The sequence below is a fragment of the Leptosomus discolor genome, chromosome 2 (genome assembly GCF_034619465.1).
Source record: "Leptosomus discolor isolate bLepDis1 chromosome 2, bLepDis1.hap2, whole genome shotgun sequence".
Classification (NCBI taxonomy): Eukaryota; Metazoa; Chordata; class Aves; order Leptosomiformes; family Leptosomidae; genus Leptosomus; species Leptosomus discolor.
Window position 1 is genome coordinate 16085666 of NC_141392.1, and position 120459 is coordinate 16206124.

The window sequence follows — 120459 nt, forward strand, 5'->3', positions numbered from 1 at the left end:
GCAACACAAAATATGGTTTAGTGACACAGTTGCAATGAAGAAACTGAAGGTCAGGGAACAATTAATCAGTTTCTTGCTCATACTTTAATAAGAAGATATTTAGGTGTATTTAGGACAGTTAGGCATCCAAAGATAAAGACAGCATCATGCTGGATTTAAAAAGTATCAAAGACGAGAACTGTCTTGCTTTCACTTGCTTGTTAGCGCCTACAGCAGCCAAAGGCCATCGATGGCCTCTTGCACGGCCCTATGTTGTCAAGGCTTAAATGAATGCAGAGTACCACAATGCACCCAGTCAGCCTCAATTCACTGCAAATAGTGTGATGCAAATAAAATCAGAGAGCTGGGTGGAGTTCCCAGAATCCAGATTTGCTCTAAAGGAGTGTAATGCTAAATCCCACCTTCCCTTGGATGGGAGCATGTGGCCTTTCTTCTGCTTCTGGGAATCAGGAGATGGGGACTCCCAACTGCACAGTCAGAAAGAGCTCATTGCTGAAAGGGGTCCCAGTTCCCATCCATTGCACTGGAAACCAAGAGCAATGCATATATCTAGAGCCTTCTGCCTGTAACAGCTCCTAGATTTAAAATTTCAGGGAACAGGAGACAGCCAGACCAGAGAAAACTGACTGGAGAGGCATCATAACCTTTAATGATGCTTCTTGGTGATTTTCCCCTCACTTCTTCCATAAAACAGAGAGAACATTATCATCTTAAGTTTTGTTGTAGGTATGTCTGTGCTCAGTAAGATGTATTTGTGATAGATCAGCCCAGAACTGTAAGTGTAATTGAAATGCTGGACTCATTGCAGCTGCCATGATGTCCTTTTTAATGCCAGGCTTCAGCCCTTCTGTAGCTGTATCTACACTGCACACAGCTGCAATGTGAATGGATACATAAGTGAACCTGCTAAGTTACTGTGGGAGTTGTCCTCCCAAGTGGTTGCCCTAAATCTGATGGAAAACCAAGCAGCAGGTGTACAAGTAGGCAGCTGACTTTGCCAGTTGGACTAACCCTCATTTTTGCTGCAGCACTTCAGTAAAAGCCAATTACACCAAATTCCAGTAGCTTTTATATCAGTGATAGACTGCAGACAGTTAAAGTCTTCGTCAATGAGCAGGCTAAGCAAAGCTGAATGATCAGCAACAGGCAGCTATGGTAATGGTTATGAAAGAAATAACAACCGGTTGCACAGTTATTAACACGAAAGCACTGAACAAGGCAGATGAACAGCATGTGCTGCCATGGAATTAATAGAAGGGACAACGGTGGCAAGTGCGATCTCCCGCAGGGTGGTGCAGTTCCAGGGGGCTGAGATAGCTGCTGAAAGACACTTGCTTTGGCAAGAGCAGCATGTACTCAGCAGTAGATGGATGGAAGTCAGAAGCGGATGGTAATAAGGAGCGTTAAATATAAATCTAGCCTAATTAGGTTAAAAAAAAAAAAATATTTGAACCTGACAGCTCAGCAACTGGCAACTGTTTAGTTCGAGCAGTTATCCTGGGGACAAGAAATTCATACTGGAGCATCAGGAAGTGGACAGATGAAGTGACCTGCTGTGTGCCCTGTACTCCCTAACTGGACCATATCAGTGCTAATTTTCTGAAGCTGTGAGCTCACCAGTTTCAGAAGGGAGTGTCTCTTTAAAATGTCTTACCTTGAAACACCCTAAAATTTTAGCTAATTCTTAAAAATTTTGGTTACTGTGTTTGTATAGGAGCATTCACACACACCTGTGAATTCTGGACCAATGAAAGATCGTGGGCTGACAGGCTTGGGACTGAGGCATATAGATACATCATGCATGAAGCAATGTGAGCTCCCCTCAGTGTCCCTCTAACCATTTTCAAGGACCATTTGTCAGCAGAGTGAGGAGCTCCATGTCCCTTCTTGTCCTCACTGCTGAGAATGTAAATGAGGAAGGCAAATAAGAGCAACCCCTTATGATGGAGGGGATGTGTCCTGCTGGGTACTGCACTGCAATTAAGCAACTTGTTTCTCTTCCCAGCATGAGTGAGATGGCAGGTTGAAACTGAAAAACAGCATTAGTTACCAAAAAAAAGGAGAAAGAGAGCAGAAGGATAAGCAGAGGGGAAGCAGAAGGCAAACACAGTAAAATGGAAAAAGTGGATCCAACCCAAAATTAAGGCCTGCATTGCAAGCAGAACCAGTCTGACCACTGAAATGCAGAGGTGATACAAAAGAGTGGCTGGACCCACAAACCAGGAAGCTTGTCTTCCCTCCCTGCCTCTTGACTTGCTTTTGAACTAGTTGTATTAAGAAAATAATTTCCTCTGTTCTTACTGGAGAACACAGAGAACTTACCCATGTCCCCTGGACTTTATTCAAATTGAAGTGTCTATTTTTCCTTCTCCAAATTTCTGTTTAATATATATTACCAGGTGAATCTGGTTTTCCTGGGTTACAAAATGTCCCCATGTAGCAGCTCCCCCTGCCCTTGCTGAGAAAAGATGCTCCAAGAATCCCAGTCAGCCTTACTTATCCAATTTCTCTATGGGGTCTATGTGAATTATAAAAGTCTGCTCTAACACCTGGTCAGCAAATAATTTAATCTCAAGCTAGCCTCCTTTCTGTTATTGTTAAATAACGAATCTTTCTGTCCTGGAAAAGGTAGGGCTGGAAGAATGGACTGTATGGTGACAAGAGAAATCTATAATGCATGAAGGAAGTCAGATACATTATTCTGGAGGAGAAAGATTTGTCTGTCTATTCTGGCTGCACACCCTGGCCTGGGAGAGCGACACGCAAAGCAAGGCCTATCTGCCCTCCGCCATAGTGCTTCCTCTCCATCTTAGTGCAATTCCTTTGGGAACTATGTTGAAGGGACTGGACGTACCCTTGACAATAGGAGATGCTCCTGGGTTTGGGCAGATGTTTATTTGCTTTCTATTTCTTCCTGCCCCCTAGTCCTCCCTGTGAATCCACGGGAGACCAAGAACAGGAGCTTGAGATGTGCTTCTCTCATCTTGGCTGCTCCTCTGACAGCTGATGTGGTAAGCTGTGCTACCACCTGCAGCACAGCACAGAGAGGAACAAACAGCTTTTGGGGCATGGGAAGCAAGTTTTGCATAAAAATCACAATGATCTCTGCGCTCCAGTGCCTGAACTGCTGTTTTTCCTTGAACTCAATAGGTGTCTTCAGATAATTGCTGAGAGAGGATTTACGTCACCTAATGCACAGGGAGTATTAGAAAGGCTGCATTCATTTAACTGCCTAAGATAGACATGAAGACCAGAAAATCCCAAATTTGGATTTGTCACAGAACAAAGTTCTGAAATCAATGTCACTTTAATGGAACAGGGTTTAATTCACACGATTTTAGAGGAGTTCAGCCCACACTACACGAAAAGCTTCTGTTGGTGGAACAGAGAGTATTTCTGGCTGTGATTTTGATGACTGCTGACCAGTTTGCCCAGTGCCATCAGTTTGGAATTAGACTATATGGGGAAAACCATGCAAAGTTTAATTCTCACAAGCTGGGAATCACACAGAAACAGAACAAGGGGCCCCAAAACTCACATAGTGCATCTTGCCCCAGCAATTTCCTGGCCTGTATTTATTTAAAACAGTCTTTAAAAAGCTCTTGTAACAGGTTTTTGGCAGCTTCCTCAGGCAATCTCTCCCTGCTTGTAACCATCCCTGTGGCTAGAATGTTTTTCCTAATATCTACCTAATTCTCTCAAGCTGCAATTAAGCCTATTATTCTTGTCCTATTTATATGGATAAATTCTTTCTTCTTTGCAAAATACAAAGGTCTTCTTACAGAAACCCAAATTTCTGTGTCCCCTTTTGTCTTCTGTTCACACTGAACACTACATGATCTCTAACATGACCTGTGAGGTCAAGGTTTTCCAAACTTCTAGTAATTCTTGATTCTCTGCTTGGCTTCCCTCCAGCTACTTCACCTTTCCTTTGAAGAGGAAAAAATTTGCTCAACATTTGACATGCTGCTGTAGCTGAGGCTAAGGCCTAGTGCTGAGTGGAGCTGAAGGATTGCTTCATGTATTTTGTAAGTTATAGTTCTGTGTAAACATCCTCATATTGACATTTAACATTTTCACAACAGCCAGGTCCTGTTGACTCATGCTCAGGTTGTGATTCAGTCCCTACATAGTTGCTGCAAGACCCTGGATCCCCACCCTTCCCCCAGCACTCTGCAGGTCAAGCATTTGTTCATAAGTCAGTGTTGAAGGCTGACACATTGTTCATTTCTCCTTCTCCTTTTCCGTTTTTAGAAATATTGGCAGGGTGAAGCCAGTTCTTGCTTTTCTTTCCTGGAGTTCTCAGTAGGTACTCTTTCCTCCCACCGCCAAAGGCACATGGGTTGTCTGTCTTCACTAACATGCTGCTCCTCCTCTCACCAACAAGGGTCATCCTGAGTTTGATTTTATTCACATCCAGTTAGCTCAAGCTTACAATCTGCGTAAGTTGTGCTCATCCTCCCGTCTGGTTTCATTTCCACAGCAAACATACTGTCGTGATCATAACAGGTCTCTGATCTCTTGGAGCCCTAAGAGCATCCACCCATCTGAATGTTTGGCTGCCAGGGCTCAGAGAGCGCTCGAGGTTGACTTGAGGTCATAGGCCAGTGAGCAGGGCAGGCTGGGGGGCACCTGGGGGCAGCCCTCAGCCCAGGGCATCAGCATGTGGGTCGGGGCACAAGCACAGATCCAGGGGCAGGCAGACCTCTCATGAGAATTCAAGCCCCATGTGGAAAAAAAAAAAGCAGCAGAAACAGTCCTCTCATTCCCCCAGATATTCAATCACCCAAAAATCCCAAACACAAGTAACCCCCAAAACACCCTTTCAAGAAGTTTTATACATCATAAGCAAAAAATGGTAAAAACCTCTCTTTTACCTTTGCAAGTTATATTTAGTACAGTGCTATCAAAGGACAATCAAGCAATATTAATACATCAACATTTTCTAGTGTATTTGCAGTTCTGCACTTTTTAAAATAAAAATGGTCTAGTAAGCCATAAATTTACATTTCTTAAGTTACCCTGTCTGGCTCCCTTAACAAAATGACTGCAATACAATACATACAGCAGTGTAAATCTGTAAAACCATAGAGCTCCAAATATTAATCAGAAGCTTTCATAACAGAAATTAATAAATGAAAGTACAGAAATTTAATAACGACGATATTTCACAAGCTGTTAAAAGACCAGCAAAGACAGATTTCATAGTATTTTATACGGCATCTAACGTAAATTCAATACTTTACAATGACATTATGAAACAAAAAACACTTAACTGACTGTAGGCTTGAAACGTGCTTCAACTGAAGGTTGGTATTACAGCACTCTTGTCTTGTTTGCAGGGGTGACAATCCTGAACTTCAGTTGGTAGTGCAAACACTTCTGGAAAGCATGGGACCTAAAAATGAAGGGGTAGCAAAGAAAGTACTAATACCCGATAGATATGGCTCTGGGATAAACCTGAAGATTCGATTGCAATTGAGACAATTTCAGCAGGAAAAAATGCAAATCTTATATAAGCAAGAATGGAGGATAATGTGGAATAAGTCTTTCAATACAAATTGCTACCTTGTCATCAGTGATACCATAGAATAACTGAGATTATTGTAATAATTGCCTCTCCATTACACAGTTTTTTGTCTCCATTTGCTTCTTGCTGTCATATACAGTTGCTGAGGGATGATAATAAACACTTTCTTGAGTGGTTGCAGCACATCTATCATTCTACTAGCCTGACTCATGAGTGGGGCCACTAGATGCTACCACTGTACAAATAAATAATTTAACAATCATGAAAAAATAACAGAGCAATTTGTAGTGATCCTCTGTTTAGGGCAATAGAGCTATTATTGGTTTACTTTGTACATAAAATCAGAACTCAAGTCTCGTTTTCTTCTTTGGTTTGGATTAGCCCACATGATGGCAATCTATCATTAACACACAGCGAGTTCTTCCTTCAAACACTGCCAGTTTAACATATGTTTCATTTGCGCAATACCAAAAATAAGATGAGAAAATCTGCTTGGCTTTCAGTAAGTATACGCAATAGCCAGGAATTTTCCTGACAAATAATGAACAGCCTGTAACACCACAAAGGTGAACTACTCATACAGGCTTTAGCACAATGCTTTGGCATTGGAGGACAGAAAAGCCTCTACACAAGCCATGTAGCATGTACAGAAGCTGCGCCACTGCTGCACCCATTTCATGTGCTCTGCTTAACCAAAACCACTCCATTTGTAGCTGGATAATGAATATAAAGCTGAAAATGCCACAGAGCAGGTGTTCTGCTGCCATCTCAGCCTTCAGGTAGGAGCTGATGAAAGAAGCGAGGACGAGAAAAAAAGGCCAACTACACACAGTCGGATAAGTCAAAAGAACTGAAACTGAACTTTATTGGTTTTTTTAAAAGTATTCTACAATAATGGCTCAGAATACTACCACAATGTACAGGGACAAGGCAGTGCTCTGGGCTATGACTGTAGATTACTCTAGTATATATGTATTTGTAAGAGCTTAAGAAAGGTTGAAGCGGGGCAGTCCAACATTTCTTAAGCACATATTTCATAATTTTAACATCTTCTAGGTCTCTGATATCATAGCAGGATTTATCAAATGCAATGTAGTCACAGGAGTCTTGCATAAATACAAATATCAATACTTTACCTTGAATATTGTATATGATATAAATTCTGCCTTACCTTTAAAAAAAATCTCCAGATCATTATGTGACCTGGGAGTCTTTCGTTTTCTCTCTAAGAGTTTTTAAATATATATATATATATATATTTATATATATTTCTATCATACATCAAAGTATATATGAATCCCATCATTTCTGTTCTATTTTCTGCAGACATGGTCTGAAACAAAATCACCAACAACTAAATCAAAAGCTTCCTGGTTATCGTAGGAAAGCCAAAGAGGACCTTTCCTCTTTTTTTTCTGTTTCAGTACTAGTATTTCTTGAACTTGTAAGGATTCTTCATAAACTAGAGGTCCATAGATCATTTAAAGCAGTCTTTATAAGCAAATTTACATACTTTGACATGCTTTTGTGAGGCAGTTAGTATCAAAATCCAATAGCATTTCTTACAGAACCATATGACTTTCTGCGATGCAGATACACATTTCATTTCTAAAAAGCCACAGTTCTTTTTCTACATCTGCTCTCATCAAATCCCCAGGATTCATTCATAAAACTGCTGCTGCTCCAAATGCTGATGCTGTTATCCCTGCTGTGAATTAAGATGTACACCCAATCTGGTGACGTCTTTGCATGGAAGATTGATAAGTAGGAAAATACCCTCCCCAAATCAACAGATAGTCTTTTCTATCTCAAAATCTTCATGATTCTTGTCACCCAACAGGGTAACACGACGAAGTCGCGTCTGTGCAGGCTAAGGGTCTTCTTCCATCAAAGGAATCTCTAGGGGAAAAAAAGAAATAGCATTGATTGCTGATTGTAACTTCCCTTTATACTTTTGCAGAGTATCAGTTTTAGCAATTCTACAAAAATAGAAACGGACATTGCGAAAATCTGAAAAAGACATGGTATTGCCAATTTTAGACCCACTCATTCTCTAACACCTATATGAAAAGCAACATACTAAAACCACCCAGATTTTCTAAAACAAGTTAGGCCCACAAAAACCCAAATGCAAACATCCATTTTACTACATTAATCACTGAAACAGCATTCAGAGTATGTTACTGGCTTTTTTACGGGCTTTTACTGGCATGTCATAATTTCTCCCTCCTCCTTCTAGCTGTCCCCTTCCCTAGTTAGGCCCAACCCTATGAAAGAGGAAGACTTCCTCCACCCAGACCTTCACCCACATTGAATTTAGGACACAGAGGTACATCTTTTTGCCTAGTCACTCTCGGTGACTGCGGAAAGCAGGATCGGAGCCACTCCTTCCAAATGTCTCCAAGGAAAGCTATCTAGTTTCCTTAAGATGCTGAGCAGCACTCCATACAGCTTCATTAGAACTCAATGAAATTATATCAATGCATAAACGTGTTCAATTTAAATGCAGACAGTAATATATGGCAATCATCTCCCTTCTCATACATGGTCCTGTGGGTATGCTCCCCGTATGCTATGACTCCCGTGTCCATGGCTTAATGCGTACATGCCTCAGGCTGAACAGTTTGCTGTATGCACAGACATGATGAGTTTGTTAATAAAGGCTGCTAATTTTGTCTGAGCCTGAAAACATGATTTGCTTTCCATTTTAAGGAGAAAATCTTGTTCTTTGCTGTGAAAACCATGGCATGTGAGGGAGTCGTGAGTGTAGGAGTCGAGGAGCAGATGAACAGACCAACACAGGCAAGATGATGGCTGCCTTTGCTGCTGTTCACAGGTGCTTGCTGTCATCCCTGTTGATGAGAGTGCTGTTACATGGTCTGAATAGGAACCTTCTGGCCTGGAATTCAAATCCCTTGTACCACAGCTAGCAAGGACATACTGCAGACATGAAGCTCTATGACCATGGAGTAGTATGGTTTGAAAAAATGTCCAAATTAAGATGTGGACAAAAACAGGGACAAAGTATGACCAAGTCATCTGGGTTTATTCCTGCTCTGACAGTAGGCACAAATGATGGCTCCTGTTTATGGACTCACCTATTGCATCTATGCAAGACTCACCATCTGCAATATCGATCCGTGGACTCATGGATGCGGCGTCCCCGGCAGCGCTGTGGGATACATCAGTTCGATCTGAACCAGGAAGCGCTGCCGCTTGGCATGCCGGGGACGGATGCAAACTTTGGAGCAGTTCAGAGGAGCCCGACCTACTGTCACAGGTCTCAAATTCGCTAGGCAGAGTGTCTGTAATCCCGGGGCCGGGGTAAGCGGGAGGATTCTGATCTTCTGTCTGCAAAATATGCCCCTGGTCTGTGGTAGCTGAGTATCCGGGTGCCAGAGCATTCAAGCCACTGCTTACAGCTTCATCGTAGGAAGGCAGCATGACGGGAATGCCATCCACCACCACAAAGTCGGGGTCACCCATGGAGCCCTCCTGGTTGCCTCTATGTCAAACACAGACGAGTTATCACAGAGAGCAGGAGCATGTCAGAAGCACCTCGGAGCAACCGCTGAACTTAAGTAAACACAGAACTTTCTAGTCATGCAAAATGAAGCTACAGGGTCATTAACATTCACAGAAATGTTTGCTTCACAGGTTTGCAAAACTCTGTTCAGGTTGACAGTCAGGTGGAATCTGTTGCAGATGTTTCAGAAAAATGAAACCAGTAATATGAAGAACAATTTTGAGAAGGGAAAGAAAACAGGTGTTTGGAAGAGATAAGGAGCATCATTTGCTGTGCACAGTAGGTATCATGGATATAAGATCACAGATATAGTTCACCAGTCAAAAGTGCTGGAACCCCTGGAAAGATGTGTGCTAGAGCACAAAAGTGTTTACAGCCCACTGAGATGACTACTACTGCATGACAGGGCTTTGGTGGCCAGATTTGTGGCCTCCTTCAGGTCTTACTTTCAAAGGATGAAGGCTTCCAGTACTAAGCTGGTTTATTTTTTACGCAAAACATTTCTATTAATTAGGAAGGTCTGTTAAACCCTAAATCTGTACTAATCTGTTTAGAAGCCAATCAAATCACAGTATAGTCTTAGCAGAAGGGAATTGGTCCCAGGTACCTTTAGGAAATTAAAATATCTGAAAAGGAGAGGACAGAAAGCCATTTCAATAAGCTAGACAAGTACAGGCTGTAGTGCAACCCATTACCCCAGAGATCTTCCTAGTTGCATATGTATATGTATATGTATATGTATATGTATATGTATATGTATATGTATATGTATATGTACATGTATACATACATGTATACTACTCTCCATAAACTGTATATAGGCACATATATACATGTATATAAATTTACACATTACTTATAAAATCTGTATACTTTCATGTACACGTATTTATTTAACATTAAGATCAAAAAGTCCTTTTTGCTGCATTGGCATAGGGACATATTTACTGACATACAGCTTTTTCACCTCTCCTTTCTGCAGGTGGTAGAATAATGACATGAGAAAAAGTAAGTGCAGGAGAGGAGAATTCACACGGTCAAGGTCCACAGCAAACTGAGTAGATTAAAAACTAGTAAGAAGTCTAAACCCCAATACAGCTTTGCCTAAAACTCAGCATGCCTGCCTTTGTTTTTCCAGTTGTAAGGTGACAATAATAATACCCATCTACCTGTCTCATGAGGATCGCTGTGAGAATCAATGAGAAATGCTCATAGCTGCACGGTATTTTATGGAAATAAAGGAAGATATAGGAGATGTTTATGAATTGTGATGATAATAATAATCATGAAGCGAAAGCAAACTTTTACTATAAATTTGTCCATAGAGAAAAAAGAAATTATTTCTTTACATTACTAAGTCTACAGTAGTTAAAAAATTAATTCCCCTAGCACCTGAAAATGAGTATTTAAAAATATTGTCAGCTATTTTTACACGCAGAAGCAGCAATTCTCAGTAGCAGAGCAGTAATTACTCCCAAAGCAAATATGGCAAACTTTGCCTATTATCATCGTTGCAGAAAGGACTACTGCAGGTTTTTGGGGGTGCCCTTCCACACCTCAGAGCAGCAGCAGAAGGTCTCTGCAAGGACTGCTGAATGTGAAAACTGAATCAAAGCCCTCAATCTTCAAAAAAAATCCCAAAACAAAACAATACAAACCTTGGAAGGAAATGTGTCTTAAATTTGGTCTGGAACATCCTGGCTAAAATAACCAGTAGCAGTACTAATAAAACGCTGGTAGCAGTGAACGCCACTATTTTCCATGTTGTCAGGAGGGTCTCCTGTGTATTTGGCCAGGTTTGTTCTGTAACAAAAGGGCAACACAAAAGTTGTACTTGATTATTACTATTGTTATTTTGTATTAATACGTCAATACTTGGAAGTGTCAGTTAGGACAAGACATCTTTTATACTTATGTTGTAACAACACATGTGAGCCCAATGCCATCTACCAAATGCAACCTTAACATTAAGCTGCCAGAGGGGCTGGACCTTGCTTTTCCCCCTTGACTTTTTTTATATATGCAATCATGGCCTTAGCTGACATACACAGAAAAATATCCAGAAGATATTAAAAAATTTGAAGAGCTAACGATCGAAGTGGTTTAGGATCTTGGAAAGGTACTTATATTTAATAGCATCTTAAAATTAATGTTAATCACTTAACCATGAAACAGATGAAGTTCACTAGGCATTGCAGACCAACAAATTTGCTCTAAAAAGAGGCATTGTAAGAGGACAGGGGTAATGCCATTGCTGCTCCCTTACCTGTTTTGACACAGTATACTTGGTAGGAGGGGAACCACTCTCCATACTGGCAGGTGATGTACTTGTAGTCATTGGTGAGGGTGTAACCAGGATCACAGTAAAACTCCACAACCGTCCCATGGTTGTAACGCTCACAAGGCCGTGGGTGGCAGATGTAGTCTCCATGACTCACCATTGGAGGTAGTGGACAAACTTGGGCAAATAAAGAGAAAAGGAGAAAGGCATTAATGCCAGCAACCCACTGCTGGGTAGCTTCAGCGTGTCAAAATGCACAGGGCACCCTTCAGGGTCCCTGTCAGGCTCCCTGCAGTTCTGGTTTGTCTCAGCGGTACCAGACCACTGCTGCTCGGGGGCCAGGCACCCATCCACACCAGGGGATGGACCCACACACCTCCTGCGTGGCAACACTTGCTGGGGGGTCGCTTTCGTCTCTCAACACCACCAGCGAGTTCTGCTGTGACCTGCTTCCTTAAAGGCCTGAGAGATGGGATCTGGGAAGCTTCCCATCCTCTGGGGGAAGGGGAGGGCAAGAGGAAGACAAAGGGGACACATATGCCCTATAAGATGGCCATATGGGGATGGAGGGGGACAGTCAAAAGGAGGAGAACACCTCTTCTTATGAAGCATTCCAAATTCAGCTGTAACATCTTATTTTTTGTTTTGTTAACAAAATTAAATGGTTATATGCACTAATTAAATTCCTAAATATTCACTTTTAAAAATAAATTTGCCATCAGCTGTGCTGCAAGAGGTGCACAGCACGCAATGGTGCTTAAGCGCTTGCACTACTGCATTATCATTAAGGTGAGCTTAAACTCCACCGGTGTGGAGTTTATTTATTTGTGACTTGTTATCTCTGAGCAGCCTGACCGATCTCAGTGAGACCACTGGTGGAGTGAGGTCTTAAATATAACAGAGGCTGAGCCTGTGTGAATTAAGTACAGTGGTTTACATAAGGTTAGGTAAGTAAGAGAGAATTGCAATATAAACACGTGGAACTTCTGTTGTAGGCCCTGAAACGAAAAGAAATGTCCTCACACATGGCTGGGCAGATGAACTCAATAGAAAACAGAGGGAGCACTCTTCAAAAAACAGCAGTGGGGAAAGCAGCTCGCAAGCAGTATTTTTATAACAGAGGAAACTTTTCCACTGAGTAAGTGTTAGTTGATTACTATTTTCTTAAGTGCTTTAACACAGAGGAAAAAAAAAACAACCCTACAAAGCGTAATGAAGTCTCAAATGGCTATGTACTGACCCAAAAAAGGCTTAAATTACTGGATGGTTTGTTTTATGTCCCTTCAGAGGCAGTAACTAACTGGCTCAGTGCCCCATCTACAGGCTGTTCCCTTCACTTTGTGCCTCCCTTATGCAGGCAAGACCTACTGCATTGATTTAAATAATGAAAATGCCATCTCTTGGAAGAAGAATCTTCCCAGAAATTAAAATTCAGCTGCTTCTCTCTGTGAATCTTGTTACATGAATAATGCATTTCATAAAAAAAATACACAAGATATTAAATGAATCTTCAAGAGAGGCTGATTACAATGTGCAGCAATGTCTATTCCTCATCCCCTGGAGACATGATTTTGTTTGCATTTTCACTGGCCAGGCTTAATAATAACTAGAAATCAGAGCAAGTGATTCAAATAAGAATTCACAATGGTCAATACTCTGCATACTTCCCAAAGTCTCTGGGCCCACAAGAAAGAGGAATGCTTTACTGGGAAGTCAACTCCAGACTGAAATCAATTTTCTTAAGACTAGGTCAAAGGTGTCAGACTGAAATAGTAGGAAAGCACCTTTTGTCCATATCAGGGATCATTCTTCTATTAAAAAGAAAACAATCAGTGAAAGCAACTATTCTGGCCTGCCAGAAGGAAACTGGGTATATTTTTATTATCTACACTTAAGAGCATGAGAACAAAGGAAGACAGCAATTTAAGCTTCTTTGCAACTGAGTTTTGCCAAGCTACGGCAGGCTGCAAGAGATATGTAGATGCCCAGTACCTTTCTAGCAATGAGCAAGTAGGGCACACCTTATCACAAAGAGCAATGCTCAGACAAACAAATTTTCCTCTCCAGCAATGTACCTGCTGCCTCTTCCCTAACCTCTTAATGTCATTAAGAGCCAAAGCAGCCTGCTGAATACAAAAAGCCTCAAAGTTGGTGTTGCAGCAATGTGGATCAGCTCAGGAATGACATATTTCCAGGCAAATTAGAAACAATACACTGTGGGGACAACCCAGATATGGAGCTGTCAGTCTGTTAACAAATGGAGATGTATTTTATAACACCTGAAAACAAGCGCATCACTGTGTAGGATATGTCCTCAGTGCTAAAAAAGAGTGCCACCCCTTCTACTAACACCTTCCATATTTCAAGGCAAATGCTCATGTATTGGTGCTGCCTGGAAACTTCTGCAAACATTTCTTTAATGCACTGCTGAGCGTTAGTCAGGAATTAAGAGTCAAGTTTTAAGCAGTTGTACCTGCCAACAGTGCTTGCATTGAATACTCTTACAACCAGCAGATGCAATGGAGTGGGTTTGAAAATCGAGGTGTTTAGCTCAATTGAAAGAGTGTTTCATTCTTATGTCAGTTGGACTGTTAGAGTCAGGGGCTCTCACTCACTTGGGGTATCCCTCACCACCTTCTGTGTAGTTTATGTTCATCCAGTTTCAGGATCGCCCAGCATTTGCATGGGCAAACTGACCTCCACGTACAATCAGTAACACTCTTTGTCCAAACCAAGTCAAATGAGATACATCACAAATAACCAAAAATTAACCTCCTTTGAACTCTGGGCAGTTAGTCGTACACGCAGTCCCTTTCTCAACTCACTCCATTCCCACAGTCATCTTGGCCCAAGATTCTTTAAAGCCAGTGGAAAGACAGCCATGAAGTGGCCTTAGTTTTGATCATAGAAAAGCAAGAAAAGCAGAAAGTCTGGAGGGCTGATGAACACTCTTGGCTCCCAAAGACAGAAGATTTTTAGCGCAGAGCTAGTCATCTTGTAGGGTCAGATCCCTAATTTATGCTGGATACCAGTGTATGACATTGGTTACACAGATTAAAGGAATGTACCAGATCAAATATGGAGGAAAACTCAGGTGGCAAACCTAAGCCCATTGAAGTTTTCTAGGGAAGTTAAAATTCTAGCATTCCCAGTGATCGACCTTAACTGTATTTGGAAATTACAGGCCATGGACTTCAGGCAAATGAATCAAACTCACAGAATGAAAATAGCCACAAACTGATTAAAATAAAAGTGTGTCTGACAAGTACGTTTTCACTGTCAAAGCCAACAGCAGTATGAACAATAAATAATCATAGAAATAAGTGAATTCTACTTCATGAAGTTCTCACAGCTTAAAAAAGCCCTAGATGCTGTCCTCAGATATGATGCTGAATCTTTACTACTAAGAGCTTTCAGCATCTTCACTTTATAAGGCTTTTGAGACTTTAATGCACTAATCGCAACACCCAGCATGGGAAATGCAGTAGTATCTTCTGACGACCAACATTAAAAGACCACATGTGTGTATCCTTAACTTTGGAGCTTGTCAGAGAGATGGAGATAATTCAGGCAATGTCTGCTGGTGGTTCTGCAGCACATGATCCTGAGTCCACATCTGTCTTTGTAGAGCAATTTGCCACAGACCGTAAGGGGACTTACAAGAACTTTACAGCTGAGCATTCTCAGCTGAAAAGCTGAATCGTTCATCAAAAAGAAAGAGCAAGTGTGTTTATATGGCAAACAAATCCCTTCTGGGATGCTCAAGATGCCTGTTACTCAAAGAACTTGAAGGGAGGAATTCCTGATTTGATTTGATGGACTTCCCCACTGCTGGAGCTGAGGGCTCTCCTCTGAGATCAGCTATGGGCTTTCTGCTCTGACTGATTTTAATGACAGATTAGCACTCTCAGGAAGAGCTTAAAACCTGGGGAGTTGAGCCTTGTGTTACAAACACTGTCACATACTGACTTGGAGCAGAGGCAAAGGCAGGTCTGCCCCATGGCGTGCCCCCTCCATCGCAGCCTCCACAGTGCAACAGATGCATCTCTTGGACCAGGGTCACAGCAAGGGTGACACGGGCTGTGGGTGCTTACTGCCCAGACACTGGAGGAATAAATGGGGTTCACCCAAGAACTTTTCCTACCCATTAGGGTCAAAAAGTTTTTTAAACTCCGTCCAGAGGATGCTGCAGTAATTCTGCACTGTTGACACTGGAACTGTAGGAAGGAGGGAAGATTTTTTGGCATTAGCATATTCTTAGTTAACATTGATGCCACAGAATAAAGATGTCACATCGCTTTTTAAAAGCCACTGGTAGACAGGTAACAGAGGAGTTACATATATTTACAGTGCTCAAAACCTTCTTTTTAGCCAATCAGTTCAATGGCTAGTCAGTTTAGTCTTTGGTCAAAGTAGGCGGGAGGTAAATTATTCAGGTTTTGTCCAGCTTTTGTACGTGAGCCAAAAAATAAAAGCAAAAATGTCTTGAAATACAGGGCACTTACTTATAATAAAGGGGTAGGAAAAAGCAAGAAAGTTATTTTCCATCTTTGATTTTTTGCATAGTATGCTGTTTTCTCTAGCTACTAGTCTGCCTTTCATGTAGGACATTAGTTGCTCAGTTAGCTGGGTTAGCAGAAATCCGCAGTGTAAGGCCAACAATTTTCTGTTTGATACAGGGATGGACAGGGTTAGTGACATTAGCACCTATTAAAAAATAACACTTCTTCCAAACACACCGTGAATGCCTGCTTATTATGCAAAGAGTGAGAAAAGATTAAGATGAAACTTCATGATGTGAAAGACATAGACAAAAACCTGCCAGTTCTAATGTGCGAGGAAAACACTGGTGTATCTCACTAGATAGTAATCAGAGAGGTGGACATGCTGTCTGGTTTGTGCACAAACTGGAAGAGAACAAGAGCTTCTCGTGACCCTCACTTGTCGTTCTTATACATATCAGGACACTAATTAACACCAGAAATCTGGACACCTGTCATCTGGCTACTGCATTCCAACCAATGTTAAATCTGAGCCATGATTTATTCCATGAGACCACAGCAGTATACACCCCAGCCAGTCTAGCTCTTCTTGTAACTATGCAACCATAGTTATGTTAATAGCTATGAGTTTGTAAAAAAACAACAAACAAAAAGAAAATAAACCAGTGGTGTTCAAAAAAAAGTAGCTGTTAGTTGTGGATTTTTAAACTCTAAAGACATTATACTGTTTAGAGGATTTACTGATTTATTTGTTAGCACAAAAGATCACAGGACAGAAACCGGTAGACAAAAATTTTTATTTCTAGTGCAGTATCAAATAGGGAAGCGTACGGGGGAAGCGGGAGTGCATGGCCAACAGGAAGAAGATGAGGCAAAGGAAATTACTTCTGCACTTTAAATATTAAAAAAAAAATAATTTTCTATTCTATACTTAGGTTTCAATTTATAGTAATGTAAAATAACAAAAGTATTTTAATTCTGAAATTGCAAAACAAAAATTCCCATTAAATTGTCCAGTATTGTAAATAGGATGGAAGAAAAACTGTTGGACTCAACTCATATCCAGCTGAGCTTGAAGAAGAACGCAAGTTTGTAAAAGCAAGGAAATTGCAAACCCAGTTGCTTTAAAATAAGCCCTATCAAAACATCTCAGTCTAGAACAGCTGCTGAACAAGAATTTATTTCTAATGACACTCATTGGAACTGTAAGCAAAACAGGGAGCATTACCAGAGTAGCTTTTCATTTATTGTGAACATCAACTTAACAATATCCTAATGATACATTCCTATAACAAATGGTGCCTGCACTGTGAAGGGTGACTTAGTGCATTTTATAGCTTGTTATAGGAACAAGTGAGAAAAACTTTGAGGCCATTGAATTTGTGTTTTGAAAGTGAAGGCATCCTTTGAGGAACTTTTCTGATCATTCATTCCCACATCAGAACAACAGCACCAATAGTAATATCAGAACAGAAAGTTTAGTGGAAACAACTAAGTGAGCACTAATATATAAAGTAACTCCTATTAAGCCTGACAGTAGAATGACTTAAAATAATGAAGGTAAGAGATGCTTATTTTGAACTCTGAAGTTGCCAGCAAATTTATTTCTTGAAAGCCTAGAGCAAGAATTACTAAAAATATTGTATTCTTAGCCAATAATTTCCAAATTCTTTTCAAACTTAACCTTTCTTAGTTACTTAACCTTCACAATGCCACTTACATGTTTTCTTCTGAAAATACATCTAACAATTAAGCAACTCCTTCTTGACCATTCAGCAAGTCAATGTTCAAGCAGCTAGGAACATACCCCAGGTCTCATGGCTCCAAGCTGCTTGCTCTACGCCTAGACATTCTGTACCAGCTACAACAGCAAGGTAAGCCTTTCAATGTGCTCACAGTGAGAAGCACTTTTCACCTTCTATGAAGTGTGGAATGAATCTAATAAATAAGTTTTTAGCTAGCTTTCACAAACATCATTTTCCTGAAAATTGCTATTACTGACACCAGCTGTATGAGCCGAAATGAAACAGTATAAAACTAGTTTCAAACCTATTTTAATAATAGTTTAACATTAACTGATTCCTAAACAGAAACAGAAGGTCATTTACAATCACTTATTATACACAGAGCTTCCTTGTTACTGGAGTTACAAATTACGAAGCCCGTTTTGCAGTTCTAGTCAGCTAAGCATCACACCAAATTCACACTCATCCTCAACAATCCTGCTGTTCCCAGCACAGCAACCTGTGAAACATCGATCTTAATGCCAAAATCTTTAGTTTCAAATGCATTTCACAACAGATGTGCGATGACACACACTCAAAGCAATCTTTCTCATATAAATGATAGGTTTAAAAGTGCAATTTTAATTTAAACTACAAAAAATTGATGATGTGTTTGCAGTAATAGAGAACTAGGAGTTCTTTTAGCAAGAGGCCCATAATTATCTTTAAGGAAATATTTATACATATTATTCACATGGGTGTGCTTGGAGCACTGTGGTCTTGATTACACAGATCATTTTAGCTTTCTTCATCACTTGCTTCTAGTTTTGTTTCTTTCTTTTCTCACAAGTGGTTGACTTTATGATCAGTAATGTTCTTTTTAGGACTTTGACAAGCAGATGCTGGGGACTGCATAGGCACCTAACATGTAGGAATCAGAGAGCTTCAAAATAAGTCAAGGCTCAGGTATTTGACAGGCATCACAGGATGACTTATCCCAGACCTGGAAAAGGTCAAAGTGCTTAGAAGTAGAATGGAGGTGGAGGAGGGAGAGAGCACTGTTGGGAAGTTGGCCAAGAAAACCAGACAGATAAAAGCACCTGACAGGGATGTCTGAAGAAGCCAGTGCTCACTGTGAGCTGGACATATCAGTGTTTTTGTTATTTTAATCCCGCTTTCTTTAGTAGCTTTTCCCTCTTCGTTTATAAGCAAGAATCCCTTGAGCCTGTGTGGTGTCACCTACACCAGTCATCAGGGATTGACGGAGAGAAGGAATGCTGGAATAGACAAGCTATATCCCAGGGCTTAGGTGAAGGCTGAGGAAATCGAGCTATACTACCTGGGAGAAGGAAAAGCACAGGGTCTCATTCCCAGTGGAGTACTACTAGGGGAAAAAAAAAAGAGAGAGGAAAACCAGCAGGTGATCTTAGCACTGTAACACCACAAGACAGCTTACAAGACTAGGAAGGTGTGGAAGAATATTGGTTTCTGTTATTCATGTGTAGTCATCAAGTGCCTGCCTACACTGATCGGTGAAACTGCCACCCTTTAAATACTGGTTTTTATCTCTGGAAGTGAACAAACCTATACAGTGAGTGGAGTTCCTAACATATAGTCTGTAGCTACAGACTGGAGCTTCCCTCCATTTGTGGAAGATGTTCTGTGATTGTACTGTGTGGTCAAATTTAACGAATGTGTCCATAAAGCACAGAGATATTTGATTTCAAGGCAGACAATGTAGTGTACTTTTCCTTTCCAAGAAGCCCTGCCAGATACAGTTAAAGATTAATATTATAAAACAGCCCTCAGGGAGAAATTTTGCCTGTTTTACCCCACCTAATCCTCAGCATATTTAAAGCACCCTGGATAAAACACTACATGCATCTGGCAGCTAATGTGGAACTTCAGGGCAGAAATTATGGCTCCATAAAAAAGCTGGGATGTCTGGCTGATTCTGGAAATGCTAAGGAGTTCCTGAAAGGTTCACAGGTGATAAAGCAGGTGTAAAACAATGATTTACTGTGACAGTGCTGTGTATCAAGCAGAAACAGAAGACATAAAAGAAACAGATTACAAGTTGTTTTTCTGTTGCTTTCTTGAAAAACTATGAACAGTGGAGAAGGCATCTATTTCAATCATCACAGCTAAGATCAAAGAACACTTCTGCAATGCAAAAAAGGAGCAGTCACTTAGAAATATAACGGTATTTATCTTCTTCAAACAATGTCTTCAACTTGGAGACCATTCTCTAAACCCCCCATCCCTCATAACAAGAGCTGTAAAAATCCCACGTTTGTGTTTGGGATGCACCCGCAGGTGCTGAGGGAGCTGGCAGAAGTCATTGCTAGATCACTCTCCATCATCTTTGGTAAGTCGTGGGGAACAGATGAGGTGCCTGAGGAGTGGAGGAAAGCAAATGTCACTCCAGTCTTCACAAAGGGCCAGAAGGAGGACCCAGGTAACTACAGACCGGTACTGGTCAGCCTCACCTCCATCCCTGGAAAAGTGATGGAACAACTTATCCTCGGAGCTGTCTCTAGGCATATCAAGGACAAAAGGGACATTAGGAGCAGTCAACATGGCTTCACCAAGGGGAAGTCATGTTTGACCAACCTCGTAGCCTTTTATGAAGACATAACCAGGTGGATAGATGATGGTAGTGCAGTGGATGCGGTTTATCTTGATTTCAGTAAAGCATTTGACACCGTCTCCCACAGCATCCTTGCAGCTGAACTGAGGAAGTGTGGTCTAGATGATCGTGTAGTGAGATGGATTGTGAATTGGTTGAATGAAAGAAGTAAGAGAGTTGTGGTCAATAGGACAGAGTCTAGTTGGAGGCCTGTATCTAGTGGAGTCCCTCAAGGGTCAGTACTGGGACCAGTACTATTCAATATATTCATCAATGACCTGGATGAGGGAGCAGCGTGCACTGTCAGCCAGTTTGCTGATGACACAAAACTGGGAGGAGTGGCTGACACACCAGAAGGCTGTGCTGCCGTTCAGAGAGACCTGGACAGGCTGGAGAGCTGGGTGGGGAGAAATTTAATAAAATACAACAAGGGCACCTGGGAAAGAACAACCCCATGCACGAGTATAGGTTGGAGACTGAGCTGTTAGAGAGTAGCATAGGGGAAAGGGACGTGGGGGTCCTGGTGGACAGCAGGATGACCATGAGCCAGCAATGTGCCCTCGTGGCCAAGAAGGCCAATGGCATCCCAGGGTGGATTAGAAGGGGTGTGGTCAGTAGGTCAAAAGTGGTTCTCCTACCCCTCTACTCTGCCCTGGTGAGACGACGTCTGGAATATTGTGTCCAGTTCTGGGCCCCTCAGTTCAAGAAGGACAGGGAAGTGCTTGAAAGAGTCCAGTACAGAGCCACAAAGATGATTAAGGGGGTGGAACACTTCCCTTATGAAGAAAGGCTGAGGGAGCTGGGTCTCTTTAGCTTGGAGGAGACTGAGGGGTGACCTCAGTAATGTTTATAAAAATGTAAAGTAAAGGGCGAACGTCAGGAGGATGGAGCCGGGCTCTTCTTGGTGATGGCCAAGGATAGGACAAGGGGCAATGGGTGCAAGCTGGAGCACAGGAGATTCCACATTAACATAAGGAAAAAAATTTTCACTGTGAGGGTGACAGAGCACAGGAACAGGCTGCCCAGAGAGGCTGTGGAGTCTCCTTCCCTGGAGACACTCAAAACCTGCCTGGACGCATTCCTGTGTGATCTACTCTAGGTGGTCCTGCTCTGGCAGGTGGGTTGGACTAGATGATCTTTTGAGGTCCCTTCCAACCCCTAACGTTCTGTGACTCTGTGTTACATTCTGTCTCGAAATGTGGTCCAGTTTTCTTTCTGTTTCGCTTTGCAATACACCTGCTGGAGTTAAGAGCTTGGATGATTATTAAGCAGTATGTCCACAGAAGAACATGATTTGTCTGCCTAGTATTTCATGTCACTGTGCTCTTTCTGAATTAAATTCTTTTCCACAGCTCTTCAGCTGTGGGTAAAGGTGTACAGATGAATTTCAGCATTCTCCAACAGCACAAAAATCCAAGTCACTATGGGCAGCTCCTTAAAGTGTTCAACTTCCACATTTACACAGGGTGATCAGAGGCATATCATTTCTGCACTCCTGGGTGATGAACAAATTAACTGTCTACAGTGCAGAAACATGTAGAATTATTGAATGACTTTTTTTAAAGAAAACTATCCTTCTAAACTTCATCACACTTGCCTTCTACGACTTTATCACCCCCAGGGTGAAACACTATCAGCCTATTTCATCCTTTGGCCATCAGGCTAAAGGTGTCAGCGATGTAAAGGTGTTGCCTAAGTAAAGGTGCTTACCTATATTGTTGTCTGCTGCTGTTTGAGCTTTTACTGCTGGCTGTCATTCCTGAGTCTCAAGAAGAATTGTTGTAGGCAGTGACTATATTCTGAAATGCCATTCTAGTCAGAGCTATTAAAAACAAGGCTATCAGTGCATCTTATGTTAACATTAACTCAGTTAATTTGGATGACCTTTTTGGCAGTTGAGCGATATTTAATTTAGTGTCCCTCCTGTCTGCAAGCTGAGTAGGTGTAAACATAGAACAGAATCCTGGCATCTACCTCTCTTAATTTCTTAATACCACAGGGTTTCACAACTTGCTTGTACTGCTGCCCTCTGCTCCCTCTAAAGGTTTTTTATCTGTGGGAGATCTGCTGCATCAACATTATCTTCCCTGAGGATACGCATCAGTCTGTCATGTTGGCATTTATCTAAAGCCTTCTCAATGTCAACAAAGAAACACAGAGAGAAATCCATTCATACCAATGTACAATATCTCAGGCTTAGGATTGCTTACTTTATTCAGACTCCTGAACATAAAGTGATTACAGGCTGACTTGTATCTTTTTTTCTCAGTGTATTGCTGTACGTTCCATCAAGAACTTAAAATATTTTAAGGGCATAGTTTATCAAATGTATAGCTTGGTGTCAATCACTGCACATGGCATTAGCGGCTGTTATATAAGAATGAAGATTTTTGAAGCTTTCCTTCAAAGTATCCTGTGTGCAATTGGTTAGAAAGTTTAAGCTACTTTGTTTTGAAATAAGTGTCTATGGCATTTCACGTGTAACATCACCCTCCTCCAGTGCTCTTTCATGCTCTTTACTTTCTTGGTTCTATGTCAGAATTATCAGACCGCCTCTATGAGTCTCTGTCCTCAGGTTTCTAAGAATAATTTTAAAGCTCTGTCCTGTATTCTTGCCCGTCTTTCCAGAATATTTTTTTATTTGTAGCATATTTTCCTATGACTAATCCCCTTTTATTCTTCAGAAAATTCCTGGGGCTCCAGGTAGGGGTTTTTTGGGTTCCCTTCCTCTGGCTTTGTTGTGCAATTTTTAAAATTCCTTCCTTCTCCTATTTTTCTTCCACAGTTTCTGTAATTTTCAGGATCCTTTCTGTAATTGGTGGTTGCTTAGCATTCTGTCTTTTCACCTTCCCTCACAATGAGGTGTTTTTATATGCCACAGTTTGGAAATGCTTTCAGTTTGTTTCTATGTTTTTCCTCTCTTCTACGTATTGAATCTCTCCTTTGAAGTCTATTCCTCATGTATGTTTCATCTTCATTTTGAATCTACCTACAAAAATTTGAAATATTTTCTATTTCACATTCTTTCAAGCTTAACCTCAGCTAGAGAATCTGTTGATCCTAGCATGTAGAGTGAAGGTTTGATATTGCAATAATTCTGATTACCTGTAGGACCGGCTTTTCTGTTCAACAAAGACAATGCTGAAACCAGACATTCCAGATAACAGGATTATGTCTGTTGGCAAATTCAATCAACCTGTTTTCCTTTTACTCTTAAATAGAAATTACACTATCTACACAACTGCTTTATATTCTAGTATTAATACTAGAATAAAATTCTTCCAGCCTTTCCTCTCTTTGCCTGCTTTCACCTCAGTACTCTATAAGAACAATTCCTTACACCTTCTTGGAAGTCTTCCAAATGGCAAGAAAGATTAAAATACAGAGTCCAGATGGCAAGATGTGTAATCATATGCAGATCACATTCCCAAAGTCCTAATGGACAGGCTTGCTTTTTTTTTTTTTTAAATTTCTCCAAATCCTGTGTAATGTCTTTATTCACCTTAAAGTACCATATCATAAACATTTCCTGGTTCCATACATTTAATTTCACAGAGTTCCATACTGGTATGTTTTCAAGTGTTTGGTCTCCTCCAGTGTTTCTGGAAGCCATCTGATTTTACAATTAATGTTTATACCCAATGTGGTAATCTTCAATTTAAGGGGTTTTCCACCCATCTTCTGCATATCTGATTTTACAGAAAGCAATCACTAATCTATATCAATTTCTACAGATGGATGATGAACCCCAATTGGTAATCTAAAAATCATATAAATAAAAGTAACACTTTCACACTTTCCTTAGATTTTCATATATCCTTGGAAGTGTCTAGCGAGTTTCATTGCAAAGGAAAGTTTAAAAAACTTCTGCATAATTACGGAATTCCACTAGAAAAACGGATAATAAGAGAGTTAAAGATGTAAATCGAGGACTTAAAGGAGAAGAAAACACAGTGTTAAGATGCTTCATCTTATCCTCTAAATGGCTGTAAAATTTTCTAGCACTGGCAAAACGGCACCATTTCCTCCATCGTCATTCTCAGATATAGCTGAACCATTTCAACTGAAGCTTCCCAAATGATTCAGCTTGAGGCAGACACTCAAAAATCAATCTGAATGTTTTAAAATTAGCAAAGGTACAAGCATTTAAGAAAAGCTTCTCATACCAGTAAATACTTGGCAATCTGAGCTAGAGGCATCCTTATTTGCCTGAGCTATAACAACTTCCCTGATCAGACTCAAACAGCTGCTTCTGGGAAGCCGCTGCATAACTCTGAAGTTTTGGCTGCACTTCAGTACCAGGTAACACAATTTTTATGCACTGCTGTGACTAAAGCCACAGCGATTTTAATTATCAGAAAAATCTTCTTCCCTATTAGCAAAAATTAGTCTCTTTCCAGAGTTGGTGGAAGCTCTGCACTTGGCAATATTGAGAATAAGACTGGACTGAACATCAGAAAACATGCCGTACGATGGGAGCTGAGCGGTCCCTGGTGTAACTACTTATTTAAATGGAGCTACAAACCCTTCATTCAGAATTTATTTGGCCTAACAAAGAGGGAAATATTCACGAGATTGACATATAGCATTTATGTGATTACACACACATTTAAGAAATTCCTTCTGTGTAAGCTTCAAGAAGAACATATACCAAAATGAGAAAGCTGTAAGCAGCATTTTTTATAGCAGAATAAAAGCTCTAAAATGCTTTAGTATAGCTTCCCAACAACCATTTGCTTTGAATCATCACCATATTAAAATACTGAGCAAGAAATGTCATTAGAATAAATTTTGAATTGATCATGGAAATAAATAAATGGAATTAATTTGTTATTGCCAGATTTCCTCTGTGAAAAATACTGCTTGGCGAGATTATACCTCACACATAAAAGGAATGCTGAAAAATGAGCTTGACATTGGTATGCAAGGTGCAGAATAAAAAACATGCCAGGAGGGAGTTTTGTCCACTAATTAAGAGTAGTGGTTTGTAATAAGATGCCTGGAGATTGGCACTCCTTGCATAAATCACTTGAGCAAACACTTTCAAACGAGGGCATCTCAAGTTGATTTACCCTATCTGGATTTAATTTTGTAGTTCGCTGCATACCAGCTGAAGCATCCCTACAACAGAGCTCACAAGGGGAGCTGTCAGGGGTGACCTTTTAGTGATGCTGCTCTCTCTTCTGCCCCAACAGAAGCAAGGACAACCCCAAAGCTGAGGAGAACCTGCTCTTCCATGCGTTATGCTCTAGACTTTGGTCTCCTGTGTTTCACTCAACATGTGCACAGATGGGACGCCAACATGAAATCACCATGGAAAGTTTTAACATTTAAAGAGTGCAATACAAAAATGATTAAAAGGGAGTCTGGATCTAAATCAAAACTCAGGAGACCTCCTAGATGGCCTTGACCCAGTGTCTGGCACACAATGATCCCCCCGTCACACATTCTTCATAGTTGACTGGGGATGATAACTTTTGACATGTTATTTAAAAGGTAGAACTGTCAGGGCAGAACTTCTTATCTCATCTTTCAGATGATGAAAAAAAAGAGCCTCTCCATGACTTTATAATACAAGCAATAAACAATGAACATATGAGTCTTCTCGGGTATTTTGGTAGGAGCTGGAATGCTCACCTAAGTTAAGTGAGGGTAAGACACAGCCTTTTCTGCTTCACACACTTGCGTTTCTGTATTTTAATGCTCTTATTTTCCTAACTGGGAATTGTAATTTTTACTGAAACAGTTATACTGTTTGGATTAAGCCTAACAGGGCCCTTCTGATTTTTTAATGTATTTTCATGCTATAAACAACAACAAACAAACCTTCCAAAAATGGCTTACAGAGAGCTGATTTGGGATTAATTTTTTATGGTGTGCTAAATAAATAAATAAATAAATAAATAAATAATCTTGTGATGTCATTCCAAAATTGCAAAGGCATTTTTGAATTTTGGAACTTGAATTGTCAGTTAAAAATAAGGATATTATTTTATTATTTTTGTGCGGTATATCACTTTGTTGATGCTGTTGGCAAATTTTTGCACTTCCAGAATGCTTAGCATTTAGCTCAGCAACGTAAGCATCACATATGAATTTCTATAAATGCCTTTAGCTAATTTCTACATATAGATAGCTTCCTCACAGGCTTGAAATAGAGCAAAAATGTAGTCCTTTTAGGGGAATGAAATGCAGAGGATGTACTTGGATTCTGATGACTTCCTAGGATGTTTCATACAAAATGCAGCATGAAGATGGAGGAAGGTAGTACACAAGGTTTTGACAGTGTATAGAGCAATCCATTCAGTATCTTTGTTTTAAATGTATGGGATGCACATATAAATGCACTACAATATCCTCCATTCCAGCACTGCAGCTATAATTACGGATTATTCCTTTTGGCTTGGTGTGATTTACCTCTGTTTCACACTGAATGGTTTTTATGTTCCTAACCAATAAATTAGCTCAGTCATTTTAGTTGCAAATTCTTCTTTAAGGTTAACTACTACGAGAGAAAACAAATATTCAAGCATGCAGCACCATGTAGCGCTGAATAACGTTTGCAGCTGGCATAGCCCAGACTAAGAGTTTCTATGGACTATTTTTTAGTTTATCATGGAAATCTATCCATATCTATAGAAACTCTGACCATCTGCACACAAATGTGAATCCCATAACTTCCTCAGTATCTTTATTAGAAAAGCTACAAAGAATTTACATTTTAAGGGCAAAGCAATCATCGTTAAGAGCTTCCACTCCTGCACTTCAGACACTGAGAGAGCAAACATTAGTTAGTGAACACCAAGAGCTAATGCTGCAGTGAACCACAATAGGCTGCACGCAACAAAAACCAGATAGGCTCTGTGTGGCCTGCGGAAACATTACATATAGCCAAACTGTGGTTCTAGCCCTGAGTTAAAATCATACAGAGCATGCCGATTTTGCAAAAGTGAAAGAGAAAAAAAAAAATTAGACATTTACCTTCCACATCAAGGCACCTAGGTGGGCTATCTGACCAGATAAGGTTATACATGCACTCAAGGAACTCTGCCCCTTCTAGTTTATATCCAGGAAAGCATTGATAATACACCACTGTTCCTACGGGGAAGGAGGACTCGAACTCAGATATGTTAATGTAACTATGAGGAAGAACCAATGGCCTCAGGCAACCTGCAAATTAAGAACAGGGAGGTATCTTTTATTATCAGTTGCTTATCTCAGTCATCTTCACACATCTTGGTTATAATTCCTAAACTGAGGAGTGCAATATTTTTCATCTTCTCTACTGTGAATGGCATGTCTGCATGATCTCCCTCAGATACACATGCCTCATTATCCTGTTTCAAACCCTTTTATTGTTTAGCCCACACACTTTGCTAGCGTGGGATTCATCTCAGCAAATGCAGGAAAGGTTTACTGAAAATGACAGTATTTTGTTTCACAAACATTCACTGGTTTAGCAGATGGCAATTTCTTCTTGAGGTAGAATCTTTAATAAACAAAGATTGTCATTTATATACACCATGAGATTTATTCCGCCTCTTAAAACTGACAGGCATGTAAACCATCTTTAATATTAAAACTGCTCCTGTGACAAAATGCACACAAATGTTAAAGAATTAATGATTTTGAAATTCCAGTTTGAGAAAAGTCCAAAGGGACATAACTTCCTATGAGCAACCTAATGATAAACACTGAACGAAGTGTCGGATTAGGTTATCAAAAAATTAAGGTACCTGTTATCACCAGGAACTATAAATGTAGTCAGAGACTACGTTCTACTGGAATTGCTGCTTAGGGATTTGTACCATGCATGGTACTGAGTGGTGACAGTTAAAGGGTCATCAACCATATTTGGTGCAAGAAAGAGTGGTGAATCGAATAGATGACATGACTTTATAACATGTCATTCACATACATCCAGAGTCTGTTTTGAGCTGGTACTTAGATAAGAGTTTGTATTAGAGCAAAAGAATAATTCCTCATGGCCTCAGAAATGACCCTCTGGGCAATACTTAATACCGTTGATTTTTTAATTTGCAATAATGTGGAGGAAAGATGATTAGTAATCAGGGAATGAAAAATAATATTATAAAGTTACGAGACTAACAAGAGCCACATTATGGCAATCCATAAATAGGTCTCTTGCCACTACTAGGAATTTTTGAAGGATGTTCATAATTTTAAGCCTAAGGGGGGAACTAAAACCAGTCTGAGAACTACTTGTAAGATACTGGCCTGTAAAAGAAAAAGTCTCAGCAGCACTTCAAGTGCTGATTTCCTTGCAATGGTCTTTTGAGGGAGAGGGACGAAAGCAAAAGGAAAAAAACAGAAAAAGCTTGAAAGCTTTTTACAGCACACTGTACTACCGGAGCAATGGTTTTGATAGCTGTTTTACTAGCTGGTTATCTCCCTGTTCAAATAAAGCTTCAAGCATCCTATATACTGGCTTCTGCTCATAGACCTGATCAAGTATGCCCCACACACAACACATTGGTTCCTGGAAACTGAGCAGCCCACTGAGCAGGATGATATAAGCAGCCTCCAGTGTGACAGAAAGAGCTCAGACTGCCCAAGCAAGACCATGCTCACTCTCCTCTGAGCTGTATCAGGGAAAATGTTGTCCTGCTGGCTCAGAATTGTAATGCTCATTGGGTTCCTTGTAATGCAGGACAGAGATTTACTTGAATTTGCATGACAGCCAAGTGTTTGCAAAAATCCCTAGGTCTCCAAACATCTCGAGCTGCTTGAAAACTTCATTTTGACATTTTTTTCCTAAGTACTTCACATCATTTCAGATCAGTAATTATCAATGTTATCTCATGGCAAAAAAATAGTTTGAGGTTGGCTTCTTACATGCTTTACAGTCCTTTCCCACTGCTCTGGCAGAAAAAAAGGCATCTTAGTGTCATGAGACTCCCCTGCCTGTTGTAATCAAAGTGCCACAGAAATGTAATTGACAGCCTACCTAGTGCAAGTAGACAAGTGCCTTTGATATTGTTAGTGCTTGACATAGCAAAAAGAAAATTCTGGAGACAATTTGAGAACAATTTGAGAATTTGGCAAAATACGGCAGATAATTGAATCTGAATTGCCTATTATTTACCTCTCTGGTAGTTACAGCACTTGGCTCTTGCGCAATTGATTTCTTAGTTTTATTAGCACTGCTTTTATTTTGAAAAGCAGTTAATATCAAATATTGAGTAGCAGCAATTGATTGTGTTTCATAGCACAAATACAGCAACAGGAGAAAGTAATAAGCCAGCAGGTACTTGGGGTACTTTTGGTTACTCAGTTAATACTGGTTGTCACAAAATTTCCACATGGACCTTTGGGAAACAGTACCTGCAAATCAATCTTTTGAGTATTCATCTCCCCTAACGGCAACAGTCTTAATCTACCTTAATTAGATGTGAGGTGCACCCACTCTCAAAAATGGGCTGTATACTTCATACTGCCACACACAATGCCATTGCTGATAAGATACCCCAGAACTAGTGTCCAGATTTCATGGGTTTGTGAAAACTCCCCTTTTCTGTTAGCCCTATTCAGATACAACATGTGCATCTAAAACACTGAGCTATTCCTGTAATGTCCCTAAGCTTCTACATGTCTGTGCCTACATAGTCTAAGACAAGTCCTTGGGGGGCAGTTTTCTGTGCCCCAAACCAAGGGTCCTAACTGTGGAGACCCATACAACCTAAGCTCCTGTAACTTCTGACTCTGGCACCCATCAGTCTCATCACTTTACACCAGAAACACCAAGCCCTGACTTATGAGTCTCACCTTGCCACCGTCACTTCTAAGAAGTGTCTCAGCTCCCTACCTGCCTGCCCCAACTTTGCAAATTGATGTGATGGTGTAATTAAGTGCCTACAGAGAACAGGTAGCTTTAGGAGATGACAGATGGGTTTGAGGAAAGTTAATATTAACCCAGTCTTCACCTTAGCAGAGACAGTAAAAATTTCTTGATCCTGTTCAGCTGGTCAAGCTTGTTACCAGGACATGAATTGGTTAAAATCAAGTCAATGGTAATAACACATGCGTGTTAGAAATGTAAAGGTAGTAGCAGCCCAGGGTTACTGAATTTCCATTCGCTAAAGCTGGCTTACCCCCAGCCATTTCTCGCAGTCTAAGCGAAGCTGGGATCTCATGCTGCTAAACTACTGGTTCTACGGCTAATGGCTTTTCTGGCCAAAATCATTCCTACACACACCCTGAATTTTCAGTCAATACCTACAGGTTTAATAGACTGTGAACCTGATCAACAACTCTGCTGAAAACTCTGATAGAAGAACAGGTTCCAGCTTCTCTCCTCTACCCTGCCTGCTGCACAAGGCAAAGAAAGGTAAATTGCAGTTATAAGTTTAAATCTTTCCAGAAATCAATTGGTGCGAAAATGTCTGTTGCCCATTAGATCTTTCGATGAACTTCTGACTCATTTAACCCTGATTTATTTTTTAAAATGCAATGTATCTGTGTCAGATTTTAGACTAGCAAACAAAAAGCAATATTTAAAGTAGTATTCAAGTATGGGTATGTTCAGAAAGCGGCATCTTTCCTGCAGTGAGCAATAGGGAAGAGAAATCAAAAAAGTCTTAGCAGCAGCACTATTCAAATACTGTACAGTGGAGCTTATCAGACCACTAACATCCTTACAACTGTAGAAAAAAAATGTTGGCAAACTATCACAAGGTGCATGAGCTATATAGAACAGGATGTGCTGGTGTACTAAACCTTGACAAATGGGCAGATTATCCCATGTTCCATCGTCTTGACATATTGAAACCATGTTGTCTAAGTCAGGGTAACGGATCTGGAATCCTTCATGACAGCTGATTATTAACTTATCGCCAGTCCTGTATGTCTTGTTATGAATCTCTGCATCTTCAACATGTGGAACAAGGCAATCTGTGACTTCATGAAAAAAAAAAATAGTAACTTAATTAAAAAAACATGGCTAGCTATTCAATAATCAAGCTCTTAAGCAAAAGTTATCAGTTAATGTAAAAGTGCTCTGCTTAAACCATTTGGAAAATACATGCACTTCAGTAAATATGTCCTTTCCCTAGTTAACCAACAGTTACAAAGTCTATAGCACTATAGGAGAAGCGGATGTGCTACAATAATGGATCGTTCCCCCAAACTTTTTTAAACAAACAAAATTAAGAGCATTTAGGAAGACTGTTTTTAATTTTGTTGTTCCATTCATCACGTGTGCAAATTATACCACACAGTCTGATCACCAAGTCCCATTGAAGGCAGACTCTTTGACAGCACTAAGGACAGGATGAAAGAAAAGATAAAATACAGATATGGCATGAGGAACACAGAAAAACTGCAGTTTTAGCAGAGAGACAGATGAAAATCAGGTACATTTACAAGGGTTTATCCAGCTCCATTCCACAGAATTCATTATGAGAATGCCTTCGCTTTAACCTCACTGATTCTGTTTTCAATCAGATAATTTTATGTGCCTGAATTCACATGCCTTTAAAGGCCATGATTTTTAAGGCCCTGAGCAGAATCTCAAGTGCTTGTACAAGACTCTCAACAAGGGAAATGACTGCAAACCTCTAGTGATACACAGGCACGGATGGCCTCTACTACCTATCTGTGATACATGTATTGGACGGTCTTGTATCTCACTGTATATACCAGTGCCAAAGACACCAAAATATAAAATAAACCCCAGAAGACTAAAAAATGAAAGGTATTGCGGAAACTGGAAGGAAAGGGCAAGGCAGGATAAAAATCCCTCTGCTAATACTGAATAATTAGGAGACAAGCCAAGAGGATATGAAGGAACAGTCCAGGTGACTCAAAGTTCATCCTCCTCATAAATGCAAAGTGAAATTAAAAACAGCAGAGAGGAAAAGATTAAATATTAGGAAAATATAATCAAAATTATGTTTGTCTGCCAGCAGTCAGTCCATGACAGAGACGGTGATAAAAGTTTCTAGGCATCAAAACCCACAAAATATTTCAAATCAAAGCAAGACAGTAAAAATATTATAAGCCTGTTTTATGCTGGGTTTTTTTCCCAACACTTCTACCACAAGAGACAATTATCTTCATTTAGGAATGCAATATTTATATAAAAAAAAAGACATTTCAGAAGTCCGTTGAGATTTGCATAAAAGAGAAAGTTTCTGTCATTTTTATGGGTAATTCTCGCTAAAGAAGCAGCATCTCTAAATTTGTACTTAGCAATTAACTGTGAGCGTGCACAAAGTAAAGCAATGGCAACAGCTTGTTTGTTTGCTTATGAAGCAGAACTAGAAGCAAGATAAACTGTCATTTAGCATAGCACACGCAAACTACTATGAGCAAACGTATTTCATAATGTATTTATTTATTTAGACAAACTAGGGGATCTATTATTCTGAGACTCCATCACTAAATTTTACTAATACGAAGTGGAAGAGCGTTGCTTCCCCAGTCAAAACATATCTTCCTTTGTACCTTCCCATTATAGGGATGTTTTCTAAAATACATTGTACTTAGCTAACATATAGTATGCAGCCTGGACATACTATTAGCCAAAAATTCTCCCATTTCTCATTATTTTTAGCTCCTTGGCTGCTGCTGCAGGTACCTCCTGCTGCCTGTAACAGGAAGGGCTGGCAGTCTGCCCTGCAGCAAGACATTTTATTAGAATGTATTCATTTATAAATGCCCAAGTCTGGAAGGACACGTACCCTAACAAAAGGTTATAAAATGCACTGGGATGAGGATGCAGACATCACTTTCAAAGACTGGGCAATTTTCTCTCTCTCTCTCTCTGGCAAGTTAATCAGCAGAGGAGACAGCAGAGGATGCCCCATCAAGGCTGATGCTAAACCTTGAATGCTGTCGCTAAGAAGCTGCCCTGGGCACCGCCGAGGATGGGATGAGATAGATGAGGATCCTGTTCTGCAGCCACACAGGAGGCAGTTGGAGGCGGATGCCAGAAGCTAATGTCAGTGAACAGCTCACTCTCTTAGCATAACAGCTTTCTGTTGCTATACAAATAAAAGAGGTGTGTATACATACACTGCAGTAAAATACAAGATTTCACTTTCAAAGTGGGGGGAATTGATTCTGTAACAATGATCTATTACAACAACTTCATCCCCATTATTCCAAGTAACAGCTATAGATCGAATCATTTTAATCGGCTAGATGTCGGCAGAGAACAGTGATAAGTTGCCTACTGTACCATCCTTTGCCTGTGACATCCTGGCTGACTTTGATAACAGGCCTATTACAAGTCCCGGCTAAACGTGAGACATTGGTCTCACTGAATTGCAGTATTACAGCTCTTTTTCCAGATGCCTTGTGAGCAAATGCTGTCCCAGTGGCTGAATTTGTATTGTTTAGCACTTAGTCAGGCACAAATTGCAGTAGCCGCCTCTCCGCAAACAATTGGATTAGCTGACACAAATTCTGCTTGGAAAAGCTGAGAATAAGTAAGTGACTGGATTTAAAAATGTCCTGTCCTAGAAAAAAACCTGCTTTATTCTAAGTACTTTTCAGCAAATCCATGGAAGCTGCTAAACCATTTAAAGGAATACATGGTCTTTAACCAGCATCGAACAGCAATGGCTATGACTTACACTCCTTTCTGGCAGTTTTACATGATCTACTTATATCTGCCATGTGAATATTAAAACAGGTCAGCCAAAAGAATGCCCTAGTTAGGAAGACACTTCTTATCTTGCAGAGACACAAAGGGGTGGGGAGCATCCAGCAGGCCCAACAGCCTGCCAGGTGCATGGGCTCATCTTGACCCAACTTTCATGAACATGCAACTTTGTACATGAAGAGTTCTTGGCTTTAGCAAACCAAGCGCATCCCTCACCACAGGAAGACTGGTCTGAAGAGTAATGTTTGTCAAACACTATAGTTACAGTGCTTTAGTTTATGCGCAAACCATGCATCATTCCTCAGAATTGTTTCTTCCAGCCCTTGGGGAAGGAGGACTACCCTCCCTCCTCGCAAGAGCACTTGGACCACAAAGGCAACTCAGAAGGCATGACCTGGACACTATGAAGACAGCCACACCATCCATGGGTGCCAGCTGGCTTGGCATGGCTTGTGTCTATGCATGTGAACTCTTACCCTCTAAAAATTGTCCCTGGTCCATGCTAATCTAGAAGGTGCTTGTAGGAATTGTTTGGGGAGTACTACTTGACATTGGCCAAAACCATGTCAGGGACCTTTCTAACACTGTAACAGTATGTGCAATCGAAGAACAGTGCCCTGGCCCGTGCTCTGGCACTGGTTTTTTTACTAGTCTATATGAAAACTCAAACGCAGAGGTCCAGTGGTGCTATGTATCTCACTGTGGAGAGGTCTCTGAATTAGCCTCGATCACATCTAGCCACAACGCTGATGGGCTGGAACAGAGAGGAACAGGGAGGAAGGATGAAAGAAAATCATGAAAAATGGGTTGAATGCAGGGACAGCTCATCTGGACCCTGTCCTCTTAAAAGCAAACATTTAAGATCAGTATTACCTGGGGTTTTTTACTAGTGTTAAATCCATAGTACTGTGGTAGTAGGATAGTTCTGTGGATGTCAAACACAGTATTTCAGTGCATATTAAATAATGCTTTCTCTTTATTGTCTTTGCTTGTATTACAACAGTGCACAGAGACTTCTCCTAAGATCTGTGGCCATTGTGCTAAGCACAGGTTACAAACATCATATAGTGCTTGTAACCAGGCTTAAGAATCAGCAAACACTGGGCAAGACAGATAAGAGATGGAGAAATAAAAATATTTCAGTCATCTCACAGATCCAGGGACAAAGACAAAGAAAAATGAGAGCTAAATGTCATATAGGAAAACTGTAACCAAACTGTGTACTAGTCCACTACTTTCACTGCAGGTTTATCATCCCTGTCAGTGGGAGAATGAGGCACTGAGGACATCTCGAAGGCGTCTGCCTGCAGAAGCACTGGGAGAGAATGGCACAACTCTTCGCTCGGTTGCCATCTCCATGTAGACTGTAAATTTATATTCAATCTCATAGGAAAGAGGTAGCATTTGTTCCAAGTAGGGCAACAGTTTCAGCAGCCACATTATCACAGTGGGAGAAGATCAGATTAAAGTGTGAACAACATGACATATTGCTCTTAAGCAGTAAATACAAAATTCCTACCTTAGAGCTTTGGTATTTATGTGCATAACTGTATTAGAATTGATGGAAGTTACAGTCACAACATGCTGTAGATCAACACTAGAACGTAACTCAAAGCACACAGATTTTTGACAGGGCATTTATTGGGCACCTAGTCATACAACTTTATTCTTGTACTGACACTTAAAATCTCCTGCTTCTAACGAGAAACGACAGACCTATAAAATCAAATTGATTGGATGAAGAGCTCCAGGCAAATGTATTAGTTTTAAAATCAAGTACATTCTGAAACAGGTTGCTTTACTTCCTTTGGTAAATAGCATTTGTTTCTGATTAGAGATTGTTCTAGTAAACACATAACAAGTTAAACCTACATAACATAATAGACATAAAATTATACGTAACCATCCTTAGTTGAATCCAAACTCCTGAGATTAACTGAAAATGAACTCCAAAGTATTGAGTGTTTTTACTGTTGAAGCTCAGCTGGCAATATCTGACATGAACATACACCAGGATGAGAGGCATGTATAGCATACCATAGGACACATGGCAGTCAGCCCCTGCCTTAAATGGGTAAATGCAACATGAAGTTTATTTCCCCTTGTGATAGCTAATGATGAACGGTAAAACATTAACATCTTACTTCTCCAGCAACTGCTACGAATTTCAAATTTCTTTTTATATATCATTGCAATGAGAACTTTTATGTATGTCATTAGACAGCTCAGAATTACAAACCCTGTTATAATTCCTCCTTAACTGTTCTCCAGATGTGCCACATTCCTACACAGCCTACCTCCTTATCGGGCCCCTCTCTCATGATTCTGCTCCCAGTACACAAAAGGATCATTCCAAAAAGCAGTTAAGCAAATGCTTAGGTCTCATGGTTTGCCACTGAACTTTTGTTTAGTATTTCTTCTGAATCAGTAGTTGTGGCATCAGTGTGCATTGGAAAGAAGAATTAATTCTGTCATCCAATTATTTTTTTCCTATTGCTAAACCCCAGGATTGTTTTAATAATACCTGAGGTATTATTACACTGCTAATCAGGAAAGTACTCCAGCACTTGCTTCACTAAATCCTAAATCACAGTCCTACTCTTCAGTCCAAATAATAAAAAGCATTTTTGCGTATGCCTAATTTTGAGCACAGAACTTTAACAAAACTAATCACATAATTACAGTTATGCTCAAGTTTAAGTGCTTTGCTTGATCAGAGCATTGGCTAGCAATCCTTTTTAAGTGTTCCATGCTGTAAAGTAATGATTATCTCTTAAGCAACTGTTGTCACATCATCCATCTCATTCTCATCTTCCAATTTCTTTCTTTTTTGAAAACACCTGGCTCGAGTGTTGATCACACTGACATCAGTGGCAGTTTTGCTGTGGATGGCATTGTGATCAGAAACTTCCTCCATAGATTTCCATTGGGCTGGGGGGCCTGGGAAGAGGTCTGAATATTCAATAAAACATGTTAATGCTTATTTTAACAACTGCAGTGGATAATACAGGTATTATTTCAAAGATACACATCAAAATTCCTAGAAGCTACCTGTAGTGGTTAAGAAAACAGATTTCCCAAGTGTTATAGCTTTTTCTGGTAGTTTAAATACCCAGCTTAGACATATGCTGCTGTCACTCTACGTGTATTTTTTCTTAAATAACCATGAGATGAGAGACAAGGGCATTTATGAAAGGTGGCTGTAACAGGAGAGGGCATGATTTTCATACATAAATTATTTTTAAAGGCATCAGGTTGTTTCTTTGAAGCTGACCCATGCCACCATTATGACCAGGTGTTATTTGCCCCCATTGCCTTTATGTTCTACACATCAGCTGTCGTCTCAGTGCATACCATGAGACAGCTCACGACTGTGCTCCCACACATGTCCAGGAGTCCATATTTTACCAAGGCCTCTCCTGCCAACAGGGCTGCTACCTGAAAGACCATGGACTACTTACCAGCTGCCTCTGGCTACTCTCTCCAATATTTCATGCACCACTTTCACACAGGGCACTGTTTCGGGTTGTTCCCTTCACCTGTATCTCCTGAGCGTGGTCCTCCCAGGCCCTGCTTGCTCCTGTTGTGGCAAGTCCCTTCATGCATCCCTGTCCTGGCACAGGATTCTCATACCCACCCACCCATCAGCATAAACAAGTACTTGCAGCTTTTATATAGGCTGAGTGATGCATGATCCTATGTAGTAAGTGTGTTTATGAGCCATGTAAATCTTTGACTACTCTTGAATGAAGTCTGATTTTAAATGATGGAAGACATCTTGAAATACAATTTATCTTGCTCCACCTTGAAGACAACGAGGCAATGGCTAATGACTTCAGCGGAGAAGTCACAACACTAAAATGTACACACTCAATCTAACCAACACTGTTCATGTCTGTTGATTTTAATAGCTCTTTTGACCAAAAATAAATCAAAAAAAGCAACAAGTTATATCTTTAATATACTTGGTGAAATAAACTGTTTGAGCTGCTTGGACATATTTTGACAAAAATTTACACTTATGATATACAAATTAATCCTGCCTCTATCTAACTTCCAGAAGAAGAAAGTAATTTAACATCCTAATTATTTAAAACCAAACACAGTATCAAAAATACAATATAATAAAAATAAATTTATTTATGCCATAATAGTCTGAATTATCTCAAAGTAAACTTCTACTGTGACTTTAAACTTCTGCAGTCCAGGTGTATTTGATTTTCCTACTTGAATCATGCACGTGTCATGAAATATAATTGTTTAAACCTCCTGATTAGCAGGAGCAGTAGCATTGGAAATTCATTGTATTTTCCTAGTAAAATATTGCAGAAAGGAGTATTAAGTGGGCAGCTTTAATGAATAGTTACAAATAGTTTACTTATACTAGAGGTTGTTTTTTCTCTCTGCATCAATTTGTAACTAGTTACAAGGAGAAATGTATTATATTTTTTTCTTCAGATTTTTTTATGTCCCTTTCAACTCATACATGCATGTACACACATGACCTCTCATGGTATAAATTTAACTGACAGATGGGGATCATGGATGGGATGGATGGGAAACTAAAGTATGTATCAAAGAAGACACAGTGAAATGGACTCCAGTTTTTTGTGTTTTGTGCTGAGACGCACAGACGTGTTACACGGACAAGTGAGAAGAACTGAGACTGGTGAACCACTTCAAGAAAACTGACTTACCTTCTTGTAGGCACACAGGTTTATCACTTGGTTTCCAGCTCAGGGAGCCATTAAAGTGTCTCACACAAAGTTTCTTTGAAGTACCATTAAGCCTGTATCCTTCTTGGCAATGAAACCGGACTACCACGCTTTCAAAGAAAACACCTGCACTGGGTGTCTTGTATCCATGTTCAGGAGCTCCAGGATCAGCACAAGCATGTAGGTCGTCAAACCCTATGTCAGACAAAGATAAAATCAAACTGTGTTCATTTACTTCTCATGCAGCCGTAGTTGTGCTTTTTCTATTTGACATTTAATCTTCATGGGGGCCTCATATCTTCCATTAATGACCACTACCAACCCTACTTGGGTATCGGGTGCTCCAGACTCAGGAGAGGATCAACATCCAGCTGCAACAGAAATACACAGCTGACAGAAATACTCCTATCTTGTTGTGCAGCTGCTGAGGAAGCGAAGTCAACCACACTCCTCAGTAGCTGATGTGGTTAAAAATAAAGCACCTGACCCAACCTACCAGTGGGGATTGCACAGTGATGTATCTGTAATTACTCCTGGGGACTATAGGACTTTGGAGGTCTGGTACAGTCACTGGAAAGAATAATGTGTCAGAAGCAGAGAGGAAGAGGAAATAAAGAAAAGGGCATGAAACCTAACTGCCATCCAAAAACTAAAACAGAAGATGAGCTGCCAGGTATAGGGCAATTTCGAGCTGGGAGGGAGCAATACCACAGGGAAAAGGGACACTGTGATGTTGGATGTACGTGATCCCCCTATCACATTGGCTTGGTGGCCCTACCAAATTCTTAAAACGCTGTTATGGGAGCACTGTATTACTGCATTGATGCCAGAAGGGAGTTTGTAAAGCCCTTTTCTTCCACAAAATTTACTGTAAAATAACAAACAAAAATCCAACAGTTGCAATCTTAAAATGTGACTGTTTATCACTTTATCAAACTCATTTCAATGTTATTTGCATAAACCGAAGCTTTTTTTACTGCAAAGCAACAAAGGTTTAGTGCAGCACTGAACAAGTACTGCATACTGGAAGAGCAAACAGCTTTGCAACAGCAACAGCAGGGGGGCAATTAATGCCAGTGGGAGGGATGCCTGGAAAATTCGAAAATCACTGCATTGTAGCTTTAATGTTTTGATTTTAAAAGAATAGTATCAGAGAGCCTCAGCTACTTCCTGCATGATAAGGATGAAGTGCCTCCATAGTACAGTCAGAGAGAAGGAAGATACTACAGTGGAATAGTTTTCAAAATAAATCTCTCTTTCCTGAGGCCAAATCATTCCCTCCACTGAAGTGCTCGGTGTGATGCTGTGGCAGCCAAATGGAGAGTGCTGCAGGTGGTAAAGGGGTCTTGTATTTAAACACTGGATTCCTCCCTTCAGTCCCCTCGCTGAAGGCTGCCAGTGGAGAACAGAAGCAGCACACATGGAGCCACTGTGTTTTATGTTCAATTACCTGGCCCCACTAGCAGAGGCAGGGCACACTGTGGGGTCACCAGAGAGGATTGCATTTTCCTGACTCCATATACAGCTGATTTTATCAGCGAGTTCAGGTCACTGCGCTGAACTCCCCCACCAAGCTACAATTTCCTGATGTTGACCTGAAGGTGACCTGATGGCCAGAACCCAGCCTGTATAACTAGGTGCCATGGATGCTGGAGAGAGCCATCACCAACACCCAGCCTCTGCCCCTCTGCAGGGCTCCAATACCTGAGCCACCTCACCTAAAAATATTTCACTAGTGTCCCCTCACTTTGCACTGCTGAAGAAGCACAAGAGCAGCAGAGCATCTGGTCTTACACAGTTTTACTCCTCTGTCCAGAGAAGTTTACTGTAGGAACTGAACTTCACACCCACTCATCTGCCACATGGCTCAAGACGTCCAGTGCAAACTGCCCAAGACTCTCTACCCTTTGCTAACATGACAAACGAGGAGAAATAGTTATTAAATTCATGGGATTACACACTGTAGGCAATACTTAATAATAGCGAAGGGCCGTGCATTTTTACTGAGATTAAAAAGAAGCTTCTTATGCTTCAGGTGGCAAACCCACATCCTCCAATAAAGTCAGTGATGATCTTATTTATTTTCCATTAAACCTCGGGATAACATGACATTTAGCTCAATTTTGTTACTTTGGCAATCTCAGAACTTGCAGTCAGGCAATGAATATTATAACCCACCTTGAAATATGTGTCCTTTCTTACTAGCTGCATCAGGGAAAAGTACACAACTGCCTACTATTATGCCTCTGGAACAACAGAAAAAAAGTAAGGTGCTGAGGTCACATACAATTTGCCTGGTAAAAAAATGAGCCAAGCTCATTTCTCAGTTTTCATTAAGTCAAATATGCAAAGTTAGAGATTTTGGGACCGTCAGCACAAAACCCAGCATAGAAGGCAAGAATGTTTTTATCCCTGGTGCAGCCTAATTCTGTGACCCTACTGCCATTTTCTGGTGACCTTTCACAAGCAAAGATTTTCATTCCTCCTAGGGATCATTTTGCAGTAAGTTGGTCTCTCAGGTTCTTTTTCTCGAGTGCAATTTGTGAGCAGAAAAATCTATCCCCAAGGGGAATTCCCAAGAAGGAACTGGAGCACAAATGGAAAAAATGAATTACGTACCCTCTAGTTTCTACAAAGCCAGCAGCCAGCTGTTACTCAGCTACTGAATAAGAGATGACACATGGAATCAGCACAGGATCACTACTTCCACGCAGCATCTCCACTGCTTGTTCTTGAAGCAAGGAAGACGGAAAAAGCCTCAGGGAATAGCCAGCTGGGCAGATTACACATGCAATACAGTAACTTCTCCTGGTAACATCACAAAGGCAAAGCAAACAAACCCCCAGCCCCATAATTTCTCCATAGATAGCAACAGTAGACTTGGCCCCAATATTAGTCATACTAAAATCAATGGAAGTCACTTGTATGGCAAGTCTCTGTTTGAAGATGTGTATGATCCAGGCACAAAGCAGTGAAGCCCACACTATGTCACCTCTTCCTGTGCTTGGGCTGAGAAGGAGGCAAGGACATGTGTGAGGGAGGTAGAGCAAGGCTGGCCGCTGTGCTGAAGATCTCCCAGTGCACAGAGGGCACTGCGGGGGTTTTGAAGGGGCCATTACAATCCGGAGAAGCCAGGAGCTGCTCTGATTTTCACCAGGATTGCTTCTCTCTTGCACAAGAGGAGTGCTGAGTATTTCAACAGCTTATTTAGCTGAGAGCTAAGTCCATCAGTCTTCTCCAATTTAAGTACAAAACTTCTGGCACAACATTCAAGAACAACAATGCTGAAACATCCCTGAGAACTGCCATCTTCCAGTTATCCTTAATGACATCAGACTTGGACCATTTACAAAATAATCTCATATAGTTAAGCTCCACCCTATCAAAAATGAGTAAATGCATGTCTTCAATGAAATACAGCTTGGCAAATTAAGTCTTTTTTTTCTCACGATCTTTAATTTCTTTCCTTTTTCAAAGTGATGCATTTAAGAGCAGCTGCTCAAAGTTGTGATACAGTATTTTTATACTGGCAGGAGTAATCTCACCTTATAGATGGGACATCTTTTGCTTTGGTCCCTTTAGAACCTGATGAAACCAGCCGAAACAGTTTTCAGCCAGAGCTACAAGATAAGTCTTTGGAAAGAGCCATAAAAGTTACATAAATGGGAAACCTGATCTGTGGCAAGACATTATCCTGCAGGAAAGAGTATATAGAGAAGATAAAAAATAACTTAGATCTACAATGGATTCTGTTTCAATGAAATTTTACTTTGACTACTGTACTTTTTCTCACGGTTACAAAGAACGAAGGGGCAAACATCATCACCTACTAGTAAAAACTATATAACACACTTGTCAAATAAAGTAGTAAATTTTCATGTTACCTACATAGTAAAAATTTAGTAAGGTCAGCAGCCTTCATCATAATCAATACTGCATTACTAATGTCAATAACAGCTTAATACTTAGTCTAAGTTGCAGACTTTCTGTATCATGGCACCTTTAAGGGATGTTGTGTAAAACATAAGGAACAATAATACCTTCTAATAAGGTTAACGAGTACAGAAGGTCATCATCGCCAGTAAAACAGTTGATACAGAATATATTTTGGTCAGGAGGTCATCAGAAAATAGCAATGCCCTTAGCCTGGATAAAATACAAGCAGTTTATATGGATTCCCATTTTACCTATATTACTTGGTATTGTCAGTCAGATAAAAATGATGTCAAATTAATCAGAAGATGAAAAATAAGCAATGACCTCCTTGGGGTGTAAAATGAACCATTATAATTCATTTGAACAGACTGTATTTCTAGAATTCTGCGTAATACGTTCTCAAACATATAATGATTCATCTCGTCCCTGATGAAAAGCTTGAAATACTGGGAGCCAGGAGAAAATTACATATTTGTGATGACAAGAAATCATGATAGCCACAAGTGAACTGCAGACATGTCTGAAACAAGGCAGGAGGAAGAATCCCTCAGCTCTTCCTGTCATTCTCTATTTCTCCACAACTTTTTCTCAGTTTCTTCTTTTGTTTTCCCTGTTTTCCTCTTCCCTCAACTCCGTATCTTACAGCTCCTTGTAAATTCATGGTGCTGGCGAGGTGATTTCTAATCTAGATTTGATGGACTTCTTTGCCACTAAAACTGCCACACAGCATTTCACTAACACACTGCTGATGCATCTTAGCTCAGAAACGGCTGCACTCATTCTTGAACAGAGACATCACTTTCATTTCAGTTTGTTACATAGACATAGTGAAGGAAAAGTGACATAAATGTGTAATAACATTAAAGATATAGAGTATTTTCAGTGTTTGTCTTCAGCAGGATGGAGAATGGGCTTCTTGTACAGCAACACCCGCATTTGGGTTCACTAAATCAGCAAGTCCTTTCTATTTCAGTCGGGGGTAGAGGGAGGCAGAGGCTTTGCAGCTTGTGGCAGGACCAGACTGCCTGCATGCACATTTTATAAGGAGTCTGTAAACACGGCGGGAGCAGGTTATCTTAGGCCAGCTCTCAGTCAAAAGCCATATTAGGCAGCATATAAAGCAGAAGGGCCACAAGTGCAAACATGCTGAGTGCTTGCTTGTCTTGTACAAAGGAAAAGTCATTTTCATCCCTTTAAGAGCTTCTGCCCTGTTTCTGTGAAAGCCACACAGGCACAGAATTTTGTGCCCTTGGCTATTTACGCTTCCTTGTTTTTGATGATGTTAATTGGCATCCTTCCTTTTCTTGTTACAGACCCCTGTAACAAGAAAAGGAAGGATGTGCTTCGATTAGCATCTAGCCTTGGCAGTGAAATGAAATTATAATCCTCTGATTTCATTAGTGAAATGACTGCTAAAATCTAAACTCTCTTTAATCCCTTAAGGGTCACTAATGCTTATGCTTCCCTGAGACCAGCAGCTTTGTAAAACCCTGCCCTGTTTGAGATGTGAATCACAACCTCCCTCGCTACCCTTGCAGAACATACTCCCAACTCCCAGTGCTATTGAATATCCCTCCTCACTCGGCTGAGCCTTATCCAGGGCAGCCTAACAAACTGCTGGAAGAAAGGGAGAAGCTCAAATTACTTTGTAGGAGAAACAGAACAGCAAATAAGACCTCCAGGGGGTGGGTACTTTGCTTAAGCCACAAGCTGATCTATAAAATCAAGAACACCATTAAGCTTCATTCTCCTTCATATAACCAAAGAGTGTCATAGCAGAAAAATAAGAAAATCAGTGTGAAATGCAGTTCATGAGCACCAAACCCACCCATCTGCAATAAAAAATGAACACGCAAACCGTGCACGAAGGGCAACAGGCTCCAAGAGAGGCAACTGATCATTCAAAAGGCTGAAAGGCTGCTTTATTTGCAACTCCCCATTTTTCTTATCTTTCCATTTCATGCCCTTTTCTGCCCCAACCCTGGCCTCCCACCTGTGTTCTCCATCCTCCTTCACCCCAAGCTCCCCCCAAGCCAACTCACCATCTGCCTTTGCACACTCCTATTAAGACCTCTGTGCTCCCAAATCTTGCCCACCACCATGCTCACTACCCTCGCTTTCTCCTCTTCTCAATCTATGCTCGGAAAGTAGCAGTCACTCAGAGATGGTCCTAAGAGTGACGGTTAGCTCAACCTTAAAATCCCTACTCAGGCATGACAAGTCCCTGGGCACTTCTGTGCTACATCGAACTGACATCTCCCTGGAAAGCCTAAGGATTTCTGCTCCTCCAGGGAGAGCACAGGGGAGGGAACGTGAGGAGCCGTTAAGCAGGACAAAGCGCCCACGGTGGGCAAAAGGGGCCTTCCAGGAGCCATGCTGGAGCTGCTTCTACCTGGGAACCTCACCAGGGAGAAATGGCGGAAAGCCGCAGTGTCAGCAGGGCATGTTCAAGGGCCCTGCAGAGATGATTGCAGATGTAATAACAGCATCTTTATTTCAGGGGTCATGACTCCAATTAGTTACTCTAGTTACCATTCAACACTTGGGGATGATAGCACACCCCAGCTGGTGCTTGACCAATGTCATACAGCAGGGAACAAGCTGAGTTTTTTACCCATGGAAGTGATCACCATTTTTAACTTTGAATCTGAACCTTGATACAGAATTCTTTTATTGCCTTGACATTCGGCTAATGCACGAGGAAAAAAACATTTAAAATTGTTGGAAAAGGAAGATGATTTAGAATACAATCAACAGAGGACTTCAGTAAACCCACAGCAAACTAAAAGATGTACTTGTTTCTTCTCGAAAATGAGCTTCTTCTAATTAACATCTTAAACAGCACAGGCCTGTCACTTTAATCATAACTTCTTGCAATTAATATAGCTAGGCTGTCTTTGTAAATAAGCCATTTCATTTATAATGCAAGAAGCACTTGTTGCTTCCAGCCTTTTGTAATCCAACAAGTCTGACTGTATAATTTATGAACCCTTATGAAATGTCATACGCTACTGTGTGATCCTCTGAACCTCCCATCACTTAAATGAAAAACAAAAGGCAGAAAGTAAATCTGCTGATGGTTCTGCTGACAGAGCAGAACAGAGGTTCCTCTATGTTTTTATTACAAAAAGTTACCATGGCTATTCTGGGATATCATTCAGGCTGAATAAAAGCTAATTTAACAAACGAGAAATCCCACAACCTCCTCCTAGTTCCTAAACTTTTAAACTGGCTACTTAGTTTTCAAAGAAAGGCACTGAAAATAGTAAGACTTGCATGCCGAGGCCTAAACTGAGGCCAGTGCAAACCAAGCATTAGGCACAAATAACTAAAAACCCAAAGCCAGAGTTTGTTCAGCTTTCTGCAAATATAAGATGAATATTTTCTTAATTTCCATTTATTCAGCTAATTCAGTTTAATGACTAGTTCTATTCAAGCTGCAAACTCGACCAGGAATTAAAAAAGTATAAACCAATGGGGGTTTTTTCTATTCCATGAAAAAGCAGCAGTGAGAACGAATGACTTCTTCAATTTCCTTGTTACAGATATAATTTCACGTTTTTAAGTGAATTTAAGATATAAAATGTGCTTAAATAAAAGTATTTTTATGCGTATTTTTTAAACTTAAGGTAATTTTATCTACTTTAAAATAGTTCTTCTTTAAAATGGTAGTTCTGCACTTCTTATCTGACCCCTGAGTATCTATGCATTCTAATTGCAAACACGCTTCAACATAGATGAGTTTTTGAAACAACTTAATTAAAAAAAAAAAAAGGCGTATTTTACTGTAATAAAAGCAAGGATGCAGTAAATGCACATTAAGCTGTATATATGCTTCAATAAATGGGCACATACCTCACACATCCTCTTATTCTTTATGCTGATAAAGCACTGTAATAAAGATGATATTTGCCAACATATGCTTGTTTACTGGAGACCCATAAGAATTATCACAAGGAACGAAATATGTACAAATTCAAAATACAAAATATATCGCTTATGGAAAGATTTCCTTTTTTGCTGATTTAAATTAGTAAGTGAGCTCATTACTTCTATTTGAATCAATGAACCCCACTTATATTTTCATCCCCATATGTAACATTTCATATATTAGATATCTAAGGATTTCATTCGAGTTGCAGTATTGTCGATGTGGGATTCTAGCCTCAGGTCACCAAACAGAATTAATAACAACACAGAAAGCTACTAATAAAAAAGTGCCAAATAAAATAAAACTGTACTCCCATAATTTCAATAATGTTATGGGCCTGCTGTGTTTTTAAAAGCAGTATCTTAGTATTGTTGTTTATCTGTCCCATACTTTTAGCACTCTGGAAAAAAAATTAATTACTATTACCAAGAGTTAGTTTAAACACTTTTAGTCTAGACAGGCATCCCTTAGGAAATATAGCAAAAAAACATAAAAAATGAATCATGAGCTAGTTACTATAGTAATATTTCTTCTAGGCCAACAGCATATAATATTATTCATCATAGCAAATCCAAAGTAATGAAATGCACACTGTTCAGCAGAGATCCTTGTTTCTATAAGGTGCAGGAATCAAATACTCGGAGGTATGAGTTGGGGGTTTGATATTTATGCTCTAATCAACTACAGACTTCCCTAGATAATGCTGTATTTTTATTGCACACAACAGTATGATAATCCAACAGGTTTTGCTTTTCAGCTGTACTACAGAAATTGATTTTATAGTTTCCAACGAACAGGCCGAATTGGATATAGGGATAATCAGGATTAATGTGTGAATATTATAATATTAAACTTTTAAATAAAGTGCACACTAAAGACTGAGAGGCAAGGCATTAAAAAAGCTGGTACATACTTAAAGCAGAAGAGCATACAGACACTGTCTCCAGCTTTTGCACTTGATTCCTTATCACAAATCCTCTGATGCTTCTGGTTACGTTGACAGCTCTTATGCCCTACAGTGATTTTTCTCTATATGCACCTACCCGTGAAACCGTGACCTTTCCTCTTACATGGGGATCTCATCGCAGCCACCCATTTTTCATTCACCTTTTCCTCTGTGTATGTTTTGCTTGCTGGTAGTTATTCAGTTGCCTAGCAAAGCTGGGACATTATTTACCTACAGGTCTAGAAGATGTAAAGGAAGGCAGGGTGGTGTTGCTGGTTCACTGGGTATTTTCCACATAAGGACTGCCACTGCGCCTTTCACACTTGCTTCAGATCACAAAGCACCACAAAGCACTTCTACTCAAGTAAAGCTCTTAGAAACCAAGCAGATAATATCCACTGGAAAAAAATACTCTGATTGATTTTGGTCTTAACCTGGACTGAAGAAGAACTTCTGATTTCCTTCTATATTGAAAAGTAACTTTTATGTTCCTAGGTTCTGCTAGCACTGTTAGTATTAAGCATAGGTTTTAGTCTGTTGTTTGCCTTCATGAGAATGCATTCACTGAAGAAAAATTAAACAAATTTGGCTTGTTATTTTCCAAGAATTGAGACAAGCCCACAAAATTGTACAGAAAGGAAGCAGGAATCCAACTGGGGAGCGGTAATGAAGCACTGTCATCATACTGAAACACTTGTTCTGTCCTGTGAGTTATTCTGTCCATACTGAAAAGACTGGAAAAATCAGTAGTAGTTAGGATGATACAGAAGCATGTTTTTTCCTTTCTTTTTGATTCATAATTGTGTTCCATTTAATTCCCCAGCACAGGGTAAAAACTCCCCTAAAATTTCTTCTGTTTAAACAGCTGGTCAGGCCTGGGACTGTAACAGCAGATAATCCAGTTCCAGGGCTGTATCCACTAAAAATCCTCCTGTGCCCATTTTCCTGGTGCAGTCCTATGTGAAGACGTCCCAATGGCTGAAAAGCGATGGCAGGCAGCTCGCAGCATCAGAACAAGCAACTCAAGGAGCAAAATCATAGAAAAGCTAGTGAGTGAGATGGAAACATTCATAATTAAAATGTTGTGCCACTATGGAGCCACCATATTTAACCCCCTAAAAAAGAATTCAGAAAAATATCAATGATAAATTTCACTGGCACACTCCCAATTTTTGTGGCATCATCAAAAAATCATTGGTGGGTAAAGTCCCCTCTGGCGCAGTATTTCCCCTTTCAATGCAATCCGTTTCCTCTACGGACAGTTTCCTATCAATTCTGCAATTCTTCCATTTATCCAAATCTTCACATGTATTTTCCTTGGTGACAGTTTACAAAAGTCAAGATAGACGGTATCTGCTGCATCTCCCTTCCCTGGGAAACCAGCTGTCGTCTCAGGAGATTAACAGATTAGTCTGACACAATCTCTCTTTAATACATCTATGCTTTATTTTATATCATACCTTCAAGACTTCTAATCTTTCTACCTTAAAAAAAAAAATCTGAAATCTTGTGAATTATTGAAGTGAGAGAACTAAGTCCCTGATTGCCCAGATCATGGGGTTTTCTTTTTTTTTTTTTTTTTTTCTATTTAATCTGTGGATATTACAGATAGTGTCTTAGAGCACTACTGGAAATTGCTCCCTTTCAGTAATGGATATGGCAGCAAACTTATGCAGAAGAGGGGGACGCTAAGGACAGAAGAGAAACCAAAGAAACCAGAGCAGTAACAGCAGGAGCGACTTGGCAAAGGTACAGAGGTGGGATGTAGTGACATACAAAAAGATGCTAGCCTGGAAGCTGACTGACAGCTGTTTGGATGGCAACACCACTAGAAGAGAGAAGGAGCTGGGAACACAAGAGGAAGCCCAACAGCGTTCCCAATAAGCTAAAAGGGGGAGCTGGAGACGGGCAAGAGGGAAGAGAGGAGGAAACCCTCAGTCACAGCCAGCAGAGCTAAGAGGAGGGGCAGCGCCTGAAACAAGAACAGGGCATCGGTACCAGGAAGATGCCTGCAGGACAGTTTTGGAGGCTGGCAATACGCTATGAGAGCCTTCCCAAGGGTTAAAGGCCTGTCCTTTTGCACCAGAGAATCCGATTTTTTTTTTCTGCTGACACCTCTGAAAACTACAGACTCTGTAATGTACTCTGCATTGACAACATTGAAGTTCAGACTGTCAGACAAAATCTAGTACACTTTATATAATATATACACATTGCTATTAGTCAGTTGAAAGATTGAGAGTTATGGCATTCATGTGCACAGATAATAGGTAATGCTGAGCTACCTGATGCTCAAAATATTTTCATAAGACAATCTGAAAATTCATATATACTGCTTAAATTTAAAGACTATGGGCTTTTGTTCTTCAGAAAGTATTCACATCCCTATCTATCATGAAAATAGATTCTCGTCATTTTGAAGGACTAGAGGAAGAGGAAGAATAAGATGTTATTAAATTTTTTATGGTACTGTACATTGATTAGCTGGGAGCTAGGAAAGATCTAGAACCAGCAAAGTGATGGTTCTTTGTTCTCATTCAAGGGGCAAGAGTTTTAACAACATAAACAAGCAATTTATTTAAAATTTATTTTTCTTAATAGATATTAATTTGAGGATTTCTGCAGCTTCTCTTTCCCCAGAGTGTTAAATGGTTCTTTTCAGAGCAACAGCTGCAGCAAACCTAGTTAAAATGAAAAGCAGGCAGTACATAGATCCATACATATGCTTTGCAAGAAACAGGCAGCATATCCAGATTTATATGTGTGCCAGTCCCCTAGGATGTCATAATTGTGTTTGTTCTTTTAATAACTTTAGGCTCCAGTGATCAGAATAAAAATTCTATGCTGAAGCTAATGCTTCATCCTTAGTTCACCTCACTACCCTGAATTATATAGTAAGCAGACTTAAATAAATGCAGGAGTCTAGCTCCCTCCTTACACCATAGACTCCAGCCACGCGCATAATGGGTTGCCTGATTTAATTCAAGGTCTCTCTTTTCAAATCTTACTTTGTTTTTACAAAATATTTGGCTCAGCCATTCCTTTTTATAACTGCACAGATTTTCAAGCCTGCCTTCCAGTGTTCAGTGAATTGCAGTCTCCTGTGATACAAGCAACACATCAAGCTTCCTGACTTGCAAGAGCAGTTGGGTTATTTAGACAATTATGTTCTTCCTAATTATTATATCTACACTTTACATCTACAGCCTCTTGTTATAAATGTAGCCCAAAATACTGAGTTAGTTAACCAGCTTATTAAGTAGGCATGGCCTTTCTGTAGCTATTGTAACTACAGCACGCCAGTACTAATCTTAGGATTACAAATGATTTTTTGCTCTTATAACTGGACTACAGATTACCCTGTAATGAAGACAGGCATATATATTGCCAGTTTACGCAAGGGGCACTGAGACAAACAGAAGTAGGTCATAAACAGCATGAGCTAATGGCATAGTGGTGAGTAGAAAGCCAAACCCCAGTCAGCCAGTACCTTGACCCATATGCCTTACTACATTAAGGTTAAAAATGAGCTGAATGTGCCCAAATATACTGCCACTTTCAGTTCCTGACCACCTTAGAAAGATTTTTTTTTTTTTTTTTCATAATCTGACACTGTCTTGAACTTCATTTGAGACTAGAGATTAACTGCTTTAGGAAGGTCACAGAATTCTTGCAGGCCTTGCTGGATCAGGCAAGACTAATAGCCTTGGTTTGTTATACACAAAATTCATGGGTATTTTTTGCCTCCAATAAGTCAAAACCAGTTCCATGATAAAACCCTGTGAATATGTCACTATACCTGAACACAGAGAGACTGCCATTCATCTGATCTGTCTTATTGCTAAGAAATACTTGTTCCCAGTACGAAAAGAAGTATCTCTGCTCCTGATTTCCAACTCAAGCCATTTCATAGCCCACATGCTGCTCACCAAAGATGCATCAATCATCACACATCAGGCAGGGGTGACCTCCACAGGTAGTTATGAGTTCCCACACTGAGCTATCGCTACATGGTGTGAAGCATATGACTTGACCTAAGGGTCTCTCACCCCTAAAGAATGACTGTCCTCCACGTGTTTAGACCTACTGCTCTCATAAAATGCAGAGCGCCCTATTAGCATCATGTTGAAACTAGGCATGGTTATAGGAATAACAACTTTATATTGTTTTGTTAAAGCTAAGATAAATGAAAGGCTAAAGGATGTATATACAATAGTGTAAAGGGATAAATGCCAACCTCATGTTTAGTAGCTGTCTTAACATGGTACAGGCAACTTTCCCCTTAGCCCAGACATTACTCAGCCATTAAGAGAAGGCCCAGTGTCACTTATTAACCCTTGTCAAAGCAGTCTCCCAGAGGAGCAACCTAATTGTTTTGCTATGCTAGGATTAGGCTTGACTCAGTAAGCACAACTCTGAGTACCCCACGCGCCACTCAGAAAGGAGCTGTGATGAAGGACAGAGCCTACACACCACATGCACACGTACACATTCACATACATAAACATACCCTGGGTGTAAGCTACCATTGAAACAGAGGGTCAAAGGATTCTTCTAGGTACTTCACCTTTCTTCCTGCCTAGCTAATTCATGCATACTGCAAGTTTAAACAACTTAAACTCAGTTGAAAAGGGACTTTCTCAGAAAAACTGCCAACTAGGCAATGTTACCAGCTCTGCCTGATTCGCCAAGGTAAATACAAAAGCTAAGCTCCTCTGTCCAGCACTTCATAAAACAATCCACTGCATAGCTTACTTAATGCCTTTCTAGACATAATGGCTTATAACTCAGCTATCTTAATGAAAATAACTATATATACATATGTCCTTGTACAACTTATAACAGCATGTTTCCTATGTCATAGATACAATCATACATACCGTACACCACATACATAAGCCTAATTGGAAACGGAGTGAAGACTGCAGTAAAACAACTGTACCCCATGGAAAAATTGAGGAAACTGCTACTTCTTAAAGCCTCTGTATGCATTTCTGGCTTGAAACACCTCAGCTTTCTCCCAGGTGGCAAGGGATTCTGTCTTAACTTTATCAGCTGTTTTACATGGTATGAGGGAAGTGTAAGAGCAGATACTCAAAGTTGGGATGAATTCAGCATTTTTTTAAAATTCATTTAATCAGTAATCAGGGAAACTTAATCTGATGCCAAAAAACACATCTTGTTACGCTTACTTTTGAAATACAGCATACCCAAATGAGGAAGGAAATTGTTCTAGTGTGATATATAACAGTAATGAAGAGTAATATTCTTTTTGGTAATGACATCGTGTGATACATCTTCTCTTTTGGGACTAAGCTTCTGAAGTATTTTAATCTGTCTCATCTGCCATTACAGACTTCAGTGAAACTGTGAAATCCTCACGAGAATCAGGACTGTACATAAGTTCAGTAATAACCCACAATCATCTCTTCATTTTGGTTGTATTTACCTTCTAGGTACTAGGCTTCTTCAAACTTCCACCAACCAGTGGAAATTCGCCAAATATGTAACCCAGTGGGCCATCGCTGTAAATTATGATTGCTACATTTGTGGGCAGCTTTCAGCACCAGAGAGTGGAAGGGAAAAGGCAGAATGTGAAGAGTGGGGAGCACAGCTTTCAGCCTGAAACCTTGAGCATTTGTTTATGACCTACAGTAAAGGGATGAACTGGACAGCATAAGCTCTCTCTGTACAAATGGGAATGGTGCTACTTAAAACCAGTCCTTGCTTTGGCAATTGGGGGAGATGTCAAACCTGTCCCTTAGGCTGGCAGAGGCTGCCTGGAGCCTTGTTTAAGCTGGTGTCTGTACAATCAAGCTATTGTGGCTTACCTAGGTAGTGCACGGCAGCTGAGCCGCAGCAACACACTCTGTATGCTCTTTGCCCATGAGATGAATCCATTAGCTTAAACTTCTTGCATCTAGACTATTTGCCAGATGGATTCCTAACAAACAGCAGAACTGAACTGCTGAATTATTTTATATATGCTTGGAAAGCCTGGGAAAAATTAAATACAAAGGAAGTTACTAACAGGAACTGAGTGATGCAATTTTGAGCGCAGCAGAGTCCTTCATTATCACAAAAAACCTCTGTATATTACAGTTCTATTTAAGAAAAAAAAAAAAAAGACTCAAAAGTCAAAGTAGTTTCTCATGCTAAATGAAACAACAGGTCTAATTTTTAAGATAATCAAAAAGAGAGGCTGTGTTTTCACTCATTAGATCTCATGTCCTGTTCCTATCTGAGCATACTGCTCAATAGCAATGGTGTACAAATGCGGTAAATTAAAGCTCACTTGTACTGCAAGTCCTTTGGCTATCCTTGCAAGAAATTACCTCTTCCCTCTTCAGTATAAATCTACATTGCTGCTCCTGTATAACAGCTGTGTTGTCATTATTATTGCTTCTTTTGGTTTGGGCTTTCAATCTTACGTGGTGCTCTGCTTTTTTCATCTTTTTTTTTTTTTTTTTAAAAAAAAGCAGCCAAATTAAGTTGACGTAGCCACCAGAGGGAGCCTCTGGTATCTTTCTAGAGAAGAAAAAGCTATTGAAAGTGACAGAGAAATTAATGAAAATAATTGTAGCTGAGAAATGGAGATCCAAGAAGCAGCAGCTTTGCCTTAAGACCAAATTCCATTTCAGTGTAAAGTTTTGTAAAAAGATGTAATTTATGGCATAACTGGCTCCTTTCATTACGGAAAGCACGCAGAGGAAGGACAAGAATCAGTCTAGGATGAGAACAACTTTGATTAACAGTTGCCTCATCCAAAAATGCAGCAACTCTTCAGTCTCCGTGATTAGCTAGAAGCAATTCAGATTACTCAAGAGAGCCAGCCTTTCACAACCAGATATTAATATATAAATACACTAAGGTAGTAAAATTTTCACTATCTAGACATAAACTTTTTAACAGATTTTGCAAAAGAAAACATATAGCTTGCTTCCTATGTATGAAGCCTGTGTGTACACAGGTTTTATATGCATCACGGCTGCCTTGCCAAGCGGATGGATGAAAGCGGAGTTCTTCAGAAAAGACAGCAGAGCTTTCTCAGACCTCTCAACATCTTGCACAATCCCTCTCACATTCCCCGGGCAGCTGACCTTCAGAATGTCATTAAAAATATGAAATATTAAAAGTATGCTACTACAGAGTAGCATCTGTGTTTTATAAGCTATTCCTTCCGTTGCTCTCCAGAAGAAATTTGCCTTAAAGCATATATTGCTTAGAGGATGAAAAAGGATATAGTATGTTTGTATCTGGTATCTCCAACTGTACATTTATTGAAATATTCATCACTTGCTTTAGTCCCCGAACTACTTCTGAATTGCTTGTGCCATTTTTGAGATGTTCACCATATAAAGACTTTATATGTTGTTATTCTTAACTGTCATCCTTCTAACCAAGAAACTGTGCCAGAGGGGCTTTACTTCACAATGACAAGAACTTATGTTTTAGTTTATTTAGGCTGGGACATTTCTCTTTCTCTTCCTATTAATAGAGGAAAATGTTGCCAAGCATATACCAGACCAATTGCTAGATGATGTACGGTACTTACCATAGTCACTCAAAATGTTTCTCTTGTATGCTAGGGGACTTCAGTTCTGGATTTTTCTTTTCCATAACTGAAGTGAATATCCTACTGGAACCCATACTGATAACACTGCTCATTTGAAGCTACCTTTCTTTCACATATCTGAAAAAAACTCTACACCAGGCAACCTGGGTTAAAATAAGTGATAGTCTTGAGAAAGATCACCATGTCTATAATGGGCTCAGATATGAGAGGACTGGAAGACTGTCCATACAAGCAAGCCAAACTTCAGCATTTTGTGACCTGAGTGAGGGTTTTTGCAGTCCAATGTCCTTTTAACCTCTTCTAATATGTCTTTAACTGATAATGACTTTAAGAAGGCAAACTGATGAATTCCTCCATGTGGCTCTGTTCTGCCCAACACTCTTTTGGGCAAAAGTGTAGCTCCTGCCTCAGACTCAAGCCCACCTACTCCTTCCCTTAGGTTACAAAGGGGATGCTGCACCCTTCTCCTGCAACCTGAAGCTCCAAATGCGTGGGGCACGATAACATGCAGTGTGGGAACACTGAGATGCTTTGGGGCATTTGCAAACTCTGATAATTAATTAATGCAAGAAGTAACACATTGGGCACAAATAGGTATTTTTAAAATCTTGTTCTAGCACTTCCTGAAATCCAAAGCTACAAAGCCAGAGCTAAAACAAGCATGGAAAATTTCAGCTAAACGGTTATAAAGCTATAGGGCACTGAAAACAAGGATTCCTAGTGAAGCAGCTTTAGCTACAGGCATTGCTACCAATTCCACCTTCCCCAATTCTCGATTACACAGCTGCTCATCACACCTAATATAATCATGGTTATATAACCAGCTCCAGCACAAGGCACTTGATATAAATGTTGATGTCATGGTGATTTTTAAAAACAACATTTCTATTAACATTCTGTCTCCAGCTTTCCCAGCTGGCTGACTGCAGACCATTTCCCAAGATGTTCCAGTTCCTCCCTGCAGAGCTTTCTCATGTATCTTAATAATAATTCATAACATTTCTATTGCACCTTTCACTTTGACTCCCACTGACATATTCAGCTGTGACTCTCAGAGCAGCAGTAATATTGCTGTAGCTGTGATTGCCTTCAGGATACACCAAGGCAACATCTGCAGGGAAAAGAAATATATTTTGCTAGACCAATTAAGATAATTATAAAAAATGGACCATCTCGCAATCACACAAGGCCTTCCTCACAAAGTCTACTGTATTGTCTCTACTACAGTTATGAACTAGAAAACGTCCATTTAACAGCATGCTGGCCAGAAGATTCAATAGAATCCAACAAGGTTGCAGCAGTTAAAAGTTTGCAAAGATTTTATATTTAGAACAAGCAGCAAATTCTAATCAAACTAGAAACATATTTTCAACAGCACCTTTTCTCTCCCTCTTGTCATTAGTCTCTTCACTGACCTCTTTCACCTTTTAATATATACATGGATCAGCGAGTAATTATTTAAGTTTTATGCAGAAAATTAAGAGACCAAGAAATACATGTCAGAACAAAGAAAAGAATGTAGATCAATCTAATGCAAAAGCAATAAAGGAGAAAATGAGACAAAAAATTCACTTTGCAGATCTGTTCCTAGCATTTTTTGCCCCTCTCAGTTTCAGGAATGAGTACAGCAAGCGACCACATGCCAACATAAATTAGCCTGCATCTAGTAGCATACATACAAGGCCAAAATACAGTGAGCAAACATCAGCGAATACAGTCTACAAACCACAAAAAGGATTTTCCTTTTGGCATGGATAGAAAGTGCTAGAAGGTAAAATAGCAGTACACTTAGTAGAGGGAGATTGCAAATTTCTTCTATGGCCCCAGAAGCACCTCTCCAGCTTCAAGTAGTTACCTTCTACAACGAAACACAGATCAGCTTCCAAGATCTCATCCAAAACTGGCATCTCTGCTGAGACTGTGAAAGGTCATGAGGAGACCATGTCTGATGCAGACACCTGAGCAACCAAAAAATCCATTTTACATTTGTGAGGTCATTTAATATCTATTTAGATGGCAGCAATCTTTTGTCACTGTTGAACTAAGGTCACTAAATCAAGAGCTTAAAACGTAAGCCTTTCTTTACCCCTCTGTCCAGATTCAAGGTTTCAAGGCCATTGTGGCTTTTATGTAAGCAACTTTGAGATGCTGCCAACAGAGCAGTCATTTTATTGCTATACAGTGAAAATGTTGTCTCTACACATTCAGAATCAGATATGGGAAGAAATGTCTCAAAATGCATATATGTCTACGAAATAAGTCACGTTGCACCTCACTTCTTAAAACCATTCAACTCATTTCTCTGTTGTACATGCTTCCCACACTTGAGAGACCTTTGATCCTATCTGTGCCCAGAGGAGAAGTACATCTAGGACTGACTGATAAACAACACCTAACTGTAATAGCCAGCATACTCCAATAAAAGCCAGGTCATATGACCTTCTGCATCTTTGTTTTAACCAAGCCAGGAACACTCCTGCTAAGCCATCTGTTCCTATAATGAAAGCAGCAACACAAGGACATTGAAGAATGTGAGCTGTGCCTTAGTACTTTGGTCCTACTTGCGCCAAGGCAGCATACTGTCATGTTGCATGTTCATAAAGACACCAACGCAACAAACTCCCCCTAATTTCAGCCGAGGATAGTAGCCAGACTATGTTAAAAACAACTATGTCAGTCACAATAGCAATAACAGTGATGGTAATAGTAATGACAGACCACAATAGCACTGCCATACATAATGTCTCTATAGGGTTTTTATTGTCTAACAGTCGTTCCCTTTACTTACATTGCACTACAGACCTTTAGCTCTGTATTGAAAGGGTTGCTAAATTGCTTCACCCTGATCAAGTACTACATTCATTCTGGACTAAAGTTAGAAGAGATATGAAAGAAAGGGGAGGAAAGGTAGATTACATGCTGCCAGAATTAAGTATTTCTTAGGCGGTATTTTCAGGCTGGAATCATTCAGGCTCTTGAACATGGGCAAAAATGTTCACGTGTGCACTATACATATAAATCTTGTTTGATACACTTAATTCAAATAGCAGGTCTCACGTCTTCAGCTCCTTCTTTATGTTAGGAACACATCTCAGCCTTGCAACCAAGTTGCCACAAATCCATGCGATTTGGACATGACCTGTGCATCATATTCAGTCATTCCACAACTATACAACGTCTATATAACAGAGCGTGTCTCACACACTTCCCGTGTCCTTGACAGGACTGACAGAGGAGTCTTACAGGGAGAATTCCTCTGATGTGTGTTGATATGTGGTATATCACTGAATAACAGAACCACTGAGGTTGTAAGGGACCTTTTGATCATCTAGCCAAACACCCCAGCTGAAGCAGGGTCAGCTAGAAGCAGGGTCAGCTAGAGCAGGCTGCTCAGGGCTGTATCCAGTCAGGTTTTGAATACCTCCACAGATGGGAGATTTCACTACCTCTCTGGGCAACCAGTGCTCGGTCACCTTCACAGTGAGAAAGTGTTTCCTGATGTTCAAAGGGAACCTCCTGTGATTCAGTTTGTGCCCATTGCCTCTTGTGTTGCCACTGGGCACAACAGAAAAGAGCCTAGCTCTGTCTTTGCCCTCTCCCTTCAGGTTATCTTTATACATCAATAAGACCTCCCCTGAGCCCTGTCTTCTCCAGCCTGAACAGTCTCAGCTTTCTCAGCCTCTCCTCACATGAAACATGCCCTAGTCTCTCTCTCTTCCTAATGCAGCCCAGGATGCTGTTGGTCTTCTGTGCTGCGAGGGCACGCTGCTGGCTCACGGTCAGCTTGTCATCCACCAAGCTCCTTCTCTGCAGAGCTGCTTTCCATTCGGTCGGCCTCAAGCTGACTAATAGGAGTAAGTATCTGAAAATTAACTCCCCTTTGAAATGTGTGCCTGCGTAACACCAGACTTAGATGTAGATGCACAACTAGCAAAACAAAGTACTTTAGACTAGGCCAGGTGGTGGAATTTGTTGCAGCTGACTATGAAGTATCGATGAGTCAAAGATGAGACTTAGAAGTAGAGAGCTCCGCTTGCACCACCCTGACTTAAAATACTCCTCTCAGACATTCATACAGGATCAGAACATACAGCTACTCTTCTGCTTTGAAAACACCTCCCTGGTGTAGTTTGATAATATTCAATTCCCTCCTGTACAACAGGAGAAGATAAATTTCCAGTGAACGCTGCGAGGTTTTGCGTCTCCTATGAAACTCAACCAATCCTCTACTTTGTACATCCATTATGTCAAACACACAAGTGAAACATTCACTGAGCTATCTTGATGCCTAGGTCTGACCAAGGAAGAAGTGAATCCTTGAAAGGGAAAATATTTTAAAGAATTTGCAACATTGTGAAGACTGTTTTCAGTCAAAGGCAAGTGGTGGGTAGTCTGTTGCAGTCTGGAGCGTCTTCTGGATTCTCTACTTTATATCCACATGGCTTCTGTAATTATAAATACTTCTTCCACTGTTAAGTCTCTTACTACCTGAAGTCATGGCCAAAGGACACTCCATCTTTCTCATCTTCTAGCTCAACTACCTTATCACACTATACATGGATGCAGACAAGGAAGCTACACAGTTTATAACAAAAGGAAAGAAGAACACATTCCCTACGACACAGCACGTCACATTTGTTTCAGGACCCAAAATCAAATTGATCTTCCAAATCTCAAAGTGAGAAGGTTGCCACTGCTGCAACTTTATGCCCACAGCAGCTGCAATCTCTCACTGTTCCTAGGACCAAGATGCCAAATAGAAGACCTGCGACTATAACAGATGTGGGTAACCAAGGGTGTTAGAATTTCACCTCTTCTGCAGAGCTCTCATGTATGAAATACAATTGTGATCTCAAAACTTATTGTCACCAGAATAAGACAAAAGACTCAGGTCACAATCTAGGTTTTTCTATAGGAATTTTCTCAATGAGAACAAGTGGAAAAAGCGTCAAGAAAAAATTTAGCTATGTTGCAGTCTTGCTTAATGCACTGCAGAGGAAAGGGGGAATATATATGATCAGTGATCACTTTTTTTGACTTTTTTTTTGCACAGAAAGCTCTAGTATTGGACATATTTATGGGTTAAATAGATGCACAAGGGCAAACAGGTTAAAAATGTGAAAGCCAAAGTGCATGGTTCATATTACTTCTGCAGTTCTCTCTCAACACAAAATTCTACTGAAAATCAGTCAGATTAATTCTTCTGTTGGAAAATTAATGCAGGATTGATTACAAATTACCTCATTGCATCTCAAAGGACTGTACCTAATACAAGGACAGACTGGAAGCTACAAGTGATCAGATTCACCTTCCAGGAGATTTAGAAGGCAGTGATATAGAGGGTTAGTCTTCAAGAGGCACTCACAACAAAGAATAGCTTGAGTCTTAACTTTTGAGGATATTTCTAAAGAAAAATGTGCTTTATTTCAGATATTTCACCATTTAAACCTTTAACTTTAATATGTCATCAACTCCAGACCCATTATACATGGCAGAACTTTCCAGAGTCAGAAATAGAACAGAAAGAAACCAGACACGTGAATGATTGTTTATAAAACCAAAATGTTGTATAAAATACATACAGGGCATTAAGGAAACTGAGGCAGGAGACCAGCTCCACTAATTTCTTCAGCCTACATAGACATATGCCCAAAGGATGAAACTATCATCTTCTACATGTTATATCTTTTCTGTACTATTATAATTTCAAAACAGTCAGATCTTTTGCCTAAGGAGTTTTCCCAGCTGGCAATGCTAATACATCACTGAAAAATCATATATCTGTTTCAAAACTGAATAGAAATGCAATTTGCTAACAATTACTTTAGCTATTTACTCCTCCAGATTTCAAATATGAAGCCACAGCTTTCTACCCTTGAAAGAAACTCACCCTGCAGGTGGGATACAGGTGGAGTTCTCACCACTGTGTCCCAGAGAACCGAGGTGCACAGAGACGTCTCAGATGCTTCTGTACGACAAGTCCAACAGGCAGTGGCATCCCAGCACCTCAGCTCATTTGAGGTAGATTATAGACAGGCATTGCCTTTATTTCACACAGCAGCTTTTTGATGCAGTCATACAAGCTGTAGAAGAAGATAAAGCCAACACTATGGCTACTGATTCCAAGGGCACCTGTAGGCACAAGCAGTGCCTGAAGAAGCCACGTGGCGAGGCCACAGCAGGGACAGGATCTGTGAGCAAGAGTGGTGACCACTTCAGAATGAGAGGAATGCTTTCCTGCATGTTCAGAAGACGCACTCACGTAGGCTTTGAATAAGGGAGAGGTGTTCATTCTGAATAATCAATCTTAGGAACTGTCACCTGCTCTGGTGGAGTGGATAGAAGACCCATGCTTAAATAAATATAACTTGTTTGATTTAAGAAATCACTGCCTCCAGCAAACGCTTGAGTATATATTTACATGAAGAACTGAAGAATGAGTAGGTAGAATACAATATTCCACTCCATTCCAGAAGTACACTGCATGAAAACCCCACAAACCCAAGCCTGGAGCAACGTTAAGGTTATTTCACTGCCTACTAAAATACCTGTGATTTTGCTGTTAAATTTGATGTTTGGAGCAAGATTCATTAATGTTGTAAAAATAGCTGAATCCACTCACGCGGTGCACTTGTTTTCGGTAGCAAGGGATACACGACCTCACCTAGAGGCTGTGGTAGAGGTTCTCAGTTCAGAGTCAGCACCCAGAAGACCAAGCCTAGAGTCAGAAGCTGGACTCAAAAGCAAGAAGACAACGTTAAGAGCCACTACTGTTAAATGACCAAGATGATACAGGCACCGCCCTTGTTTAACAGGCACCCAAGTCTGTGAGCAGTTTTGCAGCCAGAGTAAGGAGAACTGAACAGTGTGGCTGAAGATATGAGTCCTCTCATGGGCTTGGCTAAGGGGAACAGACTGTATCTCTGATGTGTAGTTCCAATTCCTAAAATTTATCCATTTAGAAACCTTTTGCCTTAGTTCATTCAACTCGTAGTGTGTACAGCATTATCTATTGACAAATAACCTTTACAATATACAGGCATAGGAGAACATTTACTAACAAACTGTCAGATTTAATATTTTCCTAGTGGTAGATGACTCATTATGCAATGTGAACTTTATATTTTAATACAGTGCATGCACACAGTATGTCTCTTGATATTTGCTTTGTTTTTTAAAATATGTTGTTAACTGAAAAATGTTCTGCTTTACAAACCAAAGATGTTGAACACAGTAAGCTACTGTCATTCTTAAAATATATACTAACTTTTCTAACTGCTGCATTGCATAAACAGTTATTTAGAGTCTGTTTAAAAGCAGATTATTTATATAACAGGTCATAATAAACCCTGTAGCGACAGTACTGTTTTCACGCAAATTTGTACTGAATGTCTTTTTAAAAGATACTCCTTTTGGTTAATATTCTTATACAAAAGTAAAAAATTTCAGAAAACAAAGCGCTATTTAGATATGCAGTTTTTCATCCACATAAATTCTGATCAACATAAATTTTGTAAATATAATGGGCCAAATTCAGCTGTGTTATAAATCCAGAGCTGTCAGAATATTCTGTAATTAATATTCCCTGCCTTTGCAGAACACTAGGCAGACAGTCACATTTTAAAGAGATTTCAGTACAGTCATTCCTCACTAGTGGAGCAACACGATTCTTAGGTCAGGATCCAGTTTCAAAAGATGGTGCAAAATCACAACTTTAATGGACTTTTACTAGAAATTTGCAGTAGACCACCTCTGAAAATGAAGTCCTTTGATTAAACCAGTGCTCTCCAGTGCTTGTTTTTATGTTAGTAAGATTTGATCTTGGGATGCCACCTCACATGTCAGGGCTCAACCTCAGGCAAAGATTTTACATTAAACAGGAAAATAAATGCTTGGAGGACAAACTCTGGAACCTAAAAGAAACACAAGCCATTGGTTGTCCAAATAAACTGCAGGCACAATATAGCCTTAAGAGAAACCAAGGGTCTCCCCTGCTTAGTTTTGTAAGTTACAGGATCAGGTAGGGCAGAAAAATGTTGCTGTGTAAGTATTACCCTACTACAACTCAAGTCTATTGAACAGAAATACCAATTTCTAAATTGGCATTAAGATTAAGAAAACTGAAAAGTGTTCTAAATTTGATATTCTAAAATGCTTCCAATGTCTATAGCTCTAAAGTATGATCCTGCAAGGAAAATTTGGAAACTGAATTCTTCTACTTAATTGTGACATTTTACTTCTGATGCAATCCAAAGCATAATACCTGTGGTCACTGAACTGGTAACATTCAGAAAATACATAGGAGAGGCCATAGCAGCAGCCTTGTGTGACAACTGGCTGCTAAATGTAAAACTTCCAGGGACAGAACAGTTCACTCTCTTTGCCTGTACTGGCTTTTCCTTCAAAACTGACAGCAAGTATTAGGAATTAGTGTCAAGTGACCCGGGGCTATGAGACAAGTATCCCATAAGAGTACACTAAGAGAAGGCTTTCAGGTGAAAGCAACTTCACCTGGAGCTAACAAGTAATGACCTATTGAAGTAAGAAGGATCGATGATCAAGTACAAATCCCTGTTGTAGTCAGCCCTCTCGAATATACAACCATAAAATATTCATTTTCAATTTTTTTACAAGTCAACTTTTCAAACCCCTGCTCCTATTTCTGGCTGCATAACTTTGCATTCTGTGTTACACATGTATAAAGAACAGAATTATTGTGTACAAGTATATTTTTTACTCAAGCAATGCATAAAGGAGTGGGTGTTCACATATGTGTAAGGCTTATGTGTGAGCATTCATCCATATTAACACTTTTAGTTTGTCAGTGGCTAGGTCTGTGTGCAAGTAATCAAAAGACAGGTTGAGATACAACAAGGAAATCTGTCCCATCTGCAAAATTGAATCAATCATGTGCTGTCAACAGAGATTTAGCTCACAAACGGCTTGAGTCTTACAACATGTTATTGGCTTAAAGGCCATGCTGTTAAAGAAAATTATATAAATTAAGCCATTTCTCCCACAGTATTACATCCTTTATCTAAATGTCTAACAGAGGAACAAACAAACAAAAAACATAGCTGTCCAAAAATGTCAGCATCCAGGTCTGTAATTCAATGACCACTGCTAAACCCAAGGTGGCTGGGAGCCTTTCTGCAACCAGCCTTACACGTCAGGGATATTATCTGGGGTCTTTTCCTGCCAGCTCATTTTTTTTTGCGTCCAAGCAGTGTATTTCAGTTGACACAATTTCTTTTCTCTGAAGAGCAGAGAGAACAGAAGTCTTCTGAGTTTTGTTTCTCTGCCTGCTCAGGGGATCTGAGAAAGCAGGGAGAACAGATGGGGAAAGTAGCACGTGCAAAAGTATCTCTGAACCCAGTAAGTCATTCAACAGAAGACCTAGAAGGGACACTTCAGCTGTCACATTCCCTAAGGTGTCAGATAACATTTTTGGTGCTGGTTTTTTGTTGTGTTGGTTTTTTGGTTTTGTTTCTTTTTTTAATCACAGGCATTTTAATACATTAAGCCTAAAATGAGAATATCTGTGCGGCTCTTGGCATTGACAGTATTCTGTTAGTCCAAGAAACCACTGTGTCAGAATTTTTGACCTTCCTGAAAAGGGCTCGGATTATGGTGTGACTCCAGAGCTGCCCAATTTCGCTAACAGAAACCACTACAATTAGCATGGGGAGGATACAACCGAGCTCTGTTCCTACTGTGACACTTTATTTCCTGAGTCTGGGTAGCTCCTCATAAGAAAAAGGATTTACATCCTAGCAGCATTTAACACCCACAGACCCTGACTGATTTAGCAAGAGGTACGGTGATTCAGTACACAGAGGATGGACTAAAAATAGTGATGTTGTGGCTAAATTGCCTCCACTGTGTCTCTAAACACCGACAATCTCAAAGCAGCCACTTACGATACTTGAAAACTACCTGTGCAATTGCATGTCCACAAGCAAAGGTCATGAAGCATCCCCTGGACATGAATGCAGTAAGGCCAGGAAAAGGACAACCCAGCAAAAAAGCCTGATTGTGGAGGTAGTTACTGAAGAAAACCAGTATTTCCTATTCCATGCATAACCGCTTTGAAAAGGAATGAGTCAAAAAAGCAAGGAGAGGCATAGCAGAAGCTCAGTGGCATCACTGCGCCCCAGGATATCATATAATGGATACAGAAGAGCTCAAATACACAGAAACTGATTCTACTTCCACTATCTGCAATCAGTATGTTTGTTCTGGGATAAAATGAACATCCATAATCAATACTGAAGGAATGCTGGACTGTGCCTCATATACTTGATCAAGAAATAATTCATCCCGTGCAAAGCTTACCCTTGTAAGTCTGCCAAGGTCAGTGTCACTTTAGGTTATCAGCTGCTGGAAGTGCTGGCTAAGTTAAAACTGCCTAGAGCAAACTTACATACCCGACTTCTTTGACAAAATGTCTATGTCTTACTTTATCTGAGTTTGCAATCCCCTGATAATGCAAGGCACATTCTTCCCCAGTACTCCTTATTCTCTGCTCTTACTTCCCTTTTTGGCTCAGATAAATCTTCCATATGTAGCAGAGCGAGGCTTGATTACAGAGAACATACTAGTATCGCTCAGTTGACAGTCACCATCATATGTCCTTCTTAAGAAATAATTCAAATTAGATTGATTAAAAAAATATTTTTCTTCAACTTAATGTACAAGCAATAATCTCTTTATCAGATATGCTGCATCACCATTACGAGCTACAGTCTAATACCTAAACCCCATGTAATCTGAATGCAGGTTTTTGCTTTGGTCATACTCTTAGCAAGTATCCCAAAGGCAGTAGCACCCCTCTGGTCTGTCCTGTACCTTCACAGTAGTTCAGGGCCTTCATTTCACTGAAAGTTTATGGACGTCAAGTTTAATTCAGTGCCTAAGCCAATTCTAAAGCAGTTCTTAGCCTCCAAAGTCACTTAACTGCTTTTTTAAGATGTAAGCGTGGTTTTTTCTTCCCAACCTGACAGTACCATCACTCACCTTTACTTAGAAATTCCGTGTTAGAAACGGGAACTGTTTCGGTGCCACGGGGGATTTTAATGACCAGTTAATTTCCCGGGTAACCATGGCAGGAACGCACAGGCCATGCAACCTGCTAGGCTTTGCGGCACTCTACAAGGCCAGGAGCAAAAGCTTTCAGAAATCAGTGTAGTTTTCCAAACTGAATCTGGATCAGTTATCCCAAACGAAAACGTGATTCTTCCTTTATTGTATCAGTTACCAAATGTTTCACTTCTGAAAATTATTCTTTAAACACAAAACAATTAGCATTCTGAAGGGAAATGGATGCTTTGATTAGCACAAACCAAATCCAAAGACTTCTGCATTGCTGTTTCAGTTAAATCAGTCATCTTTTCTACTTTGGCTGTTTCTAGCAACAGTTCAAGTTGCAAACACCCTCTGTCCTTAGAAACACTAAGCAAGGACCCTTACCATACAAGAAGAGCAGAGAGCCATCCTCTCAAGGAGCAAGCCTATTATGAAAAGAAACCAAACCAATGCATAACATCTTGCAGAAGTCTGATTAAAAACAGAAACATGAAGGTTAAACCTCTCAGCAATATCAGATTGTTCAACAAAAGACACAGCTGGTATGGAAGGATGAACCTTTGCTCTACTGTCTCCCCTTCAGAGCTAAAAATAATAGTGAGTCATGCCAGTAGCAGTGTTGCTATTTAGCTTTACAAATTCAGGTCATTAGGCTTATATGTACCGAATCACTCCCTTCCTCCTATGGATCATGAAATGACAGTAAGGACATGAGCACTCAGGAACTGGGCACCAACCAGCCCTTGATTTCAAAACTCAGTGGCATAGTTCAGGAATGAACAAAATTAATACAGTCAAGTTCAATAAGAGAGTCAAGTCTGAAATTACCATTACAACTAGGAAGAAAAGGGAAGCTATACATAAACCTCTGAATAGTACATCTCTTGATCCCTTTTTTTCCTGTCTAGTACATCCCTGTCTTTTTTTTATTGTCTTTTTTGGGTATTTCAGATCAAGGCAAATGGTTATAAAGTGTTTGTGAAGAGTTTTTTTTAAAGCTAGCTGATCTAGACAGATAGCCCAGATGATCTGTAGAAGGCTGCATGGGAGCCAAATTACAAAAGAAACATATTAAACGTTTTTTAAGTGCCTTGCAGCTTTCCAGAGAATCTCCCAGAAAAGGCATCAGTCCACCTGTTCATTTTATTTTCAGGTAAGTACTTTTGAAAATAGGTCAGAGGAGGAGATAAAAGTATGGACTGACAAGGCTGTAAGGGAACAAGAATGAGTGGTCTTCAGATGCTGAAAGGAGAGGCTGTATATCCAAGCATGTATCCATCTTCTGTTCTAGAAATACGAGATTTTCTTCATCCCTACATGTAAACTGAGGTGAGGCATTGTTTTAGAACCGTTTCATAAGGCCAAATCTCTTCATCTCACACAACCTCCATTCACCCCCACCTCCTTCTTTCCCAAGGTCAAGTGTAGGAGATAAAACAGAGGATTCAAATTTGCTCTTGTAGGAAATCTGGCAGCGTTACTGGTGATCAGAGCCCCCATGGCCTGAATGACTGCCTCGGATCAAGAAAGGAAATTCACAGGAGAAATGGAAAGCTGATGAATAGGAAAATCCCTACATCATCCTATTTCCAAAGACATTCAGATCAGGGAAAAAACAGCAAATGGTATTTCCAAGCTAACAAATAGCAGTATCATGTTAACATTCACAGTAAGGTGCCAGCCTCATTGGCTCCTGAAATGCTGCTGCAGATCCCCATACTTGCTTTGGTTTTGTACTTCAGAGGAGATTTTAGGATAACAGAATCACTTGACTGCAAAGAGAGAAAAAATCAACATATGGAAAATAATTTTTCCTAACAATATAAGTATAGATACATTATCAAAGGACTTTTTCCTCCCTATCAAAACAACTGGAGTTAAATTGAGATTAAGTACGGCAAAAAGTGACCATAAACAGTAAACACTAAGATGACTAGACAGTTGCAACTGGCAGATGTTACATTGTTTCCTTGGAGAAAATAATTAGCAGAGTTCAGAGCAGATTCATAACTATTTTGTCTGAAAGTTAGCACTTTTAAATCACAGCTTTAAACAGGCCAGAATGGCAAATGTAATGGATTACTTACCTGTGATATTAATGCACTGCGGCAAAACCTCTGTAGCTGACATAATCCTAAGCTACTTTAACTGAGTGCCCCCTTATATTTTTTTTATATTCTAATAACAACAGCATTCTAAAAAAATGCCTTAAATACAACTTTTTTTGCAGTCTGCTCTATCCAGTTAGATCCCTGTAAACTTGGCCTGGCCAACATACCAACTTTCTGAACTGCATAGATCTACTGGCTCTAAGTACAAGGTTTCTCAGACAGCCTGTTGAAAGAACCAAGAAAACTCTACCATACGCAGAGTTAGAAAACGCACCCACTACTAGCATCCAGGAAACCCACCTCCTATCGCATCAAGGCTACTGCAAAAAGGCATCTTTCACCCTGTTTCCTCCTCTCCCCGCAGTGAATGCAATTTATCTGATAGATTCCTCTTTAAAATGAGGAATGAAGTCCTTCTCTGTAATGTTACTGTATATGAAACAAAAATTAAATAGAATCTAAATATACCTAACGCCATTCTGCTCTCCATCCCTCACATGAATCCAGTATCATTCTTGCACCCAAACAGAAGCATTAAAGGCAACGTTCATCCATTTTGCAGTGTAAAAAGCAACCTTGTAAACGTTAAGAACAAGCATAAGAACCTTGAAATGACTGTCAATGAGAGCAGTATATTTTTTACAATTTCATTGCTGGGTGGATTTTTAGTTTCTTACTCTTATCCAGCATATATGCATACATCTATCTATCTATCTAACCGTCTGTCTGTCTACCTATCTCCACGTAAGATTAATAAGGGCATGCTTAAGTGCATTAGTGCTTAGGCGCATCCAGAGACAGTTATCACCCCTCCTTCACCCCTGCTAGTCCATGTGCCCTTTCCTGCAATTTCCTCCACTGCACCTATTACAGCTGGTGTGCAGTGGTGTGTCCCATCATGACCCAGTTTCAAAAAGATCATGGGTATAATGGAGTTTGGCTTCATCTACACACATTTGACAGTAATTTGTATATTTTGTTTGGTGAATATTTTCCCTGGGATGTTGCCTTTGGACTAAAATATCCCAGCCTCTGCAAACCAGCCTAGTCTTGACAAAATGAGTCCTACACTGTACCTTTCTTGGGCGTCTAAGGCAGATGCACTGGATAAGGGCAACAGTGACAGATGACACACAGGCTATCAGCAGTAAATGGCTCTGGTAGATCTGAAAGATGGATTCTTCCATCTGGGCAATCATTTCCGAGTGTCATTCTTCAAAAAGAGAAGGCGCTAAAGCCTGAAACAACCACCCCGCTCTTTGGGACATGAATCATATAGCAGAGAGAAAGAGAGAGTTTCAAAATGTGGGCAGTGCGCTGGGAGAGGTACCTGAATGCTGTCAAAAGACCAGACTACAGCCGTATAATTTGCATGGGGGACACAAGACATAAAAGAGGGGTATAATCACAATGAAGTGTGTAAATTAAGGATTTTGTTAGTTCTGGTAAAACTACACCATTGATGATTCTAGACAAAAGTTGAGCTTAATTGTTTTGTTTCTTGCCTGCTGCTGAAGAAGGGATATAACAGGAGTTACTGTTGCAGTCACAGCAGTGTGGTGCTCCCCCAGAATGGCTGTGACTGAACTTTTGAGGGGTCCTGGTCTCCCTTCAGAGGAGAGAAGGATGTTTTGCATTTTACAAGACCAAGACAAACGTCTCTGTATTCTCATTTTTACTATTGCTCACGATAACACCATTTTATCTTAATTCCTTCAAGACTACTGCAAAGCTGGTAATTGCAATCAAGCTATTTTATAAGTCCAATTTACAGGAGACCAAATTATTTATTATTTATTTTCAGTTTTGAATAGATCATTTGTGTTTTCTCTGAGTAATATGATGTGTACAAAATATCTCTAAAAATGTCAACTAAGTGGAGAGATACAGAAAAATTACTGTCTGTCTCGTAAGTACTCATGGCTTTCAGAATACAAATTATCATTACACAAATACAGGAATAGCATGATAGGCTTACAGAGAGTATTAGAAATAGATAAAAGACATACTCTATGCCATGCAGTTCTTACAGTTAAAAGATTCACTCAAGCAAGTAGTCCTATTGACTTCAATCCTTACACGATCGCAGTCGTCTTCTTGCTAACTCAGCTCTTAGTGTTGCTCTAAATCTCTCAAACTTACATTTTAGCCTAAAAAAGCAATCCCTCCCCACAGACTTTCTAATATCCCCTACCTCTCCCTGTGCTGAACAACTCCTGAATGACACAATCTTTCTGTATACACATCAGCACTCATTTTACTGGGAACAGGAACTCAGGCACTGGAGGTGACAGCTGCAAGTAGCTGCTTCTAAAAATTCCAGTTAAAATTGTTTATTTGCAAACACACGTGGAAGTCTTAAGCTACTGACTGGCTTTTGTGTGGATCTAATCTATTACCATGGGGCTATTCAGTATATACAACTTCACTCAGTCTACAGAAATAAAATACAAATTCACTTGGGTGCAATTTAGTGTGGCATAACCATACTGTTTACATCACGATCAAGTACAAAGAGTTAGTCTAATATCCCCAAGGAGAACAGACTCTGTAAATAAGCAACTTTTATAGGAGGACTCTGAGATTTAGTCCTGTTTCTTTCCCATTGTGACTTTGGAAAATCCTTGCAAGCCATTCCAAACTGGAAAGGCAAAGCCAACCTTTTTGATAGCTGCTGGTAAGATATCTGATCTCATGTTAAACACAACTTAGCTGTGACCTTAACTAGATTAGAGAAACATAAGTTCCACCATGAAGAATCACAACAGCTCCTTCTATCTCGGTAGCAACATATGAATGTAGGGCAGTTACAGATAAACCTTAGCTCCCAGACTAATACCTAACTTTTCAGAGACAATTTGCTGGGCTGGAGCAGTCAGGATTCTTCCCACCCTGACCCAGGGAAGTGGTAGCAGCAGTCAGGATGGCCAAAGACGCAGCATGGGTGGATTTGCACCAACAGGCAACACAGTGGAGGAAGTAACACTTGGGAATCCCACACTACAGACGTAAATCCTGAGACCCCTATGTTACAGCAAAGACGACTCAAATTAGACTTCAGGAAAACCTTTTTAATGGTTAAGGGACTCAAACACTGGGGTAGATACTCAGGGAGGCTGTAGACTTTACGTTCCAATATAAAGTCTTGAATGATAACTTCCCTGAAGTATGTATGTGGGTCCTGTTCTGGGCAGGAGGATGAACTACAGGTGCTTCTGAGGTCTTTTCCAGTCCTATCTCTGTGACTCTGCTCTCAAGTCTATTGTCCCACCTCCAGAAAGATGGAAATTAATTTTTTGTTCCACAGTTCTTTTCGTGTACGTGTTCACTGCTGCTAGTGACAAGTGAGAACAGGACGCCACGTTACAGGCTTCCACTTCTGAGCATCTTCTCCTCCCTCCCAGCACATATGGGAGCTTTTCTCTTGAATCTGTATGGTGCTCTCCGGTCTCCTGACAGATCAACAACTATGTGTGCTGCTGCTTTTCTGCAGTACCAATAAAGAAGATCTGAAGCCTTTGCATTTTCAAAGACAACCTCTTCTTTGTAGCGTATTCTCTAGGTCTCCTGAATGGGAGTCCAGTGATATAACGATTCCCCTGATTCATGTGTGTGCTGTATCCTGCTTTTTCTTTAGCAGTGTATGACAGTTTATTTTTAGGACACTATCTCACAATACCCTTGATAACCCAACTTCTACATAATCTAACCCTTAGTAACTTAACCTATTTTCTTCTTCAATCTGTTGTAAACCCTGTCTTCTCTTTTCAGTTTCCAAGCAAACTATTTTTTTTCAGATTTTGTATATTTTTGCTAAGTGCAGAATTTGGCTTCACACAGAAACGCTGCTGCACCCTTAGCCCTGGTATGCTTCCCAGCTCTGCATTTTGCACGGCTTCACAGCAAGCAAACGAAAAAGTGAGGGACCAGGCGCTGTAGCTATTTCATCCTTCCACGTCCTTTACAGTACACCTTATGTTTTTATGAGCAATCATTTGCAAGCTGCACTCATTTTTTACAGAAGTGCATTATACATCCACCAATTTCTAAACTGCCATGGGCTGTATAAGGCAACAGCACTCACACCACATTCAGCACAGAGCTACCTGGTCATGCAGTGGTCTTCTCCTCTCTAACTGCTCAAGTGTGTTAGAATTATTTAAAAACCACATGCAATACTTTTCTAATGTTCCCCTTTCATGTAAACTATGATCACCAACCACATGATCAAGCAAGGCTGAAATATCATTCCTGTTAATACGTGCTTTGCACTATGAGAAACTGCGTGATACCGTTTTCCAGGGCTCAACCCTAACTTCCAACATTTTCTTATTTTTTTAATTATTCAGAAGAAGATGTTTTCAGTGTCTGGAAAAATGCCATGTGCTATCTCAGACATAAAGGAGTCGGGCAAATAAACCACACTGGAAAAACTCCCTTCGTGATTTGCTTAAGTAGCAATTTCTGTGAATAGGAAATCTGCTGCTCATTTCAGTTAAAAGAGAGTCATAGCCAAAAAATGCTATTATAAAGGCTAACATACAAATGTGGATTACAAATTTCCCTAAATTCTATTTACAGAAGAAAGCACTGGACAAAGATTCAGAGGACCTCTTCCCTGTCTATGGCAAGATCTGTTTCTCATGTGAAATGTGTCTTTTAGTTATTTAATCTTTCCATGTTCATGTCCCCATCTATCAAGAGACATAATAAAACTTATTTTCCTTTATAAAGTGCTTTGAACTCTATGGATGAGAAGGGCTATACTAAAAAAGCCACATTTTTATCACTATTGTTACTATTAAGCTAGCACAAGCAAGAATGTTCGTCAAACTGTAGGTCTTTTTTTTCTTTTAATGTGGTATGCTTAGCTACAGTAAGTAGGCACTGGCAGAAAAGCCCCATATATTGCTTTCTAAAGTTGGTCATAGTGACAAAAACAAGGCTTGTTTAATACAGATATGTTCCTGACAAATTCAGAAATTTCCCTACAAAGCAAGAGCTTTGTATAATCCCCTAATAACGAGCAGAAGAGCAAGCCAGGATGGACGCTACCCAATTTAAAAGTTGATACAATTCAGGGGTCACCCATCATGAGCGTGAAAACACATTCAACACGTTTTCCCCGCAGAAGCTCAGTAAGCACAGATGGCACCAACAACCTCTTCCACTGTTTTCAGTTCATGGAGAAAGAAACACCCTGATTTGGATAAATCCCATCAGCAGCTCAGCTGTTCAGGAAAAGCCATCGGGAGCCCCCTCTGAAAAACAGGTGGCTAAACTCGGTGTTGACAGAAGCAATGGGCTAAGATAGAAGGAAAGCGTGGATGTTAAAAGCTGCTGCTATAAACCGCTCCACTGTGAAATCTAGTAGATGTACAGCCTGTAATTGGTTTCATAATGTTACGTTTGTGCCACGTTGAAGAAAATAGCTGAGAAGATGTAAAACCAAGTGAGGAGATGTTGGTTTCATAGTTAAATTGCTGAATTTGGTAAGATACATGTACCTTCAGTCTCCTTAATACGTTAGCAAAGCAAATTTTTACACTTATTGAATCAAATTGTACACACTACACTGCTTTATCCCTTGAGCTCATTTTCTGACTGAGCTATGTTCACCACTAAGTGCAGTACAGTTTTTCATTCACATTTGCACTGGCATATAGCAAATATGAATTTGGGCCACACTTTGTTGCCCTTTTCATGCCTAAAACCTCACTGAAATGCACAGTGTGAGTGCAAGGTTTTCTACTTTTAGTAATGTGTATTTTGATGTTAAAAAAGTTAATCACCATCAGAGGTAGACAATATTTAGAAAAAAATGGAGTACATAATCAACACTGTAGAAAATCGATAAGAAGCTGTAAAAGTAAAAAAAAAGATAACATCTTCCTAATTCTGGTAAGAATATTTAATTATTAATCCACACAACAACAACAAAAATCCTGAATGTTAAAGAACTTTCTACTTTGGTGAACTTCAGTTTATACTTTGTTAAAATCCCTATTTCTCACTCTTGTAACATTTCTTTGGGAGGTTCTCAAACTACCTCATAACATGCCCATGAAACACATTGCTTATCTACTTTACAGATGAGAAAATCAAGCAAAGTGTAATTAATTCATTCTTCTAAAGTTGTAATAATCCCTAATACAGAGATCAAAGATACGCTACTGTAATTCTGGAAGTAAGGGAGCAAAAAAAACAGAGAAGCAAAGTTAACCTCAGTGTCCAAATCCCATGGTAAATCAGGAATAAACATCCTTCTTGCAGGGTGCTAAGAAACACATTTAAAATTTATCTGTCAAATAGGTCCACCTCTCGCAAGGCTGTAGGCAGAAGGATGTGCCACTAAGACAAATGATGAGCTGCCATCCTACGATGTCGCTGGCCTTGCCACTTGCAGTCAGAAAGGCTACACAATGGTACTTAACTGCTAACTTAAGTCTGCAGAGAGGGGAACAAAGGCCAATCTGGGATTGAGAATAAGATCGTGCCACGGTGGGTAAAATCTGTTCCTTCCAAAATACTGAGCTTCTCCAATAAGCTGGAGGTTAAAAACAATCCTGCAAAATAACTGACGATTTCGTCAAACGTACAGAGAACTCAAGGCTGAAACGTCTATTTCGCTTGACAAGAAAAGCAGACGCACTGGGAAGGAGTGAGTAAAATACATTAACTACAGACCTAGCAAGACGGTATCAGAAAACATTCTGATTCTTCAGAAAACCTTCTTTATAACCTCAAAAGTGTATGCAAGGCAGTTAGGGCAATCTTTGGCTGGCTTCTGTTGCCAAAAACAACTGAAGGTTGACGAAAAGTAAGCCCTATGGTGCGCTTGCATCATCAGCACACACAAAAACTTGTATTACCCCAAGGAAATAAGTTCACCATCCTCAGAAACCTGAGGCATGTGGTTTTGGTAGCCACTGCATCCAAAGGCAGTGGTTAGATACTATAACCAAGGCATAACCAAGACTTCGATCAAATGCAGTAAAATCACAGAGCACTAAAAATTCAGCTTTGGTCTAGAAATACTCACCACTACTCTGTGGTATCACTAACATTCAATATAATGTTTAAAGGCTTCACAACATGCCAGATTTCTTTACTGTCACACATGATGTATAGTACTTCCCACCTTAGAAGCACCCACCGATGTGAAAGGGATGTTGCCTGCAGGATATGTAACCAGGGAAACCCAGCACATTGATTGCAATGCCAAAAAAAAGCAGTAACATGGGATGGGAACAACTGGCCAGATAGCAGCCCTGGAGGAAGAAGCCTGGGAGCTACAGGGAATCAGAAGCTGAATATAAACTATATGATATATAATGACACCAAAGGCACCCAGTATGTCTGAACAGTAGCAGAGCCTCTGAGCTCTGTTCAGCGCTAGTGAGGCTGCTGGGCAGCGTTCCACAGGGACACGGCTCCATGGGAGTAAGCTCATGGTCTGAATGACCAGCAATCTAGAAAGTATGATGTAGACTTAGAAAAAGTTTAGAGAAACTGGAGCCATCCAGTCTTTAGAGAAACTGGAGCCTGCATTGCTGCAGCAGAAGACTGAAGAGATGGAACAGAACACAAAAGACAGCCAGAAAGCTGAGGAGCAGCAGCTCTGCTGAAGATCTGCCATGAACAACATGGGAAACAGCAGCAAGGATGCTTCAGGAAAAACTTTGCCTTAGGAAAAACTTCATAGTGTAAAGGCTGATGAAGCACTGGCAGAGGGTGCTTAAAGGAGAGGTGGAGACTTTTTAAGATTAAAGAACCATCTTGCAAGAAGAACATGAGTACGCCTGACCCTGCTTGAGGCCAGAAGGCAAGACGAGGTGACCTCCCACGGCCCCATCCAAGCCTACAGAGATGTGTGTTGCAGCATGAGCCTCTCCATGGGGCCACTGCAGAAAAAACAGAGTTCACCCAACTGACCTAGGACAATAAAGCAGACACCCGCCCAGGAGATGTCCAGGTACAATGACAAAATTCTAAGGCCACATAACAAACCCCAAAACCAGAATCTTACTGAATTTTTTCCTCCCTCTCCTTTTACATCTCCCCCTCTTCCCCAAAATTTTAATATAATTCCAGGAATTTGAAGTATATGTAAAAATACACTGTTACAGCTATTATCTCCATACTACAGGTTCAACAGTGGACTCTGTACAATGCCTTAAAACTCAAAAATAACTTGTAATCAGCTCCATCTACTTGCACAGTTCATTCTTCCTCTTACTAGCCTTCCTAAGCTACTCTTATTTTCTTATTTTCTTTCTCTTTTTTTCCCTATGCTTCAGAATTACAGTGAAAACCAAGATAAACAAAGATGATTAGATGAAAGCCACAAGCTGAAGCATGAGAGATCTGGTACCAGCAGAGTTAAATACATCAGGGAGGAATAAGGTATATTGATACCTGAAAGGTTTGTTCATTTGAGTTCACTTCTACAGTAAATTTTCTGCTAGATCCACTTTTGAGAAAGTCAGAATGTAATAAACAGAGTTATTCTCTGTAGGGTTATTGACAAGAAAAAAAAGAGTTATAAGTAGTATTGATTTGGGGTGAAATGGTACAACGTGACAATCAATAGAGCTTAGTCAGATATAAAATAGAAGGAGTCACACAAGTCATGACAGGATTATTACAGGAGCCAAATCCTGGTATCAGCTAAGGAAGGGAGGAAGCTATAAATGGGATCCAAAATGTAAGCCGTGGATTGCTTTATAGAAAAAATAACCCTAAACTATTCATTTTCATTTTTTAATATGTGAGATAGTTTTTATTTCAGCATATTGTCACTGCTGTTTTTCTAAAGCTTTTGAAACAAGTTCTTTCCACCTCTATAGTATTTTCATTAAATGTCATCAAAGCTCTTTTCAAATCTCTGAGAGAAGTATGATTATCCTTATTTAACAGATAATGAGAAGATAGAAAGAGATTGGGGCTACATTTTCCAAAGCAGTCAGTAATGCCGGGAGCCTTCTGTCTGGATATGCAAATCATACAACAGGAGTCCTACAGAAATTAAATTTTCAAAGGTCCCGGGAAACCACAACTTTGGTCAATGTCAATGGCTGCTTACAAGTTCTCAAACTCTGGGTCACAGGCTGGGGAGCCAAAAGCCAAGCCTTCACAGCAAGCTGTGTAAGCACAGTAAGCTCGCTCACAGATACAATAGAGCCTGAAATAGGAGGGATCCTAATTTACAGTCCTCAGTTCTAATTACAAAGCTCATTATTTTTACCACACAAATAACTCAGGGTGAAAAAAATCCAACCACCATATATTCTACCACATGGAAGATCTGTACATTTACCAGTATTTATATGGTGCCTAACTTCTGAGCACAATCACACTGGAAAATATTAGCAATAATAACTTAAGAACAGCAATGAATATTTTCTACTGATTATTTTACTCATGCACAGTCATTCAGTGTATCGCCTCTTCCCGGTCTCTGGACCAAAAAAAAATAATAATTCTTGAAAGATCCTAAAATGCCTTAAAAATGGAATTTGATATAGAATTAGTTACACTACCAAGGTGAAAGGCAGCGGTGTTAATAACAATCAACATCACACAAGAATTTATTGCAGGCTGTGATGAAAACTACTACATTCAAGGGAGACATAAACCATATTCTGAAGAACCTCTTGCAGTAATCAGCTAAAGAAATGCTGACAATCAAGCTGTGGGATATACACAGCCTCAGGGAGGAGGGGGCCATGGAACAGTCTCATTTTTATGAATCGAGCCCTAAGACAGAGGTAAGAGAAGGACAGGAGCTCACACAACTCCAACTGCGAGGAAGGCACAGGACAGGCAGAATGGCATCACCACCCTGAAACGCGAGCTGGCCAGGAAACCAAGGGTAACGCAGTTGCAGAAAAAAAAGCCATCGATTTCTAAAGAGGGATTTGTAGAGACTGCAACAGTTTAAAAGCTTGTTTAGCTGGAATCACATTTGCAGCCACAGGATTTCTATTGGAAAATGGCATTATCGTCTCCACATAGAAAATTAGGACTGAATCACATTGGGAGGAGGATGGACAAGACGACCTTTTGAGGTCCTCTTCAGCCGTATTTCTGTAAGTCTACATTCAGTGACACAAAACACATCTGGATCAGAGCTGCCTGGGCTTAGGCATTCAAGTTAGAAAATTTTGGCATAAGTCTTCGGCATGGGAAGAAGCCCAGGCAATTTTTACATTGGACTCTGACTGCCATTAGTGATGTGATTCAATCATAAAATGGCTTATTCCCCCAACACAAATATATAATACCATGCCGGAGTAGAAATGTGAAGCTGTTCTCATTATCACAGCTAAGTTCATTTTACAGCAAAGCAGTTTACTTTAAGACTTTTCCAGCAATCCAAGTCTAATTATGGAATCAATTTAAAGCAATTTTGTAATTAAATGTACCTGCTGAAAATATCTCACAGGCTCAATAATTTAAAATGATAGCGTAAAAATGTAATTAAAATTAAAAAGGCCAAATAAGGCTGGGTTGCTCCTCCACGAGGAGAGTGCTGAAGGACGTCGCATTTTCAGACCCAAACCGCCCGCTTCCTCCCCAAATTTCTGCTTTCCCCAGCTGCATGGGGATTTAGCACTCAGAGTCACCTGCGAGATGTCAGAGAGCACCGCGGTGGGGGAAGGCTTGCTTTTTTTTTTTTTTTTTTTTTTTTTAATTAAAAATATTACGCTGTTCCAAAATCACGGTGTACTTGCATGGAGCTACCGCTGCCTAGCAGGGGCCGGGGTGAGGCTCCCTCCTCCCGGGGGTCCCCACGCAGGGTGCCGGAGGCTGCGGGCAGGGGTGGGCGCGGGGGGGGGGGGGGGGGAGGACGAAGCGGCGCTTCGCTCCCCTCAGAGGACGCCGGGCGAGGGGGGGAGGAAGTTTCCCCGCTCTCCCCTCCCCGGGGCCGGGGCTGCGGGGACGGCAGGGGAGTGGGTGGCTCGGCCCGGGGGCCGGGCAGAGGAGGGGGCCGGGGCCGGGGCAGGGGCTGGGGCCGGGGCCCCTCACTCACCGCCCGCCGCCGGCCCCGGGCCGAGGCTCAGCGCCAGCTGCAGCCACAGCGCCGCGGCCAGCGCCCGCCGCCGCGCCGCCGGGAGGGCACCGCCGCCGCTCGCCTGCTTCCCATGACACATCTTCTGCCCGCCAAAGGCATCCGGTTCGCCGCCGCCTGCAACGAGAGAGCCGCTCCGCCTCGCCGCTGCCCGGGGCTCAGCGCCGGCTCCGCGGGTCGCCCCTGCCGCCCCCGCAACCCGCGGCGCGGATGCCCCCGCACCGAACACACACACGCACCCCCCCCCCGCCCCGCCGCCCTCCCGGCCCCGCAGCTCCCCCGGTCGCGCAGACCCGCGCCGCCCCGCCGCACCCCCCACCGCTACCTGCGGGGGTCCCCCCGCCAGCGCCGGCGGCACCTCCGCGGCTGCTGCCGCCGCCTCCGCCGCTGCGGCTCGGCAGCGTGCCGGGGCCGGGCGGGCGCGCACACACGCACACACACACGCACACGCTCCCCCCGGCACACGCAGGCACGGCTGGCCCTACCTGGGAGGGGGGCAGCGGGGAGCCGCAGCGCGCACCTGCCCGGCCCGCCCGCCCGTCCGCGGCCGCGGAGCGGAGCGCAGCGCCGCCGCGGGGAGCCCTGCGCTGCGGGACCGCCGGCGCCCAGCGGCAGCGCGGGCAGCCCCGCCGCCGCGCGCACGCATGGCAGCCGCGGGCAGGGCTGCGGCGCCCCTCCGCGCTCGGCGCGGCACGGCGCGGGTGTCCCGCCGGGGCGGGGGGGCTGCCGGCGGGGAGCCCGAGCGGGAGGGGGACGCACACTGTCACTGCCCCGCTCCGCGGGCTCCCGAACACTTCCAGGGGCAGAGAGACGGGAAGTTAAGGCGTGCTCTCCTGGGAGTTCCTGGTCGTTTTCACTTCAAAAGGGGGGTTCGTGGTGGGCAGCTCTGAGGGAGCGTCTTTAAGATGCCCCATGTTTCATCAGGTAGGCATAACGTCAGGTATGAGGCGGTTTATCAATGCTGATGCGAGTGCCGCATCATTCACAGCTTGTGGGAGTGAGAAGGTGTCTTACAGAGTGCTCTCGCCCATCGGCTGCCGTTGGGGAAAGGCAGGACGCCCAGGCCTGCCGGCTGAAGCAATTTGCCTGTTAGGAAGCAGCACCCGGCTGGATTTAGTCAATCTGTGAAATTCAGTGCCACGAATCACTGCATCGGAGGCAGCGTCTCATGGCCGAGACAGCTGCGGTATAGCTCCGTGTTTCCTGGTGCCATTCACAGTACACTGAGGTAGGGGGATTGCCCCTTTACTCTCAGCTGGGCATTGCAGGCCTTCCCTTGCTCAGAGGTAGCGGAGGGTGTCCTCTAGCTGAGGAGCTTGCAGAGGTGATGTTTGTGAAGAGGATTAAGGTGCGCAGCACGCTCCTGGGACGCAGAGAGGGGAAGAAAACCGGGGATGAGAGAAGACACATTTGTGACAAACCATACCTGGGCTCAATGCAAACCCGTACCCAAGGGTACGTGGGCTCCTACTAGCAGCGTGTGGAATAGCACATCCTGATGCTTCAAAGTTAGGACTCAATATTGATAAAGGTATACATACAGCTGGAGTTGCTTTCGAGTGTCTCAACTACCTGGTGCAACCTCCTCAAAGTTAAAACTTGAGGCTATTCAAGAGGGATTTCAGTTCAAATCAGTGCATCATGTATCAGTTCAAAGAGCATTGTAAGAAGTGTAGTTCTTTATCTCTTTACTCTCCCCTGGAGAAAATGGGAATCTCATAGTGAAATACAGGTCTTCCATCAAGAAAGGAAAAGTATGTGGCCAACTTTCAGCTGAGAGAGTGTTTCATCTCTAAGAAATCTTTGCTGCTTCTTTTAAACAGGAAAATTTGGAAGCTACACAGCCTTTTCACCCAAGCATCGTATCCTGACCAGGTGAGTTTTCACCTCCTCAGCCAGTCCAAAGAGGGAGTTCAGGTTAGTAACAGCTCTCTTAAGCCGAGCAAATACAACACAGGCATAATTACGTGATAGAGATGGTTCTTCTGAAGCAATAAGCTGTTGGCTACTACAAGTGGCAGAACAGAGCAATAATGCAGCGATTCCTATTATCTATAATAAGAGGATCTTTATGTCACTGGTTTGATAGCTTTAATTTTTGAAATCAAAATAGCAAAAGATAATGTCCCTAGCGAGCCAGGACTATTCTTGTTTTGCACCGATTAAAATGCAAAGCACCAGATGCAGAGTCTGCCTTCAACATGGATGGGGGCTTTACACCCAGATACCCTTCTGAGGAGGAAGAGACAAATGAAATAGTCTGTCCATGTTGATAGGCACTACTTAACCCTTGTTTCTGCCACTTGCTCCTATTCCTGCATGTGTGCGGTTGTCCTCCTGATGCCATTCAGCCTGAGGAAGGACAACCAAGCGCTCTAGGCATCCATCAGCCACCCCAGGTGAGTGGGAACACCATCACTCCAAACAGCACCAGGAAAACAACTTTTGCTTGTGCGTGGATGTAGGATGCAAGATGGTGACAGCAGCCGAAGGGCTGGAGGTGCTGGTCCTCAGTGGGTGAAGGAGTTTGGCGGACATCCCTGTCAGCCAAGAGCAGGAGAGGGCTCCTGAAGCCCAGGAAAGCCCAAACTGAGTGAGGAGCAGCAAGAGGTGGAGGAGGATGGAGCCTGAAGCAAGCCCGATCGCAGAGAGGAAGAGGGGAAGGAGCTGCTCTGCTTCGGCTTGGACTTCGTTTCTGGAATGGGTAGATTGCCTGAAGGGCTACAACAGCTCAGTGACCAAAACTGACATCTGTAATCAATTTTAGTTCATCCTCCTGAGCTGAAGTGGGGCCAGAGCAGTGATCAATGGGATGGACCTGAAGCTCTGAGCTGCTGTTATACAGCACAGACTGTAAAATACAGGAGGATTTGTCCCTTGACAATCCCCCTCAGTGTTTCACAGTCACAGATTTTGTGATTTTTGAGCCTTCCCACACTCGGTCGCCCATCCGCTATTTATTTTAAGCAAGTTTACAGCTGTGCCTCAAACCTATAGGGACTAACCGTGAATTGCTTCTGGTGGGGATAACCCCTCACCCGCACTGGGGCAGACGGGCTGGAAACAAGTCAGAGAGATGACGTGACATTTTTCTTCTCCATACATCCTCATAAAGCTGCCTCCATCTCCCTGCCCTGCTGCTGCAGCTAAAAATGCCTCTTGTTAGCAGCCATCCCCCAGAACAAAGATGAAAAGCACCAGCGCTCATCTGCGCCCACCAGAAGCAGGTTCCTGTTGTTCAGGCACGTAAACATTGAGGCGGTGCCGGTGGTGGGAGCAGATCTCAGCTTCCTCGCAGCGGGTCGTGGGTGCTGCCATGTGGTGAGAGGCGTTTCTGACCGGCTTCACCCACGTCAGAGGGAGAGGGTTTCAGCTCCCCTCCAGCTGGTGTGCACAGCAGGCTCCTGGCTGCCAATAGCAAGTGTAGGGTGGGCATCCCAGCTAGATCCTGGCTGTCTATGGGCTTACATTTTATCTTCTCCTGGAGCTTCGTAGTCCTCGTCACGAGGAAAACGTTGTGCGTATATTTGAACTTACAGGATTTTATTTTTGTCTTGCCATACTCACTCATCTGTTTTGTTCTCTTATTTTTATCTTCCCATGCCATTCATTTATTTGATTCTCTTATTCTCAGATCCATACTGGATAAAAGGCTAGATTGAAAAATGCAGACGAATGCATCCAATCCAAAAAGCGGTCCCTCACTCCAAGCCAAGTGACAAGAGCAGTAACATTGACTCTGCTCAGGACTAGAGGACACGAAGACCATGCCTGCCATACACAGCATTTGGGCCTGAGTCCTTGATACAATATAATCATATTCTCTCTGTGTGAAGGTGTAGTAAGGGCCATTCAAAGCATTCAAGGCAATGTGAGAGCCTGTGCATCTCCAGTCCGAGTGGTGCCCTTGCAGTGTGAATCTGATGGTCAGTGTTGCATGTCTGGTGCCACAGCATGGGAAAGTGCTTAAGGATGCTCGAGGATGCAAAGCCAGGGCAAAATGGGGACAGGAGGAGCCAAACCTGGTGTAGTCTCATTCACACTGCTTATTGGGAAGGTGTCTGGACTTGTCCAGAACTGTGGACAAATATTGTTTCAAAGGGAACAAAGTTGTTCACTCCAAAAAGAGCTAGGGAATGAATTAACATGAGTGCAGAGTGGACAATGTGGGACAAGACCTGTGGGTGAAAATAGGGCAGACATTCCCAACGAGCTGCTCAATATCTAGGGTAGGGGTCAGATGGAAGGGAGGCTTTTAAGTCCAAATTTGCAATATGTCTCTCCTCCCATAACTGAAAGAGCTATTTCTCAGCCTGGGATATGCCTGAATTAATTTGGTTCTTCCCTTTTTACCTGAAGCCTTTTGGCACCCACTGTTGCAATTATTCCAGCAGCATCCCATGCTCAGCAGCTCAAGACCCGGGCCTGCCCAGGACCAGGAGACACACATGGAGCTGCATGTGACCTGCACGGTCAGGGCATTCCTTGATGCCAGCCAGCTCGGGCTTTCCGTGGAGCAAACTGTGCAAACTAGGACAGAGTAAGGTGGTTCCACCCACATTTGCTGGACAACGTAACAGAGCGCTCATCCAGGAGCTGGGAAACCAAACCCCTTAGTCTGAAGAAGCTCAAACTTGTATCTCATTGCTTTTATCAGTGTACAGACACTATAGACACTGAGGCTGTGTCTACGTGAGTACCTTAAACAGTTCTAGGACACCAAATCTCAATTCTGTGTATTGTTACATTGTTATGACAGCATTAACTTGGGCTACCAAACACTCTGGTTGGCCTCAGTGCATGAGAGTGGTCGCGGGCAGCTTTGATTTGCTAGGAAAAATATAACCCCAAATGTAGGGTACTGTGTCTTTGTGTGATTAAGTGTTTTGGTTGTTTTATTTATCCCTTTAACATATTCCTTCTCAATATTTTACCTGCTCAAAAACAAGGTCACAAGGAATTGTTCTAGTGATGTGGCTGTTGGGTGGGTACATTTCATCCTTTAGTAAGATTCCAGCAAGGGTGAAAAGGATGTAGCCGTGATTGTAGCTGAGGGTAAGGAGAGAATTTATTTGTGGCAATGTGACACTAAAAAAGACACCAGGGCAGGTTAGTTGCAGTTGAATGAGTGGTCAGTCCATGAGGAAAAGAAGAGCTTAAAGCAGAAGTCTGCAATTAATTGTTTTAAAATATGAAATGGCAATGACTAGCACTGAGATTTGCCTGGCAGAACATCATTCCAGGCTGTAAGTACATATTGTTGCAATACATCCTCTAGACTTTCTGGTCACAGACCAGCTTCCTTTATCATCAGCCACAAGGAAGAACTATTACTTCCCAGCCCACAGGTATCACATTGTTAAGCACAGTTCTGCATGTAAAATTAAGAAAAGCAATTCAGGCATTATCCAACAAAATGCAGGGGGGTGCTAAAGTGAGTTCTGAATGCCTTGTAAGGCACAAAACTATTAAGAGCTAAGATTTAATAATGACCTTCTTGTGTCCTTATGGGAGAAAATAGCTTAAGTTATGTGGCATTTCTTGTATTCTTAACAGGCTCAAGTTTTCAAGCATTTTCAAATAAGCACATGACTGCTGATTTCACTTGTTTGTTAAACCCCCTTATAAATCAGATAAGACATCCAAGTAATTTCTTCATACCTGGAGTATGCCATATTTCTGTTTTAACTTACAAATATAAATGAGCTGAGATTTCACAAAAATAAGGTGTGCATGGGTGACCTGGGGAGGTGTACGTTATTAAACCGTGTAAGAATACACAGATGCTTTTCAAAGAAAGGTTTTATCTTAGACGTTAATGTGATGTCTTACTGTCAGGAGTGAATGAGTTCCTGAGTATTTTCCAATCTACTGCCAAGTGTTCTCTGGTCCCTACCTGAGCCTGGAGATCCTCCTCTTCACCATGACATTGCCTTTGCTTGACTCTGCAAAAGGCTATCCCTCACCCCTCTCTGGGTAGATTTGTATTTGAAATCTTGATTTTATCACTTCATTTCATTCCTGTCTAAAAGGGCCAGCTTTCCCACCTACATCTGCCTGAAGAAGGGGATTGCTGTCCACTCAGTAATTGCAGGGATTGCAGGAAAGCAATTATTCTAAACAGAACACTTTAAGGTGATTGCTTAGAAGAGAGGCTTGCCTCCTAAGTGTGCTTTCAAGAACAGGTATGCAATTAGGAGGATAATTATTTTGATAAATTCTGAACCATTAACAATTATGATGGCTCAAGAAAAGCAGCCCTAAAATTGTTGAGTCTTGATTCAGCAGACGCTAGGTGCTGGCTGCTTCCAGCTCCTACCAAATTCAAATGAGAGTTGAAGGCATTCGGTTTCTCACAAAGTCAGGATTTAAGAAAAGCCTTTCCCTTCCCTAAACATAATCACTCTTTTGAGGGTGGGGAGGGGGCACCCTGAAGAAAATGACAGGAATATGAAAGGAGAATTCTCTTTCCTTCACTGAGCCATTAGCACTGACAGCTGTAAAACCACATCTGGGACCAATACACAAACATTAATAACCAGCCATCAGTGTAGTTTTACCAATTAGTGCTAATTACATTTCATTAGAAAAACTGGCAGCATAGGGAGGGTGGAGTTTGAACTACTTTTTTGTTTCCTACCGACCTACATAACTAACAAAAAGTTTTAATTAACAGAAAACTATATTTTATTTTTATTTCCATCAACATAGTTTAGAGGAGATTACAGAAAAAAATGATACCTGGCTAATTAGAGAACTGGACTACATCACACTTAGTGGGAGGTCTGTTCTTCAGCTGAACACATGGAGATTTCTGTACTTTTCTGATTATAGCCGAATTTTACTTGCCACTAGTCCTGTGACTACATTTGGCCCTTGCTTTTCATTAGACAGTAATTTCCAGCAGAAGAATGTGAAGCGGAACAATTCCAGGACTTGAAACAATTTAAATCAGTTATAAGTGCTTTTCTTTTCATGGCCCTGGACAAGAAAAGGCTAGCAAATACAAAATGCAATATGCAGCATTTGATTTGCATCGCCGTTCTAAGCATGAATGGTATACATCACCCTTAAGTATAAACTGACGATTAATTTTTTTATGCCCACAGCACACTTGACAAAGTTAATTTTCTTTGTATTATGATACCTGAAGTTCTGCATAAGAGGACCCAGTGTCTTTCACCTCCAGCTCACAAATTCATTACTCACTGAAGGCTGGCCTGTGCAGATTAAGGTGCTCGGCCCCATTCATTTTCCCACTGGAAATGTTCCCAAATCACACCTCCTGGTCCTTTTCACCAGTCTGGCAGAGGCAGCCAAGAGCAGAATGAAGAGGCACACATCGGACTGTCACCACACCTTTGGGGTGGGCAGCACAGCCCATTACGTCAGGAACCGCCCGGTGACAGCAAGGCACAAATTCCTTCCTACCACTGCCTGAACTTACAGCTACAAGCAAGTCTCCATACCCCTGCTCAGCTGCAATTTAACTCAAAGGCACTTCACCATTTCTTAGCAAAATTTCCCTGGGGTTTGGGGATGTGTTTCAGGGTGTGGGCTCAGCATCGACAGCAGGAATCTTGTTCTTGCCTAGGAAGCGGTGTACCTCCGTATGCCGGACTGACAGGGGTGTGTAAGATAGCAAGATGCTTCTGATAAGAAGAGTCTCTTTCGAACCAGAAGGGATGCGCCTTCCCTTGTCCAAACCGAGTAGCTGAGCTTTCCACCCAGGTGAAGAAGAAATCTGCTTCCACGGCCCAGGGGGGATTCAGGCCCTTGTGTCTCTGCAGGATTTGTGTAGACACAGTGTGTTTGCCTAGAAGCATTTAAATAACCATGGAGAAAAGTAGAAAAATGTGCACTACCTTTTTTCTCGCATAAAGAGCAGCTTTATATATTCCTTCAGGACACAAGGAAAGGAGAAGGAGGAATCGGAGTGGAGTCCCCATGAGAGAGAAGAATGAAAGAGCTGAAGCAGATGTGTTCGCACATGTTCTTTGAAAGGCTGTGGCATGAATAGAGCTGCTGTTTGAGAACCCTTCCAGTGCAAATACCTGCACCTTTACAATCCTGAAAGCAGAATAACAGAAAAATGTAAAATGTCACAGTTTTATAGTACTATGTAATAGCTTTTTAAATTTTTGTGATTTTTCTATATTGGGTCTTAACCAAATGCTGTGCAAGACCTTAACTTCATAAACACGGTCAAATATGACTTTGGTAAGAACTGACTTATGTGCATCTTATATATTCCACATCTATGCATTTTTATGTTTCTTGATAGAGATACAGCAGTTTTTGTGTTAACCATTTTGTAGCAAAGCCATGCAAAAGGTAGAAAAGGATAGTTGTGTCATTGTTACACTACAATTTTTGTAACTTTTTTAGCATCTATTCTGATGCACATATTAAAAAACACAGTATCAAGCTGCACAACTTTTAGAAAAATCCACAGTGTAAAGCAACAGTCATGTAGTGTGAATTAGTGCAGACAGAAGAAAGGTACCAGAAAGAAAAACCTACTAGACAGTGCTCAGCATTAGCAGACTTTGAAGAAGCAGAGATTTGGATCTGAGCTGTTCTTATCTCTAATTTCCATGTTTATTTTCTACTTTTTTCATGTAGCCACAAAAATAACTCAGTTCAGCTACAGCCACATTGCCACTGAGTTGTGCCAATGGTATCAGCTGCTCATTTGGCTCTCAGTACAGGCAACAGGTCAGGTTCATTCAGGTTTATCGCTGCATGTGATCCCTTTTTCTTTTTTGGTGCTGCATTTTTGTAGTGGAATATCTATCAGCTCTGATCAGGTGAGATGATAAAAAATCTAAAGCTGTCTAGAAAAACCATGATCACCATTACTGCATACTGTTGCCACCCTGAAATTCATAGCAACAACAGAATTAGCTTGAACTGAAGACTAAACTAGATTAGGTTGGATTAACTATTCTCCTTTAGCAAAAAAAAACCCAAACCTAAAAAAAAAAAAAAAAAGGCAAAAAACCCAACCAAACAAAAAGAACATCAGCAGTTCTTAAAAGGCGGGTGCAAGAAAGTCAGGCTAAGTCCACACCAGCCCTGCTGGTGTGTGTCAGAGTGTGTGATTCTGGTGGCGGTCCCTCCCCTCTGCAGTCTGTGGAGGGGAAGCTGTGGGTTGAGAGTCACTGGGCAATGGGAGGCAGGGGAGCAGGAGAGGGGGGGTGAGAAAAAAAGGCATGGTTGGAAGTGAGGTGAGTTACCCTTTGACAATCTGTTTGGGAACAGAAGACATGAGAGAGGGAAAGAGCCTTGGAGAAAGAGAGGGCAACAGTCTGCCAATGACACTGCATGTGGCTACAGCGTGGATTGGAAAAGCCTCTAAAATGATGTGGCCTTCTCCCTTTCTTCGTGTTCCTGCTTTCTCTGTCCAAGGTCTACTGCACCCTCCAGGGACAACAGCTGCCCAGAGCAAGGGCCGAAACCCTGCTTAGCTACACAGAGGAAGGAGTTCTGTCTTTTTTCTGAGCAAGATGACTTTTAGGTATTTGGATCCCCATGGGTGTTGTCTAATTCTTCATGCTTGCTAATGAAAAGTGAATCCATCCAGGTCTAGTCTTCATCAACAGGTTAATTATCATAATATTAATTATTCCTTTTTATTAAGTTTAGTGCCATTTGAAAGCTTTGCCCTTCTTTGCAATTAGGTGTTAAGTTTATATTCTTTATATGAGGTGAGTGCTTTCTTTAAAGTGTAGAGCACAAACCGAACCATAAACTAATTTCTCTGGTACAGCAATGTCAACACATTTTTGGTGCATAAAGCGTAACGTATTATATACATGGATGGGACTATGCATGGTGGTAAGGATGGCAAGAGCTTCAGATGACAGGCTTTCAAAATCTAATGCTAATTAGATCTTCATCTGATCAGACCTTCTGTGTGTCCCTGACTATGACATTTATCTCAGTTGCCCCATTATATTGTGTATGCTGAGACATATCAGTGTTTGGTTAAACATAATTTTCCAGAAGGGCATTTTGTTGCTTGTGGCTGTTTGTTAGTTACTTTCCATACAAAAATAAGATCCTAAACCACCCAACTTGAATTTGTGAACTTCAGCTCCCAAACAATGATTTCTCAGCATCTTTTTCATCTGGACTTAAGAGTCCCTTCATAACTGCACTTTTCCCATTAAAATACTTCAATATCACATTTGAACCACTTCACGAGATTCTTTGAGGTAAGCTTATCAGGCTGAGCTCTTTACATTTTTCACTCCAAGAGTGATAAACAGGAGTTTATCTGAGCAGCTCCAGGGCTACCTGGCACATGGTGAGGCTGAGCAGGAGCAGGACCCTTGGATGACAGGGACATGCCAGGCTGCCTGGTCCCAGCTGCCTGAGCCGGTGGTCTGTGTGACCTGGACCTGCTCAAGCTGCTACTGTGCTTCCCACTGCTGCGGCAGTAAGGGAAAAGATCTGCTGGGCAGAGATGGCCTCAGCTGAGCTTGCTCCTGCCCCGCGAGCATCAAGGAGATGGGGGCGTTTGAGTCCCCACTTTTGCTAACCACTGCCACTGGCTCATCTCTGCTGAGCTCCTGTGCAAGGGAGGGAGAAGCCTGTGCTGGAGTGGAAAAGGCTTTGCTCAGTCCTGAGAGAAAGGGCAGGGAGAAATGGACGGTCCTTTCTTGGAAGGTGGTTCCTTCTCTTCTTTGGAGCAGCAACCTTCAGGCTTACTTTCACTGTTGGGAAGCTCATAGTAACCCACAACCCTTTCCGAAGGGATTACTCCATGCTGGGTGATGGCAGCCACCAACCCCAATACTGGCTTTGTAAGGATCCACCACTGTCCTGCACAGTGGTAGCTCCCTAAAAAGCTCCTAATGAAAAGCCCAAACTGCCTGGTTCCCAGCCAGAAAGGAACTGAAAGAATTCACTATCATGTCTTTTTGTCCCTTCTCCATTCCCCACACTTCAGAAATTCTCATCTATAATTGATTGTTATATGTTACCCTTTTTTATTGATTGTAACATCACTGCTTATTTCTAATTGCTGCTTTCATTTTTTCAGAGTCTGGATGGCCTTTCAGGGAACCGTCATCTTTCTTGGCACTGGAATCACAGCTTTTTGGCTATTTAATGAGCTCTTCTTGAAAGAGCTCACAGTTCTCCATCATATTTACTCCCTCTGTTTTTTTTTTTTTTTTTCTCACTATCAATCTTACTGGTTTTTTCTTCATCTTTGTGAAACTAGTCCTTCCGAAACACTAAAAAAATGTAAAAGTCTGTTCTCTTTCTGCCCATTTTGAATATTAGCAAGCAGTGAATACTGTTCCCTGGTTGACCACTTAGCTTTACCTGTCAGAGAAGGGTCTGGTGTAGGGTGGGTGTTCTATGTTAGGAAGTTACCCTTGTAACTTGTAGAAAAAATGCCTTCAAAATAGTCTCAGAGGATATCGTGGTTCTTTCCATACATAAAGCTTGTGAAGAAAAGAGGAGTTGTATATGTGAAATTTTGTTGCAACTGATTTGAATCCAGGAGTTCTTGTTCAGTCCATCATAGCCAAGTCAGAAATTATTTTCCTAACATTTGAGACTGTTTGGGTAGCAGGTTGTATTTCAGCTGATGATTATTTATGAACCTGAGGAAAAAGATTATTTATGACTGCGAATGTGGTATAAATTGTAAAATTTTACCTATACCCAAAACTGAATCACAAAACTTCATCCTATATTCTATTCACAAGCTTCCTTCCTAATACATTATTTAGCAAACATCACATTATCTCTTTATATGCGGTCTTTGCCCCAAAGAGTTTGCAGTCTCATTCAGGCACCAAAGATTTTTTAGCAGAGGAAAGCATAATGAAGTAATTAGTTTTGAAATAAACAGTTACCAATTCAGATTAGAGAGGATGCACTTTAATTAAGGCATCACCCAGAAACCTTCATCTGCAAGGCACGCATTCTGCCCCAGCGGTGGCAAAAGATGCTATGTGGAAGACTTCACTGAAAGCAGAAATCGGTCCTCTTAGATTATGACAGTGAAATAATTTTACCTATGCCTAGGTCATATGTCCATCAACAAAACACAAAGGTTAATGATTTCAAAAGCCATACGTTATGTTTAATCTTCCTTACAATATACTGAGCTCAATTCCCTGCAGTTTGATTTTGCTGGGAACTGAAACTGTTAAGGTGCACGGTCCTCAGGCAGAGTTGCAGCACTGAGAATTATTCCACCATGGTTCAGTGCAATTTACCACGTCTCAGAATACCTGAATACAGGCAGCCCATGAATGCAAATGGGAAGAATAATTTCGTTATATTATTTTTATAACTGCATAATTTTAGTAATTAAAACCTTTACTTATATCGATTCAGGACTGAGCAGAATATTATACTAATGCACTGCACTTATTAAATTTTAAAGATTGATGAGTAAATTTGTGGGCGATGTAAGCTGTAGTTAAAAAGCTTTGAGGAGAAAAATCGTTGAACAGCATTTTGATTAGTACAAATATATTTATGGGAATTGTCTCTTCAAATTCAGTTTGGTGGGAACAGATGGGCTTTTTCACATACCTGATTCTACGACTATTTTGCTGTGCTTCAGATTTTTCTGAGGCATAGGTGTTTCTAGGCAACATTTACTGAATTCCCTGAGGAAAAACACCCGTGTAGGAAAAGGAAAACTGAAAGCTGCCTGACCCAGGAGCTGTACTGGGTTACCCTGTTGTCTAATCCTTCAGTTATTCAAGGCCAAAGAAATATACTTATTCATTTCTTTTTATTAAATAAGAAATATACTTATTTATTTTTCTTGGCTTTGGGTCAAGCTTTTAGGTTATGATCTGCAAAGAGTGAGAAATCCAAACCAAGCAAAGCCTGAGAGATATGTAAGGGAGAACAGAAAATAAGTTGCTCATCAAATACTGATAATCATTCAGTCATCACTATAAGCATGCACAGGACATGGAAAACAAATGCAACAAAGCACACGCATGATATGAAAATCCTGATTTTATATATATTTTATTCTGCCCAGATCCCTGCATATCCCATGAAAAATACATGTAAGGGAGCAGGACTCTGTACAGATTTAATCAGTGTCCCAGGTTAGCTTAAAGGAAAAAGAGAGAAGTCATCTTGCTTTTCATAATTCATTAGAAATGTAAGTTAGACACTACAATTGATTCAAAAGAGTACATGACACTTTTTTCATTGCTTCTTCTTTATTTCTCTGCCAGAAAGCTCTTATATCTCAGCTTCTTACAAGATTGTTAAATCACTAGTCAGAAGAACAAACCTTTCAAAAGATTTAGAGGTTTTACCTTCTGGATTATGTACCATGGTGATTTAATGCTAACATGCTATAGTGCTGACTAGGGCAATTTCATTCATAAGAATTTATGGGCCACTCAGAATATATCCCAAAAGATGATTATAACTATCTGACAACTTGTTCTGTAAGCAGGGGGACTGATGTTGTCTCTGTGACCTTCAAGCCCCCCCGCCCCTATCCCAGGCATCCCATCTCTCTGCCTCCTTCAGCAGTCCCTGGCTGTGGCTGGGGCAGAGCTGAAAACATCCCAGCCATTGCAGGTGGTGCCACACAAAACCTGCAAAGGGTTCTACGCACAAAACCAGCATGCACGAAAAAGAAACAACTGGTTGATTGTCTTGGTAGAGAGAGGCTTTCTTTTCCTGATGCCTTCAGAAGTCTGATTATTCTCATTGCTACTCAAGCAAAGGCAGGTTTTAGCCATCTGCTGGAAACCAAGATCACAGGTCCTTTGTAATTCATGGGGATTTGCCTTTGACCTCAGTAGTTCGTTATTGAAGTCTTTAGGCTCTCTGCTCGCTCCTGTTTGTGCTCACACAGGTCATGCTGATGATTATACCTCCTATGCCTGATCACAGGTAAGTACACATACAAGCATTACAAACAGAAAAGTCCCCGCTGAGAATAGACAACTCAGTTTCACCTTATCTGTGCTTTGCTGTATGAGGTAACAAATCTTAAAGAAAAAGACGTGACAAAAAAAGTCACTGACAAAAGAGTACAGTGGGGCAAAATTCCGTTTTCTCACCCTGGAATCACTCTCTGGAGCAATGCAGCTGAAGTAAGTGGATTTAAACTCAAGTAGATTAGAGCAGATTAAGTTCCTAGACTGTCACCTATATCTGCCTCTTATCTCATCATTGTCATGGTTGCACTATACTGTTTAAAACTGTTGAGGAATGATACCTCCGTTTAACACTGCCCACAGATCTGTAATTTCAACTGTACATCAGCCAGGTTTTAGCTGCTGCTGAATTTGGGCTCTACTTCTGTTCTTTAAGAAAAAACGCATTCATAGCCCTAGCATTTTCTTAAGCAGCACCCATAGCACTGCTCACTCACATTAGCACTAAATTCACTTCAACTCTGATTGAAGTCTTGAGTGGCTTTAAAGAAGGAGAAATAGAAAGTTGCTTCAGATCTTCCTAATAGACCAAGTCAGGAACTTCCTCTTAAGTGGTTAGAGTTACTTCAAAACTACCATTAAACCAGCTCCTAAGATGGGAAATAGTAGCTAATTACACATTACTGATGGGAAAGGGGACAGCCTCACACATCTGCACATTGCTTCTAGCAATCATAGAAAATAGTGCTGGAAAGAACCCTGAGGGGTCCTCTGTGGCGTTTCTGGATCATTGATATGTGATTCTGTGATTCCTCACAGAAGCTTGTGCCATTCACTGTGGATGCGGAAAACAGATTTTTTCCCACAGTCTTTGCAGCTCTCTCTACGTAGCAACTGAAGACTGTTACGATGTCTTACTTCAAGCTTCTCCAGAGTAACATCCTCAGTTCCTTCAGTATTTTCTTATATGTAAGTTTTTTCTAGATCTTTCATCATTGCCTTTGCCTTCTTATAAGCTCTCATGAGTTGGTTTAGATCTGTTCGAACTATGGTACGATAAGATAAACACAGAAACTTGAAAGCAAAATGCCAGTGTACCCTACTAGGTATGGCTGCCTTTGTAGAGAGCACGGTTCTGGGCATGTGTCTGGAAGACAGCATTATAGGTCTTCTGATCTAAGTGGCTTTCTTTTCAGTCTCTGCAGTATCTCTACCACCTCTGGCTGTTAAATTACATATCCACCTGTGATAGTCGTTCTGGAGTCATTGTAAGCTCTTATTTCTTGGATTTCAGGTGCAATTTTTTCAATAATTCTAAAATAAAGGAGTTCCTGCACTCTGAGAAGCTAAACTGGTTAATGCCCTGAGACTGTGTCTCTCCTTCTGGCTGAATTCTCTTGGTATTTAGACTGGCCTTGCTCTCCACTGGAAAGTTTGAAGCTAGCTTTGTTTATCAGAGACTGCTATAATTAGTTTCCTATTATTTTTCTGTGACAATGGATTAACCTATTTAAGGATCTGAGGGAAGACTCCAGCTCAGAAGAGAAAAGCAGAAAACCACAGTGGGCATTGCCATTGCAGGCACCAAGGAAGTCTGAGAGCCTGCTGCCTGCTCAGAGAATCCCTGAGTGGATATTTCCATGCAAAGTACATCTAAAAAACAAGGCTTCACACCACGCTCAATTACCTAGAATTACAGATTGGAAAGTTAAAGGCTGCATATAGCGATCAGTAAAACAAAAGTTTCTATGCATAACCAAATAAATACTTGACCACTGTACAGTATTTGTAGGAGAAATAATCTGCAATCCCATTCAAACTGCAGAAGAAGGAAATCCATTAACACCAAATCACATTATAGTGTTTATGCTTATGTCTTGCATAAATGTCTTGCTCTCTATAAAGTTTGACTCTGATGAGAAGGAAAGCTGTGGGAGGAATGATTATGTGCTTATTTTCATAGAAATGATCCACCGGTTTCTGATGAAAACAACACAGAAGCGTGCTTGAAAGATACCAACTCACTACATTTGTTTTCTTCTACAAATACCTAAGTCCTGAGATAAATATGAAAGTGCTTTAATCTCTTAGGAGAATGAACAAACTCAACTGTGGAATGGTAAGTTTGATACTGAAAACTCAACAAGCTATGCAATGGCATCGTTTTGTGGCAATATTTGGGTTTATGTCTTGTTTGGGGTGCAGTCACTGAAGAATCTGATCTATCACAGCAAACTGGATATGTCATCCTCTACAAAGCAGTCTGACATGCATTCATTGTGAGAGAGAAGCCAGCAAGCCGCTGATTCTCTCTCTTCACTCTCTTCCCACTGTCTAAAACACATAATAGCAAAAAACCCAAACCCAAGCCCCAAAACTAAACAAAACACAGATGTAGTTCTACATTTAACTTAAATAAGGATTTGTTTAAAACCTTTCAAGCTGTCATACCCAGCAGCACTAAAAAGCCTAAAGCAGAAAACACATAAACAAGAAATCATAACTCGCATCCAGGTACAAAAAGATGCCATTACACATGTGCAGTTCACTAACACTTACTCAAATAACTTCTGAAAACACTGCCCCACATTCTACTGTGAATCCCAGCACAAAAAAGAAAAAGGTTACTTCACATATATTTCAACAATCTCTTCTAGTTGGACTTGAAGACAGTAAGGTATTTGCTAGGTGTCTTGGACGGAAAATCCAAAATTTAAATCCACGTAGTTTCATTAGGCATGTTGGAAAATGTTAACATTTTCCCTCTTCATCTTTAATATTTTGTCTACATTAAATAATGAAGATCTCATCCTCCCTAGTGCTGAGATCTTGGTCTTCTCCTGGATAATGCTCTGCAGACTTGCTGGACTGGGAGGTAAGTCTCCAGCTTCTTGTGATGTGTATTGCTGTTCCCACTGCTATAAGGATACTCACTGTGTACATGAATGTTTTTCTGTATTGTAGCAGGGAATCTGAATAGCTCAGTACTCAGATCATTTATTTACTTTCACAATCTGTATGGCTCAACTACATGGCACAGAACAAATCTTTTGTATTTAAATAGAGTAAACAGGGAATGCTACAGTGGTATGGTGAAATGAGTATTTTTATAACAGGAATGTTGATTTTTACAATCATTTCAATAGAAAAATAACTGGATGAGCTTACATGTTATTAATTCCTTTTCATTATGGAAAAGCCTAGTGTATCAGTTGATAACATATTTTAGTTTGCCTTTATATAATGAGCTTGAGTTTTCTTTAGTTGAATCCCTAAAGAGCAGGGGAACTCAATTCAGCTGAACTGGTCTTGCTGAGTCATAACTATTTAAAAGTTCAGCAGGCAGAAATCTAATTATCCTCTGGCCCTTGCCGTAGATCAAGCCTCTCTAGGCAAAGGTTGGTGAGTATCTCTAAATGATGGCAGAAATCTTACCCATTCAGATCCTTCTAGCTAGTTCCCGCTCTAGGAATCAAGTAACAGTCCCAAACTCCAGTTTGCACATTGCCTCCTGGAATTTCAAAGTGACTAAATGTAATCTGAACAGATATCCTTTTTACATCATGGCATTGTGCAAATTATGCCTGCTTTATCCAAGAAATTTGCAGCCAAGAGGAATCGTGTACTAATACTACCAAATTGGTGTGGCTGCATCGTCAAGGGCCACGTAGCTAACGCAAGGCAAATTATATCAGTGGAGCAGTTCACTGTAAACCAAACACTTCAAAGTGCTCATGACTCCTTGTGGATGTTCAACAGGTGGGATCAGGCTTGTTTGCAGAAATCCTCTCTCTTCAACACTGATCACCAGACCTGGTATGCAACCCAGCACTTCCAGCAAGACTGGTGTACTCCCAATGGCTTCCTTGTGGTCTGGACAGTTCTATTAGCAAAACCCTAAGAAAAAGGATCATTGACCTTGAGAAACTTCAGACCCTGTGGTTGACATGTCTGGAAGATGTGGAGTAGGAAGCAGCTTTGAATAGTGTCTGGGAATAGAATCAAGTAAGGCACCATCTGAACTGCTCTTTATTATGTTGGCCTATAAGAACATACGTGGCTGTTTCCAAAGGTGTGAGTCTTAGGTCACATCACTCAGTCCAGCAGCCTGGATGCTGCCTCTGTCACACAAAAGAGCAGAGTGGAGCACCAGAAGCTATGGAGAATGTCCTGGTGTACTGGGAGAAGTCTGTACAGTACATCTTTGCAGACCTCACTTAGGCAGGAGTGAAACCACTCTGCTCATGCTCTGAGCTATCATAGAGACATGGTGTTATCTCTCAGCAGAATTTAATAATACAGGCCTATTTCATTAACCCAGGCTTCCAGACAGGTCTGAACACCAGAGAAGTTATCTCATACCCACCCACAAAGAACAGGTAGACATACTCTGGCCACATCAAATGTGAGGAAAATGCTAACTCCCTCTGAACAAGGACCTTGAGCCAACCCACTTATGTATCACAGAAAATAATGGTAGTTTCACTATGAGTCTGACTCAAGAAGTAGCCAAGAACTGCTCTTCACTTGGACAGGTAATGACAAGAGATCATGACAAAACAATATAAACATCTTCAGGAAAGGAGATGGAGGTGTTGCTTACTAACTTTGTCTGCAAACTGATTTTAAGCTCATATCTAAGACACACTGGCATATGGAAACAGTAGAGTATTAGCAAGATCATCGTTCAAACCTAATGGCTTCATGAAGCTCAGTGCAGAAGAGTAATTTTTGTGACTGAAATTTTATATGACACAAAATGGAAAGATGTGAGCAAGAAAAAAAAAACACATAAGATTAAAAACGTCTTCCGCTCAGCTATCCCCTCAGATTCCCCTCTGTTTAACCTTAATTAGTTGATTAACTTCTCATGGGTGTCCTGGGACAAGTATGGCTAGACTACAGATTTGGAGACTGATCAATCTATGTTGAGGGACCATCCAAACATCCTGATGTGATCTGTTGAAGGTCTGAGAAAGTGTTAAGATCCTTGAGAGAAAAGCAGATAAACATTTCAAATCTGAAGTAGATTGCTGAAATCTGATTAGAAAAATGTCCAGCCTCAGAAAAAGGTATTTTCCAACACTCCAGCAGTTTCCTAAGATATCTATGATGTTTGGCATAGTACACATATCGCTATGCCTCACTCCTAAAGGTCAGTGACCGTTAATTAAAATTTCACTGTACACCCATCTTTTAAAGGTTGTCTCCTCAGCTTGCCATCTGGAAGGTTAATAACAGACAGATTTGCAGGCCACGTTGTGACACTCAGATGCAAAGATGAATTTCACACACTTCTGATTGCAGCAGCTGTTCAGATCTGCATTTTGGGATAGTTTGCAGAGAAAAGGCCCCTTATGAAAGTTTGGGTTCAGTGTCAAGGCTTTATCAGGGACTGATTCCAGTGCTGGAGATGCCAATATCTCCAACTCCAATGCTGAGCACATAAACAATAACCAAGGGTAATGTGAAAGGATAACAAGGGATTCTCTGTGGCCATATGGGTGGAGAGAAAAACTGAGTCTCCTGGATGGACACCACCCAAGGCCACCTTCACAAGCAAAGAGTTGCAGCCAACATATGATAACCGTCTTCCCTTACATGATGTTGAATCTCAGGCTTGGAATTCAGGTACAAGTAATAACACAGGAAGGTTATAGCTTCTCTTTTAACATCAGAGAGAGAAAGATTAGGAAAAGCTTTTTGGACAATGAATTCCTATAGCTTCTCTGTGGCTCTTTTGAATGTTTTGATGGAATTGCTGGTGATACCTTCACAACTATGACACTGAAAATACATAACCCCTGGGATGGCTTTTATAAGCATGCTTAACACAAACTCTTTCGTCAGTCTCAGCTCTCTTTTCCAAAGAATATCCCACTTCATTATATCTTTTAGCATTTAAATAGGTGGTGTTTTCTTGTGCTTGGCATTTGTAAAGGTCTCAGAACCAACAAATAATCCTGTGCTTTAATGTTGGTGTGTGGCTCTGGCTTCCTCTTACAACCTCAACTAATTTAACCATTCGTTGCACCCAAGCCATTGGCTAAGAGGTACAGTGGAGCACAATGACAAATATCACAGGGATATATGAACAGCAGTTCATGCTTGGAAAATGATGTTGTATTCTGCACCCTATAACTCCTGTAGGACTGTAGTCTTTTACCACACACAGATCATCAGCCACTGAAGGGCAAAGATGCTTGATCAAGCTGAGATGTCCCATGTTTCCCACTAACACGGTTGCAGCCCGTATAATAGAAAAACAGCATCCAGAACTGTAGGCAGTGTCCCCTGGAGAGGAAAAATTTGCAGCTAGAGAAAAGGCTGTTATTTGGTACAATATTCTAGCATTGCTTGGCATTTTGGTCTAGTTCTGTTTGGGAAGATATCTTGTGACGGAGAAAGTCTCACCTTATCTGTGATGGACAGCAGCTGCTGCACAGGAACAGGAGGTCTTTAGGTGATCATCTGCACTGGGAATAATCTGAAGAGATGAGAGTTAATTAGTTCAGGGTAAACCAAGAAGGGATCTGATTAGCCAGAGTACTAAAAGCCAGTTACTTCCAGAACTCAGCTAAATGGCTTTACAAAGGTAAGAAAAGATAGTGTCTGATAGCTTTTCCAACACATAAGCTCTGATCACTAAAATTATAACCTCTTCTTGCCCTCCCCCAGAAAATGTAGTTCTAGATCAGGGCAGATTTGGGACAGGTTTTGCACTTTTTAAAAAGAAATAATTTCTGCAAGGGCTTGTAAGATACCCAGCTACTCACAAGCAAGCTTTGGAAAAACTCATCGCCATGAAATAAGATTTTTTGGAAAACCACTGTTGGAAGCAAACTGACCTTCCTCGCGAAGTCAAATTGTCCCTTCTTCAAGTGGAGTTTGCTCTCAAGCAATCTGGCCACCCTGGGAACAGCATCAGGTCAGCCTCCTACCAGCTGGTCTCCTCTTCTTTGACAAGAAGAAAGTGTCCTGTATGTAACTCAGAACCCGATGATTTCCTTCCCATGGGTTGCACATTAAAATATCTAAGAACTCTGCTTGCGGTCTTAGTCCCTAACTGAAACATTAAGAAGTGTATTTCTGGACATTCAGACACATTCAATAGCTAACATAGCAACCATAAGAAAAGAGAAGAATGCTCAAGGCAGGCAAAGCTAAGAACGTGAGCAAGAAGCAGACCATCTGTGGGCTGGTGTGTGGCTGCCTCTGTGGCTGCTAACACTCAATTCCAGCTGGACCTGTCAGCTCCTTTCTTGTGAGCATGCTGTCAATGCAAATTGACAGGAATCCCTGGGATTCGAGCCTCAGTATTCCCTTACGCAGCGCTAATTGTTCACAACAGGACAGATATCGCAGGAGAGGATGTTTGACTAATTGCATATCAAATTGCACCCAAGCCAAAAACTAGTCACAAAAGAGGCAGTATGTGATATCAGATAGGGTGAAATAGGATCATGTGAATGCATGAACTCAGCCACTTAGATTCTGCTTAAATTCTCACTGTAAATATTCAGCAGACTTTGCAAGGCCATAAGCCGATGCTCTCGTGAATGTGAATTGTATCCATAGCATGTATGGAACTGTGTCTTGTATAATTCATGAGAATAGGCACACGGGGTGATATTAAAGGTTCATTTAGCTCAGCATCCAGTCTCTGAGTCTGAACAGTGAAAGATGTGTAGGAAAAAAGCACGAGAAACAGCATAAGCATAGCATGCTCCTTCCCCTGCTGTACCCTCTATCTACTGACAGTTCCTAGTTCAGGGATTTCTGGAGGCTGTTCCTGCTTCCCAGAGCTTAATGGCCCATAAGAGACCTTTCTTCCCTGAGTCAGTCTAATTGCTTCTTCAGCCCGTTCATACTTGCGATAGCCAAAACATCCTGTGGCAAGGAGGTACACAATTTAATTATGTATTGCGTGCAGATGTTCTTCCTTTCATTTATTGTGATTAATAATTTCATGTGTTGCCCTCAAATTCGTGTTATAAGAAAGCGAACAATCTTTCCTTACTCATTTTTGCAATTTTCTCTTCCTCCCACAGATTGCTGTATGTTATTTGCAGAAAATTAAACCTTGAACTGACATCTCAAATATTAAGGTGGTAAGAGATCACACTTATTTGTTAACTTCCAGCTGTATCTTTATAGTGGGCCTGTTCTGAATTTCAGGTACAAGAAATGGTCTCTGGAGCGTTAAGGCATTGAATATAAATTATAGCATGAGCCCACCCCCAGCATTATTATCCATTTGGCTACCGAGATTTAGAAACTCTTTGTATTTTTTCTGGTTACTATGGCCATTCTCAAAGTCTGTTATTTCAATGCTTTGTACCAGATCTGTAAGGCTATGCTTTGAGTTGCCTTCAAAGGTATACAGAATCTCGATGAAAATCTCTCCATGTTCAGACACAGAGGTTTCAGCAGACCCCCAGATGTGAAGACCAAAAAGTACTGAAAAACCTTGGATCTAACAGAAAGCGAAAACCAACTCTGTCCCTGCTTTCTCCTTGTCTCCACATGTGACAATGTGCGAAATGCTGCTATGAAGTTCTGCCTCTGCAACTGCTCCACCCATCATTGGCTTCTCCATCTTAGATGAAGTCCCATATATATCCAGTCTCATTTTATCCCATCTCCTAATAATGTTACCAGATGCTTCCTCCTGATAGCTTGCCATGGGCAACAGTAATTTTTTCTTTCTCGAGGGAAAGCCATATTCATACATCAATACTCCACCTTCATGTCAGACTCTCTCTCTTGCTTCTTGTTTTCGAAGCCCCTCCTGTGAAATGAACAATGGGTATGAAATAACAGAGCACCTGTGTTTTGTATTCCCTTGGCACTAGCTTGATTAGTTGTGTAAAAGCACAAGCCTGGAGTGTTGAGGTCACCAGCTCTCAGCACCCTCATAGCTCTCTTACATACTTTTTTCCCATTGTCATGTCGATTTTTTTAAGTTCTCAAAAGCACGAAAGGACTCGTTGACAGTGCTTTGTTTCTTATGGCCAGTGTCTGGGACAATTGGTGAGTCAGTTCGCCCTGACAGTGGTTCACTCCAAGTGTGGAGCATTACCATTCTCATCAAGGGGAAAGAACCTAGGGCAGTTCCCAAGAGCTCAGGCTTTTTAAGCTCCTTTGTAAAATGACATTTCTGTACACAGCAGAATATTTAGCTAAGTGATTCTGAGTAAACAGAATGGAATGTGCCTGTTGCAGCTTTGAATCATTTCAGGAGAGTATTTATATCACCAGTGATGGAGTTTGCTTTACACCATTGCCATGAGTTAGGGGGACCTGAGGAAACTGCCTGACAAGCAGTGTGCCAGGAGGATGGCTGCAGGGGACAGCAAGCTGCAGGAGACAGTGGCTGCGTGAGGAGCTTTAGCCCTTCCTGGCCACACTGCCCTGCCTACCTGTTGCCCTTGCTCTCAGCTCACAGCACCACTTCCAGCACACGCCAGGCCTTGGAGCGAGCTGTGTTTTAGCCAAAATGCAAACAGGAGCTGAGGGAACACTCACACCTCCAGAGCTCCCGTCTGGCCCCCGCCCTCTCATGTGGCTATGCTGTGGTTTGACTCCTAAAGCACTTCAACTCAGCCCTGATGCCTGCTGGAAAGGACGCTGGCGCAAGGGATCTTCCTGAACTGCCCCCCCAGCATTCACCACCAAACAACATCCACCTAGTCCACAATATTGTATGGCAGACACGGTCAGAAGAGAGGAAAGATCACTTTATTGCAGACATCAGCTGCGGGGACCCAGGAGTCACAGCCGTTCAGCCAGCAACAATCAATCAGCACCTGCAATGACACAGTCCAAAAGCACTAGGAAAAGCCTAGAGGTGGGAAGAAGCACCCTTTGGTTTCCCTTTCTTTGGGAAACCTGCTTTACAAGGAATTGTTCCTACCTGCTTCAGTACCTTCTGGCATCTTTTTATTGCTCCATGCCCAACAACTTTTCTCTCTTCCTCCTCTTCTTTTCTGCACGGATGTCACTCTCCTCTCCCCAGGCCTGTTTTCTCTTTTGCTTTCTTCTCTTCTCCTTGCCCTGGGGAGAGCCTGCAAACCTTTCCATCTCACAGTGCTGTTAGAGAGGGAAAGCCACCGTCCACCAGGGTCAGCTCTGAGTTTCATCCGAGAGAGCTCTTTTTACCTTCTGTCCTCTGAAAGGCTCACTGGGTCTTCTGGGTGCCCCAGGGAGTCTGCTGCGCTTTCAGGGTTGCTTGGAGCTTGACAGGTGGCCACAGGCGGCCTGGAGTGGGAAGACACTGTTTGCCCAATGGCTACCTTAGCTCTCCAGAGGAGATCCCTTTGGCTGGTTGGCATCAGCCAGGTCTCTCACAGTGCCCCCGCCCCCCCAAAACAGACTTCATGAATCTCTGCCAAAGGAGGACCCGAGCAAAACCCTTCAGAAGTTGACAGCTGCTCCCCTCTGCCTTTTTGTAGTCATTTGGTGGGCATTGTCTTTGGCTAAGGACATGCCGAGGCTGTGTGAGAAACATCATTGCCAGCTGTCCTTGACCCTGCAGCACCCCGGGGGGTGGAGGCAGAACCAAACACGCACCAGCTCTGCTGCCAGGCAGAGGCCCAGCAGCAGCCATGTAGCCTCCTCAGACGCTGCCCTCCTCCAGCAGACACACTGTCCCAATGTGTGGGTACCTGACATACCTCTCCCCTGTCAGACTCCACTGATGTTTCTCCCCCAGTTACTTGGAGGACACTGAGCAGAGAGGGAGGTGTGTGCAGGGACAAGGGTTCTGCCCCAGGCTCGGTGCCTGCTGCCGCTGCAGGGATGCATTGCTCTGGCAAACGCAGCTCTAGAAAGCAAAAGCATGTGCAGCAAAGTGACTTCTTGGAAGTAAACAACAGCTTAAGCAAACCCCACCCAAAGCCCTACCCCACTTCTGTTTTCAGCCCTCCAATGCCCCATCTGCAGGCTTCAGCTCATCTTGCAGAGCAAAGTGTTCATGGCCCGAGAGGCAGTGCCCAAACAGAGACTACAGCGCAGGTGGGGCTGAGAGGACATCACATCATGCCCAGCTCCACCAGAAATGATGCTGAGGTTTCTGGTGTGCCAAGTCCCAGCCTGCGACAAGCCCCAGTCCCACCTTTTACCTCTGCATCTCTCTGTGGGGGCTGGCGACTGCTCGGCTGGTGGGCTGGAAGGCTCTGTTTTCTCCTCCTCCAAGAGCTCCCTACGGTTCTCCATCATGAACTCCACCAGCACTTTCACCTGCACACAGCAAACCCTCGGTCTCAAGCCAGCCACCTGAAAACACACAGAGCAGCCTCTCCCACTCCTGAGCCTTGCCTCTGCACACAACGCTGTGGCTGTGGGGCTGCTCTTCCAGGCAGCCACCCCAGCGGCATCTGCTCAAGGGAGGAGGCAGCCAGAGCCCTCAGAGCAGCCAAGCTCTGATGAGCCAGGAAGGCTGCAGCCGGCTGCTCAACACAGCGTACCTTCTCCGTCACCTCCAGCATGGCCTCCAGTGGGAGCAGCTCATTGTTGGGTGGGCTCAGCAGGTTTGGCCCGAAGCAGATGACCAGGTTGCTGCATCTCATCCTGATGGTGCCCACGTTGTGGCTGACATGCTGGAGGAGGGACAGCAGCTGCTTGAGGAGGAGGAGGTTGGCCGCAGGCAACTTCTTGGCCACCCTGAAGGAACTAGAACCCAGTATGAGTAAAGCAGATGTTGCCCACAGCCATCCCCCTGACCTGCCCAAGGTAGGTGGCAGGTGGGAGCCACTGGCTCCCAGCAGCTGTGTTGTGCGGCTTCCCAGGTGCTCTTGGCCAGTGCTTGGGGCTCCTGCTCAACAGGCAGGCTGCTGCCCACACTTATGCTTTCAGCTCAGGGATCTTCTCCTCCTTGCTGGACATGTGCATCTCTGCCATCCAGTTCTCATAGAGTTCGATGACGAGGAGCTTGGAGGAGACGCTTTTGGGGGCACTTGCGTATCACCACTTTGCTTATGTGTTTCCTAATCTCATCCTTTCCCATCTGATATAACTGGATCCTCTTGCACTACTCTGTAGGTCTGGCTGTTCAGCTAACTTTCAGTCCACATCCCTGTCTGCTCAGCCAGTCCATGCTTCTTCAGCTTCTCCATAAGGCTCTTCTGATATATAGCGCAGAAAACCTTTCTCAATTCTAGGTGGACAATGGCCTCTGCACTCCCCTCATCTCCCAGGCCAGTTATTTCACCACAGAAGATTATCAGGTTGGGAAGCAGTGTTTCTCTTGACGAATCCACGCTGAATCCCCAGTCCAATCATCACATTTGTGTCCTTCATGTTTCCAGGATAAGCTATAGTATTCCCAGCACCCCCATGAACACAGGATCTCCTTTTCTTATTTAATAGAATAGCAAGTTCGGAGTACTTGGTCATACCTAAAACTCTTATGGAAATGCTTGTGTGCTTGGCCTTAATTTAGGCAGGGAGTTTTTCAAGCCTCTCCAAGAACATGACTGTGAACACTATAGCATGCATTTAACAAGATGTGTGGGCTCTATCCTCATTAGTCTAGACAAGAGAGGAGAAGCAGCAGATGCGTGCAGAGCAGGCATTGCTGAACAACATGAAGTTAATTTGAGCTTGGATGCAGGGAGCCTTTGACTGGCAGCCAGCCCTACATACTAAAGGGCACTGATGTGAACCAGCATGTGTGAGCCCTCAGACACACTGCAGCATGTATTGCTGCAGTGTCCTTCATTGGAATCTGATTTTGAAACACCCCAAAAAAAACAAGGGCAACTGGAACAGAAATTTTAGCTTAACCTGTCATTGTAGCCATTTTAAACCTGAATTCACCTTGTGTTTGAGAGCATATTTCCTTAAGCTATATTCACAGCATCCACTATGACAATGTTCATCCAGGGCATTTTCTTCCTTGCAGGCTTGCTGTACTCTCCCACATTTTACAGAAAGGGAACAGAGATACAGGGGGAGCTGCGGAAGGTCAGAGTAGGCTTTTATGTTGGAAATGGCAAAAGGACAGGAACAATGTGGAAAAGGTGAGTCTGGTCTAAACAGGAGGGTCTTGAATGACAGTGATATTGCAAGTATTTACACCAAGTCTGAAATGAAAACACAATGTCAAACTATTTAAATTATCTCTTCTTTTTATTCTTAATACTGGCAATGATGTGGCTTGAAAATAGAATTACTCTGACCTTAAACATGGCGCTGTACTTCAAGTACACTTTAGTTGGTATTCTCCTTCGGGATTTTTAACTTCTGATTATTATTCCTTACATTTTCTCATCTCCTCTTTCTTCTTCTCAGTTTAACTGCCACTTATTTATGACACTACCCACCTTTGAACAGCCAGGATGTCTCCTCTGAGCCACACTCCCAAAGTAAATTCCACCGATGTTTAGGAGCACACCTCTTCCTTAATCTACCCACGACTGCCTCTCATTATTACAAGAAGATCCAAATACAGTCACTATTTTCAGACATGCTCATGAACCCTACGAGGCTGCATGCAGTGTTTTGTACAAAACCATTAAAACAGACATCCTCCTCCAGCTGAATGTTGTTTAGCTTGTGGGTAGGCTGAAGTCAGTCCCGAACACAAGGCTCTGTGACATGCCACCAGCATAACAGGACTTCCCAAGGAGTACCCAGGGCCAGCTAGCACTGTTGCACGAAATACTCTGGTACACAGTGGAGAAAGAAAACCCATCTTGCTGAAAAGAACCAAAGATATGGGCAACGGCTGTGAGGTGCTTTGAGTCCCCCTGTGAGGCACTCCATCATGCCACCAGCCACAGTCTAGAGCAAACAGTGTTACACATCTTACCCTCAGACCCTTCATAAGACCTTGGAGATTTGAATACAGACTCCAGATCCAAGACTGAAGGTGTCTCTGCTTGCTTAGGTAGATCTGTCTCGTCTGAGGATGATATGGCAAAAATCCTGTATGAAAAAGGATAGAATCACATGAAAACTCTGTGACTCAGAAAGAAGAAGAAAAAGAAAAACTGCTCGTAATGCTACAGACAAGACCACTGTGCCTGTGTGGAGCGGCTGAGAAAAAACAGACATTTTAAATTAGTCCCTTGGCAAATGTATCGTTCTTGTTCAGTCCCACTGCACAGGACACAAAGCATCAGCCTGGACCCTGTAGTTCCTCAATGCACTGTGTAAATGAGCCATTTGGTGAATGACCAAACGTATGTTAGCAGCTACAGAGAAGTCAGAGCTGAGGGTCACAGCATCTCTGTTTCAGTTCTTTACCTGATGCAGAAAGCCTGCGGGATTACATGAGTTAGAGCACAAGTTAGAGCAGTTCCTAACACTGTTTAAGTTTCCAATTTGGACTGCTCAGGCCTCCCGTGAACTCAAAAATCAATGTGGTATAAGTTTTGCGAGTTTGTTGATTTCTGTAACTTCAGGGGCTTTGGTAAAAGCATGTTATCTTGAAAATCTTTCCCCAACCTTGAAGTAAAAGTAGTCTTTATTACAGTGTAGGCTTAGCCAGCTGTGCAATGCCTCTGTGGATGTGTCTCTTAACTAAGGCAATACATAGAGGTGAAGTAAGTGTAAAGTGACCTTGCCTGGAAAAAGTCTGTCTTATTAAAAAGAAACCCAAAAGCAAACACTTCCTTTTGCCAGGACTTCCTTGTCATGGGACAACATATGTCTTTCTGTTATGTCTGTCTAAGAGTTTTCATACTTGGTCTAGGCAATAAAGATAGCAATTTAACTCTGATGGTAAATAACAGCTTTCCCTCACATAAGCAGTCTCTGCTCTCATCAACTCTTATACTGCCCTGTTCACTTTAATCATAACCAAATTCCTTCTGGGGAGACACTGAAACCTGTTTTCTTCAACTAGACACTCAAGTCTATAATTCAGTCCTGCTACTATCAACCTTGAATTCAGATCACTTTTTGAGAACATATAATAACAGTTGCCAATTAAATCATTAGGCTCAGTTATCTTAAATAGATTAAAAGTTTACTGGGAAAACTGTAAACTAAACAGCTGTTGAGAGAGGAGATGTCTTATACTACAAGTGATAAAATATTTCTAATCAGGCAACGTTTCATTTTCCTAAATATGACTTCTGGGTTGATACAAATCCTGAGGAACTTGGGTGTGATTCATCCAACTCCTTCTGAACTACTGTGTCTCTTGAGCTTTGCCACTGTTCCTTCAAAGTAAAACATCTGTAAAATGGGGCAACATTAGTTAACCTCATGTTTCCCTTAGAGCCCGTCAGCAAGCATAATTAATGGTCTGAAGGGAGAAAATCCTTCTTAGCATGGTCCCAAAGACTGACCTGAAGAATTACTGTAGTGTAGTGTCACATACACAGTCTGTGACAGTATCTACTTGACCCCCATTTGTACTCAGGTATAGTTTCAATACTAGCTTAAGACTGGTCATTTTCTTTCGTAACAGCATAGTTCAGCACCTCACAGAGCATTTTGGGTTTGCCTTTTCTATTCGACTGCATGCAAGACACACTGCCCTAGAGAACACCACATACTGGGGGAGAAAATCCTGCATACCGTGTCTGTTGGTGAGTGGCAGTCTGTAATTCCCCCAGAGAAGGCAAGTGCTTGTCTGGCTCAGGAGGCTTAGCTGTGGCAGCCTGGTTAGACCACTTGTGGGAGTACAACATGCTGTTACACATGTTCCTCAGCTCCCACCTAATGGCTGTGAGTTCTCAGCCCAGCTTTTTGCTTTCTTGTGCTTGACTTCATGGGTTAGGTTTTTTTCCTTCTCAGGAACCTAGCTTCTCCTTTGCTTGTCTTTCATCTTCCCAAACATAAGTTGACTAAAGATGGAGTAAACTTTGCATCACACTTTAGTAATCCCAGATTCACCCTCTAAGTATCACTCTCCCCAAGTCTTACTAAACTATTACTTCACAGGTGGCATCATGATCTGCCATACAAGTCCCTGAACACAATTTCTTTGAGGTATTGTCAGCAAAAGCAGGACTCGGTCTTATTGCTATTCTCCCCTTTAGCAAATTCTACTATTTAGGAGCCACCATTCGTCATCACTCACCAATGCATGACATTAAAAAGAACATTGCATATATGTACAGGGAATGCAGTAACACTCTGTACTTCCGTTCCCTCTTCCTTTCCCTCACCCTGGACATCTGGATTGTAGTGCTTCATCCTAGAAAAGACAGCAGAGATGAACAAGGCTGGAGGAGGTCACATACCTTTGACTCAGAAGTCTCTGAAGCCTGGACCTTTCATGGACCGGGAGGATCTTTAAGGTGCATATTCAACTAGACTATTGAAACTAGTTCCAAAAATGGAATTTGTGTCCAGTTTGTAGCATGCTAGGCCACAATCAGCGGGGAATTTTTTGCTGCCCCAAAAGAATTACCATTATTTTGAATATCCCTGCTTCTCCTCTATTCTAAATCAAGCCAAAACCATGAGGAATTTTTTCTTGAAGACAATATTACAATCATGTCAATGTTTTGCTTTCAAACTTTTTTCCTGTAAATTAAAATTCTGAGGAAAAAAAAAGAATCAATTAATTGATATTCCCATCCTGCTTCAGCTCTGCTTTGAGACTGGAAATACAGTAGACCTGGTCTGTTTCAATACAGTGGCACTTTCTAACAAAAAGAGTATTTTAAAGAAATGTTTCTCAAGTAGCTGTTACAGAGACAGGCTGAGAGCTTTCCAAGATCTCTCCCTGCCCACTTTGCTACCTGCCCATTACTCCAACCCCCCTCTCTGCAGCTTGTCAGTGCCATCTGTATCATTGGGATATCAAAATAAAGGGGCTTTATCAACCAGCAGACTCCGGGCTTATCAAAATGATTGAGGGAGCTGCTTTGAAGCATAGTCCTGTTTGGATTGCAGTCCTTTATGCCTTGAGATAAACTGGCATAGCTGAGGTAAGTGTAACAATAACCTCAATGGGAGGCACGTGCAGCTGCAGGACGGCATCATGCCATGCTGAATGAGAAGAGAAAAATTCTCTGACTTTCCCTGCCCAGTGAGTCTTCTTCATCGGGATTTCAGTAGGTCAGAGGGGTGCAGATAAGTAGGTGACATAGAGAGACACTCAGCATCAGCTGGTGTGCAAGCACACACAATTTTATCTGTAAAATTAATATATTCAGTTCTAACAAAGTAGTCCAAGATAAGCAAGGAATCAACCAGAGCTGGTCTTATTAAGATGCGATATAATTAATTTTAAATTACTTATTTAGTGAAATTGTGATGATCAGTGTTGTGTTATCTCTCCAGAAGACAGAGTTATTAGCTTCAGGCTGCCTGAGGGTGTGAAGTAGGAACGAACTGTAGTTAAATAGCAAGCGTATACATACCACATGTAACACACTAATACCCCCTCCCTGTTTTCTCCCCATCACCCTGCCTGGCCATACTTCCTTGGTCTTCACTTGTTTGACCTCTGGCATGTATTAAAACACTACTGATAATCAAAGGTCACTACAGGTTGACTCACTTACTACAGGTTGTGAATAATATTAATCAGAATTTAATTTCAGTTGCTGCAACAGAGTGTGAAATACAAGGACTTTCTTCAAACACTGCCTGATTTTCACTCCCAGCCTCCCAGATTTCATTAAAATTACCCAACTGAACTTTATCTTGCAGCGTTCAGGTCACATACACAAAATGTTTACCAAATAAGCAAAAAGAAAAAAAGCCCCAAACCAACACAAAATAAAAACAGACAAAGAAATGAATATAATAAGGACATGAAATGCCAGCCTCGGGGCATTGCATAGGCATAGAGAGGGATTCAAATCAGCAATAAAAAAGATTCTGTTTATTCTTCAAAATGTAAACATTTTTCATAGTGACACTCATATGCCTATAAAAACAATACTACAATTGTAAGAGTTAGTCTAATGATACTCCTTTGTACTCCCTCACCCTGAATTTCTGAATTTTTAGTAGCTGGTCCATCTCCATGCCCCATGGTACCTTGGCCCATAGAATGACAGCTCCTTCCAAGACCTTGGCTGATATGGTACTCAGACTCTGGCTCCCTGCCATGGGATGCAGAGCTGGAGGACCCAGACGGGGCCCCAGGGTTGCTTACACCGCAGGTGAGAGGACACGCAGGCTCAGTCCTTGCTTCCTCTCCCCCAGCCACGTGCCAGGGCTCACCCAAAGCCTGTGCCTGGGCACAGGTCTACATCAAAACAGTTGATGAAAGCTGGGATTCAGCTTAAGCTTGGGATCAGTCCCATGTTAGATTTTGCACTGAAGCGTCTCTGTAAGAGAGTTCCAGCGGGCAGGCAGGGCTGGAAGTCACTGGTGGCATGGCTGCAGTGAATACAAAGTTAGGGGCACCCCTTTCTAGCTGGAAGTAAAGGATATGGTCACCTGGAAAGCCAGGGAGAATGTTTTGTTCTAATTTACTTTTTGAGTATCATTGATCCCCCTGTCATTTTATAGATTTTTTTCTAAAGAGAAAAAGATATGCATCTCTATAATATTATTCAAATTTTGTTATTATAAGATTTATGTTATTATTTCAAGTGGTACCTATAAATTTTAGTATGTTTCAATGGAGTTTTTTAAAACAAATCCACAACATTCTTTACACATGCTCAGAAATTAGCTCTAATTTAAAGTTCAGTGTCAACAAAACAAATGACTACTAGGTTTTGCAATCTGTCCATGTCTCTTCAGAGACAGAAAATACTGCATTCAGGATAGAAATTGACATCATAAATTCCACATGTGAAAAAGAAATAGAAATAATTAGAATTTCAACAACCAAATGAGACCATTTCAGCCAGGATAGATCTGAGTGACTGGCCATATTTCTTAAATGTGTTTTTCAGCAGAAGACTTTTAAAAATGGGGTGGACATTCCTGTAAGAGTCTTTCACGTTGATTGTCCTTTGATACAGCTTGTTCTGAACTCCAAGGCAGTGCATATCTCTCCAGTGCCACCACGCACTAGCCAGCCGAGAGCACCCAGCAGCGCCTTACAGTAGAGCCTGAGGGGAGCTGAATTTTTCCTCAGCTTGTGAGAAACTGAGCTGGAAAGAAAACTTCCAGAAAAGCTCTGCTCAAAAATGTCTAGGGTCTGCCAAAAGGAGCTGGCACGTTATCATTTCAATAGTCCTGCTATGCAGTTAAACAGTTCCAGCCTTGAAATTGCTTTTGAAAACAAGTGATACTAACCCCTTTATCTAAGTATGAACTGATGCTGTCCCCTTGACTCTTCCCAATATGGTGAGTCATGGTACTCATAGTTCAACTCATGTCCAAAACTGAAATGAATTATGATTGTTTTTAGAGCTAGCCACGGGCATTTGCATATGTGAGTATATTCAACAAGGATGTTTTGAGAATTAAAGCATCTTCCTAATCTGAACTGGAAAGAATGAACTGTTTTATTAGCTGATCTGACCTTTGCTTTTATTAGAGTCAAACTTCTGGCTTCAGTGATAAATGATGTTTTATTGCCTTTTATTCCTGTTACTCCTATAAACCCTGAAAAGAAGTGTGGTCCAGATTTTATTTCCCTTCTATATCACCAGGGGAATCATGTACTGGCTTTCCAAACATTTATACTTTGGAAATCCACTTATAGCAAAGATGTCATTCAGGGTCCAGGCTGAAAAAAGTATCAGGGCCTATTTTGTTTGCTGGAACCTGTATTCACCATGACAGTCTGAGACATCTGCCCTGGCTGACGGGTGTCACTGGGAAGGTTAACAACTCTTTTGCTTGGAAACTGAGCATATAATTTTATATGGATATCGTGTGTGACAGAAGACACACGGCTCTGCCAGCCAGCATGCAGAGGAACTTTTCATTTTTAAAAGTGGACTTGCACAGTTGGCATGGTGTTGCATTTCCAGTATAGCAGACTGTCACATATAGAGGGAGATCCCAAAATAGTGCTTGAATCATGGTGCTAGTGCAGAAATGCGGGCTGAGCAGCAGTTTATGCCTAGTTTATGTAGGTGGGAGAGCCAACCTGTTAAAGAAAGGGCCGCAAATATGGGAAATGGAGACCCTAAGAGAGATAAAATTACTTTCTCAAAATCATGCAAATCATTTGTGACACCTGAAGGTCCAACCTAAATCTCCCAAGTCCCAGTCTAATAGCAACCGCATAACCATACTTTGCTTTCACAGCCTGCCATCCTCCATTTACACTCTTAGAAAGCATGATGGAGGAGAAGCCATCGGCAGTGCAATCTGAAGTGCATTGCAGAGGGCAAGTGTTAAGATGGATCCTGAGGCTCAGGCAGCCCTTGCTGCTCTTTTATACTGGTTCTAATCAGGCTGTGCTGAAAGGCAATTTTTGGATTTCATTGTTTGTGCAGTGCTCATGAATGCGGCACCTGGTACACGTCTTATCCAATTTGAAAGCAGATCTGTCTCACAGATCTTGGTCGCTGGAATGGATGACAAGGAAAAACTCAGGCTGAAGCCATGTATTGCTGTGATTGTGTTAAAAGGGTTAGATTAAAAGGAAGCATTACAACTGGTATATCATCATCACTAAGAAGCATGTTTGCAGACAGAAATATTTGTCCCTTTGGGTACCCAGATGCTTCCCCTTTGGGGACTGATCTCTATCAGGACAGCTATTTAAAATTCTAGCGGGTTTTTGTTCAATCCCACAGGTAATTTTCTAGAGCTGTAAGAAAACAGGAATTATGAAGTGATGTTTTCAGGTGATCTGGGAACTATAGTCACCATTATCATCAGATCTGGAAATAAGAGCCATGGGCTGTCCCCGTACTGCGCTTCCTGAGGGAGGCCTAGGGACCCAGAGAGGTTTTTCACAATTGGCAGAGACCAGAAATATTTTTAATACACGTCTTAATGCCCTCAAGCTGATACATGGTAAGTTATTTTTACAGAAAAAGACAATTGCACTTTTATAGGCTGTCCTCTGCTTTGGAGTAATCGTTACTAGTCAAACATATTTCAGCCAATTCAATAATTAGCCAGAACTGTGCTTTGCAAGTACCTTTCAGTCTCCATTGCTATGTAAGTCTATAAATAAAGAATAAACATATAACTTACCACTCAGCTGTATTTGTTTAGGATGCAGTAAAAGGAGCAAAGGAAGAAGGAAGAAAAGTAAAATCTTTCTGAGAGGGCACAAGTTCCTTCTGCCCTGTGACATGTCAACTCCTCTCTGCTCAGCAAAGCAGAAGTTGTCATTAGGCTCCTGGTAACGCAGAAGAGTGAAGTACAAAACACCAGTGGTAACTACACAGCAAATGAGTACAAGTCCATTTGATATAATGTGAAGCAAACACTGGTCTCCTGGAAGTGATCTGTGGTCCATTCAGTAGGCCAGCCTGTCTCAAGTTGTCCAAGACTGAGTGTTTCATAGTAGCCACACAGATAGAAGGATATTTTAAACTTCACAGCAGGTTTGCGCTCAATCTCCAATATTAGAGGTCAGCACAAAGCCTGAAAACATAAGGTTTCAAAACTTTGTGAAAGATGTTTTAGCAATAATTATTAAAACACTGGTTACCTTTTTTATCAATACAGATGTCAGATACTTTTTCTCATCTTGCCAAATACTGTAGGCCAACAACACCCAGTGACAATAAGTTCTGCATTTTATTTAGCATTCTGCAAAATATATTTCCTTTGGTTAGGTTTAAATACATTACTTCAATATTATATTGAACATCTTCTTCTCCTGGAGTGAAGCAGATGTTATTTGTGAGAGCTCCCAGGAAACCCATTAGCTAAGAAGTCAGGATTTAGAGTATTTTAAAACAAAGGAGGTAAAGAAATACAAAAGGTACCAAGCATTATTACGAAATTTTTGGTTGGTTTCAGCAAAATATGGGTACATGGCAAAAAGGATCCAGACTCCAGCTACTGCCCAGTAGAGGTGGAAACCTAGAGGCACCAACAGTGTGTTAAAGCACATCAGTGACATTGAAAAATGTGGAATACACTTCAGGTATTTAGCCTCAGTCACATGCGCAGCAGAGTGAAACAAAAAATGCACTACTGCCTGACAGAGGTGTTTGACAGCATTGGGATGTGTGTTCCTTCAAAACCAGACTCCTCACATTGGGATTTTGGTTTGCCTGTCTTTTTATTGCTTGATTGTAAGTACTCACGTGTGGTTTTATTACACACTTGCCTATACCATTGTCTATACCAGTTACAATGACAGGATAAATGGAGTTATCTGAGTGTGTGGGTTTCCCATTTCTGTCAGCATCATGTGAAAATGGCTAATTTGGGGGTTGATTGTGCTCCTTGTTTCAGGAGCATGCCATCTGTTGATAAGGACTTAGTTACTCCCCAAATTAGATGGCACTCAAGTACATATAATCTAGCTCCTGGCTATTGTAGGACTGATAAAACTGTGGATGCGCACTGCCAATGGCTTCCTCTGCGTGTTGTTTATCGGAGCTCTTAGCAAAACCCTTACATCAAGCAGTAAGTGTCTCCACAGTAGTCCCATTGATTTCAATGGCACTACTCAAGTAGTAACTCAGTGTGAATAAGGGTATCCATCTGGTCCTTGGAGATGTAGCTGCATCAGTTGAAAGGTCTGTCAAGCATTCCCCAAGCAGTCTGTGCTCGTAGACATATGGGCTAGCACAAAATTAGGCCAGGGAGTACACTGATAGAGCGACAGCCAGAATAATCTGAGCAATAGATAAAGACTCTGTTGCAATCCAAGAGTGGTTCCCCAGTGTAATTAGGAAGTGCACTGTTATGCAATTAAGAAAATTAATTAGAAGTAAACGTTTAGGGAGTGCAGGTTGAAGACGTGTTGCAGCACAGTCTTGTCTAGCTCTGTGGTACATTTAAGATCTGCTGGTGGTATAATTGGTTTTACAGTGTCTCCGAACAAGCTATATTCCCAGACTTCTCTATTGACCACTCCAATGGCGTGGAGCATAACTTACTGCATACATCAGAATACTTCAACCTACCAAAACCAAAATCAAAGCATGCTGTTCACTTTTTGGTCAATACAGCGAACCTCTTTGGTCCAGCTAGGTTCATTCATCTAGCTAAATTCTGATGTAGCTGTCTCCATCCATCCATGCAATGATTTTGAATTTAGGGATGGAAACATTTCCTCACCAAGTATCCTGAAGCCAATTATAGCTACATTGCCAGCTACTTTTAAATGAAATAAAGGAGACCTGGCCAACAGTATTTTATTTACTTTTTTTTTCCAGGAATCTCAAACCAGAAATGTTCATTCAGGATAAAACAATGCTGAAACAAAGAAAATCATACTCCTGGTATTTGATGAAATTTCATCTATGTGTAGGAATTCAGAGAAGCAATATCCTGATTTGACAAATACCATGATTTTTCAAGACATCATCACACATATGCTGTTCCCAAAATGCACCTCATCTTAAAAAAAAGGATGTCCTTGTTGACAATACACCATTACATAGCTCCTTTACATCACAGAATGGTGATAGGACATCAGATACTGACGAGAGTTATCCTTTAAACTAGAATAATATTTGCAGTCCTATGGACAGAGCTGGCTCAAGGATTCTTATGAAGACAGGCAAAACTAAGTCAGTTGGTGCCAGAGTCACTGGGATCCCCTGGGATGCAGGAGTCATAGATGTTTGCCAGTGAGTCATCTGTGTTGAATTCCAACCCATAAGCTGCATTTCTTTTGGGGGTCAGACCTCGGGCTACACTGCTCTGTGGAGAAGATCTAGCCCCTCAGAGTGCTCTGTCTCACCCAGGCTTTCTGTATTCCTGGCATGCAAGTACTTGAATTTGTTTTATATAGTGGCATAATTTCCAGAGGAAGAATTGACATGCACCTCCATTCCAATATCATCTCTGGGCTAGGTGGTAGAGCCTCTCCTGGAGACACAAGATGCTGACTTGCGTCATGTAAAGAGAAGGGGAGCTTGAAGCAGAGCTTCTCACATCCATCTTAGTTAAGTGCTAAGACCACTACAGCACCATGTATGGGAGGAGAGTGAAAGTGTCAGGGAAACAACTCTCTGCAGACATTTTACAGACGAAATGTGTTTCAAAAAGAACTGGATCTTCCTGGGATGCTTTAGGCACTCTCAGAGATGCCTCTTAGATGAGTCTCTCAGAGGACTCTTTCCTAGAGAAACCTTTAGTACTTGGAACCTGGTTAGTCTTGAGTTTGAGTTAGATGCCAAAACCTGAAAACTGTCAAAACTTAAATATTTCTGCCCATTTAGAGAAACACAGCTTTCAGGGAACTCAGCAGCTCCAATACAAAATCTGCAGCTCCTGTGAGCGGAGGTCTCTCCACAAGCAGACAGTAACTGAACACAGGCAAGTCTGAGCAGTGCAGCTTTGGAGTTGGAGTATAAATGCAGGTGGGGAGCTGTTTAAGTGAATACCCCAAGGATATCCTGGAAGCCACTAGTGAAGTGAACCGAACTTCAAGTTCCTAATTCAGAAGGCTGCACTTAACCTTTCTACTAACTTAACAGAACACATACAAAATCCCGGGTGTGACCCACATCATTTTTAAAGTAATGATTTTTTTCTTGTTACTCATGTTACTGGTATCACCATACAATGCAAGATATGAACTGTGAAATTCATTTTATTTCCTCTCCATAAAGCTCGTTCATTGTTTGTGCTTTAGTCAGCTTGGACACTGAAATTTGGTTAGATAATTTCTTGTTCAAGCTTTCATGCACCAGACCAACATGCCTGAAATTCAAATATTATCAGCATGTATAAACCCACGCACACATAAAAAAAAATCCAAACACAAAACTGAGACATGTAGAAGGCTGGCACTCTTTGCTGGAATCAACTTTGTTATTACTAAGTTCACAACTGCTACTTCAGATAGCTCCTTCTGTCAGCATTTTGACTAAAGGTGCTTTACAAATTAGTGGTCAGGTTGGTACTTTATCATTTTCTCATTTTTCCTTTAATCTCCTTTCTTCTGTTCAATTAATTCCATGCTGATTCTTTCTGAAACTGAAAATATTTTCCTAATGTTCTGTATTTGCTGTTACCATCTCCCAGGCGAGGCTTCCCCAGCAGAAGATGATACCCAAGGCAGTGGGGAGCATCCTTCATGTGACACAAAGTGCACACCAGAATATCCCCTGGGGATGCCACTGCCCTCCAGCACAGAGACCCCACAGGACACCTTGCTGGCTGCCACAATGCAAGCCACCACCAGTAATCAATCCTGTGTTTGACAAGCACCATATTTCCTGAGCTCCAACTCCCCGCAAATTAATAAGCAAATATGATGAACTTTTTAAACATAGCAAAACATAATTTGCCGTACACAAATTGGTCACAAAGCCCCTTTAAACTCCCAAGAGATCACACCTGCTTCAGCATGTGTGCTGGGTAAATTTACACAGAAGTCTGAGAGTGATTACAGCTTGGGAAAGCATACACCGTTTTACAACCTCATACAGTTTTAAGCTAGCTAGCTTAGTGACTGTGCCAGGTAACTTACTGATATCAATTAACAAATAAATCTCTTTAAATAAAAGGAAAGATTTTCTTTGCTGGTCAAGCCTACATGGGTGGCATTAAAGATGGATGACATTAAAGTCCAGGTATCCAGAGAGCTGTGCCCAAGGACTGGCCTAGGAGTGCTGGCTAATCAGACAGTTAAGGTGTGCAGAAAAAGTAGGACACAGCAATGAAAAATCTCTGGAAATTCCAGATCCTGTGGTATCTGTAGCTCAGCTGTGGCAAAAGGATTCCCTTCATTATTAAAGAGAGCACTGATGATTTTATAATTAAAGCAATGTCACACTGCCCAGGTCTAGTCTCTTTTTCCCTTAAAAGCTTCAGCAGACAAAGGAGTAGCCTGACTTCTTTCAGAGGTGTGAAAGGCAATGAGAGCTATGGGTACCTAGTAATAAATCAGTTTCTTTGCTTTTGTGTATAAATACAAGCTCTTAATGGTGCAGAAACCAGTTACTTATCTTCTCTTCAGTCTGTGATGCCACTGCCAGGGCAGCAACACTCATGGTGGGAAGTTCAGGAGTGTCCTATGGAGCTACAGGGTTGAGTAAAGGCACAGAGAAAACACCCAATTAAATTGAAGTGTATTTAATGTAATCATGTGTTTACAACGCAATGAAGACACATCTTTGGAAAGATTTGGTACCTGTGTTATGTGAGCTGCTTCAAAGTGGTATGTGGCCTCAGCAGAGCACCTGGGTGATGTTTCCCTTGCCAGTGACTTTAGCTATTCCTGCTCCTCCGCCTCAGCAACTGATGGTGATGTACCAGGTCTGGAGCACCAGTATAGACCCTGTTATCTGGGTATGGCTTGTGAAATTCCCCTTCTAAACCAGCTTCAGTGTTTTTTTACATATAACAGAGGAACACAAACTTTCTGTCATATCAGCTGACAAGTAGCATACAGCAGAGATAAAAATGTGACTGTCTGTGCAGCTGGGGGAATAAGAGAGAAAATATCAAAAAGGATGTGGGAATTTAGGGAAGCCTGAAATGCTTTAGGACATTAGAAGCAGTCTCTCATTGTTATCTTCTGTACAAGATCTAGATCAAGCTACTCCATTTAAACTAGCCTAGGCAAACCTAATTTTGTGAGAGGTCATATCAAGGAACAGAGCAGCTAGCTTGAACTTAAAGAAAGCATCACTGGTTTTGGTCAGGTTTTTTTGAATTAATAGGAGGTGGGTTAGAAGAAATACATGAATCACCCCTTGAAACAACCATGTAGTTTTTACACATTTAGAGGTGAGTGAATAGACAAAACCAGCAATGTTATACAGAGTTTTCCAGGTAAGAGTATCTGTTTCTCTAAGTCAGCCCTGTGTATTATAAAGAGAGTGCACATGCCTTCTTCCCTGAAAACAGCAAGCATTACAGAAGAAACCATTTTCTCCAGTTCCTGACATTGTTCAGCTCCTGCATGGAAGAAAAGCTGATTCGTTCAGCCTGTTCCTCTTGTTATCCCAGCTTTTGTTCAGGTGCTTTTTTAGTCCATCTCCCAGATCCATTCCTACCAATTATTTTCTGCTGCACGCTCTTTCTTTTCCAACACAACCCTCCCCAAGAACCACCCCAGCCAAGCCCTCCCACCCACGCAGGCAGGTGATGCTGCGTATGGGGACCTGCACTTCAGGTGAAAGCTGCATCACAAGTTTCAAAGACGGAGGAAGGAGTTAATGAGTGGCCAACAGTACAAGTGGAGTAATTTGCTCTATTAAAGAAAGAGAGGATTTTATGCTGTACGTGCCAGTTATACTGAGAGAGACAGACACCATGGCAACAGGCTTGTCAGGCAGTAGCAGGGCACTACTTTAAGATGAGCTATCGCTGGGGACATCATTAGTGGTGGAGAAACTTCAAAAGCTTTGGAATTTGGGTTCTTTTTGCACCCAAAATCTCACTTGCTTTTATGGACT

At 41.4% G+C, this 120459-nt stretch overlaps 1 protein-coding gene across 1 annotated transcript; it reads right to left on the bottom strand.

Annotated features, from left to right (window-relative positions):
• Positions 1–7400: 7400 nt before the first annotated feature.
• SUSD4 (sushi domain containing 4) lies at positions 7401–104299 on the bottom strand. Its single transcript, XM_086460364.1, has 8 exons — positions 104206–104299; positions 38517–38729; positions 30930–31109; positions 27174–27362; positions 11323–11514; positions 10715–10859; positions 8653–9035; positions 7401–7429 (listed from the first exon to the last, which is right to left on the bottom strand). Exons 1-8 carry the CDS (start codon positions 104297–104299, stop codon positions 7401–7403), a joined length of 1425 nt encoding a protein of 474 aa, XP_086316490.1.
• Between the last annotated feature and the right edge of the window lie 16160 nt (positions 104300–120459).

What these genes read in the sequence shown, in the direction of transcription:
- SUSD4 (XM_086460364.1), bottom strand. Translation starts at nt 104,299, where the DNA reads ATGGAGAACCGTAGGGAGCTCTTGGAGGAGGAGAAAACAGAGCCTTCC. An exon ending in TAATCTGCCCATTTGTCAAG is followed by an intron (nt 27,363 to 30,929) that starts GTTTAGTACACC and finishes CTTAATTTGCAG; the next exon opens with GTTGCCTGAGGCCATTGGTT. An exon ending in AAGACACATTTCCTTCCAAG is followed by an intron (nt 9,036 to 10,714) that starts GTTTGTATTGTT and finishes TGTTTGACATAG; the next exon opens with AGGCAACCAGGAGGGCTCCA.